The following is a 112207-nucleotide window of genomic DNA, read 5'->3' on the forward strand; positions in this document are numbered from 1 at the left end:
GGCAGCCGAATGCAAAATGGTTGAACCATGGATTTGGCATATGTTATAGGGCAGATTGTTCTTACACACGGCCTCGGACAATTGAGATGATAATATTTAGCAAGAATTTTCTTTCCTAATCCAGACTAAACCATCTATTGTCAAACAAAATAGTCTGTATGCTTTGATTTCCTGATGTAAACGTCACTCTACATCATTAATTTATAACTAAGCCAGTTGAAAATAATGTTTTTTAAAAACTTGTATTAATTGTCATATTAATTTAATCTTTATAATGCCAAGGTACGAGTAGGTATTTACTAGATTTACTGCATCGTGAAATTTTTTGAACTTTTGACAGTAGATACTGAAACTTTCCTCTTGTGTAAAATAGGTTTTCAGTCACCCTATAACCCTTTAAATTTCCTATTCCCATTAATAATTAGCTTACTTAGTTTCTGAGTATATTTTAATGTAATCATAAACTAAATTGATTTCAGTTTGCTGAGTCAGCTGAGTGTGAGTTTTTATCTCTCTTAAACTCACACTAAGCCCACAGATAGTCACGTTTTGCATTTAAAATCCGTTACCGTCATCCCGATCAGCAGTGTGTCCCTCCCTAATCTATATGTCTTAGTTGATCCGAACGGCTGTATTTCATATCGAAACTAGCGTGGAACTAATTGCCGGGGTTCCGTACAATTGTATTTGTCTGTCTGTTTGTCGCAACCGTGCCGATTGTGATTCGAATACATTAATGTTTTGAGATACGTCGATGTTGTCTGTCTGGACACCGTTTTGGATTTTAACCCTTTGAGTGCAGATGTTAACTTAATTTGGTACTTTTGAATAAAAAAAATTATAAAAATAGCTTATTGCCATGAAAATAGAAGAAAAACTAACACAAGATTGAAAAACTATTATTTGAAAACATTGTATTAATTTCATTTGAGTAAAAAAAATTAAAGAAAGAAAGAAAGAAAATAATTTTATTTTGACAACAACAGATTCAGGCAACAAAGACATACATAAAAAAAAATATTACTAAGTTGCCAAAAAAGGTCACCCACTCAGTAATATCTTGACAGTGTGACTGCCAAGACACTGATTTTCAGTGATTAAACATAATATGTATTAGGGATTCAGTATTTTTTAGCAAATTACTACTTAATATTCCTGTTAAAGGATTTCTGGTCCCCTGTAAAAATATTCAAGTTCTTAAAAAAGCCTTCTCAGATGTCACTCCAATCGCCCCATAAGAACTTAAGACCTTTCTCAATAAAGATATTAAATGTCAACAAATTGATTAAAATGAAGCAATAGCAAAATGGCCACCATTACTCGAGTTACATTCAAATTGAGACGACAATATAAAAAGAATTGAAAACGAGAATAACAAACAAAGCGTTGGCGAAATAAAAAATAACATGATATCTTGTGAGCGTCTAGTTTTTGGCTTTTACACGGCACCGACGATCGACGATCGACCGACGATCTGGTGAAGGTCGCGGGAAGAGCCTGGATGCGGGCAACGCAAGACCGTTACTAATTGTGGAAAACCTTAGAGGAGGCCTTTGTCCAGAAGTGGACGTCATTTGGCTGAAACGAACGAACGAACGAACACGGCACGACCCTTTTGTACCCAAAAAAAGACAAAACCAATGGTCGTGTGAGTGGATCTTTAACTGACTGCGCCAGAAGGATGGTTATGTATTTTTCGTATTGAGGAAAAGGAAAAGCTGAAAATTAAAGCTGTTCAAATGAAAATTATACAGAGTTATGAAATAAGTCTTAAATCTAAATTAATGTTTGATTTTTGGAGAACAATATTGAAACCGCCACTTTCTGAAGTTTTTTTTTTATTTTTAGTTTTTTTCACGTTATTGGATAGTTTTGTATTATTAATTTTCTTATAAGAATCATCTAATTATTTATCCTCTTATCTAAGCGTCTTATATCTCTTTTAACTACATAATCATGAAAACACAGTCGTACCCACACCGGCCCGTGTAAACGCCACACAGTCGGCAATTTTTGATATTAAAATTTTCAATAATGCCTAATGGATGTCGCAGGTTCGACTCCCATATTGAGCACCCCACGTTGTTTAATACCCCCCTTTGTTCGTTGTCTATTGTTCAAGTGTTTGATGTCTGACGTTGTGACGAAAGTGCTTCATTCGGTGTCACTCGGAGATATTCGTGATTCGAGATTGGGTAGTGAAAGGGTTAATAAAGATCTTTGGTAGTTTTTGAGAACAAAAGGGTAGTTTAGTCTTTGGACTTCTGACGATGTTTTTTCAGATGAATAATTCTCAAATCCTTATTGACATGATAACCTTACGATTAATATTAATTTGGTATAATGGTTCTTGCAACGGACTACAAATCCCTATGATGATAGATTTGAATCCAGGTAGAGGCCAACCATTAAGCTTTATTAGTATTTTAGTACCGTTAACTACTACGTTTATCTGAAAACTAATTACCTACTAAAGGCATTATAGGCAATTTTAAGATCTTTAACTAAGAGTAGTTTAATTCACCAATTAATTGACTTTGTATATTATGAGCTGTCAAAATGCGACTCTCCCATCAATTTTGTATCGCTAATGTGAACATAAGACATCAATATTTCGTCAGGTCAAAAGTAAATCTATCTATGTTTAATCAATTTAAAACTTGTAAAGCTCTTTTGCTCTCCACTGAAAAGTTTTAAAAAAGTACAGTCTTAAAATAATTGATCAAAGCTATCAACTACCCAATCGATTTTCTAGACTTTTAGCAAAAATTGTATCTTGAAACTGTTCCAATCGATGTTCTATTAGACTAAGGCCGATGCTCATTTGTTCCTCAATAGTACAGCATTTAGAACAAAGACAAAGCACGGTAACAAAGTAAAGCACAGCCGTAACAGTATTTAGTACACGTGCGGGGCACTACGCGGGAAGAGCGCCGACGACCGCCCGATATGTTTTGTCGCCTAGTGGACGCGGTGGCGTGTGAAGCTACGAAAGGTTGTGGATTCGGCAATTTTAATTCATTTCTTATTAGATTCCTACTGCCAATGATGCAGGAAGGTTCAATAATGGAGGCCTTGTAGAGGCAAGCGGCACGCGGGACGTCCACTCAAAAGGGTGACCTCATATAAGTTGCAGGAAGACGCTGGATGCAGCCCGCATCCAACCGGTCAAACTATAAATCTTTGGGGAAGGCCTATGCTCAGCAGTGGACGTCCTAAGTCTAAAATAACGATGATGGCTGCCCATTTAGTAACTTAAACTTCAGTTCGTAGCCGCCTGCATTCACCACTTTCCTGCTACCTTTATGAGGTCACCTGTCCACCTTTTAGGTGGACGTCACTCGCTGAACTTTCCGGTAAGGAGCTTCCTCGAAGGCTGACGTCGGTGACAAACTGTAAGATAGAGGCAGGAAAGAGCGAAAAAAATCAAATAAAACCAAAAATATTGTCCTAACAGCTAGCAATGATGGTAGCTCCTAATTAGCTGTTAAAAAGTCTGATCATTGCTGGATGTTGGAGTCTAGCAATGACAAAATTCTACCAAAGGCAGATCCAAGACCTTTCGTAGGTCGCAGCCCACGGCCAAATGCGGCTTCCCAAAATTTAGATGTGACAAGTGCTTTCTACCTACCACCAGCACTAGTTGTTTGTAACTGACCAGTGCAGTGGAGAGATTGAAGATACGCGCTCGGCCTAACGGGACTGCGTAAATTGCACAAATTTTAGAACGCGGGGGTGATTCAGAGAAAGAAAAAGGGATAGAATGAAAGAGAGACAAAGAAAGAGAGAAAAACCTAATATATTATCCTAAAACTGCTATCAATGATGGTAGCTCCTAATTAACATTTCAAAAGTCTGATCATCGCTGGATGTTGGAATCTTTTAATGACAAATTCCCAGCAAAAAGCAGCTCCAATACCATTCCTAGCTGACAAAATTCTACCAAAGGCGGATCCAAAACCATTCCTAGTTCCCAGCCCACGGCCGAATGTGGCTTCCCAAAATTTAGATGTGACAAGTGCTTTCTACCTACCACCAGCACTAGTTGTTTGTAACTGACCAGTGCAGTGGAGAGATTGAAGATACGCGCTCGGCTTAATGGGACTGCGGGCGTAAATCTTGTACGTTTGAATTTAAAGCAGTTGGACAAAGGCTATTGGGTAAAGAGGGGTTATGGTTGTACTCTATGGTGTGTAATGAACGTTACGTTGCAGTAAACGTTAGCATAAACTAATCTGGATTAAGTACTAAATTGTGGCTAAAATTACTCTGAATCTCATTGCCCGCCAATTCTTCTCGTTCTATCGCAAAGAATCAGAATCAGAGTGAGAGCAAAAACGAAAATGGATAGTTAACACTGTGGCCGTACGTCTGAAATGGCTCAATCTTAGAGAGCAAAATATGTCTTCCGAAACTAGAGTTATTAAAATATTTTCACATCAATCACGAATCACAAAAAACTTGGTTGAATTCAGGTAATAAGCTTACACAAAGAGTGATTTCATTAAAATCTCTTGAGAATCAAAACTCGAGAAAGTCCTTACTTTTCTTACCACTATTCAAATTATCACAAAAACTTTCCAGTGTCACAGTTGACAGTTGAAGAACTGAGACCTAAATTATTTAATTTTCGTCCACATCCTAAAAAACCTTAACAAATCCTTTAATAATGATGCATTATTTCCCGAATAAACATTTTTACAAAGTTCTCACGTCCATCAAAATTCATACTAATCAAGCTAATCCATACTTATCAACCGCTTAGATGGGTTCCGTAGAACCTATGTCGAGCTGTGAACGCGTGTCGAAATGAGCACATTTAGGGTTCCTTAGAAAAAATTAAAAACAATTTGCAAAAACTTACCGGCGAAGAACGGGGTGTACCTGTAAGTAAAATAAAACTTATTAATTATGTGTTATGAAATTACACTTTAATAAAAAAAATTACCAAACCATCTACGCTATTTTCTACCTGGTCTAAAGTTTTACTGGGACATAGTGCGTTAAAGCATTAAGTTTTAAATAAATAGATAAAAATAATAACACATTTAGCCAGCCTCCTCAGTCCTCTACTATCCTTTAAATGTAATTAAAATTTAGATGACCAAACCGAATGCAATGATAGCAAGACCCTGTCCTAACTTCAATCCTAAATACCACAAAATAAAACCTACGGACCCCAACCCCACCTAAAGCTGACAGTCCTGAAAAAAACATTTTTTATTAAAAAAAACTGAACCTTTCGCGACCTGTGTTTATCCGCCACGCTGTCAATCACGCGCGCCCCGCCCACGATACGTTTGACAGCCCTGATTTTGGAGATTTTGATGGATGGTTTTTGATTAGGTTATTAATTAAGGGCAGTATGATGGCCAGGTTTTAAGTAGGCGAATAAAAGTGAAAACTTATAAATAAACAAGCGGCCGCCCGCGACTTCGTACGCGTGGATCCCGTTTTACCCCCTTAGGGTGGAGTTTCGTAAAATCCTTTCTTAGCGGATGCCTACGTCATAACATCTACCTGCATGCCATATTTTAGCCCGATCCGTCCAGTGGTTTGGGCTGTGCGTTGATAGATCACTATGTCAGTCAGTCAGTCACTCAGTTCACCTTTGAGTTATATTTATTTAGAAGATAGATTACTATTAATTATGTAATGTTATCAAATTCAGTTTAAATGCCAATTCAATTCAAATTTCGTAATTATAAGTATGTAAGCTCTTTTCTTATCTAAAATTTTTTCATTTTTTTGGATTTCTCTGAGTTTTACTATTTATTTGTTTTTTGTTTCTATAGCATTACGTACAATATGATACTGATATACTGTGTGAAACTTCCTATTTCCATAAGTTTCTGTCCGTTTTCTAACCACCTACCACCACTTCAGGACAACATACAAATAAATTTGCGGCGTCTAATTGAAATACATGAATAATTATGAATATTAATTACTACATAAATGATTAGATAATTTTATTTGTCGCGGCGAACTCTACATTATTATATTAACCCCATAGACTGATTTTTATTAATAGATCATCTTAAAAATTCCATAACTAAAAACAGGTGTTCAACCCCCAAAACCCCAAAACGCCATAAAAACCCAAATTAAACCACAATGCCACGAGCGTCCATCACGGACGGACAAACCGACACTTACATATCTATATAATTACCGATTATTATATCATCAATCAAAATTATGTTCCTGTGTGGAACGCACGTAATTATTGAGTGGGTTTGTATTGATTAATTTGCTGATGGTTCTACATGGAGATGTTTTGCCACAATTGAGGCGAAATACAGAAGGTTTTATGCAGTTTTGGAATCGTTAATTTCAGTTCGACGTCCACAAAGGCATACCCCAAGGATTTCGACAACGAGCGACCCTGAGCTGCCCGTATCCAGGTGTCCCGTCCAGGTTCCCAAGGTCTTCACTAGATCTTTCACCAGATCAGAATACAGGTTTTGAATTATGATTTTAAACTTTCGCGTTCCATTTCAATTAAAATAGTAAGACACGGGTCTTAACGCGACGTATGTTCTCACGGCTTGACGTTTCGGCTGCTTTCAGGTTTTGAAATACATAAATTTCAATCAATTCCAATTCACAGAAAAAGTAGCATAATACTTTTGGAATCCTTTGAAAGAGGTTGACAATAATGACTAAATTTCATACCCTGCTTCTTCTCAGCACTTTTCTGCATTATTGTATTGAAGCAGCAGGTTAAACTGAAATAACGCATAATTGTACAAAATAAATGATTTTATGGATTTTATTTGGGACAGCATGTTATGTTAGTAAGTCCCCTTATTGAAATACTACATATTTCTACTAGACTTTGTTCTTTTTTTATTCGGAGTAGGCCTACTCTACTTATTTGTATTGGAATTCACTGACCACAAACTGTATGTTATATTTAATTTAAGTTTGATGGGAGTGCATGAAATATTGAAATAATCTCCACCAATATAACGGCTCTATGGTTCAGTAGTAAATATTAAACTATCTTCAATGGAAAGTTTTAGGTTCGATGCTAAGATGAATAAGCCATATTTGTTGACAGCAAGGTCTGATCATTTGAAAAAGTAGATAATCACTCTCTTTAGAAGATCATCATCATCATAAATCATTATTTCAGCAATAAGACGACTTTAATTTTTTAAAATTTCATACAAAATAAATTTTATAAAATCCCATTTGTATAAAAATTAAAATAATTAAAATGAAGATAATCAATTTTCTGACTGCACCATACCATTTATATGCCCATGTTAACATGGGCTAGTGTCGGCTCATATACCCATTTACCTAACATCCTTATAGGCCTACCACAATGATTTCCAGATTGGCTTTTTGATTTGTTCGTTCGTTCTTATCAGTCAAATGTCGTCCACTGCTGGACAAAGGCCTTCCAACCAACCTTTCAACGATCGGTCTTTTGCTGCGCTTTTCTGCAACCTTTATGAGGTCAGCTGTCTACCTTATGCGTAGACTTGTGGATATCTAAAGGACGGCCAACGAGAAGCGATACCAAATGTAAACAAACCCAATGTCATGGGTGAACCCATCTGACTTTGACATTTTGGCGGGAGAACAAGACATTACGACAAATACACAAGATGGGAAGAGACAGAATATATTGTCAACTCGACAGTCGTATCGACCTTTTGTATCGCTGCTAGTTGGCCGTACTTTAAGTGTTGTATTAACCCTTAAAGATAGTTACATTGTTGTAATACCAGTCTTTAGTTACCTACACCTTTAATGCCATAAAAAACAATGCTACTTTCGTTGTAAAACCTTTTATCTCATCAATGACAACGATTGACATGGATCCCCAGCGTGGGGCCGCAACGATCACGATTCTGGTACGGACCCGCCGAAGTGTGAACAAGTGGAGAATTGTATAGACATTACGTTTTTGCGACGTGTGAAATCGAAGGATTAAAAGTATTGTGGATGTTTGGGTTTTTGGATTTAGTGGGATGGTATCTTTTGGGAAAAAATAAGTACCTACTCGTACATCGATATCGATCCATGTGCTGCATCCTTTTATGGTCAAAATAGTAAGATTTTTTGGGTATCCGTAATCCGTATACAAAGGGTATCTGATGGCTATTGGGGGAGAAAATCAAAAATATTTGTACTCACACACTAATTGTTTCTCGAGAGAGATTATATTTTATCTACTAAAAGTAAAAAATAAAAATGCATAATTTTATCTTTAACTGCACTCATAATTTTAAAACTTTGCTTGCTAGCATATCCATAAATAGTTTTCTCAACAATACAATGTTGTTCTTACATCTTACGCTGTCCAGAGGCAAGCTTATTGCTCGGCTGTCTCTTTCAGACCACTACCTTCGCTTAAAGTCAGCATTTATTGACGGTATATAAAGAACAAGATATTTTTTTATATTTTATTAATACATTCGATAGTTTATTCAGTTTATTGCATTCGATTTTTTTAACTGAAACTGAATTACTCGTAATTAGGTATCCTTATTTGTCGTTCTCAAAAATATTCTCAATCAATCGAATTAATTTTAATATGTAATTTTAAAACAACTTGAAAAAATTTAATTAGGTACCTAAGACGGGAATCGAACCCACGATTTTCAAGTCGTTTATTTAAAATTTACTTTGAGAAGCAACTTTAATCGCAAAGAAATTTAAATATGTAATTTTGCGACACACTTAACCAAAATTACAAATAACTAAAAATAAGTCTTACTCGTACTAGGTAGGCATCGGAAAAATTTAGCGATATTTAAAAGATAAGCAAATTATTAACCTGCATTTTATTATTGTCACGAACTTTTTCACGAGGAACCTCTTAGCCTGCATTTCACCTGATGGAAAGTGATGATCAGGCCGAAGGTTGAAACAAGCTTCACCCAGAATCCTCAACCACAGAGGAACTGGCTGTCTTACCATCTACTCTACACTCTCTTCTACCTACTTAGTATGTCTTCTTCTTTTCGTGTCGACAACAACCCTACACAGTGTCAGCCCAAAACTCCGCCAAAAGAGTGGCGTTGTCAGCAGCTCTCATCAAATCCTCCTGAGTGCAGTTGCTCGGGCACTCAGGGCACGAAATCAGGTGCTTCATCGACTGGGGAACAAAACCGCACCTGCACTCCATGTTTAAGCCATCCAAGAATCCCCACCTGACCAGATTGTCCTTACTACGGCCAACCTGCGTCCGAAGTCTATTTAAAGACTTCCAGGTAAGCCAGGGGAGCTCATGTCCAGGTGGATGACTCTCAGACATAGGGACAAAAGGGCAGGGGAGATTAGCTCTTTCGCGCCATAACTATAACTTAGTATGTATTCTATGGTAAGATATTCAGTATTATTTTTTATGAAGTTAATTTTCGGTTAAGTTATGATTTTTCATATGTATCATTATCATGATTTAATATAAACAAACTGTATACAAAGTGGGCGCCCATATTGGCTCTAAGTTATTCAAAGCCCGTGTTACAAGTTGGATCGTTCATGTGTTTTATTTGCCATCGAGTTGCGATACACATTCCGTGTGGTCCAAGACAAAGAAATACAACTCAAGCAAAAACTTGTTGTGATTACATTCTTGTTCTTCTGTTATGGATCAGACTTTATAAAGCCGCCATAGAGAGAAAATTGGAACTAACACCAACTTATTTTTTTTTCCTGGAATGTTTATTTAGACAATGATGTGACAATGAATAAATTGCTAAAATTTAAAAAAAAATTGCTAACATTTTAAGCATAACTATACTATAGAGAGACGATATACGAGACGAAGCTACAATTTCTTACACTGAGAAAGTAGGTACTTTTATACAATTTCGTTCTCCATAAAAGTCTCCATAAAAAGTAATCAGATAAATCCTAACAGAAAAATGTTTTACCTTGACTCCCTTGAACGAATTCACTCATTATTCTCTTTTTAAAATTTCAAGAGTTAGCTGGTTCTTGTTATTACATTAGCAAAGAAGAATATCCCAGCCCTGTGGTCTAGTTGTAGTCTTACACCTTCAGACCCAGAGGTCCCGAGTTCTATTCTCAGTGGGGGCAAAATTTCTCCTTGGTTTGGTTGGTGATGCGAATCATCTTCGATCACAGCAGCGTTAAGTTAAGAGCAGGTTAAGAGCTTCTTCGTTGTGGATTAAAAAATCTTCTTACCCGCCACATCCTATCCCTCATCCCACAATCGAAAGGGGATGTCGGGATACACGTCAAACGTCATCGGCGTGGAAGACAGCTCTTCGGTTCTGATACAGGCACGTCTTATAAATAATACGGCCGACTGTACTCTAGCCTTATTGACCTTCATTCACAACTTATTTTCAACCATATTGATACAAGTTAGGGTTGATTTTTGATGGGGAAAATAAGATAATAAGGTGAAATTGAAATCCAAAGATTGGCAGCAAGCAACAACCAATTATAAGTTGAGTTTTGATATTGCTCATGATTTTAGATTTTTTCGTTTTCGTTTTGTTTATAGGTTTGATGCGGGCTTGTCGGTTACTGTAATTAAAATGGCGATTCCATTTCTTGTCTGTTAAAGTTTTTTGTTGTTTGTATCAACGTCGATCGAGGTTTGAATTAAACGTCGGATTGTGAGTGGTGGTGTGTGAATTCTACTAATAATACATGCGAAAGATTGTGAGGATGTATGTTTGTAACAAACACTGAATGGAACGCAAAAACCATTGATGGATGGATTTTTACTTTACACTATTATCACTATTAACATATCGTTAAATAAATCAAAGTCGCGTTATTTACACCATTTTATAAACTCAAGAACGGCTGGAGAGATTTTGATCAAATTTAGTAATTATGTTGAAAATAACTGGCATCCTGAATTAAAATTTAGGCTACATTTTACAGCACTATCCAAAAAGGAGGATAATTTTTAGTGTACCTACCTATCTTGACTGGGGCAGTACGAAGATCATTGGGTCAGTTAGTTGTTTATACATAAGAATAACCTTAAGGCTATAATATTTTTTTACGATCTTTGACAAGCTTAATTCACACAGTCAAATCCGCGGACAAAAGCTATGTACCTAGTTGGTTTATACTTATTTAATTTGATTTTACGGTTACATTGGACGCAAAGAAGTTTGACAGGTGTAGGATGAAGAGGCCTGTCAATCCCATCTATAGTAGGTAAAAAAGTTTGTTTGCAATTACATTTGTTTGATATGTAATCTCTAGAAAATAAAGAATATTGTTAGGCAGAGTTGCACCACCTAACTTATTTGACCGTAACTATGACGATAACCGGTGCTTTTTGTATGGAGTTAGACAGATTTTTGACATTTGTCACAGTTAAAGTAAGATGGTGCAACCCACCCTTAGTGTAGTTTATACAATCCTACCATCGAATGTCAAGTGTGACGTGTTTACAATTGGGTCTTAATTAATTAATTAAATCATAAATTATTAAGATTTTTATGGATTGAACTTTTGACATTAGAGCACTGATGTCGTCGGTCCACCTTGTGGGCGGACGTTCCACACTGCGTCCCAATAAATCCTTCACTTGCTCCTGCAGTGGAAACCAAATTAATGACCTATGATTATTATGAGTTATAAATAAGTAATTTTATTAATACCTACCTTACGACGCCATTTATAAACATCCCAATATTATCTGTTAAGTATGTTGGTGAGAAATAAACAATACTTTAATTTACTTTATCTTTATCTTTAATACATTTTCCATACCCAAAATCCAAATAAGTTCTCAACGTACGACGAACACCCACATCGCAAACCCATACATATCTCAAATCCAAAACGTCAATACGGTCCCATTCACCATGCATACATTAATGTAACAAAGGCCAATAAAATCACTACACTTTTATTTCTGCTTTCAAATGACAATAAAACTGTAACCATAAAAGAAGACTGTTATAGGATTTGCCACACTGGAAGCGATTTGTATTAATTATCTATACCTACTTATAATAAATCTGTAGAGAGGTCAATTCTGTACATGAAATATATTTTCAAAATAACTAACAGGGGGTGATTAGTGATCGATACTGATGCCAAAAATGCAATCAGTAAATTTTTTGTCTGTCTGTCTGTCTGTCTGTCTGTAAGTTCCTTATAGAAACAAAAACTACTAGACGGATTTTAACGAAACTTGGTACAATTATTCTTCATACTCCTGGGCAGGTTATAGTATACTTAGGAATTCCCACGGGAACGGTAATTAGCGGGAAAATCTTTTTGTATGAAAAATCTAAACCGCTTAGGTTAGAAGCTTGAGGCACGCAAGTATCTTAGTAAACTTAAAGCTTAGTTACAACAGGTTATTGCAAAATTCCCACGGGAGCGGGAATTAGAGGGAAAATCCTTTTGTATGAAAAATCTAAACCGCTTAATTTAGACGCTTGAAATTTGGCATGCAGGTACCTTAGTAAACTTAACCCTCCGTGTACGAGGTGACTAAAAGTTACGTCCCATACCAGGTGGGGTATGACACACCCTAATACAGTGTGAGTCACGTTAAAGTGTACATATGAAAATAGATGAAACTAGACCTATTTTTATCGACAAAAAAGAGGTCAATTTTTTTTTGAGATTTATTTTTTATTTTTTATAGATTTTTTTTTCTTCCAATTACTTATTGTAAAGAAAACGTAATAACTTTTAAACTAAGCGGTATATCCAGATAAAATAAAAACAGTAATAATGCTAATTAACAGGCAATACTAAAAAAATACACAAAATACACAAAAAATGCCAACAAATAATAAAAAATGATACTTTTTGAAAAAAAACTGCTTAAAAATTCGTATTTTTTTGGTTATTTGATAAATTTCTCCAAAAAATGCCCCTATAACAGATGGTTTTTATTACTTTTTATTATTCTCTATCGTATTAGGCTATTTCTCATCGCCACGGTTCTCATCGTCACCTTCGTGGCGAATTTTATTTCTAACTTATTTCAACTTTTTGTAAACAAAAATTGTAGCGCTTGATGTGAAGATTGTATTCTCAGTAAATCAGTCAAATAGTGAGTCTGGTTTGGAAGCTTTAACGTTTTGAATTTTTTGATGCCACGAAAGTGATTCTGTACTTCACAGCAATATTTTTTTCAAACTTTACTACTGTACACTTACAGTAGTAAAGTTTGAAAAAAATATTGCTGTGAAGTACATATGTGAAGTAAATATTGCTGTGAAGTGAATATATGTTTTATAAACACTTAAGAGTCACTACTCTTAAGTGTTTATAAAACTTATATTTTGTCTTATTTTCATAGATAAATAGCAATAACATAATATAAATAGATTTGACTAAAAGTGCTTGAAAATTTCAGATACCGTAAAAATCACGAAAAATAATATTTGTATTGAATTTTATTCAATTGACAAAGCTAAAAATATACAAATTACACCAAAACTGTTTGATTTTTTTTAAACTTTTTAACAACGTCCCGTACCAGGTGGGGTGTGTGACACCCACACGCACTTTAAAGGCATGTAACTCAGTTGGACTGATTTTGCAACGCTGATCGAAGCAGCAGTGTCATAATTCCAGCTACTGAGAATTTCAAATTCAGCACTTGCAAATTTTTAAAATTGTGGCTATTTTTAAAGGACTGGGGTGTGTACCACCTCGTACAGCGAGGGTTAAAGCTTAGTTACAACAGGATATTGCAAAATTTCCACGGGAACGGGAGGTAGCGGGAAAAACATTTGTATGAAAAAATATAAACCGCGTAACAGATGCAGGGGGTAAAACGGGATCCACGCGTACGAAGTCGCGGGCGGCCGCTAGTTATTGAATAAACAAAAACCCAACTGCGTAAAAATTAACTAAAAAGATAAAAACAAGACAACTTAGTGTTCACAAAATGCAGTCGGAGGCATCAATGACAATTTTTTTTTTGTTGGTGATGTATTTGATGCCGCCTGGTTTTGGGTTTATTCAATAATAAATTTTATTTTAATCGTTTTAGTTAAATAACGTGCATTTTTGTAAACTACTTTAATACCCTACTCGATAAGTTTTGGAAAAAACATTTTTTAAGGCATTACGGCGCCTGAAATCCGCCATTTTGTTTTTCCAGTGTCACTCTCACGATTAAGGCGAATCTAACGACACCACTCACGCTAAAATCCGTCAAGCCGTATAGGCTGTAGGCCGTACCAAAGAAAATATACATACATACATACCCACATACCCACATACATACATACACTCGAAAAAAATAACCCTCCTTCTGGCGCAGTCGGGTAAAAACAGGCCCTAATCACAGAATAAGTAATAGTACCAAGGTAATTCAGGAGATTAGTATTACAAGTTACACCGCTAGATGGCGCTGTGCTTACTTAACTCGCGGTATCATTTGATTTTTTCCGATTTTATAAGTAGCAAAGCAAAGCTGTCATAGATTAATTAGTACTATAAACTCATATTTAGTATTTAGTAATTTTTGTACACGATCCCTCGACTTGAGTAGTTGAGTAAGATCGTAATAACACATTACGGGACCTTAGAAAGTGTGCGGCTTCACATGTCCCGGTTGCCGGCTATCCGGCGCCGGGTACCCGGTGGTGAAGTGTATGGGTATGGTACGTAGCTTTCACATGTTCCGGCGTAATTAATCCGGCATGCCCATACACTTCACCACCGGGTACCCGGCGCCGGTTAGCCGGCAACCGGAACATGTAAAAAGGGCCTTATAGGCCTCAGCCTCAAATTTCGCGGACAGCGGGGCGGCAGCGCGGCGCGGGAGCGGCAGGATCTTGCGTGCAATCCACAGATATTGATTATTAGAGTAGATACAGCAAGTTGCTCGTCAAAGCGTGCCATTCCGATATGGACATACATGGTCGAGTGATGTTCATGTAATCCGATTACAGCAATCGGTTACGATGATTTTACGAGGACAAAAATTATTTACGGATTGAGAATTGTAATTAACAGCACAAGTAACAAATAAATCAAGAAGTTACGTCTGTGATCGCAGTATACGTCTATGTATACGACGGCACTGGATTTTGTACCTGACTTAGCTTTATGTAAGAAAAAGTATTGGAAAAACTACGCATTTTTACATTTGAGTATTTCTCAAAAAAAATGTACGTAACGAAACGGTAGTAACGAAATAGTAAGGCCATAAGGCTTGTTATACATTGGCGAAATATTGTGAATGCTCTTCATTTATTCAATTCGAAATATTTGTAAGTATTCACCCAAATACGGGGTAATATTAAGGGGTTAGAAATAAAATAAGGGAGTAATCATTCATACTATTTTAATAAAATTATTTTGGTTCCATCATGTTTATCCATTTTGAGTCGTTCTCTGTAAGCTTTTTGCCTTTCGGAATTGGTTTTTGGCGGCATTCCTAAAAAAACAAAAGAAGTATCACATAAAAACGTAATCTAAATGATTTGATAATTTTTTGCTGGTGGCACTTCTGTAAAGCAGATAGTATCCAATCCTTTTGTTATTAACGCTCTATATTTTTTGAAATAAATTAAGTAGTGAATATTACTATGCTTAGTCAGGTAATAACAGTATGTATACACTCAGCATTATGTTGTACTTTTTCGTAACGTAACGAAATTCGTAAAAAAACGTAACGAAATATTAGACAAAATGAGATTAGAAACAAGTATTTTTTTGATAAAATTTGTTACAGCAAATATAAAAGCTTACTAAATGTTCGTACCACACGTATTACAAAAAATGGTTAAATGAAGACTTACCGTTCTATATAAAATCGCTGATTTTACTGCCTGTTACGAAAAAGTAATCCCACAAAACACACACGTTTTCACTAATTTTCGCGATAGATGTAATGGCGGAGACGTCAGTTTTTTTTTCAAAATGTACATTTTTTTTTGAGAAATACTCATTTATTAAAAATAAAAAGCACATACATACATACACTCGAAAAACATAACCCTCCTTCAGGCGCATTCGGGTAAAAACAGGCCCTAATCACAGAATAAGTAATAGTACCAAGGGAATTCAGGAGATGGCGCTGTGCTTACTTAACCCGCGGTATCATTTGATTTTTTCCGATTTTATAAGTAGCAAGGCAAAGCTAGTTTAGATTAAGAAAATAATAATTAGAGAAATTTTTGAACACGATCTCTCGACTTGAGTAGTTGAGTAAGATCGTAATATCGCATCTCGGGACTTTTGTGAGGCGGGTCGTTACATTCCCTCTAATATGGTCGTGTGAAGCGATGGCTGGTTCACTCGTCATGTCTGTGAACAGGCGCTGCTTTCGGGGACTGGTCAATCCAAGTTATTCAAATTTATGTATGCGAGTCATTTCTACTAGTACCTTAATAATATATGTAGGTAAGTCTAGATATTAGCACGTCACTACCCTGTTTAATATACCACGCAATCTTGTATACCCATTCTCAATGTACCTACTACTACTATTTCTATTTATTTATTTATATTAACCGGCAGACAGTGGTGACTGAGTTTGTTGCGGCGCTTCTTCTCAGCACTTGCCAAATGTTAGTCTCGAAACGCTGGTAGGGTAAAAAGATTATGAGACATGTAGAGGCTCCTTAAGAGCATATGACGATTTGTAAGAACTATTTATTAGTCTAAACAAAGAAAGAAATTTTGACTTTGACTTAGAAAGTGAAAACGGCAATATTTACTGTTTTCTAGTACCCGATACTTATATAGAATTTTGAGGATATTTCGCACTGAAATTTTCAAATGTATTTATTACAGAAAGTACCTACATGCGTGATGGGACGACACTGTTTCCAAAACACGATTAGAAAAATGTTGCTTGATAGAAAAAAATCTTAAAGTTACCTCTGAATCTAAATACAGGGTGTGTCGTAAATAGTGGTCCAAAGCAAAGGGGTCGGTACACTGTACACTGAGGTACCACATATTTACCAGTATTTAAAAAAAATTTTCAAGGTTGTCCAAAAAATATTTTTTTAAATTGGTACTTTGCGTTACAAATTTGATTACATTTATGTATTAACTAAGTATTCCAATCATTTTTTTTACAAACTGAACTAAAAATAAACAAGTTTGTTTCGAAATTCAATACTCACTACCAGCAAATTGGTTGACTTTACCTTTACTTTTTGAACACCCTTTAACATAATATTTTTTTAAAAATACTGTTGTGTGGTACCTCAGTGTACAGTGTATCGATCCTTTTGCTTTGGACCACTATTTACACCACATCCTGTATACAGTGTGTCCGGACATGTAGTGATCAAACTTTAAAGGCGTAATCTATGTACACACATTTATTGATGAAAGTACTTCAAATTTGGGGCTTGACCCATTTGTCGCAAAATTACAAGGATTTCAGTTTTTAATTTTTAGTTTTCACCTCGTCTTTCAAAAACAAGTGATAGCATGGTAACTTAACACTAATAGGCAAATATGTTATATCATGCGATAGCCAATAAAATTATCTAATAGAAGTAGAAAACAGACACAAGTTTCATACATTTTAAGGGAGTAAGAATGGATTTAATTTGTAAAAAAAAAATCATGACATTTTTCACTTCTTTTTCAGTTATTTTTCAACACAAGAAAAACCAGGTCGTTAAGGTATATTTTATTTGCATTGTATTATTAGTATTTGAGCTATTCTACAAAAACGAATGTAAAATTTACATAAAAAAAAATACATTTGGTCTCACAAAAAAGCTTTTATCTTAAAGGAAAATGCAATAAGCCTACATTCAAAACTATCCGAAACTTTTGAATTGGTTATGGTTACGGATTTTTTTTTTCGGATAGTTATCCGAAAGTTTCGGTTACGGTTACGGATATCCATAACACCCCTGGTCACGACTACTGACACTTTGACCTGACCGCTGCCCGCAGATCGCAGCCAGTGTGGCAAATCCTTTAAAATCAATAAGGAGCTATTTAAAAGCCGATGTTGTATGAGCAGAAAGCTCGCGAGCGGTACTATTGAATCGTTCGTCAGTACAGTTACCTTGGTAATAAAGGTTTAATTAATAAATATTAATTTCTTTTTTATTTATTTATTTACTAGCTTCCGTCCGCGGCTTCGCCCGCGTGGAATTTTGTCTGTCACAGAAAAACTTTATCGCGCATCCTTGTTTTAAAAACCGAGATAAAAACTATCCTATGTCCTTTCCCAGGACTCAAAATATCTCTATGCCTTTAATCAAAATCGGTTCAGTGGTTTAGACGTAAAAGACAGACAGACAGAGTTACTTTCGCATTTATATTATAAGTATAAAAGTGTAGATTTTCACCAACTTATACCATCTTTACAGGTCTATTTTCCAGCACTAGGCCTTGGAAGGTTAAAAACAATAGTCGTTTGATTCCGTCAGAGTAGAATACGACGACTCTTGCCGTGGATTTCGTATAAGGTGTCTAAGGGACACTTAGGCCATTGCGTGTAACCAACGAGACAATTCCCACCTCTCGTTCCTACCGCTGAAACTCCTGTGTAGCCAGAATCTACAGCTTGACTGCCAATAAAAATCCAACCAGTGAAGGTCAAGTTTGTCAAATTAATTAAAATATAGAAAAACTGGTCTCAACGCGAAATTTTTGTAAAGAGTGGAACGTGAAAGTTTAAAATTTTGTTTAATCCCATAACGAAACTACTGCCGATTGATTTGCCTCAAAATTACACTAGATAAACAATTTTAGATAGTAATTCTTTCAGCAAAATGTTTAATTGCAAAACTACTAAAGCCAGACACACGAGTCCGACTGTACCTTCGGCGGTAGGCAAATGAGTTGTGCTACTGCCGATACCCGTGCGTTGGGACTTATTTTCATATTTGTCCACCCTATATTGTTTATTGCGTTCGCTTTAGGGTTGCCACCTTACTAAAAAGTTTACTTACTTATAATAAACAAGAAATAAAATGTTATGTTGAAGACACTTACAGGTAAAATTTTACCTTTTGTATAGGTACCACCACAGTTGTGTGAGATGTTACCAAATCGTATCTGACTAGAGACAAAGGCCTCCCCAAGGGATTTTCATAATGACCGGTCCTGCGATACCTGCGTCCTGCGTCCCGCATATAGTAGGTACATGTACTTCCTTCCTAGGTGCAGCCTTCACCAGATTGTCAGTCCACCGAGTGGGGCCTGCCCACAATAATAATATGTCTTCCGGCCCGTGGTCGCCACTCAAGAACTTTTCTGCCCCAAATCAATAGCCTTGAATTCTACGAGCTATGCGCTACTGCCACTCAACGCACCGTCTTTGGCTCTTATTCTATCATGTACTTAGGCTGTAAAAGACAAGGATTCTAGTTCGTTCGTTCGTTTCAGCCGAATGACGTCCACTGCTGGACAAAATTCTCCTCCAAGGTTTTCCACAATTCACGATGGCCGTTGGGGCAGAAAAGTTCTCGAGTGGCGACCACGGGCTGGAAGACGTAGCTTGGGCAGGCCTCCTACTAGGTGGACCGACGATCTGGTGAAGGTCGCGGGAAGAGCCTGGATGCGGGCAGCGCAAGGATTCTAGTAAAATTGACTAACTTAAGTGGCAGTAGACGAAGCACATAGCTCGTACAACTGAGTAGACGTTTAAAATAGTTTTATGTACACTGTACAGCCCTGCGTACCTATTTGACGTGCGCATGTTTATTGTTCATATTTTTACCCGCTGGACTGTCCGGCGTATTCAAATTAAGCCGGCATTGTGGTCCCATGTAAATATTCTTTGGCTTATACAGATGTAAGAGGACGTACACACTGGTGGGGACGCCATTTGTTTAGTTTAAGAAGCGTAGGACAAGTTATTAAATAAAAAAATAATTAAAATAAACATTTTCATTTATGCTAAAAAAAACGATAGTAAATTTTTATGTCGTGTGGAAATTATAGACGTAGTCCACTTAGAGAACCTACTTACCTAAATAGCACCCGCACGAATAGCACCTGGCCTAGTCCAGATAGAGCACTTATCGATAGTCTGTGTCAGGCATTGATTGCGACTTAATTTCGTAGCTACACAATTTTTTTACTGTACAATACTGTCATAAGAGAGAATGGTCATTTGTATGGGTGGAGTTCTCCCATGGAATTGATTTCTTCCAGACAACTTTATGAATGGATGAAATTAATTTAAGTGCCGATAAAGTATTGGCTGTATAGTTTTTGCTGAAAATCGACCGGTAACTGAAAAGGTAAGCAGTAGGCAGAAATCTAAGACCGTTTCCCTTCTGTAAGTAGATGCAAGGAAGATGTTAATAAATGCTTCTTTTATTACTGCGTAATCGAATCAGAAATGAGGAGATCCGTAGGAGAACCAGAGTGACTGATATAGCCCGCAGAATCGCTAAAATCAAGTGGCAGTGGGCGGGGCACATAGCTTGTACAGCTGATGGGCGCTGGGGCAGGAAAGTTCTTGAGTGGCGACCACGAGCCGGAAGACGTAGCGTGGGCAGGCATCCCACTAGGTGGACCGATGCTCTGGTGAAGATCGCGGAAGGTCTTTGTGGAAATCCAGGAGATAGGTCTTTGTCCAGCAGTGGACGTCTTTCGGCTGAAACGAACGAACGAACGATTACTGTGTGAACGCACCTTTACTATTTCTTAACTGCTATACTATCAGGAACCGTGTCTCGAAGATAGCTCTATTTGCCCCTCGGTAATTTTCGCATTTCATTCATTTATGCCATATCTAGCCTATTGTTTTGCTTTCTGCTTGTTTTTCAGAAGATAATAATGTATCGATTGAGAATCTTAAATTAGCTGGACTCTATGCTATAAAGTTACAAAAGTTGACCAGATATTACTTACAGGGGCTTTGGTATATTATCAAGTCCCAGGTAGTTTCAATAAAAGGACGGCCACTGCTGGATGAGGCCTTCCCTAAGGATTTCCGCAATGACCGGTCTTGCGCTGACCGCATCCAGATACTTCAATATTGCCAAATTTAAGGAAATAAATAAGAGTTTCGCTAGCTCTTTTATAATGCGAAAAGCTAGGGACAGGAATCACTGCCTGCTGCAGTCTTTCCCGAACACTAACTATAGTTCGAAACTCTTCAAGGCGAGAGTGAATACTGAATAGGTGCTTTCAGGGCAGATAAATGTACCATCTTATTTGATAAAATAGGAGGATAGGTACATACACCTGATAAGGTGTAATTGCAGTCAAACACCTGCTTTGTGCTGCATAAAAAGTAGGTTAGGTATATGATTTCGTGCTTTACGATACGGGATTATCGGTTGTTTGTGGTAGGTCAGCAGTTTTGCTAGACAAATACCTAATTTAAAATACTAATGTCACGTGGAAAGACATATCAATAAAATTATGTAAACTTAGGTTGGGTTGCACCATCTTACTTTGACTATTACAAACATCAAAAATCTGTCAAACTCCATACAAAAATCACCGGTTATCATTATAGTTACGGTTAAAGTTAGATGGTGCAACTCAGCTTTACACATTTTTACTAATTTAACCCTTCAAGTTCCACGATTTACAGACGCACGAGAGAATTGATAAGGCAGTGTCATTCAGACCGTTTAAAAAGTGTTAGATACGTTTTAATAAATAAAACACCGCCAACAAAATGTCCGCAGTGTGCCCCAAAGTATCACTTACATCATCCCAAAAAACAAACAGACAAAGTATTCAGATAGGGTAAGTCCAGGATAGATGCCCCACTTTTTGAAACAGATCTGTAACTCAGTCAGTAAGTTTTTATCAACAATTTGATCTTAGTATCTGTAAACTTTGGTCTTTCGTCTATGATATTACTATAATTATTTTAATTTAAGTTATACCGATTCTGAGTAAATAGCATTTTAATTGACCTCTAAAAAGTGGGATAGACGCCTAATGTGGGGGATAGAAGACTCACTGTATGATTGCTTCAAAGGATAGATGCTTGATGCAGGGATAGATGACTCGTTAATACAGTTTTTGAATTCTAAGGATCAAATGCTTTTTGAAATCAAACAAGCCAAGTATTATTATTTAAGATTGTTTGTAATTAAATGAATTAAATATGAAACTTAATATTTTTTATTAAAAATAGTACATAGTACATCCACCCGAAGTCGGGAAAAGAGGTAATTCGATCATAAGGGCACCCTATTTATTACTTTCCTAAGGTTAGCCGTACTACATTCTTTTTTTTTCTACTTACTTGCTACTTGTGACAAAAAGAGCAGGTTAGGATAGATGCCCCTAGGAGCATGGGACATGGCCCTAAAGGCATCTATACCCAAAAAAAATTAGGCAACTATCCTTTTAGCATAGGATAGGTGCCTTTTTTAATAAAAAATATAATAACACTAAAAATCGAATTAAACATAACTATCCCGTCTAATTTATAAGATAGTCTATCAAATTATATAAAAATCTGCTTCATTTTACAGCTGACAAAAAATTATCCATTAAAAGATACTTACCAATTTTATTTCGACGCTCGCTAAGGTTTGGCCGCGGAAGATTTTTGCTCTCACTGGCTAAACGAACGCACTCTTTGATGGTTTGCGAGGCGAAAAGTGGTACGGGGAGGTATCTTTCTATTATACATACTATAACTTTATGCTAAGTTGCTTGTAACATAGTGTACTTAAAATCGCGGCACCTATCCCACTGGGGCATGTATCCTGGAATTACCCTACATCATTTTTCGCACATCGAAAAAAGACGGGACCGTACACAAAGCAACCTTTTCTTACCGCAAAAAAGTTTCCCGGGCCAAACGGGCATTTTTCCCTTTTTTCCCTTAGGTACAAACAGACCGCAGCGTTTGAAAAAGGAAAAAAACCGCCCGCCTCGACAAAGCGGATTTTTTATTTTATATTTCGAATATTAAGAGACATCGTTAGCGGTTAACATTTGTTAAATATCTGAAATATTTTCGCTTCAGAGAGCGGGTTCGTTATTTTTTTGTTGACGAGTTATCTCGTTTTAAGTGGACGTTTAAAAAAATAAGTTTCTTATTGTTCGCCGCAAAGGGTGTGGAAGTTTTGAAAGGAAAGTTGGGTTTTTTCGATGGACTGCTTGCCCACTTAGAAATTGGACGGAATGTGGAATGTTTCAGGGGTTTTCAGAGGGTTTTTCTTGTAAAACCCTGAAAAATTGCTTAGATACTTTAGTACTCGGTTCTGGTAAAGGGCTTTGGCTTTGGCTAAATATCATAGAAGGAAATGAACATTCTATAAGGTCGGAAATAAAAACAATAGCCCTTTTTTAGATCTTTTGCTCTTTTGGGTTCCAGCTTTAAAACAATATTATGTGAAAACAATATTCATACCTACCATCTTAATTTCCAAAAATAAAACATTTTTTTTTTCTATTTTTAGCACAATACTTGTTCCTATAATTACAAACGACAGCTCTTCAGATTTCTAATTGTAAAGTCACCCCTATTGCAACTACATAAATGCCACAAAATTTAGTTTGAAATGCCGCCTGTACAATCAATGCACGTATTTAATTCATTAATCCAAATCGGTTGCATCTTCCAAACAAGTACTAAGTACCGATTCTCTTTAACTTTTCTTAAACCAATCACTTCAAAAACCAACTCTAAATCTTCATGTTAAAGTTGCATTAAAATTGCAGCTGTAGCAGGTGACCGTATCAATTATAAAGAATGCTTACAAGCTTTCTTCATGCGGATGCATTGACTCTTATGCTAATAACTCTAACGTTGATATTCATTTGTTTTTATGTAGTTAGTATACTTGTCGTCGCCGTTAATGGTCATTTAATAACAGATGTCTTTCGCTTAGTCCGATACAGTGTCCATACATTTGTACCTTCGGGCGAACTTTTTATTTTTAAATTACAGAGTAAACATTCAAAGGCTTATTGGCCAGCTAAAACTTCTGGCTGGAACGCTAAAGTGCATTAAAAAAAGAAACTTGAATTTAGAATGTCATTTCTGTTTTTAAAATTTGAATAAAATTTTCTTTGTTTTGATTGTCTCATCGTTTCACAAAGTACCTATGAAGTGCATTTTCATACAAAATAAATACTTATTAGTGTGTTTGTCAAAATAAAACATTTTACTTTTTTTTTCAAACCAGTTTTATAGAATCCAGTATCCTATAAAACAGGACTGTCGTGTGAACACACATAATCATTGTTTGAAATTCGGATTACAAATGCGAACGGATCGGTATTTTGCGGGACACTGCAAAAGGGTTGTTCGTGTGAACGTTACTATTAAAACAAGTATACTACTAAACGGGATCCGGCAAAAAAATGGCCAGGATGGGGAGATTAGGCTGATTAACTGATGATGATTCACACTAGCATTTGCCGAACTTCTCCTATGTTCTTCTGATTAATTTCGTTGCGGGTCCAATGCCAGTTTAACTTTCCGCCGGGACAAACTTGACCTTCACTGGTCGAGTTCTTATTGGCGGTCAAGCTGTAGATCCTGGCTACACAGGAGTTGCAGTGGAGGGAACGAGAGGTGGGAATAGTCCCGTTAGCATTTGCCTACGTCTTTGTCCACGTGTACCTACATCAGTCACAGTGAGTCTAATCCCAATTTTTAAACCAAAAACATACATTTTGCATCTACCGTAAAATAGTTGGCTTACCATAAACATTTAGTACCAACAGTGCAACTCCAAAAACCGGTTACAAATCCGATAATGTTCGCGTACAAAGTTGCGACCGTTTACCGCGAAAAACCCATTTCCCCGCTCAATATACCAGCTGTATCAAGATGAGAGCAATTAAAGGTCGGGGATCTGGTTCAAGGTTTGATGCTCGGTGGATGCGGTATGTCGTGTGGATTTTTAATCTTTTCAAAAATTGCAACTAGCTTCTTATTCTGTTTTTGCTTGGATTTAGATTTTTAGCCTATGTGCTTTTTCTGATTTAGGCTACAACATTGTAGAGTTACATCAAAATCTGTCCTGTAATTTTTGCGTGAAAGAGTAATAAACTTATATTCTCCGACATCCTTACCATCCTAAGTGTTTATAAAAAAAAATTAATGTAGAGTAAAATAGGATCTAGATGATAATAATAACATAATTAATTGAGTTCTAATGATGTAATGTTTTTTTTTAATTATTGAAAAGCCATATAAATCAATAGTACACCAGACATTTTTATTCAAAAATCCTTTATCAACGTTAACGTTGACAATAGTTAGCACTACATTTCCATTGCTCCTGGCTATCGTTGACTATTTAATTTAACTTCAATAAAAATAATTTGATTTAAACCTTTTGTCAGATCAGCCCTAAAAAAACAAAAAAATAAAACCGAAGATTCAAACATTCAAAACTTCAAATTTCGAACTTTATTTTTTCAGCAAACTTTTTCACCAACCAGTTAAATAAATAAATAAATAAATAAATCTTTGGACAATTTCACACAGCGCCAGCTAGCCCCAAAGTAAGCAACTTAATGCTTGTGTTATGGGTGCTAGCTTAACGGATATACTACTTATATACTTTTTTTTTTTTGATAAAATCTTTGAATTCGGAACTTTTTTTCCAACTCATTCAGCTAGATGCCATCTTCCCCATTTCTGACATCGGCGAACCGAATTGCGCATAGCGTTTTTACGGTTTTCGGTGGCACCGTATGACTAGACGTGGTGGATCATTAATCCCGGAGTTCAGATGTGTGCGGCGATAAAAATTACGCCCCGGCCACCGAAGCGTGGTGCCAGCCGACCGTGGATTTGAAATTTGGAAAGATTTTGTTGGACCGTTAGCTCTAATGCCGCGTGGAGATGGAATTGCATAGGTCTATCAGTTTGCAGAATCGTTGGGAGGTTACAATGTTTGGATGCGGAAAAATACCTATCAGAGTCGGTCGGTTCTGCTAATTGGCTCGTGTTAAATGCTCTCCTTCTGTGATACTGGGAGCTGCCATACCTCAGGCACTGACTAAGTTAACTGTTCGACCTAAAGATGAAAATTAGAAAACTACTTGACATAAACAGATCAAATAGTTAGTCTTCAAATTGTATCTTTGATAAGGAGACTGAAGGGAGCGAGCAAAATTATAAGAACTTCGAAAAAGGAAGGCGCTTGATGCAGGTCGCTACCAACCGGCCAATATGGATATTATTGGGTAAGGCAGTGGACGTCCTGTGGCTGAAATTATTACCTACTATAATGATAAATAGGGAATTGACATGAGCTCCCCTGGCTTATCTGGAAGTCTATAGACTTCGGACGCAGGTTGGTCGTAGTAAGGAGAATCTGGTCAGGTGGGGATTCTTGGATGGCTTAAACATGGAGTGCAGGTGCGGTTTTGTTCCCCAGTCGATGAAGCACCTGATGTCGTGCCCTGAGTGCCCAAGGAACTGCACTCAGGAAGATTTGATGAGTGCTACTGACAATGCCACTCTTGTGGCGGAGTTTTGGGCTGACACTGTGTAGGTTTGTTGTCGACACGAAAAGAAGAAGACTAAGGACTTTTGTCCTTCAGTCACCTCTTATGACATTTACGGGAAGAGTACGGATGGTCCTGTTTCAACTCTGTTGAAGCCATATATGGCTAAACTCTAGCGTATAACTAGCGGCCGCCCGTCACTTCGTACGCGTGATGGTTTTACCCCCTTAGGGGTGGAGTTTCGTAAAATCTGTTCTTAGCGGATGTCTATACNATCTAAACACTATAAGGAACCTACCTGCAGAATTTTAAGTTTGTAGTTGTTATAGTTTCTGAGATTTCTTGATTAATCAGTGAGTGTGTTCCACAAGGAACATCTTTTGGTCCGCAAGTGATGAATGTCTATAATTAAATGTAAAAAATCCAAAAATATTTCAAACTCCGATACCCTGCAGCATAAAATACTCAAAGCGTTCGTTAATAAATATTTTACGGCAATTAAAAACAAAGCATTTTTTCCTTAAAAAGGACAAAAAAGGAGCATTGGGCCTAAGGGCTCATCAGGGCCCTACCACGGAACCAAACGCGATTGTTAAATCTCGTTTTTTCTTTATAAATTTTGACGTTAAGACGTTCGTTTTGAAGTTCGTGGTACGAGGGTATCAGGGTGCGTATCCAAATAATTATACGCCACAAAATAATGATTGAAAGGTCTTCAGTTTGGTTCCGATGTGGAGTAGTGACAGCTTTGGAGATTTTTACGCTTTGTGCATTACAAAAAATGTAACAAATCAAATTATCTGTTGGAACTACACTGTTGCAGATGGTTATGTTTTGAGAGTTCTTTTTTATTTCTGCGAAACAGTGACTAATCGATGTATCTACGGGTATTCTAACAACTTTTATTAGTCATACATATTGTATTGTGAGCTGTACTCTTTGTAACTAGTTAAATGTAGCTTTAGATGTCCTGGAGATAACAGTGGATTTCCAAAAATTTACCCAAATATTTTAGTACCGGAAAACGCAGCGTGGGACGTCCACCCACAAGGTGGACCGATGACCTGATAAAGGTAGCAGGAAGACGCTGGATGCAGGCCGCTACCAACCGGGTAACATGGAAAACATTGGGGGAGGCCTATGTTCAGCAGTGGACGTCCTGTAGCTGAAATGATGATGATGATGACCCAAATATTTTGACTATCGTAGAAGTTTATATAAACTTTAATGTGTTTAATAATAGGTACATATAATGTATTATTTTATTAGCTTTATCCTTAGATTCATCATCAAACAGTTTGCAGCATCAAAGAAGACTAGTCTACTGCTGAAAGAAAGGCCCAAAAAAGGTCCAAAAAATTTAGTTTCTACCTTTTTCATCTATCCAGCCCTATCTTCTATTTATCAAGCTGGTTGCGGGGCATTTTACATAAATTTTCATTAGAAGGTGTAGCTTAAAGTGTTAAACATTATTGTCTTTTAAAGATCTAGATATCCTCGTGTACGAGAGATAAGATATCATCACAAATATCNCAAATATCCGCATTAAATGCAAGTATTCAACACATTGTAAAGCATAGCGCGTTGACCATCTTGCCATCCAGTCGTTTAGGACCAAAAAGCGATAATTCCACATCGTTATACCCGTTTACACCTCATAACGATGAGGCTTACTCTTATTTGCCCTTATCTCCACCATCTGAAGTAAAACAAGCGCAATTACACGGTCTACTCAAACTAGTCGATTCAACATTCTTTAGAATACATAGAAAACATAAAAGATTGAGGCGATCGATGAAGCGCATACATCTGTCTCGCTCTTATCGACGCGTGAGTACGTGAGCACGCGCGTGAGAGCGAGACAGCGGTATATCCGACGTATAGACCACGCCCCCTATCGATCAGATAAAATACTCGTTCTGCGCGCAAAAAAAAAAAAAAAGCGCCGATGCCGATCTCGGTGGGCACAGATTATGAGGGTTTCCCGATTGTAGGGAAAATTGTGATGGTGGGGAAATTTTAGACTACATTCTGAGGGTAGAGTACCTAAGTATTTGCATTGTTTAAACTGTTACTTTATTCAATTTTAATGGGCGAAACGACACAATTTCTCGTCGTAAATGTCAAACTAAATTCTTGTTGGATTATTATGGATTATGCTAAAAACTAGCATAAAGCAATGTTTGTATTGATAACTAAAACTTTTATAAAAATACTAGCTAATTACGGATGCCTCAATAGTTTTGAAATTGAATCAAAAATTATTTTGCAAATAGCTATGCGAGGCAGTCCCTGGAACTTATTACAATGTACGATTGATAAATAAAAAGAAGCAATTACAAGATTTAATTAACCTTATAACCAGATAAAAAATGGGGAAAAAACACCTGGGGAGATTTCACGACAGACCTGGCGACACCGACTCGTCATGACTTGATGCCAGTTTCGCGCGTGATCAAACAGCGTATTAAAATAATGTTTATTGCAACAACCGTGAGAGCTCTAAATCTTTTTAAAATGTTTATAGCCCAATGAGTCATAATTACATGCGATATTACGGGGATATTTTTCGTTTTAAATTTAGCGCGGGGTAAGGTCGAGGCTGCGTGTCGTTGACTTCACTATTTCTGATAGAGCGGTTCTGCTGCATCAATATTTACCTGCGTTTATCTTTCTAGAAATAATTAATTAGAAAGATTTTAAAACATTAAATTTTTTTTTATCCACAGCGAGGAAGTTCTTGGCCTGTATCTCACCTGATGGTAAGTGACGATCAGGCCGAAGGTGGAAGCGAGCTTCACCCGGAATCCTCAACCACGGAGGAACTGGCTATCTTACCTCTAACTGCCGGAACACAACAATGCTGTTATCATCTATACAGTGTGTCCGGGCTTGTAGTGATCAAACTTTAAGGGCAAAATCTAGGGACAATTTTATCGATAAAAATACTTCAAATTTGGGGCCTGACCCATTTCTCGAAAAATTACATCGATTTAAGTTTTTAATTTTTAGTTTACACCTCTTCTTTAAAAAACAAGTGAAAGCGTGGGTAGTTTAACATTAATAGGCAAATATATTATATCGTGCGATAGCCAATAAAATTATCTATTAGTAGAAGAAGAAAACCGACACAAATTTCATACATTTTATGGGAGTAAGAATGGATTGAATTAGAAAACTACATTACTTTTTTCACTTCTTTTTCAGTTATTTTCCAACACAAGAAAAACCAGGTCGTTAAGGTATGTTTTGTTTGCATTGTATTTTTAGTATTTGAGCTATTCTACAAAACGAATGTAAATTTATTAGTCTACGTCTATTAGTTTCGACGTAATTGTTGAACAAAGACACCCCTTCCCAGCGGTTTCCATAGTAATCGGAATAGGTTGTGTGATTCTTTCAGGCAGTGCATTTTCGCATGTCGCGTGCGCTATGGAAACTGCTGGGAAGGGGTATCTTTTTTCAACAATTACGTCGAAACTAATAGACGTAGACTAATAAATTTACATTCGTTTTGTAGAATAGCTCAAATACTAATAATACAATGCAAATAAAACATACCTTAACGACCTGGTTTTTCGTGTGTAGGAAAATAACTGAAAAAGAAGTGAAAAAAGTAATGTATTTTTCTAATTCAATCCATTCTTACTCCCATAAAATGTATGAAATTTGTGTCGGTTTTCTTCTTCTACTAATAGATAATTTTATTGGCTATCGCATGATATAAAATATTTGCATATTAATGTTAAGCTACCCACGCTTTCACTTGTTTTTTAAAGAAGAGGTGTAAACTAAAAATTAAAAACTTAAATCGATGTAATTTTTCGAGAAATGGGTCAAGCCCCAAATTTGAAGTATTTTCATCGATAAAATTGTTCATAGATTACGCCTTTAAAGTTTGATCACTACATGCCCGGACACACTGTATATATAAAAGAAAGTCGTGTTAGTTACTCCACTTATAACTCAAGAACGGCTGAACCGATTTAGCTGAAAATTGTCAGGGAGGTAGTTTAGAGCCAGGAGAAGGACATAGGATACTTTTTATCCCGTTCGAAATAAAAAAGGTCTGCTTATTTATTGCTATTAAGGCGGAACAAAGTTCGCCGGGTCAGCTAGTTGTTGATATAGATAAGATGGTGGTAACTAGCCAGGCGGACTTAGAACAAGCCCTACCACCAACCAAACCGAACAGAAAAATCTGCCCCACTGGGAATCGAACCCGGGACTTCTGCGTCTGAAGCAGGTGGTCTTACTACTAGACCACAGAGGTGGTTAAAATAAATTAAAATCATACTATTTCTTTATAAAGGAGGTTGCACACTGAAAGTTGTACACTCAAGCTATAAACTACACTTCGTTCGTTTCAGCGAAATGACTGCAATCGGTAATATTAATTTATTTGACATCATTTCATAGGAACCATTATTTTCAGAGGTTAACGTCGTATTCTTCAAGCTCCTTTAGACTCCAGGAAAAAAATTCCTTCAGATTAAAGATCTTTTTAGAATAACTATTATGATATACCTCTGTTCCTCTCATTTCCTATGGCATGCTAGAATAAAACCAATTTGAACAAGATCATTAATAATACTTCAAGAATATTCCCCCTGATAATGAACATTTGGGAAAATTTACAGAATTATCTTCTTATAATCTATAAAAACTACCCACGCTAGTCAATATAAGCTTTACGATTATTTGCAAACACATTCCAGAATGTAGAACCCATAATTATATTTTTGGCTCAGTATTATTATGATAAAACAGTAAAGATATAAAGTTCTAGTTCGTTTGTACAATGACATTAAAATGTCTGATATGCATATTCATTGTTCATAGACCCATTTTTAACACGTTTTACGAAAGAAAATTATAAAAACAAACTACATAATCTCAAATAAATATAGACTTTTATCACTTCAAAAAGATATTAATGAGCAATCAATAAAGTATCCCTAATTGAATCAAAAGATACATCTTTACTTCGTCTACCCACCCAGAGATGTCGCTACATACCCCAAATAGAAACTTCAACTCACGCGCATCAGCTACTAGCGCCTTCTAGCGGCATTTCTCGTAAACCAACCGCCCAATTTACATAGACCCCTGATATTTCCGATTCACAAAGCGTTTTCAACGAGTTTCAAGATGAAATGGTTCTTTTTCAACTGGTAGCCTATAATTCGATTTTAATAGTAGGTGAATTCACTTGATAAATAGCGATCGACGTATACGAGTTTAGAATTACTTTTATAAGTTGAATGATTGCTTGAATGATGCCCAATAATTCCGTCTGGACATTTTAAAGTATGGGGAATTCGTGATTATGGTTCGGTTCCAGGCTTTGATGGGCGGCCATGTTGTGGTAAATTATTGAACATTATTATCATTTAATGTGATCATTCGTTCTTAGAATGCTGGTAGGTTAAGTGGGGTTTATTTGTGATACTTATAAGCTTATTGAAGAGCCTCTAGCACGAATCGCCTTAAGCATTATGGTTCCAAGATTCTATTACAGTTGGGTCACTGCACATCTCTTCTATAAAACACTCTTAAAGTATAGACTATTACAAAAATGGTCAATATTTAGACCTTTTAAATGACGTGAAATTTTGAATGAAAGGTGCGTTACTCTACTAAAGAAAGAAAAACCTAGTTTGTCTCTCATACCTACGAAACAAATTAAAGTAATTAGAAACGCTGTTAAGATACTAGATACTCAAAATAAAAGCTTTTTAAGCTCTATTATTATTTATTTTCAGAACCATAGGCTTTTAGTTCCGGTGTTGTCCCACATCTATGGTTTGATTTGTGGCCTTTTTTCTGGTTGATACTAATGTGAGAAATGCCCCGCCCTTAAGGGCTATCGATTAAAAAAATGGCATTGAAAAAAACAAATTACTAAATGACTAAGTTAGCGCCATAGCAAAATAATTTAATTATTTTCATCGTATTCTCAGCTACTTAATTTTTACATCAAACTTGTATTAGGTAAACCTTGTAATTTTTTTCTAAGAAGAAAAATATCGTTCGTTCGTTCGTTTCAGCCAAATGACGTCCACTGCTGGACAAAGGCCTCCCCCAAGGTTTTCCACAATGAACGGTCCTGCGCTGCCCGCATCCAGGCTCTTCCCGCGACCTTTACCAGATCGTCGGTCCACCTAGTAGGAGGCCTGCCCAAGAAGAAAAATATATTTGTATTGAATGTATTGTAGATGTGAATTATACGAAATCGATACTCGTAGTTACCTTTAAGCTAGTTACAATAAGTATAAGTCCTGATAAATACAATACAGCCATTTGATAGATCTAAAAAAACATTAACCATTGCTTTGAGTCATGCCCATTCATAATTGCATCCGATATCAGCATACATTTTGATTTATCATTCGATTATGACGTGCGATGGCTTCACATTTGCCGATTAAAAAGTTTTACAGTCATTGGACCCACAAAAAATTTTAAGAAAAAAATTTTATAGGAATTCATTAAAAAGAAGTGGATTTAGATTACCTACAGTTGACTAGCAAAGTTTAAATAGATAGTTATTTGTAAAAGACATGATTCCGTCGAAAGGTATTACCACAGAATAATAATAAGTACCTAAGTATGGTTGTACTGAACTTGTCAGGAAACTAGGTACTGAAGTTGTCAGGCGCCCGTATTCACAAACATTACTATGTGGTCTCACAGTGCGCGTGGACGCACAGGGTGACACACGAACCAATTACAGAGCTATTCAACGCTGTGCATTCGATTTGCTGCTTCACTTAAGCAAGCATCGTTTGTGAATACGGGCGAGAAACTCGTAGATGATATTTTATTCTAATTTCCAATGTGCCTTTGAAGCTTCAAATTAGTCAAACTCGTATCAGTTGAGCCATCGTATCCAAACTAATAATCCTCAGATAAGGGCCAACATCCAAAAATACAATCTAAACAATTAGCCGGCAGGAAGGAGTCGGAGGACAATTTCCTCCTCCCTCCGCGCTTTGTGTTGCTAACTGCTGTGTTTACATACAATGAGCACTCAAATTGATCTGACAGATTATCTCCAGTATCGATAGGGCTGCCATAAAGTAATATTTCATCAGATTCAAGTCTTTGAAAGACAATAGTAGTCGAGTAGGTCACGTGAGTAATGACCATTGGACAAACTTGACATTCACTGGGTGTGTTTTATTTGTGGTCAAGCAGATCCTGGCTACATAGGAGTTACAGCGGTGTAAGCGAGAGGTGGGGATATTGGTATTTGATACTGTCATTTTGTAAGCTTCTTGTACTTTACTAGCGGCCGCCCGCGACTTCGTACGCGTGGATCCCGTTTTACCCCCTTAGGGGCCCGTTCCCGTGGGAATTTCGGGAATTTCGGGAATTCCTTTCTTAGTGCACCTCTACGGTACCTAAGCTACGTCCCTTCCAAATTTCAAGTGCCTATGTTTAGCCGTTTAGGCTGTGCGTTGATATGTCAGTCAGTCAGTTTCTCCTTTTATTATTTAGATTTTACGTCAACTCGCCAATAAGCAACTGGTTAAACTAAACGGAATTCTAGGCAAACCTTATGAAATTACACTTTAAATGAGAGCATAAAATAGTATGCTTTGGTTAAAACTTTTTCATTTACGGGACTATTCCCACCTCTCATTCCCACCGCTGCAACTCCTGTGTAGTCAGGATCTACAGCTTGACCGCCAATAACCCAACCAGTGAATGTCAAGTTGGTCCCGGGGAAAGTGAAATTGTAATTGGACCCGCTACGAAATTAATCAGAAGAACATAGGAGTTCGAAGTGAAGGTTCGACTTTTGTTTCACGTATCTTAATAAAATGTTAATTCTGTCCAGTGACAACCCTACAGTGAGATGATGCGCATACATTATCGCTTGTAAATTTAAAAGGTGGGCATGTATTGTTTGAGGATAGCTGTTGCATTGAAATTGTGATTCGAACGGGCACTCCATGTTTATTACACTGGTGTTAGGTGTCAGTTTATTTTTGAACTGTTATTATGGTCATTAGTGACTGAAATATCATTTCTGCGAGTCCTATTATTTTATATTATTTTAGTAGTAGTAGTAGCAGATGTAATATGCGTTAAATGAAGTGAGCTTTTCCAAAACATGCTTGTAATGCCCTAAGGCTTAACCCTTTTTTCTTGAAAGCATTAGATTTCAGGAACTCTGAATGAATTTATCAGGGAATTCTTCTCTTTACTTGTGGAAATTGACTACAAGTAAGGTAAGGTAGTTACAGTTTCTCGAAAAACGCCGCTCTCTCTAGCTATCGAGTATTATCACGATTTTGTATCAATAGACACTGTTAAGCACTGACGTCTTATAATGTGTGGTACACGCCCTTAAATGTGTATTTTAGGGGAATCTTTCAGATGAATTAATATCAGGTGTGGTGATTGCGGTCAAATAATTTGCTGCATTAAAAAGTCTGGTAATTTGAATGATTACCAGGCTAAGTGACAGATAAACAGATTCTCACTATCAAATACTCTTGTTTAATCTTCCCACCACACTTGCTCCAACAAAGGTCCAGCAAATAGGTCATTGCTGACGAGTGATCCATCTAATTAGTCACACGGAAGCGACCAATGGACGATATTCTAAAACATGGTAAACCGTCCGATAACTGACTCACTAATTAGTTCAATCGACGCCTGGCTCGCCTCGGCGCCATTAAGCCAATCTAATCTTGTTAATAATCCAAAGATAAACGTGGGTTTTAGACTCCACATCGGTGTAAGCCATATCCTTCTTCCTAGCTTTGGTAAAATCATCGTCGTCCTGCAGTGGAGAATAAATGACAATGAGGATGATAAGACTTAACGTGAGAAAACTAATGCTTCTAGTGGGATGATATTCTGACAAAACTGATGATTTTTCTTTTGTTTATCTATTCGAATATCAACTAAACATTCGGTGAAGATCTTAGTGACGTACATTGTAGCCCCAAAGAAACCCATAAGTCTTCAATTAACTGTTTCACTTGTTTTGACACCAATAATACAGTATCAAATAGATAGCAAATGAAGAGTCGTCAAGTTTCACTATACGGTCTCTTAAGTTTTGACAGCTCATAAAAAGCATAGCAAATTATTGGTGGTGTCATCCATTGAATTGCCAAAGAAATGTGTCTTTGACAGACACTCCTTAAGACTTCTTCCTTTTTACATTCCAAAGCTGACACGACTCACGAGACATCTATGCCCCTAACTCGTCTGTGTAATAATCCCTTGTCGTTTGCCCACGCCGAGGAAGTCAATCATCACCGTTTTAAAACTGTTATTGGTAGAATTAGGATGCCTGAAGTTTATTTTATTGATAGTTCAATTGAGTAAGGTACACGTCAACTGGTGTCACATTCATTTGCCAATGTCATTATCCTATTAAGAGTAGGTATTCCAATCGAGTTTTGGATGGAAATTCAGTCCTGTGTCTAGTGCTTAACTCAATCAGTGTCTCATCATCATCATCATCTCAGCCATAGGACGTCCACTGCTGAACATAGGCCTCCCCCAATGCTTTCCATGTTGCCCGGTTGGTAGCGGCCTGCGTCCAGCGCCTTCCTGCTACCTTTATGATGTCGTCGGTCCACCTTGTGGGTGGACGTCCCACGCTGCGTTTTCCGATACGCGGCCTCCACTCCAGAACCTTGTTACTTAAACCCCGGTGATAAGCGTCGGTTATATCGAAAACCAATAGGGTGAGTTGCACCACCTAACTTTGACCGTAACTATGACGTTAACCGGTGTTTTTTGTATGGAGTTTGACAGATTTTAGACGTTTGTCAAAGTTAAACTAAGATGGTGCAGCCCACCCTAAGGCTGTTTTGACAAATCCGTATCGCGATGTCGTTTTGACAGCTAATTTGACAGCGAAGCATAGACGTAAACAGAGAGCAGAAAGAAGGAAGAAAATAATTTTTAAAAAAAAGCTAAAAAAAGTAAAAACAATCGCAAAGTCATAGACATTTTTTAACTTTTATTCGATTTTGAATGAACTTTTATGTCGCCGCGTCGTTGGTGGTTCAATGTGCATTTTGGCTGCCATTTTCCGATCGAATCGAATTACTGGTGACGCGGCGACTGACATTAGTGAAAACTTCCTATTGGTTTGCGATGGCATTTTGACTAGACCCACAGATATGCTTCAGATTTGTATGCTCTGTCACGTCATAATATGTCATTGTCACCCCTCCCGTGCCGCTCCCATACCTCAGGCACTGACTGAGTTAAGCGCAAGACCTATACGCCCGTATTCACAAACATTACTATGAGGTCTCACAGTGCGCGTGGACGCACAGGGTGATAAACGAACCAATGACAGAGTTTTATTCAACGCTCTGCGTTCGATTTGCTGCGTCGATAAGCAAGCATCGTTTTTGAATACGGGAATAGTGTCTGAGTTTCTTGCGCTGCTTCTTCTCGGCACTGGCACTTATTATTTACTAGCGGCTGCCCGCGACTTCGTACGCGTGGATCCCGTTTTACCCCCTTCATCAATCTTACGCGGTTTAGATTTTTTCATACAAATGTTTTTTCCCGCTAACTCCCGTTCCCGTGAGAATTTTGCAAAATCATGTTGTAACTAAGCTTTAAGTTTACTAAGGTACCTGCATGCCAAATTTCAAGCGTCTAACTTAAGCGGTTTAGATTTTTCATACAAAAGGATTTTCCCACTAATTCCCGTTACCGTGGGAATTCCTAAGTATACAATAACCTGCCCAGGAGTATGAAGAATAATTGTACCAAGTTTCGTTAAAATCCGTCGAGTAGTTTTTGTTTCTATAAGGAACATACAGACAGACAGACAGGCAAAATTTTACTGATTGCATTTTTGGCATCAGTCAATCACTTCTATACAGATTTATTATAAGTATAGATTATCCTGAAGCAATGGTAGGGTTAATCGTTTCAGCCAAATGACGTCCACTGCTGGACAAAGGGCTCCCAAGATTTCCACAACGACCGGTCCTGTCAGAGTAAATACAAATGAGTAGGTCATCTTCATAGAAACGCACCGAGCGCGGTAATTCAAAATTCGGGGCAACTCACCGCTAAATCAACGCTAAATTTTGTCAGTGTGTGCGTGCGCGCCGCATACGTATTGGCGCGCTCACATACAAACCGCGCTCGGGCGTTTCTATGAAGATGACCTACTCATTTGTATTTACTCTGGTCTTGTGCTGCTCGCATCCAGGCGCTTCCTTCACAGACCGTCATTTGGTAGGTTATATAGATCCAAATTTGAGAAAGAAGTCAATCAACAAATTTTATTCGACAGGACAGCCTAGACGAAGTTTCGCGACATCTTCTTATCCAAATCAATCAAGACTAAAGTCTTGGACCAGTATGTGTTGCCAGCGACAACAAATAGTCATGATAATTAACATCATTATGAGCCATAGGACGTGCACTGCTGAACATAGGCCTCCCCCAATGCTTTCCATAATGATCGGTTGGTAGCGGCCTGCATCTAGCGCCTTACACCTTTATGAGGTCGTCGGTCTACCTCGTGGGTGCACTTTCTACGTTGCGGGTACGAGGCCCCACTCCAGAACCTTGCTGTCCCATCGGCCGTCAGTTCTGCGTACTATGTGCCCTGCCCATAGAGTAGTAACAAATAGTAAGTACCTACTGACAAAATAATCTTTAAAAAAGAAACTAATATTCTTGAGAGCCAACTAAGTACTTATTCATCTATTTAAACGATACAAATTCAGTTACCATAAAGCAGGCTGCACACCAGGTCGATGACACAGCACGTCCATTCACAACTGGCTCAATGCGGGCTTTATTCGCGCCATAAATCAATTGTGTGCCCACCTTTATTGTGGAAACTAAATATGTCACCGCCTAATCCTTTAAGAGTTTTCTTATAACTCTCTTTTGATAGTATATGCGAAGTTTTAAGATGCAGCAATCATATTTCTTCAAATCGCCCCCGCTGAAAATCAGTTTCAAGGGCCCCCGCTGAAAATCAGTTTCAAGACAAGCCCTGGCGGTCTTGATGTACGCTGATCGGGTGCCTTTTTGTCAGAGGGGCACAAGCAGTTAATTGTCCACTTGTTTATTTCTCTCTGTTTTAATCTATGTCTTACCTGCTTGTATACCTACCTTTCTTGCAAATAAAAAGTTTTCTATTCTATTCTATAAATAAACCCACCCACCCTTACCCGGCTCTACCATCAGACCAGCTCTGTGACTCTATGATATCTTATTTCCATCTGACGCAAGAATGTCAAACTTTCAGCTAAATTGATCACAATTGATTTATGTATAAAAAAATTCAATACTCAAAACAGACAACCTCTTCGCTATGGATCTACTTATCTACATAAAAAGTGAAATTACAATCTTAAAAAAATCACTATAGGAGTGAGTTTATTTACAAGAATTGGCTGACTATAACAAAGGTTCCATAAAATATGAATTAAGATGGTTCTAGTAAAAACAACTGTCTGAAACATCTTTTTTTTAGTTTCGTGCATCNGTAACGTATAAATCAAGCTACGAAAATATTATTTAAACTTTCTGTCATTTCAATAAAATCTCTTACAAAAATTGCCAAAAGTCGACGTAACAATGTAAATTATTACGTAGACTATGGTGACAATGCGTGAGTTCTTTAAGTGTTATCTTCTTTCAGAAGAAACCTTCCACAAAAATTAAAAAAGACACCTAATTATTTTTTACATGTTTTTAATCATTAATTTCCAATGATTTATGTCTGTCAGTAAACGTAGTATACATGATGCCTATTATTCAGCATGTAAAAAAGATACCTGTCCAATTTGAAGGTTTAAAAGTGCATGCTGTTAATCAGAACGCAAAAGCAAGTCACTATTTATGACAATTTTGTAACGTCTTCCATTGATTCGTTCCTTGATTCTGCGTCAACTCCCAATAAGCAGGTTTAACTGAACGGAACATAACATTAGGCAAACCTTAACTATACAATAGTTAGTTAGGCTGGGTTGTAACATCTTACTTTAACTTTGACAAACGCCAAAAATTTGTCAAACTCCATACATAAAGCACCAGTTACCGTTAAAGTTAGGTGGTGCAACGCAGCCTTAGACTCACCATATTATATTGTTGACGTCTCTTACAAGTATGGATTAAAATTTGACATTATCATAATACAAAGTGATCTCTGTTCAATGACAACCCTACCGTGAGATGATGCGCATACATTATCGCTTGTAAATTTAAAAGGTGGGTATTGTTTGAGGATAGCTGTTGCATTGAAATTTCGATTCGAACGGGCACTTCATGTTTATTACATTGGTGTTAGGTGTCATTTTATTTTTGAACTATTATTGAGGTCATTAAGACTGGAATGACATTTCTGCTAGTCTTATTTTTTTCAGGTCGGAATCTTACCCGAAAGTTAAGTTAGTTAGATATCTATGACTATTATGAAGTGAATATACCCTAAAGATGCCTATTTTTTGATATAATTAAAGGCCTTAAGGATAATTAAAGTACTCAGGGAATTTTCTCCTTCATTGTGGAACTTCATTAGGGAAGGTAGTTTCAGCTTAAAGTCAAACATCTAAAACTATGGTGATCTATAAGAAGCATAGGAATCGTTAGCTTGGAGATTGATTAATCAATCTTAAATAACACCAGTCTAATAAGTTCAATTTAAGATATCTAGCCGGTAGTTAATACCTACTAAACTCTAATCACGATTTTTTATCAATACTCGTAGATAGGTACTATTTGCCAGTAGGCACGTGCCTCCTGCACCCTTCATCATCATCATCATTACTGCCATAGGACGTCCACTGCTGAACAAAGGCCTCCCCCAATGATTTCCACAAAGGCCGGTCGGTAGCGGCCTGCACCCAGCGCTTTCCTGCTACTTTTATGAAGTCGTCGGTCCACCTTGTGGGTGGATGTCCTACACACCCTTAAACTGTTATTTTTGGCGGAACAGTTCTAACACCAGATGATTTGCTATTTGACTGCAATTATTTCTGCAATCACACAGTTTAGCTGCATTAAAAAAGGCTGGCAATTTAAGTTATTAGTAAACTGCTTATTTATCTTGCAAATAGTTCCTTACTGCCGAACACTATCGTATAATCTTCCCACCACACTTGCTCCAAACAAAAGTCCAGCAAATAGGTCATTGCTGACGAGTGATCCATCTAATTCGTCACACGGAAGCGACCAATGGACGATATTCTAAAACATGGTAAACCGTCCAATAACTGACTCACTAATTAGTTCAATCGACGCCTGGCTCGCCTCGGCGCCATTAAGCCAATCTAATCTTGTTAATAATCCATAGACTAATGTGTTCATAGACTACACGTAAAACTAACGCGTTTACTAAGAAGAAAGTCACTGGTGACGCATTTTCAGGGATTCGTTTCAGCCAAATGACGTCCACTGCTGGACAAAGGCCTCCTCCAAAGTTATCCACAATACTCGGTCCTGCGCTGCCCGCATCCAGGCTCTTCCTCTAATGTCATAACAATCAGATTCAGTTTTGGCAGAATATTTTGAGGGTTTATTCTGCCAAAACTGAATCTGATTCTAATGACATTAGAGGAGGATTTAATTTTAATATAGAAGGAAAGAAAATTTATTATTTACTTTGGACATTACAACGGCATATCAGACGACCAAAATAACATTGGAAATTCTTACAGTGGATATCCTGCAAAAGCTTGAATTAAAGGAAATGACAATGGTTACAATGAAAACATGTTCTTCTACTAACTATAAAATATTAGCTAAAGGATTAAGCTTGGTGAAGCGTAATGGGCTTATGTTAGCAGCAATAATATTTACTAAAAACGTCCCTTACTCAAAAACCGGGATAAAAACTATTCTATGTCCTTTCCCGGGACTCAAACTATCTATATGTCAAATTTCTTCAAAATCGGTTCAGTGGTTTAGACGTGAAAGCAAGACAGACAGAGTTACTTTCGCATTTATAATATTAGTATCTATAGATAAGGCACTATCGCGTATCACCTTGACCTTTGCGTATTCTAAAGCGGTTTACGTGTATTCTATGTCACTTATTCGTCTGTGTAATAATCCCTTGTCGTTTGCCCACGCCGAGGAAGTCAATCATCACCGTTTTAAAACTGTTATTGGTAGAATTAGGATGCCTGAAGTTTATTTTATTGATAGTTCAATTGAGTAAGGTACACGTCAACTGGTGTCACATTCATTTACCAATGTCATTATCCTATTAAGAGTAGGTATTCCAATCGAGTTTTGGATGGAAATTCAGTCCTGTGTCTAGTGCTTAACTCAATCAGTGTCTCATCATCATCATCATCTCAGCCATAGGACGTCCACTGCTGAACATAGGCCTCCCCCAATGCTTTCCATGTTGCCCGGTTGGTAGCGGCCTGCGTCCAGCGCCTTCCTGCTACCTTTATGATGTCGTCGGTCCACCTTGTGGGTGGACGTCCCACGCTGCGTTTTCCGGTACGCGGCCACCACTCCAGAACCTTGCTGCCCCATCGGCCACCATTTCTGCGTACTATGTGCCCTGCCCATAGTATAGTAACAAATAGTACGTACCTACTTACAAATTAATCAAATTTAAAAAATAAACTTGATTCTTGAGAGCCAACTAAGCACACTATTTATTAAACGATACAAATTCAGTTATCATAAAGCAGGCTGCACACCAGGTCGATGACACAGCACGTCCATTCACAACAGGCTCAATGCGGGCTTTATTCGCGCCATAAATCAATTGTGTGCCCACCTTTATTGTGGAAACTAAATATGTCACCGCCTAATCCTTTAAGAGTTTTCTTATAACTCTCTTTTGGTAGTACACACGAAGTTTTAAGATGCAGCAATCATATTTCTTCAAATAAACCCACCCACCCTTACCCGGCTCTACCATCAGACCAGCTCTGTGACTCTATGATATTTTATTGCCATCTGACGCAAGAATGTCAAACTTATAGCTAAATTGATCACAATGAAGAATGTTCACTAATTTTGTTTTTTAGCTTTCTGTATTCTCTGTTAAAAATAAAAAATACTCGTGAAAGAATTATTTCGATACGTCAATTAGTTTCCAAGATTTGAATTTTAAAAGTGCGGGCGGCGGCCGGCCCGCCATTTTATGCGCGTGACGTCATATTACAGTGACTGGCTCATATTTGTATGGGTGGAATCTTGCAAGCTGAATTAAGACCCACTTCCAGGCAACCGATTAAGCTGAAATTTCGCAAACACATGTGATTTGGATGACCATGCAATATTATGATGACATGGAGCTGATCTGTTGATGGAGCTGGAAGGTAATTCGCAATAAAACGACACAATCGCATCAAGTTTAGGTTTGGTTCAATTTTAATTTCTGTGATGGGGCTGGGTGTTAATATGTATAATAAGTTTGTATTTACAAAAAAAATGTATTTAAGTATGTTTATATCCATTTTCTAGTGAGCGGACACTGTGAATGTACGTCACGCGCGGTCACGTGACCGTCGGCGGGACTCAATATTTAAGCGAACTTTCAATGCCTATAAAATCATAACTACTGGGTATTTTTGAATGAAATAAAAACTAATGTATTTGTAAATGTAAAAGCCTAACTGTAACATAGGTTTCAAGTGATTTTGCATACCTAGTAACATTCTCAATTGATTTATGTATAAAAAAATCCAATACTCAAAACAGACAACCTCTTCGCTTTGGATCTACTTACCTACATTAAAAGTGAAATTACAATCTTAAAAAATCACTATAGGAGTGAGTTTATTTACAAGAATTGGCTGACTATAACAAAGGTTCCATTAAATATGAATTAAGATGGTTCTAGTAAAAACAACTGTCTGAAACATCTTCGATTAAAGAAAGGTCTTTAATTTTATTTACCAACATTTCCTTCCACAAAAACTGACTAACTACATTTTTTGCTTTTGCGCATTCAAATAAAACCTGCTCATTTATCTTTAACCTACTCACATACTATGCTCACATCCCACAAAACATCTCAATGTTTCTCCTCGATTCAAACCCATAATCAGTCACTATCACCATCAACATTGTCGAATACTCTTTTATAGTTTAATATCATCTATCATCACCATGAGGCATGTGACAAATAGCTCCTTTCATATTCGCTTTATAGAATGTTTGATAGTATTAATTATGTGGTAAAAAGCTTGTCAATGGTTAAGAAGGAAGATGTAATTAGATTGACGGTGTGGGATGTAAATAAGAAAAGAATTCTTAATATCAATAGTCGAGCCGAGTAAGATAAATTTTGAATCGTAATCGGAAATTCCTATGAAACGCAGATGATCTTAGCGTATTATTAGATGAATATTACGAATCTACACTTAAAAAAATAGATAGAAGCCTGTTGACTCAATGGGCATGTATCATAATGTGTGTCGTTAAGTCCTTGCAGCACTAGTTTTCTGGCAAGCCAAAAGGGTAAGTTGGTAAAATATCAGTGTATGTTTTCAATACACTTCAAAATTAGAGATTCTTTTTTTTTTGCAGTAGAATCTACTTAAATGACCTGATGATGATTATGTAGGTTTTCAAATACACGGCTTAATTTTCCTGTAAAACAAGCAATATTCTCAACTAGTATTCTTATTTGTTTTTTTCTCTAATCACAGAACTGGCTCTAACAACAGCGTCAGTAGGTAAACTGTACCTATTTAAAACTCTCAAAAATTCATTAAAAACTCATATCACTTATTTTTGTTTTGATTTTTAATTTTTTTCTTTTGTTTTCTTTTTCTTTTATTTTTTCTATTTTTTTTTTCTATTATACTTTTATGTATCTACTATTCTTATTTGTTCTCCTCTAACCCCAGAACTGGCTCTAACAAGGCCAACGCAGTGGGCAGCATAGGTGCATTGTAGCGGACCACAATGGCGTGTGAATCAAACTGTATAGTTGCAGTAAAAATACTGCGAAAGATGATGCACTGCGAGGGTAGGGCTGTGTGTTTGAATTGATCAGTAGTAAGTTTTGCTGGTTTTAAAGTTAATAATTGTTCCACATTTAAATAATTTATAGGTGCATATTACTAAGAAAGTAGAGCACATTTGGTTTAGAGATTGCGATAAAAAAATAAATTTTAGTCTGTGTATCAAATCAAAATGAAATTATGTAAGTATTTCTCTGTATTATCTGCATATCTGCCAAATATGTAACTGAAATACATTTTACAATTTCAAGTTCATATCGTGTTCATACAGAATATCTCCAATGTTCTTCTGATCAATTTCGTTGCGGGTCCAATGACAGAACTTTCCCCCGGACAAACTTGACCTTGACTAGTTGGGTTTTTATTAGCGGTCTCTCTCTCTCAAAAACTCATTTATGTATGCAAGTAGGTTTTTTAAAAAGCACTTTTACAAGGTAAAGCTCTAAATCCATGCAAAACAGGAGTTGCAGCGGCAGGAACGAAAAGTGGAAATTTTAATAGTCCTGTGTACCACTCCCCGGACATATCCAAAACCATTTTAATCCGTTAACAAGCATGTCGAATACCGAACTATTTACTGCATATCCTGCAGATCTCTCCATAAATCAATAATAAGGGCAGCGACACTCCTGCAGAGGCAGAAGCTGCGTAGGCGACAACAGAGCCCGGGAAGGCTGTGTACAGGTACTCACACATTCGCTTACTTAAATAAGTTTGAAAATATCTAAAAAGCTTTTTTCATACAGTTCAACGGGACTTGCCAAGCGTAGTATCACGCTATTAAAATTTCTTAGCGAATAGAGTCGCTTCTCAAACTAAATTTAAAATAAATAAGGCGGGACTCGAACCCACGACCATCTGGTTGCCGGGCGATTGCTCTTAAAACTGAGTATTTAAAATGTAGTAAGTATGACGCTTCTCTGTTCGATGGACCAAATAGCTTAGAAAGATAGTCCTTGATTGCAGTGGCTGGATCAAAAACGGGACATTGAGGCTTCTGGCTCTACTTTGAACCATTTTCAAATGAGGTGAAGAAAAGAGAAGATTGAAGGCAAGCGGTTTAGCGAGTAGGTTATTTCCACAGTAATGAAGCGGAGCAGAGATGTACGGAGACTTCTTCTGTTTTATAAGGTCTTCACATTCCCGTTCCACTCCACCCAACTCAATGCAACGTATTTCCAGACCTGACATGAATGATGACATTAACAACTTTAATGACCCCACTTATTACGATTGCTGCTACTCGTGATCAAATCAATTGAAGGACTTTTCAATGGAAAGCACGAAATCGCTTGAAATTCAGCCAAATTATTAGTTAGTATTTGCAGGTCCGATGCGAAGCAGAAATTGTAAAACTAACTATGGATTTTCAATCAGTAATTACACCTCACGTAATATAAGAAGCTTCCGACATTTTCAAGACAAATCCCAACTAATATTATCCCAACTAATATCCCAACTAATATTATAANTCTAAAAGAAGATAATACTCAATAATTTCCATATAATAATACGTAAACATACGTACAAAACGAGGCGACTACTTGCGTAAGTCAGTGCTTTAGTTCTGCTAAAATACGTCACGCATTTTTATTAGGTTTTTACTGCAATTCTTAGTGAATGAACATTTAAATGTTTATACCTGTATGAATAATGCTGTCGTATATTCTTAGAAAATTGTGAAAACTAGCTGCCTAAATACAGTTCCTACACTAGGTATGCTAGTTATTACTGGAATTTAATAGTAGTCAGATGAATTGCATCTATGGGTTTTTCGCGTGCGGACTACGAAGTATGATATTGCAAGTCGATTATGAAGTGCGTGCGCGCCGAGTAAATAGGTAATAAGCATTAAGTAGGGCTAATTTTTATAATGATTTCCCTGCTACATGTTTGACGAGATATGACGCAAAAATATTAGCAATAATGGATACTCGTTTGTTTAATAACTTAATAGCATATTAAAACCTGTCTTACCATGATGGTATGGGCCGAATTATAATCTATAGGCCTATCCTATTATAGTTTGATTCATGGTTAATATGAATGTGATAGTCAGTAAAAATTTAATTCTGTAAATCTAATTATAGCTGTTATTATATTAGTTTTAATTGGGCAATTATTTGTTTAGCTGATAAATAAATAACTTTAAGACACTGACTGATTAGTGTCAGTTTAACAAATCATAGCCTGATTAATTTGTTTACCTTTAACTAAAATATTTGGTGAATTGTTTTATTTTAGAAGTTTCTAAAACATTATTGCTGTCAAATAACAATACATCAAATAATTCATAATAAATGTTATAATAATGTGCACATTATTTACTTATTTATTGTATGTATAACTCATTATGGAGATATCTTGTTTTGAGTTTACGTACTGACTAACATACATGTGATACAATAATAATAGTTCCCACAACATATTAATTTCTCAAATATCTTACAAAAAAAAAGAGAACTTCAGGACCTTGATTTTAGAGACTATATTATATTTTGTTTTATAATATTATTACCCAATTATTATGCATTTACATTTAGCAACTAATGATGTTGCATTGTAATATTTTACTTTATTGTTATTAGAAAGTTATTTGAAGCCAATATATTGGCTTTAAATTAGAAAAGTATTGAAGAAGTAAATAATATTGTAAAATTCTAGATACTTATACTACCTTACCTTTTTATAAATTTCGAAGCTTGTAAACTGTGTGGCTGCATATGGGAATATCCGGACCATTTGTGCACCGTTTCCCTTGTACAAAGCAAGGAGGGACTCGTTCCGGACGATAGCAGACAGGCCTCCAAACACTCCGTGGTGTTTGTAGTGCGACGACTGTGCTTGCAGGAGGATCTTGATGCGGTCTAGCGGGGCTACCGTAGTCTTAGCGCACATGCCAGCTACACCTAAGTAAAAAGATTGGATTGGTGATCAATCATGTTTCTAGATACTTAGCTACTATTGGGAATTTTTTTTAAAAAATATTTTAAACATAGAAGAGTCTCTAGAGGGACTTATTTATTCACCAGCAATAATAAAAGGACTGACTTACCTCCAGCCAGCAGATTCTTCAGTATAAAATCAAGATCGTTTTTCTGTTCCATTTTCAATGCCATTTCCACTTCTTAACAATGATAAAAACTTTTTACTCAACTAAATCACTAGATTCACTTAATATCCCGCAGAGGCACAGTTAAATTCATGGTATTCTAGGTGAATAATTAATTCAGTAAATCAGCACAGTCGTATACATTTTCTTGGCGATTTGGCACGCAGCCTTTAAGGCAACTTTCACCAGTGAGTCCAGCGAGCGACTCGAAAACGGACACACCAACTTTTCTACCTTCCTAGCTCGGTCGCGGCACACATCCAACCGGCCCGCTACCGCGTCTGGCGCGATAACATGAATGAAAATAATGGCCGCATGCCAATGAATGATTCAACAAACGAGTCGTCTGTCAGATACCAGTTGCGGAAAGCCAACAAATTATGAACAAACACAAACCAGCCGCCACACAAACGCAAACGTTCGCCATAAAATGTCAACGTCAACTGTCAAATCAAAATCAACCGTAAATGTCAATGTCATTCTTGACAGTATTATTCCAATTTACTCTTTCTATTTTGTAAATTAAATCAAAAACTGAATGATAATGAATTTCAATGAATTTAACTATTATAATGTTATATATCCATATAACGTTAAGATAATAAACCAGTGCATTTTCTAAAGTATTTTTTAATAAATGAAATTAATATGTGCAACAGTGACATCTAGTGAGTTCATTGAAAGATCTTGCTTGTCTGCTGACAACAAAGAGGATATAATTCACTACGTTTTGCTGACAAAGCTACTATAGTTCCAAAATACTGGACTGTCCTGTCGATGACATTGACAGTGGGGCGCCACCGTCAATACCGGATCGCTGGTTCAGATTTTTGCCATGTTGGAAAACATATAGTTGAACGATGGTAGCGCCCCCCTGTCATTGAGTTTGGCGGGACAGTTCAGCGTGGGTCATCTATACAAGCTTTTCCTCCAGATGTCACTGTACGCCATACATTAATTTTGGCGCCATTTAGAACGGATACGGAAAGCAGATAAATAGTTTAGAATTTTATTGATTAGTTTAAAATAGCAATAATAAAAGTTGCTTTATTTATTTAATCTAATTTTTCATCTACAAATACCTTGCACAATATTTCGTGCAACAGTTGCGCAATTTTCAGAGGGAGTAAACGAGTCCTGTTTCATTGATTACAGCTTTCTTTGAAGGTCACCTTGAAGCGCGAAAGCTCAAAAAGGGAGACCGGCCCGCGCGTCTAAAATCGGCTACTACGTGTTGATACGCACGTTGATAGCCGGCGTTGGAAGAACTTGTATTATTTATTTTAAATCCTTTCGAGGAAGAATTACAACATGTTAACGTTTGTTTCGTGGGCAAGTTAAAATTCACCGGCACTTGCGTGCGTGCAGTCGTGGTCCCGATTTTACGGCGTACGAACGCTTTCCGTGTTTTCAGTGAACGAGAGCAAACACGATTTGGATTTAGTTTTCAAAGTTTTATTCCTGGATAGTTTTGGAAGATGGATGTGCCGGCGAGAGGAAATATTTTGGGACGTAAGTAATAGATTTTATTACCGCAATTTAGTTTTAATTTTATTAATTGAGGTTATTAATAACAAGACGCGAACAATATTTCGACACTAGACAATTAAATAAAATAAGATTTTCGAAATAAATGAAACAATCTTTATAACTTAAGTAAAACCAAGTAAAATAATATTTATTTGATTTGGTTCATTATTTTTCTTCCCTTCTACTTATTAATTTCAGAAAATGATTACTTATTTAGTCAAATTAATACTAATAATTAAGTTTCTTGGGAGTATAGACTCATATTTAATAGTATTTTATAATTAGAAAGTTATGAAAGCAGTGGAAGTCTTCTAATGCGTTATTTGTGCAATGCTCTATCATAATTTCATTTAACAAATAACAATTCTTACAATATTGTTAATGCGTAGAAATAAAAGTGGTTTGTAGGTCACACCGCCTTGCTCCTGAAACGTCCTTGAAAGGTCAAAGACGCGCACCGTTGCCCTTGGTTACGCGGTTACCGGTATAGAATCGGAGCCGGGATGCCCTGGGAATTCTCGGGAGCAAAAAAAGTCGCATGATTTATCAATAGATAACATAAAAACCGTCTTTCCTTCCGGATATGAAAAATAAGATCAAAGCTAAGCCAATATTGCGCCACCTGAAAACAAAAAAACATTAACGATGCTAACATTTTATCCCATTTTAAAAGCTTCGTATTTAGATAGCTAACAGCACATTCGTCTCCATAAATATCAATGAATGTAATTACGTCATGTAAAAATAGGGTAAAAATGCAAGTGGTTGGGTTTGTATGAGTTTTGAATTTCGGAACTTCCTAAAACAGCACAAAACTTGAAACACAAATGATTGTAGTTATTTTTAATGCGAACTTTCAAAATAATATAAAAGGTTTAGTTACTAATTATGTATGATATCAAGCAAATACAACGCACTTGCGTAGGAAATTAGACTCGTTTTCCTTATTTAAATATTAAGTAAGTAGGTACGTAAATAAACTGAATGTCTGCATTAGTCAGGTTATACCTAATATAGTTCTTTTATTTATTTTTAAGCATTAACCCTACAGTGCACGATTTTTCCAAATTGAACAAAAAAAAATATATTACTTTTAAATGTTATCTATGTTTCGGGAAAAATAATAAAAAAAATCTATTTTCAATATTTTCGGAAATATTTTGAGTTTTTCAGTATGTACCAGATGTGTCCCAAAATGCATTAAGGGTGCCTAAAGTTTTATGTATGGTCTGACATACTGTCGGTGACAATGAAATAAAACAGCAAAATTTATTATGATATATTTTAATTAAAAATTAAATTAATATTATAATAAAATGTTTTATGTATAATATAGTAAGTAACGACACCATAATATGTATAATAGAAAATAGGAATTTAATGAGATCAGTAACCATTATGCAGTCTTTATCCTCTTGAACGAAATTTTACGTTTTAATAACTATTTAATTATAAATTTTACATTTTGAAATGACATAAGACAATTTTTACTTTTATTTAGGCACACTGTCACCTTACATTTTTCACAAACTATGAAACATTTCAGCCAAATGACGTCCAGTACTAGACAAAAGCCTCCTCCGAGAATTTCCTTAACGACTGATCCCGCGCTGCCCGCATCCAGGTACTGACGTGACCTGCACCAGATCATCGGTTCACCTAGTGAGGGTCCTGCCCACACTACATCTTCCAGACCATGGACTTAAACGATTAAAGAATTCCCCTTACAACCTGGAAACGTACAACGTGTTCTCGTAGTTAACCATAACGGGGAGTTGTCGATGCCATCAGTCCTGCTGGCGTCTTTGGCTTTTGGCTTTTTTTCATCCTTTACTCCAGCATATCAGAAACGAATGACAATCATCATCATCATCATCATCATCATCATCATTTCAGCCACAGGACGTCCACTATTGAACAAAAGCCTCCCCCAATGATATCCACATCGCCCGGTTGGTAGCGGCCTGCATCCAGCGCTTTATTCCTGCTACCTTTATGAGGTCGTCGGTCCACCTTGTGGGTAGACGTCCCACGTTACGTTTACATGGATTCCACTCCAGAACTCCCATACCTTCCCTGACCCATCGGCTGTCAGTTCTGCGTACTATGTGCTCTGCCCATTGCAACTTCAGCTCGCTAATCCGTCGGGCTATGTCAGCAGCTTTAGTTCATTTATTGATCTCTTCATTTCTGATTCGAAATATGCCCAATTTCAGTTTCTGTAACTCTTTTTGCGTGTCATCATCTGAAATCAATCAAGTAATATATTTACCCTTATTGCACAGTGACCCATATCAGGCACATACAAATAACATCCAAAATATGCGTTGATAGTAACTGATATCAAAAAATACTTATTTAACAATAAACTAGAAACAATAACTTACCCCTTTTATATTTTTTCGAAAGAAAACATTGTAATTTTCACTTTTTTTCCCAAGAGTAAAACTTTACTAATAAACTTTTTCACAAACTGACCGACTTTTTCGACTGCACAACACTTTACTGAGTGCAGCGCTTCCGTGGCGACAAATGTGAGCTATTTTGTTATGTGCTATAGTGTGTAGTTAAGGTACTTTCTAATAGATGGCATTAAATAGCATCGTGTTACGAAATATAGGCAATAATTTGGTATGTACCATATGTGTCCCACTATGCGCTGTAGGGTTAAGTACAAATATTATTAATTGTTTATTTTTTATGATTCGATTAAGTAGAGTCACACGTAGGTAGGCCAGACCAGCTGTGTGCTAAATAAAAGTAAATTTAGCGTTTCTTTCTTTCATGTTTTATTAATGCTCGGAAAGTGAAGAACGAGAATAACCCATTTAAATCTTCAAATATTTTGGCGTCAGTAAGTATGTCATATCAATAGAGAGGTTTCTTTGTTGATATGGCATGGCTGTGCTAATTTGTCCTGATTTGCAATAAGTAAGGCACGTTTAACATCGTACAAGTCTGTTTTTTAAATGACTTGCTTTTGGTTTTTTCTACTAATAAGTACCACAGTAGTCTTTGAATAAATACGATTTACTTAACAAATAAACGAATCGGTAACTAGTCTTGTGTAAGTAGCTGAAGCGCAAACGGAAAACTATAAAAGGAGTGGATAAAATACATTAAAACCCTGAAAGTCCCAAAAAAGCGCGAAATGTCTTATCAAACACATAAGTTAATTCAGTTATCATGTCCGTTTGAGTCCTAAGATCAATTCCCACCATGTGGTATACACATGGGATTATATGGCTCGAATATTATAGCTCTACGCCATGGGGTTTTAAAATTAAGTAAGATTTCAAATGGTAGGAAGATAGATAAGTAGAGATAACAAAAAATAACTATCACAGTAAACACAATAACCTACTTAAGTTTGCACAGTCCAGTCGGAGTTCTTATCGCTAAAATGTTTTCCAGGCAACCTCAATGATATAGAAAATTACTTATACGGGTCATTCCACAAAAATATGTCAACTCTTAGTCCGCGCCACATTTCACATGAAATATTTGTTAATATTTTATTCCAAAATTGTTAAATAACAGCTCGCAATGTGCTTTATTCATCACCCATTTATATTTTATGAAACTATTTTTAAAACATCTTAAATTCCTTTTGAATGACCCAAAACGTCATTCCCTAGGCATGTCCGTACTCCAAAAGTTTGTGTTTTGGGACCCACATTTATAAAAACATCAACTTTATCCTTTGTTTTAATTAACGAATAATCTATTTAAATGTATATTACACCAAATTCTATTAATATTTTGCGGTTTCAATAAACAATAATTTGATTTTCTTTAGTTGAAAAAGAGTCTACAGTTTTTAGCGTCATTCCCTCGCCACGCACTGATTTTATAATTTTGCGCTTTAATATGTAATTAGAGTGAATGACATTTAGTTGAGTTTAAAGTACGATACGAAGTTATCCTCAGACCATACTGGCTTTGCGGTAGCCGTTTTTTGAATTAGTGGTTGTAACGCGACCTCTGTGGTTAATGCTCGCATTCGAGTTTGGCGGGCTTTATTTTACAACTCACGGGCTCGCGCGCTCTGCCGGCGCGCTCTCACCAACGGTCGCCGGCGTCTTTTCTAAAATCGACCTTATTGCCAGTCCGCCCATGGCCGCGACGCGTGATTATTACTCTCACAATATTTCGGTGTTTGGATATTGTTTTGACTGATATAAACCAAGTTTTATGTACATTTCGTTGTGTTAAATTGACAATATACTTGTTGATGATTGAATTGTGCCTACGAACTTATTTCACGACCCCGAGACCAACTTAACAAGTATTACACGTCGAAAATATACAGATTTTTATGGAATGACCCATACATATATTTTTTATTTGTTTTAGCAATAAGCAATGAGTAATTTAAAGTACTCGTATATTCACAAGTGGTGTGCGACATTCTTAGGCCGTAGCTGGTTGCACCATCTAAAACAAACTTCAAAAGTCATACAAACTTCATACAAAAACACCGGTTATGGTTAAAGTTACGCTTAACGTTAAGATGGTGCAACTTAGGCTTAATACTCAATTATTATTATTTATTGAGGATTGGGATACACCTCAGGATACACCATACTACGCATCTATTACGGAATGATGGTTCATCTCACATAAAAATCCGAGGAATGGGTTCATAATCATCATCATCATTTCAGCCATAGGACGTCCACTGCTGAACATAGGCCTCCCCCAATGACTTCCACATCGCACGGTTGGTAGCGACCTGCATCCAGCGCCTTCCTGCTACCTTTATCAGGTCGTCGGTCCACCTTGCGGGTGGACGTCCCACGCTGCATTTTCCGGTACGCGGCCTCCATTCCAGAACCTTGCTGCCCCATCGGCCGTCAGTTCTGCGTACCTACTATGTACCCTGCCCATTGCCACTTCAGCTTGCTAATCCGTCGGGCTATGTCAGCGACTTTAGTTCGTTTACGGATCTCCTCATTTCTTATTCGATCTCGCCATGCGCGGGTTAAGGCGATTAGTGTCCTCAATCCGCGCCAAATAGGCATTTTGTAAAGACTACTCCTCTTTTACTGCTGGACAGAAATAGTTGAAAAAAATATATGTTATACAACATTTCAAGGACTACATTTGTGACGTTTGAATTTTCGCTACGTCTCTTTGTTTTGGATTAAAAAAATAAATACGGGACATCGATTTTTTACTTAAATTCCCTACTCCTCCAAAACGGCTATGTTAATTTAAAAGATTTTTGCACGAATAGATTGGGTATTCTTTAATCTTTAAATGACACGTTGCGTTTTTCAATCGAACATTACTTTCATTCATAAATTTTACTTTTGATAAATTCCGAACGTTTTGCTGTTGAGGGGGCCTTCGCGGGGTGCGGGCGGCAGTCGGCCGCTGGCCTTCAGACGGGGAGGTTGTGTCACTCGCTGCAAACTGACATTAGCGATCAAAATGAATTTTTTCTTTGGCTAAGTTGCACCACCTGACGTGACCTAACTTTGACGTGCTACCACACGCGCGAACAAGAACCCTATTAGGTAGAGATTTTATTACCAAAGCTGGTATCCTGCTGGACTTACCGCAGAGCAGCTGGTGTTTCAACGATGGGCCGCGACGTTGGCATCCGTTCATCACCAGCTTCGAATTATCTACCACCGGCAAGGCAGAGCTGATGAAGGTAGAAACAGCAGACCTAGTACTCCAGGGGAAGGTAAGGCCTAAGGGCGTATCAAGACCGACGATGCAGCTGAGTACCTGTATAGTGCACGGAGCCCGCGGCACTCAACGTGTTAACGGTCGGAGCGACCGGAAACCCCCTACGATAACGCCTCCCGATGGTTATTGTCCCGGGGAAGGTTCAATGCAGGGGGAGGCTCTCGGAAACCCACTTCATCCATGTTGTGCCACTGTTGATTTAGCTTCTTTTAGTAAGAACCAAATCGAGTACCCAGAGTCACGTGACATGCTGCCATCCGACGTTCCGTCTAGGGGGAGGAGAGGGCCCTACAAGGGGTTCCATAATGTAATTGAGCGGGGTGCGGGCGGCAGTCGGCCGCTGGCCTTCAGACGGGGAGGTTGTGTCACTCGCTACAAACTGACATTAGCGATCAAAATGAATTTTTTCTTTGGCTAAGTTGCACCACCTGACGTGACCTAACTTTGACCGAAGCTTTGGCGATAACCGGTGTTTTTTGTATGGAGTTAGACACACTTTTGACGCCTGTCAAAGTTGAAGTAAGATGGTGCAACCCAGCTTTTGTTCGACAATAGATTTTATGGCAGAATTGTTCATAGAGTAGGTGCAGTCAGACAATACAATTGAATTATGACGCGCTCAGACGCTATTTTCTACCTGAATAGAATCTATTAGTGTAAAAAAACTATAATTGACTCCAAAACAACTGCACTAGATAAATACAAGTAGAAAAATTATTACGTTATTTATTTACTAGGCCTTTGCAATCAGTATCCAAATTAGGAGCGAGTCAGAATCTGTAACTTAATCGATTAGTTTGAATAAGTCCGTCGGTGAACTTACCAAAAAAAAAACTCTAAATGTATTTTTCACTTTTTTAACTTATGAAAATTTAAAGAGATGAAGCGCACCAAAGTTCAGAAGATGAGGTACATGACGTCAAGGCATGCTTAAAAATGTGGCGATTTGTGTCGTCACGCGGAATTTCATCGCATCATTATCTTCGTAATTACTTGTTTAATTGAAAAATAAAAATATCCGGTGTCCAATATTTTTTGATAATGTAAAATTGACGGACCAAAAGTCTTTTTTAAAGAAACTAGCCTATTCCTATGGCCACATTCCAGCTCCATCATCAGACCCTGCAGTTTCCCTTAGAGAATTGAAGACTCATGATTTTCAAAGTAGCGTACCTACTTACATAACATTAGGTACTTGCTTATACAGGGTGTCCCAAAAACAATGGATAACCCTTCAACCATCGATAGGCCTCGCTATGGCCAGTAAAAATATCACCGTTTTCAAGATTTTTAAGTTTTTGTGCATTTTTAGAAGATTGTAATGAAATTATTTAGGTATAATAATAAATAAATACAAATCAAACGAGCCTAAACTCGATGGAATCGTTTATTCTCGGAGTTGCTATGGGGCCACTGGCATTCCAGCTCTACCATCAGATCAGCTCCATGTCATCACAATATTGCATTGTCACCCGAATTACATGTATATCCGAAATTTGAACTCAATCAATTGATGAAGGATTTCCAATAAAAAGACAAATACATTTTAAGTTTATTCTTCATAAGTGATAGACAAAAGCAGAAACATTTGCTTTTTTAGGCCATAGACAATACTAGGTAGGTACTAATGCGTTCCAATAGGGATGATGACTGGGTAATGAAATCGAAATTCTATTTAGTCCGTCAGACAGATAATTAGAAAATATTAGACTCATATTTTTTAATTTTTTCCATAATCGAATAATTACAGTATTATATTGAGTTGAAATGTCGCGTGACGTCACATTTGAGTAAAAATTCTACTCAAGCGTGGCGTATCGCGCCATTTCAACTCGATGTAGCACTGTTATTATTTAATTATGAAAGAAAATAAAAAATATGAGTCTAATATTTTCTAATTATCTGTCTGGCGGACAAATAATTGAAATTTTGTCATCTAGCCTAGTTGTCGTCAGGAAGTTGGTCTAACTAATTCAGCTTGCAAGATTCCACCCGAACAAACATTTATGTAATTACCTACATACATCATAAATTGCAAGCTAAATAAAAGCTTGTAATAAAGTCGGGTTTGTTCAAATTTCGAGAACGTCTGAACTTTGTCGGTTCAGTCGTTCTCGAAATTTGAACAAACATTAGAAAATTTACGAAAAATAAAATAATATTTTATCCCGTACAAAATGTTCATGGATTTTGTTATTTTTATTAAATACCTTTACGCCTGAGTTAAATGACACCGACATCAAGGTTCATCAATTTAAGTTTAAAATAATAGGCAGTAATGTATGAAGAAAGNATCAAGGTTCATCAATTTAAGTTTAAAATAATAGGCAGTAATGTATGAAGAAAGAGCTTCTATTCTGTATCTACCTATGCCCGTGTATTTTTGATCGGTGTCAAATCGGAGTTTTTGGTGCGGGGTACGCGGGTGTTGCTCGCGGCGTGAAGGTCAAACGCCCAAGGTCATTGAGGACTCTAATCGCCTTACTGTATAATCATGAGCATACAGTTAACCCGCGCGGAATTTTGTAATGCCACCTGGAGCGAAAGTACTCTTAATACTATAGATAGAACATTTTACTGAAAGAAAACATTCCTTTATTTTTTTAAAGAAATAGAACTACATTCAAAGGTTTTCAAAAATTTGCTTGCCATACCCAGGAATCAAACCAACTAAAATCTGTTAAAATTACACCCTGTATTTTTATTGCATCGATCGTTAGGGTGAAGTATAAGTATGAAATCTCTCTAACAAACTTGATAAATTAAATGATAGGAAAACCATGAAATCTTACATTATTTTCATTATTCACAGAAAATTGTATGGTATGGCAGTAAATTTTTGAAAAAATTTCGGAAATCTTTGAATGCAGTTCTATTTCTTTGAAAAAATAAAGGAATGTTTTCTTTGAGTAAAATTTTCTATCTACAGTATTAAGAGTACTTTCCCTCGAGGTGGCATTACAAAATTCCGCCCTGTACTTATAGCTTTGGTCATCATATAAATAACTAATGCTTTGTTACTTGTTTGGCCGTATATTTTATTATGCTATGTTCGACTGGATACATCCGATTAACTTGGAATGTGGGATCGCTTATTTAAGCTGCGGACGTGACTTGAATCACGATGCTTAAGACAGGTTTTCGAAAACATAAGTTAGGTAGACCTACCTATTAACTTAATTTTAAGTTAGCTAGAGTCTAAAGCTGTAATTTAAAGGCAATTAGGTATACATAATCTAATTTGATCTTATATGGACCTTCCATATAAGATCAAATTAGATTTAGCAGGTCTATCTATTCAGGTCAGAAACATTGATTATTATGATTATTTTACTTTATTCGCAATTATGTATCAAATAAGCACTGGCTATCATATCTATATCAAAACTAAAATTAGTTTTTTGTAGGTAGAGACGTTCGGCGCGGCATGTATAACACTGTAGCACGTATGTTGTTGTAATTAGATCCAATTTTGCACCAATATCCTCAGTTTAATAAAAAAAACAAAGTTGTAATTCTAGTTTCTGTACATATTTGTAGGCGGATTATTTGTTTTGCGTCATTCAAAGCCGTAGATGTACTCGTATCAGTCGACTAAGCCGACTGGTATTCTAAAGGTCATTGTACGCTTGTATTCATATCATTCTTTCATGGTAGAGTTGGACTCTATCGAGGTGGCCGGGTTCATTTTCCAGGCCAGACACCAAACTGAAAAACACTTTGTGTTACTGTTTTCAGTTTTCTTATGCCATTGCAGGCCTAATTCAGTAAAATGCATGAAATTGCATAAGAATACCCACCAGCAGCGGGTAACTCAATTAAAAAGATAAAATAATAGTCATAAAAAATAACCTGTGATATAAAGGCCCGTGCACACCGGGTTTTATCAGGCGCCCGTCGACGCTCTATTCTTACTGGAACGCTCTGTGTACGCGATGTTATCGCAATCAGGGTAACTTTGCAACAAAGCATTTACAAGAAAATGGTGTACATGGGCCCTTACTTGTCTCATACTTTAGCTTAGGCGCGAACCATCGAACTTTTAGCTGGCCGATAGTTGGGCCCGATTCTAATTTGTATGAAGAATAGGCCGATACCAAATCGGTGTAATGTGCGCACTTTCATACATCTCCATACTGATCAATAGCCCGACCCAACTATCGGCCAACTAAAAATCGGTGGTCTGCGCCTAAGCCTAGGCGCAAACCACCGATTTTTAGTTGGCCTAGGCTTAGGCGCAAACCACCGATTTTTAGTTGGCCGATAATTGGCCGATATTTTTAGTTGGCTTAAAGATAAAGGAAAGAATCAATTTTTTTTCAGGTGTCGTCCCAGCCCGCTACGTCCTAGCAATCCTCGGCTCCATAGGCATGGCGATTGTCTATGGGTTGAAGGTGAACTTGTCTGTGGCTATGGTGGGCATGCTGAACCACACCGGCGTCAAGATGCTGGCGCTGCGGGAACCCCACCCTAACACCACTGAGAAGGTGGTCGTGGAGGTGGAGTGCCAAGCTACGGACTCTAACGGAACTGTTACCGTAAGTAACTAGCTTCCTAAAAAAAATCTTTTAGTCCGTTAATAGGGATGTTGCCTGGGTAAAAAAGCAAGAGTTATAATTAGTCCTTCAGATAGCTTATCAAAAACTACTCGACACGCATTTTTCACTTTTTAAAACTAATGAAAATGTAAAGAGATAAAGCGTGCCAAAGTTCTAAAGAAAAGGCCCGTGACGTCAGTGAGTGCGTAAAAGTGCAGCACTTTGTGACGTCGTGCGGAACTTCAACGCACTGTGACTTTGTAATTATTTGTTTGATTGACAATTAAAAATATACGTGTCCAATATTTTTTAATATTAAAATTGACGGACTAAAAAATTTTTTTTAGGAAACTCGCCTATTATAATGGTGCTTTGAAATTCCGCGGGACATCACAAAGTGCTACACTTTTAGGCACTCCTTGACATCGGTCTATTCCACTTTGATCACCTGGCTTAGATCACCCAAGTGATCAAAGTGGACTTCCAGCTACAATTTAGTGTCCTTTGATCACCCTAGGATACGATGCCCTGGACTCCAGTTAAATTATTATTTTAGTCTCCTCACGCGCTATTTCTTCAATTTTCATTACTTTGAAGTTAGGGCTTTTAAAATTACTAGAAACTTGACTCTACTTGAGATCTGATAAGTTTTTCGCAACGTGAGGCAACAATATTTTACACAAAAATGCAATTTTTTTTGTAGGATCAAATAGTTTGGTTAATAGAAGAATTTGACAAGCTTTAATATGTGATTACTTAACCCCAACCGAGGACGCCAAAAGTCTACGGACGGCCGCCTGGGTTCAGTGTTTCGCAAATCAGGCGCGGATCCACTGTTGTGGGCACTGTGGGCATGCCCACAACCCTAATTTGCTTGTTTTAATTGTTTGATTTATCTATTGATAAGATCGATAGGCATGTATGTAAGTGCGGGCATGTAGTGATCCAACTCTCACTTCGCTAATTTTTGGTGGCTGTGCCCACAACCTTTTTTGAGGGCTGGATCCGCGCCTGTCGCAAATCTGTGGTTGTGGGTTCGAATCCCGCGGAGACAAATGCCTGAGCACGCACCAAAGTCATGGATGTAATATTAGAATGTATTGTTTATTTATATCTAATCCGTTATCTAATCGCTATAGTATTAGCTCTTACTTAGTTTGGGGCGAGATAATTACTGTGATAGTTGCAATAATGTATGTATTTGCTTTATTTATAGATAGATAGAGGTGGATACTTACCTACCTCATTGATGTTGTGTTACGTGTTAACTAAATAAACATAAGTAGATTTTAAGTAACTTAATGCTTGTTATAGATTTACTTATAAATGAAAAACAACGAGATAAGTAATTTATAATGTCTTTTGAAAGACCCCAAGTTGTGAACTAGTTTACTATTAGCCTTATAGGTTGAAGTTCTGTGATATGTCAGAAAACATTAGGTCAACTTGAGGACAGCAAAGAAGAAACTGACCCACTCTCCTTAAAGTATTTTCATCAAGCTTCTTGACCCAATTCTCTAAATGCATTATAATAATATTGCGCTGTGCATCGGACATAATTTATTTCGTTTCGCAACTCCAATATCCTTCATCAAATTCAGCGTAACGATGCCCGCATTTCAATTTGTGAAAGAAAACAGTTTAATTATTGGTGCAAAAAGTGTCGATGTCGACATATTTCAATACATTCGTCCTCATAAGTCATGTACAGTCAAATCTATCGGTCGTTACTATTTAAGCTGTTTTGCTATTATTAAGAAGTAGGTATGCTCTACTACGAATTCTATTGTTCGAGTCGCTATGAACTCTGGTCAATTTCCATAGACCTTCAACCTTCAAATAGATTTCCATAAGTCTTCCCATTGGTCTGGCCATAGCTCTACCACCTGAAATCTGCGTTTCTCTGCGAAAAAACATTGTTTTGTAGTATTTTAATGTAAGAAAAGTATCTCGTTTGTTTCACTTAACACCTTGTACTGCCCAGAATGTTTTAGGAACAATCTTATAATATTTGTCTTTCTTTAAAGTAACTAATAAGCTCTTAGGTACAACAACAGCCTATACTAAGATGTAAAGGCGTGTAGAACGTTACTTAAATGTGTAATACATATCTACGGGAACAATTTTGGTAAGAATATTCATGATTTTTCAATTAGCCTCTACGGAAACCGTATTTCCGAACGTTGAACTGTTATCTGATGGGAAAAAGGGAGCAAACTAAAAATAGATGCCCTTGAAGCCTCGGGTCGGCCGTTCAATGGTTGGGCTGGAATTTGGAGCTTATTTTTGGGATGATTCCAACAGTTTAATTGCCCACATAAAATACGACATATTTTGGAAACAATGTGGGTTTATGGATTTTAAACATAAACTGAATCTTGGTACTTTTGTGCTCATTGACGCGGGAGTTCATAATGGGAATCTCACTTTGCTAATATCAGGCATTTTCTAGAATCAATTTGAGATGATGAACATGGGTCTCTAAGACACCCTTAACAGCGGAAAGATCTTGTGTCTTGTAGCATTCTTTGAATTTTTTGTTGAAAAAAGGTATATCTGTTGGTGAATTTATCGGCGTCGGCATCTATTAATTAGGTCGGAGGTGAAGGCCTTGAATTATTTTCGAATATAAATCAATCATGGCCAATAAAAATGCGCGGTCAATGGACACATGGACAGAACGGTCGAATTCGTCATAAGACTTAAACTTACAATTCAGATCACGATATTGAAGTGTGCCACCAATTTGGTTTCGCATGAGGTATAATTATCATTTTGCGCTCGGCAACACATCAATTGCCATCTGGATGGAATTGCTGGGGTTTCTATTACAAGGCGACCATTTTCGACTCGATTCAATTAATTAAATTGATCGAGATTGGGAATTGAGCACGAACCCTTTGCAGGCATTCATTATTAGTGTTATCAGGTTTTTTAGTGTTCACTGCAGGATTGACATTAATGACAAAAGGTATTGGCCTATACTCTCCACCCTGGTCAGACTAGTTTGGGAAGCCTGATGTTCACAGATTTGTCCCTTACCATAACCACCTTTTACGTCACCCATGGGAAGAGTAGGAATAGAGTTCTAATTTGCTCTCTCATGAGGTCATACGCGATAGTTAGATCTACATAATATGCTGTTTACCTAATTACCTAACATCTCTAACTTTCTACTCAGGAATTGGACGGCCCCTTTATATGGTCTTCTGAAATCCAAGGCATAGTGCTGAGTTGCTACTTCTGGGGATACTTCGTGTCCCAGGTTCCAGGTTAGTGATTGTTCTTTCGACCACTTAGATATTTCAAAGAAGAACATGATATTCAATTCAGATCATTTCTTTCCCAGGGGCGAGGGTTGCAGAGCTGTTCTCAGCGAAATGGGTGATGTTCTTCAGCGTGGGGATCAACGTGATATGCACCCTGCTGACGCCTGTCATGGCGCAGGCGCACTACGCTGCTGCGGTGATCATGAGAATCGGCGAGGGCATTGGAGGCGTAAGTTCAATACAGTAAAAAGAAGAGAACCACTTCTAACTTTTAAAATCCTTGGGGTTCTGACTGTTTGAAAAGGATGAAGGATCACAAACTCATATTTCATTCATGAATTTGTGGAAAATGAAGCCAGAGAAAATTAGAAAATAAGCCAGTTCAGAGTTTGACAATAGATTGTATCAATTGTTGTTAGAGACGAGTTGAGTTAAGAAAGAAGTGTAGTTGTCAACTATTCATATCTTTCTCAAATGTAGGTAATTTTATCCTTCAAAGCACATGAAACTCAAGGATATTATAACTTTTACCGTGCAGTTATGGTAGAGTCGATACTTCGATAGATCATGGTAATTTGAAATATTCGGGCGCCCGGATGGATACTCAAAACGCGCGCTGTACCTTAATGGATTAAACTCACCATTTGTATGCAGCTTGAATCTACCCACATGCCATAATACGTGTATGTGACATTGCAAGCAATGTCAGGGACATTTTGTGGGCGCTGATATACGATCGCGTAAGCCAAGGGGATTAAGTTTCATTTCCCAAATAATGAAAATTAAATCTATTTTTCCACAATAATCAATACAAGTTTGGTAAACATTTTAATCAATTGCGTAGATTTGTTATTTTACTGCTTCGTTAAAAACGAAAGTAAGGTACCTAATATTATGTACTAATATGCGAACACTCGAACAAAATTAAACCAATTAGACGTTTATTATAAGCGTCTAAATTAACTTTAAGTCTTTTAGAATTTTAATGTGATGCAAACTTGAGAATTTGAGATATGCTCAATTAGTCTAGTTAATCAAAAGGCTAACAGTTTGATAATGGCTTTCTGAAATAAGACCTACTTAGTACTTAGACCTTCAGATTAGCACTGGGTTTGTGTGGTTAGACTGTAACTAACCACATTTAGTAATAGTTGGGGTTAGGTTTGTATCCATAGGTCCTTAGCGACCTATGTCCGAATAGAGTCGCGTTGGACTAAGTGGTAGGAGGATTGACGATAGTTTCGGACGAATTTTTTAGGCATTTATCGAAATTGCCACCACAAGTACCAGCGAATGGGGACACAATAGAAATCAAAAATTGTTATCGTGGTCTTACGGCGACCGCTTAGGGTTCCACGGGCAAGACAAGTGACATCAACGTCATTGGTTCCCAAACTTCTTTGAGACGCGCCCCCTTTCGACCATACAAAAAATTCCGCGCCCATTCTCCAGTCAAGATCATTTATTTTATTGGTCGTATCGAGCAGTCTGGAATGCATTCTCTCAGTGGTCGCAGGTTTTTTTATACTTAAGTACACAGATGGTCCGCGCCCCTTGTACAGGTCTTTGTGCCTCCAATAGGGGGCGCGCCCCCCACTTTGGGAACCAATGATCTACGTGAAGTCAGTATCTGCGTATCTTTGACAGGGCGTAACATTCCCCGCTATGCACGTGCTTCTCTCTAAGTGGGCGCCGCCTGCGGAGCGCTCTGTCATGGCTGCCCTGGTATACGCCGGCACTTCGCTGGGAACTGTCATCTCCATGCTGATGGCCGGGATACTTACTGCTAAAGTTGGTGAGGAATTATAGTCAGAATAAGATGTTCCAATGACTTAGTCTTAACATAGGGGTTTGCAGCCCTAACAAGGTGTTTAGACGCGCAAGTTTCACATTAGAACATTGCAGATTAGAAGCCATAGTTTGGCTCAAGTGTTTATCCAACACGAATTTGTCATTGGCGAAAAAGAAAAAAATCTTAAGTTACATTTCTAGTTAAAAAATGTAGATCTAAGAATTTCCACAAGTAAACGTTATCATCACCATCATCCTTCGTAGATAGCTTTGGTATCTCTAAGGTCCGTTTTGCAGAACGAAGCTCATAATGATTCAAGTACAGATTCAGGCTGTTGACTGGTTGAACTTCAGTACTTCAGGCTCTATGTGTTTTGAATGTAGTTTTCTAAACTCGAACTATAGGTCGACACAATTCCTATGACACTTCTTTCAAGTGATATCTTTGATATTTTGATATAAGTATGTCTTAAACCAAAAATAGCCACTGTTTTTTCAGGATACGGCTCAATTTCACATTTCTTTCTTGTTTTCCAAAGGTTGGGAGAGCGTATTCTACGTGATGGGCGGACTCTCTTGCATCTGGTGCGTGCTGTGGGTGTTCCTGATCCAGGACACACCGCAGCAGCAGCCGCTGATCAGCATCGAGGAGCGGGACATGATTGTCACTTCGTTGGGCGGAAAGGCTGGTGACCATGCTGAGCATAAGGTCAGTTCTTTTGCTAATACTGGATAATTCACTGGATTGGTGTAGCGGTTCGAAAGTTCGAAACGGACTACTATTCCGGAGGTTAGGTTAGGTTAGGCTTAGTTTGGGACTAGAAGCGCAGTGTAAAATGTCCAAGGATTATTTATTATATTTTTCTTTCTTCTTCTTATGCCTCGCCTTACCCCGTTACGCGAGGTCGGCTTTTCCGATACTGGCATGTAAAACAGAAAAGTAGCTTGCATGCTTGTTAACTGCAAATTCAGTGATAATTTACATCTACTAAGGTCAAGCTGTAAATTCTGGCTATACAGGAGGTGCAGTGGTGCAAAAGCGAGATGGGATTAGTCGCGTTAATTGAATGTACTCGCGCAATGTTAATGTGACTACTCTTGCTATGTGCCTCTATTTCCAACTAACTAAAATAATTGAAAATCGAATGTTGTGCGGTCTACTCGCTTGTCAGATATAGGCATCCGAGTTAGCGATACCTACTCAATGACAGTAGGTAGCTGGTAGCACGTGCTGGAATTGAAGATTTTATGACGAGTTTGAATTTACTCTCAATTTCTCAACACAATAGCTACGGCAGGTTATCCTCAAGGGTATGCAAACAATGTCACCACGGAAAGTGTCATGGGGTCTAATGTATTGGCATAATTTAATTACTCTGCCATGTTTGCCAACCTTGGTGGTCTCCTCTGGCCGATGGGAGTTCCAATAATGTGATTCTGATGATATCCTTGTACGTTGTCTTCGACATCGACATGGAAAAATGCTAATGTAATCCATTAACTGCTATCAATAGCAGTACAGAAACAACTAATTTGCATACACATGTTTTTATTAACCTATTGCAGAACCATTTTTGATAATAAAAAATTGGTAGAAAGTAGGGATAACATTTAAAATTGCAGAAATACCAGTAGTATAATAGTATGCACCAGATCTCTACGATGTTTTAGAACTTTAAAGTAACTAATATTTTAAACTTCAGTCGTGTGAAGTAAAGTAAGTAAGTAAGTAAGTCACGCTCTAGATTTTAGAAACAACAACCTAATAGCAATCGTCGATAACAGCCTTTACAAGTCCTATGCTGAAAGAATACTCAATTCAAATCCAAAAATAGACCGTAGCTTAGGGTATTGATTCAATTGTAATATTCAGACCAATTGGTCTTGAGTTGACACAGCAGGCTTCAATTATATTTTAAGTGTCGAGCGTCCTTTTACAATGCGAACCGTGAGTGCGGTTTCGCACTACGTCTGATTTGAATCCGTGAAAACACGGTCGGGTTCCTATTCTGTACCCAAGTAGCAATTGGTATTAATGGCAAAATCTTACTTGTCTTAACTCTATCTAAATTTACACTTAAGCTAAAACCAAATTAACTTAGAATAGAGATTTTTTTCCTTAAGACTTTATATTCTTCATCGAGCGCTACTTAAGCAAATTAAGAATACCCAAAATCAAGTTAAGTATTCTTTAGATAATTTGGTCTTATGTTATTCTTAGCTTAAGTTAAAAAAATCTTATTTTACTAAATTAAGATTTTTTGTATGCTCACTTAATACTAAATAGTATGGATAAAGTATTATTTAAGTGTTGCAAAGTAAATAAAGTATTCGTAGATTTACTTAGGACTTTCTATAGACCATTGTCTTAGAAATAGTTTTCTGAAGATTAAGTTAATTACTTTTTTACTAGAATTAGTACATTTTGAGAAAAAAAACACTTAACGGGACGATTTCGATAAAACAGGATCACGCCTATTAATTCAAGGTAATGCACGAGCACCTGCGTGCGCAGTTTATTGTATTAATTTTTGATACAAAATGCGTGCGGTCGCCCGCAAATACTAAATTATGCTATTATAAGTAAACTCAAAACATGATTTACTAAAATATTGTCTAAAATATTTTCGAAATTGTATGGTAAAGTTAGGTACAACATGATATTATACAATTTAACTAACTAGACGACAGTAGGCCTACCTTTAAAAAATCTTAACATAATAACTACCGAAAAATGTTTGTAATAATTGTAATCCACACTTATTTACGCTTCTCAAACTTCTCATTTAATAAATTAGAAACACTGTGGGATTAAATTTTAAAAAAATCACAATTTGTAAAAAGTTCCATAAAAACAATTAAATAAAAACTTTTCACAATAAAATACGTCATGTGTTCATTAATACGGAAAAAATCATATGGCCGATATTCAATAAAGAATGCTTATCGCTGAATGTTGCAATTACAGAGTTCAAAGAATACTTTACGAAATATGCGGGTGGTGCAATTTACCCGCCCTATATTTTATTACTAGCTGTGCCCGCGACTTCGTCCGCGTGGAATAATGACTTTGGGTAGGCACTTTTAATAATTTAGTCTAATTATTTTACAAATAGCTTTTGCNTCTTCAGCTTTATAATATTAGTATAGATAACTAAACTAAAAACGTAAAATCCTATTAGAACCATTTTCGACTTCCACACGGACAATCCGAGGGAGAAATCATGTAATTAATAAATTAGTTAGTAAATGAATTGTTCTCTAATGTATAGCAGCACCACGACGGTTAAGAATCAATACCATCTATCTCAAGTTTTGGCGGTTTTCACTTTTTAATGCCGATAGATTTAAAGTCCAATTTGGCACAGGTTGTTCACACTCCTATCTCAATATTCACAGTATTTCCTAAGTTATTTGCTTATAGAAATACCACCTATGTTAAGAGCACAAATTTTTTTCTGCCAATATTGTCTATCTCTCCTCAAAGAATTATAGAATGTTACTTTATTCGGTATTTTTTACTTTCATTGTGCAGTAGACGTGTTTCGTTATATTTTTAGCCTATGAGAACTTGATAATTGTAAGTTGAAAATCAGAAAAACATGAGATAAAGTTGACAAAATGTTCACAACTTTAACGAATAGTACTATTATTCAATAGGCGATAGAGCGGAACTAAGGCTCCGAAGTGTTCGCAAGAGACAACTCTATTGAGCTAAGCCAGCTGACGAAGTTAAATACGTTGGACGGTGTGTGACCGAGGTTCTGGGTGAGACCGAGAGGTTTTAAGGGCATACCTTGGTCACCAAACCTGTTAATATGTAAGCCACAGACCCAACAGCTGAGCTAACTCGACACTCTACCAAAGATATACCGAATATCAGCCTATACGAGATTAGAATGACTCTCAAACAGCTTAAGAACTATTTTATGAATATGCAGCTCGGCCTTTGATCCGGTGAAAGTTACTCGGTGGTATTATTTTTTTTACAACGAAATCGAAAACTACACCTACCGCAGTATTATTGGTAAACTTTTTTTTATATTTTCCTACGGGTGCTAGAATTACCAAGCTTCCAGCATGCCACTGGCCGTGGGAGAAGGAGCTTTTCCATAAGACTACTCCCACTACCTCAAGGGCCTCCGCCAAAACTCGCGCGAAAATGAGTTTATGTATACAGCGCAAGCAGGTGCCCGCGGCATGACTTTCATGCATTACTATGCATTGTTGGGCGAGCGCACGCAGCGGGCACCCACTCCGAGGTTAAGTGGAGGCCCCTAGAGTATGGTAGTCGTTAACATGACGTCATGATTGTAAAAAAATGTACTAATGAGTAATTAATATCAACTTTGAAGCAAATCACCACTAAAATAACTTTATACCCCTTTTTAACATAGTTAGGGGGTGCATTTCACTAAAATACGAAACACGTCTTCTAGGGAATGCAAAACCGGTTAATCGGAAACCGAAAAATCGGAAAAACCGCCCTTTTTCGACAAATTCTAAAACCGGTTTTAAAAATCGAAACCCGGATTTAAATCGGTTTTTCTATCTGTATACATGTAACAAATTCCATAAATAAGCAATATCATTTTATTATAATATAACCTGGGTATTTTGATATTTGACGAATATTTGGTTATTTTACAATTTATAACTTGGCAACATTGTCACTTGGTTACTCCGTCGTTTACCTTTAAACGGGGAATCCCCGGTGGTTGGTGATTATTGCAGTGAATAATTAACCTATGTGTGAGTGAATTGAACAGTTTTTATTTCTGAATTGTTTTGAACATTGAATCTCATTTATTTGCGATATCTGCAGAAGCTTATTACTGTAATACTTAGTGTATTGAAATTTGACAAAAATACCACCTAACGTTCACAAATAAAGCTTTTTACATTTTATTCTACTTTTTAATTTAAGATATAGCTTAAAATATCAATCGTAATCACCTAGCGTTCACAAAATTAAAGCTTTTTACATTTTATTATACTTTTTAAATTAAGATATTGCTTATATCAATAGTAATTGTAAGCAAGTACGTTTTTGATGTAGGTAGGTACATTACGTACATGGTGGTAATTAACAAAATACTAAACCGACAGAGTAATGAATTTTAAAAACGTATTCGTTGACAATTATTACGTACAATGGAGATAAACTACCATCCCTTGAGTTAAATTTAGCTTATACATTATGCATTATGTGCCTATAATGCCTAATGAATAAGCTAAATTTATCAAAACTGTTATAACCCTCTCTTAAATAATGTAATCTAACACAAAACGGACAGGACGTAACAAATCGCTGTATGTAACTACTAGTTGATTGAAAAAAAAAATAGAACGATAATAACCGATTAAAAACCGAAAACCGGTTTTTTTTCTTGAAAACCGAAAAAAAAATCGGTTTTTGATAAACTTTCGGTTTTGCATACCCTAGTCTTGGGGCATAACTTCAAGATTTCTTGAGTGCGACTATTTTCTTGGCCAAGACAACGGCTGGAATTAGGCTAATAGTCTTCAAGATATCTTCAATGCCTTATGAAGATAATCTGTTGCTACTTGGGTAGTCCGGTGGAGTAGGTATACCTACGTAGTCGTAAAACTATTTATATGGCAGTTTACGCACTAAGGCCCGATTCGACCAAACTTTTATCCGAGAATAACTTCTAGTAGGTATAACTGGCACATTGACAGTTTCAGAATGGGAAATATGTCAAAACTGACGATTTATTCTGAGATTAATATTTACTCTTGTTCGGTCGAATTCACCCTAAATCAGATTGCCGTTATTCCATTTCTCTAGTTAGTTTTCTAGATCCGTATTCAAATCGGAAGTAATGCGAAAAATAAATAAATAATTAAATCTTTGGACAATTTCACACAGCGCCAGCTAGCCCCAAGAATAAGAAGCGTTTATTTGCTAGAATAAATAAAACAAAGTAATAATGAAATCTAAGAGTAGGCGCACACCGTTAATTTTTAGTTGGCCGATAGTTGTGCCCGATTTTAATTTGTATGAAGAATCGGTCAAATCGAATCGGCGTAGTGTGCGCACTCCCATACATGCCCATACTGATCAACTGCCCGACTAAACTATCGGCCGACGAAAAATCAACGGTGTGCACAAACAGGAGTTTATGTGGTTCTCTGGTCTGTAGAATCTGGCCGTTCCGTGGGCAGCCGTGCTGCGCTCACCACCGTTCCTGGCTATCCTGGTTTCCCACGCTTGCTCCAACTGGGGCTGGTACATGCTGCTCATCGAACTGCCCTTCTACATGAAGCAAGTCTTGAAGTTCAACATGACTGAGGTAAGACTTTTATTTTAACGGTCTCTTGCGATGCTTCTTCTCAGCACTGCACTGGCCCATTTATTATCCCGAAGCAGTGGTAGGGTCAAAATAATACTGGGGCGTGTAAAAGCGCTTTTTAAAGGCTGTTTGCAGAAAATAAATGGCTTTTATGATTTTGGGTGAAGCTCGATTTCTTTGGCCTGATCATTGCATTCTATCAGCTTAGATAAGGAGCTTCCTCATTGCGGTTACAAAATCAGGTTCCAATGGGTTTACTTGCTTATTATGCTCATTGAAATGATGAGATTCAGAAGGCTTTTTGTTGATGATTTGAAAATATTGGATGGAAGCCAAATCCCAAGACATCACTAAGACACTTTGATTTAATGTTCCCATTTGAGCTGTCTCATTATCGTTCCTTTCTTTGTCTTTTCTTGACATTGCCTAGATATAACTATTTACTTATAGTTTATTGTCCCCTTGTTTCTTCCCGGTTTCTCTTCCTGTAGTAGTGGTGACCTCATAGCAAGAATTCTTCAAGATATCTCATAACTTCAGGATATGTTTCTTGGTGTTGCCAGAATGCAGTGTCAACCGCCCTGCCGTTCCTGTCTCTGTGGTTCTTCAGTATCGGCCTGAGCAGGACCTTGGACTGGCTGCGCGGTAAAGGAATCATCACCACGACCATTGCTAGGAAGATTGGAACTCTGTTTGGTGAGTTTGTTTATAAATCGTTTCATCCACGAAGACGCGAGCCACCATTCTTCTGCTAATGTTTGAGTGTTATCGGTACACGCTAAACTATCCATGAGTGCACACGCACACTACAATAATGACGCTCGGATTGCTCGGATCAAACTCCCCGTATCCCGCGCTTCCCTCGACCAAAAATTGGTAGGGCGCGTCTTCGTGGATGAAACGATCATTATCTTATTCCATTGAGGCAGCGTTACGAGTAGTTCCAGTTCACATTACATTTTTGAATACTTAATGATGATTAGGATCTATTACAACATTTTAATTTTCGGTGCTCACTGGCCCTATGCAATCGTTATCTATTGTATCCGGCATGGCTGTGGGCACCAACAATGCCAAAAATGTAAAATTTCCGCGCGGCAGCTCAAGGTCGTCTAGGTATATTACGTATATCTAGTCATACGTTCACACACCACAATTTGGTTTTATACCAAGCATAGTTCTGGAGCCCATCTATGTGTTTTACTTGTCGTAAATAAACATTTTAATACAAGTAGTTCTTAAGAGCGTTGTAGCAAAAAGTTGGCGTTCGAATTTTAGGTTTTTATTGCTTGACGTCGCGTAGTGAGTGCGCAAACTGCATTTATCTGTACAATTTCAACGCTGCGTCGACTAAACGATCTTAATCCGTAGTTGTATCGTACCTAAGACAGTACATCATACATAATAATAAAGAAATAAATGTATAATTTACCCATTTGATTTTTTCTCAGATCAGACTTTTAGCAAAATCAAGTTACGTAATTAATGTATTTTTTACACTAGTAAATCCCGTGACAACTTTTTAATCTTTAAATTGAGTAAAGTAATAAGTTGATGGGTTTGAAAGAATTTATGTTTTATTTTATTCTTTTTACAGCATCAAAAGCTTGTTTATGAAAAATATTTACTATTTAAATTTTACTTTTGACTTTTTAGTTTTTATGATGCGGGATGGAAAAATTAAAATTTATTCTGATTTTGTGACGTTTGCGCACATAAATATGGATAGGTTAAATAAATAGAATGAAATGTATGAAAACGAGCGTGCCATTTTTTAAACGTTATCTATAATATCTGTGTCCATCAAAGAGCTCGTAACTAAACATCGTAAGCGCCATTCAAATTATTATCTAAAAGTTAATAATAAATATTTAGTTTTTGTAAATCTAAACAAGTCAGGAAATCAAAGAGGTAAATACTGATATCATTGTGATTTTATAGAATTTATTATTATAAACCACGGTCGTATAATGCTAAAAAATCAGAGGTAACTTTAAGATTTTTATCCATAGAGCAAAATTTATCTAATCGTGTTTTTAAACAGTTATCCCATTAGGTACACATGCGTTCTGTAATACAAACCCATCAAAAACAATACTTGTCAAAAAACCAAGTCTCACTACTCAGTTGTTCTACGGTAAAAAGTTGTGAGATCCATGTAATACCAAGTCCAGTCCAGGAAATCATTAACGTTTTACATAAATATATTGACTTGGCCATCGCATGAAAACACGTGTAAATTAAATTATTTAGTGCGAAATGAAACGAAATTTTGCATGCCTGTGTAGACATGCAAAATTTCAGCTCAATGGGAAAACGGGAAGTAAGTAAATTTTAAGTTGCAAGATTTTACAACTCCAGATGTCAAAGAAAATAAAAGCTTGTAGATAGCTTTACAAAGAAAAGAAAGATTTATGAAGAAAATAAAAAGTACTGTCTACGATACATTTGTTAGGCCGTGTTGCACCGTCTTACTTTAACATTGACATCAAAATTTTGGATGTCAAAAATCTGTCTAACATAAAACACCGGTTATTGTCAGTTAGGGTCAAAGTTAGGTGGTGCATCTCAGCCTTAGTGTATTTTAATTAAATTTAATACAAATAAGGATGACGAAAATAATCGATAAGTGATCTCACTCGAATATTTCTTATAGTAGGTATACAAGATGTCGAACAAATGGTTACTTACTGAAAAAGTGCTTCATGAGACCTAGCAAACGGCATCAATAATATGTTTAAGAACGAACTGAATCTATTCAAAAAACCTATATTTCCAGCTTTCATACATTTAATACAGTTACAAACAAACACGAAATCAATGGTTTCTGAGAATTCTGAGTGCCTTAATGCCGTCCCCTTTATCTGTTTATTTAGTATTTATTAATTAGTATCTCTTGATGATATTGTAGCAAGTTAAACCTAAAATCATGTTTTCCGTAAATAATTTAAATAAGAATGCAATTTACGAGTTTGTTGTTTGATTATTATATATTACTCAATTAAAAATTTAAATTTAAAAAATTAACACTTCTAATATGGTAGGTATGGCTGGCGGCATACATTTAGTATGAAATTCGGAAACATTGAATTTTCGCATAGATCCAGTTTATTCTTTGACCTATTTATTGTTATTGTTTTAAAGAGCTCATGAAGCACTTACAGGAACAGTAAACAGTTTCTCGATATCTTGTATAATTAAAAATCAAGTGAAATCACTTATCGTTTCCACCCTGTACCTATACTTTTAAAAATAAACTCATTTTATACGTTCATTTGTATAAGTATCTACAATACAAATACCTAACCAACTTAGTTGACGTTTTATAAAACTATTTGTCTAAGTGTCATCGAGCGACCGCTGGTGGATTTGCCATTTACCTGACCTACCCCTTTATTACTAAACGTTTAATATCAGATGAATAGTTACGCACCAATTTCTTTCATTCAGTCGTCAGTAATTGAACTTTCGGAAAAACATGACGAAGCGTTGTGTGACCATACAGACGCTATTCAACTTTTATTAGTAAGGAAGAGTATATTTTATGTTGGTAGAAACACAATAGCATAGACTAATGTTTTGACACCCTGTTAAAATTTTTATTAGTCATTTATTTTTTCCTGACCAAACAGATACCATAATAATATCTTTTATCTATTCTACCCATATTCTGTAAGTAAAATAATAAAAAGTTTGAAAAGAAAGAAATTACAAGTCCGATTTACCTAAACAAATAAATTAAAAATACTTGCGGATCAAAAGTACTCAATCATACTACAATTTACGAAAAAATCACGCGTGACGCATATACGTCAGTGGGCAGTCAACTGACATAGACCCGGCGTCTACGAGTGCCAAAGCACGACTGATTTATGCCATTTGATGCACCCGATTTTATAGTATTTTCAAATTAATTTTTCATTTGAAGATTGAAGATAGATATTTTTTCTTTTTCACACAATAATAGTACTATGTTTCTTCTTAAGTATAAAGTAGTTTATGTTGCCAAATGACTTTTAGATTATGAGATGTGACCTGTTTTCTTGCAGTAATTTTCTCGAATTTTGACTATCTTAGACATGATAAAAATGCATTTTAATGAATTAAACATCAAAATTTTCTCAATACACTTTCTTCTTCAGGGTATGCTTATTCTAATGAATACATTCTATCTTCTTACTTAGAAATAAATTTGTTGTAATATTAGTTCAAAGTTGTGCCTTCGCGAGTTACCTGGAAATCGGGCTTTCGAAATTCGCTGTTTTCGTAGGCAAAAATCCAATTTGAACGAGATTTTTTCAATAGACATTCCGTAAAAACGTATGATAATTACGATGATATAAGTCAAAAGAAGCTATAACAATAAATTATATGACTAAAATCATTTCGAAATCTGCCAAATTCTCGATTTCTGCATGAAAAATGTGACAACGCTCTTCTTAATAACCAATCATTACAAGATACAACTTCTTCACTGGACAAACTTGACTTTACTGGTTGGGTTTTCATTGGCAGTTAATCAAGGTGTAGATTCTAGTTACACAGGTGACAGGAGTTGTAGCAATAAGAATAGTCCCATTTTATAATTTGGTACATATTTGTTAGTTAGCAGTAATATGCTTGCTAGAGCTGTGCTCCATCGTTAGAGGTGGGAAATGGAAATAGTCCCGTTTCATAATGTGGAACATGTAACTTTGTGGTGTCGCAGCGTATATGCCTGCTAGCACTGTGCTTCATTTGTAGAGGCGCAGAATATAATCTAATACAATACAAAAATACAAAATATCACAGCCACAGCGTCTGTGATCAAATGTGGGATAAATTCCGTTTGAGAATCTGAATCATGTTACTTTGTGTTCCAGCATCCGTGATCCCGGCTATATGTCTGCTAGCATTATGTTTCATCGGCTGCAACCGCGGCGCGGCGGTGGCAATCACTGCGATTGGTGTCACCAGCATTGGAGGCATGTTCTGCGGATTCCTGTCCAACCATATCGACATCGCGCCCAACTTCGCTGGTAAGTCTTTCTATTTAATTTGTTGCAGATTCCAAGACAGTAAGAAATCAACCTTCACTGGTTGAGTTTCAAGTTGAACACTTTCAACGTAAGCTAAACTCTAGATCCTGGCTGTAGGTGCAGGAACTGGTGTGTGATAGTGAGGTGGAATTAATCAGAGACGGCAAGTTCTTCTAAGTATTTTTTGTTGCTTAACTCTCTAGGTCCAAAAAAAGTAAGTCAGTAAATAAATGTTAAATGTCAACCAACGTGTCTTTCCTTGCAGGAACTCTCATGGCATTGACCAACACAGTGGCGACTATCCCTGGAATCGTCGTACCTTTGTTCGTTGGCGTCTTGACACACGGAAACGTAAGTTATTACGCTATTAGGTATGAAAACTTCAACCTCCAATTTATCCGAGTTTCATGAGAAAGTGTTAGCTTTACTTCTTCGAGTTTATTGCACAAGATGTGGATTGATATAGATAATCACAGGATGATAAAATTGGACTTTCATGAACATGTTGTAAGGAAGTCACAACTTCAAACACAGTATGCTTAATTAATTTCGTTACGGCTCCAATGACAGTTTAACTTTCCCCGGGACAATCTTGACCTCCACTGGTTGGGTTTTGAGGTCATGCTATAGTCCTGGCGACACAGGAGTTGCAGCGGTGGAAACGAGAGGTAGAAATAGTTGTATACTTCTCATGTTCCCAGACCCCATAGTAGATTCTTTTGTGTTACAAAGTATTAAAGGTTACTGCGACACAAGCTTTGCTTAGTGCGGTATCCGCTAGATATAAGGACTTTATGTATTTGGTTTTACTGGTAATAAACGTTTTATTTATTTATTTATTATTATTTATTTACACGAAAATTTGTTCACCAGCAAACAATCTCAGCGTGGCGCATAATCTTCTTCGTGACCATCGGTTTGTATGCCATCGAGATCGTCGTGTATACCCTGTTCGGATCCGGGGAGGAGCAGCCTTGGAATAAAGTGGAAGAAAAGAAAGAAGTGGAGCAGGAAGCCAAGCCCTTGAATAACGATGAGAAGAATGACGTTTAAAAAGCATTGAAAAGGTATGATAACCATGACAGTTTTGTTCAAGGGTAAAATACTTGTATTATTGATTTTAAAAGAGTTTATAAAAATACTAAAGTAGGGACTGTTTATGTGTCATTCATAATAATAGTTGCAAAATATTATAGGTATGTATTATATCTTTATTTTAGACCGGTTATACACTACGACTTTTTGCGACGAAAACATGCGTCATAAAAATGACATTCATTATATCTAATCACAACAGTATGTGACAGTATTTCGTCTGCATTAAGATAGAAATTACTTACTTAATATTAAGTGTAAAAACTCATAAAACTCAATTTATTTTTGCAAGTAGGCGTTTAAAAAGCACGTATAAGACGATTACGAATACATCGCCGCTGCATTGTGATTGAATCGCGACAGCTAGAATCGCTGCTAAATATCGTAGTGTGTAAATGGCTTTACTCTATTAATTTTGGTAGGATGATGATATAGAATAAAGGCAACTACGTATTACTTATTTACTCACTACTTAGTATAAAAATAAGAGGCACGTATTTGATTCCGGTTGACTTGTAATGGATGTGGTACTGAGTGCTTTCTGTCTATTTTTTTGTAGTTAGTATATGAAAAATAAGAAGATTTTACGCCAGTAACTATATTCCTGCAGTTGTATGGTCTTTTTTACCAACTCTTTTTATAGCTTGTATAGTATTTTTTTACCTTAGCAGTGTAGAGTAATTATTTTTGATATAAAAATAGATCCTGGATAGTTATGAATGAATGTGTAAGGAAACTTTTCAAAAAGTATTTTAAATCTAAAAGTATTAACTTAATTTGTATTTTGAATTGACATTATGTATTTTCAGATTGCATAAAAGAACAGACATTTGTGGTGGTGTACTTATACATTTATAAGTGATTGCTATTTATAAAGCATTTTCTTTAATATTTAGAGGTGTAAGTAAAATATGTTATGTACCTACCTACTTATTATTTCTTTTCGACTCATTTTTAATAACGTTAAAATTGCCATAATTATTTCTTCTAGCCTAAATATTTGGTATCTTATTGTATTTTCGAAATTTGCATTTATGTAGTGTTTTAAATGATGATAGATAAGATTTGTGTGGATATTTGGTGATTTGAACGAAGTATTGATATTTTTCTGAATGTCGCTATTCGCTGGGTGCGAAGTACTAGGTGGGGGGGACATAATCTATCGCAGCGCTCATGGTGGTCAAAAGTAGAAATAATGTTAGCTCTGTCATCAGATGTATCTGTCAATGGCAAACCGATTCTACATAATACATTTTAATATCATTAATTAATCGCATGAAAAGGGTCCTACTGGGAACTTAAATAAAAGAGTGGACTGTATTTCGATAGGGCTGTTTTAATAGCCGTTTACAATTTGGAAATAACTAAACTATACAACGTGGTAGTACAAAAATGAGTCACAGTAGTTGTTGTGCACAGATGTTTGCCTTATGATGAGAGCGTGAATTATTGAACTCTGCCCTTGTTTTGTTCTTAATTCTTCTACATCTCGGACTTGTCCAGCCAATACCAACAACTTTCCTTTAAATACGGTTTGTGGTTGGAATTTGATATTGTAACTCTCACAAACCCGGTCTTCAAAACGATACTCATTTCGATCTGAAAACGATATTTAATTTATTACTAGCGATACAGAAACATTTAAATATATTTACTGTTATATAATGAAACCGTTAAAGTAGCTTTTTCTTTTTGTTTTACTGTAAAACTACAACTATAAATGAAGTAAACAAACCCTGACACAATCAAAATTAAACACACTTTTTGGACTTACCTCATTTGATTTGAATGACCAAAATGATTTCAAAACCTTTTTTCCACCCAAATCGTGGTATCACAACAATTTATTAGTTGAAAATATTTGTTATTTTTTCATTTCGATATTTTTTCACAAATATACGACCTAAATGTCAATGTGACAGAGCCCACAAAGTTGTGGACGCTAGTTGGCGCTGTAATCGTGCACGGAGCCAATAGTATGGATATACGATATAATATATTGTAATCTCTGTCTTATATTTGTGTCATGGATGTTAGATGAGTACTTATGTCGTATGGTAACAAATAAGTAAATATGTTCTAGGATTTAACAATGTTTTTAAAACTTTTTTGAATACAGAATTTGTATAACTGATTTTGAAAAAATGCTTTTGATGTGGAATTTATTATTTTTATAGATCTATGTCATTAGGAACTTGCTACCAAAGACACTATCTGTACTTAGAAATAATGTACTTATTGAAATAAAATATGTATGATCCTTATAATGTATATTTATTTATTAAAATATATTTACACAATATTATTTTATACATGTATGATAAATACCAAGTAAGTATGTTTTCGTTTCTGGCCCTTTTGGAAAGAAGTGAAATATTTAACAGATATTTTTGGTATGTAACTACTTCCATGTAGCCTAGTAGAGCCCGCACTCAAGTCTGAGATACTCGCGAAGTCGGGTTGCACGAGTATAGATCGTGTCATCCACGAAGACGCGCTCCACTTCCGCTAGAGTGTTATCGGTACACGCTAAATTATCCACGAGTGCACACGCACTCTACAATACCTAATGACGCTCAAACTCCCCGCATCCCGCGCTTCCCTCGACTAAGATTTGGTGGTGCGCGTCTTCGTGGATGACACGATCTATACAGGGTGGAAACGATAAGTGATCTCACTCGATTATTTCTAAACTATACAAGATATCGAAAAACTGGTTACTAATCCTGAAAGTGCTCCACGAGCTCTATCAAATGGTACTAATGATACGTTACAAAATAAACTGGATCTATCCGAAAATTCAATGTTTCCAGCTTCCATACATTTATAAAACCCACAAAATATTAAAAACTCTACAAGACATAGTAAAACTGTTTACTGATTCTAAAAGTGCTTTACGAGCTCTATTAATCGGTCTCATTATTAGGTTACAGAATAAATTGGATCTATCAAAAAAAACAATGTTTCGAACTACCATACATTTAGTAAAGCCACAGTAATGGCAGTCGTTTCTTGATAATATTATAGTAAGTAATGCCTAAAACCAACGTTTTCCATTAAATTAGAATGCAATTTACGAGTTTATTTTAAGAGTTTATTATTTAATTAAAATTATACACTTCTAATATTATGTGGCTGGCATATATTTAGTATGGAAGCTGGAAACATTGAATTTTCGGAATAGATCCAGCCAGTTTATTCTGTAACCTATTATTGATACCGTTTAAAAGAGCTCGTGAAGCACTTTCAGGATCTCTAACCAGTTTTTTGAGCACTTATCGTTTCCACCCTGTATATGAATATGCGCTTCAAACTTCGATTAGTTTCCTCGAAGACTTTGTCGAAGTGTTGAAGCGTGTACATTAGCTGAGGCATTAATCTCAATCTCATCAATACAATTACTTAATTCGGACTAGCCTGGCGAGGTACGAAGGGCCGAAGTTGGCAGACACCGACGGTAGCACCAGTTGCCCATAGCGTGGCGCGATGTCGCCCGAAGCTAGCAACAATGTACTGCTGAGCGCTGACATTGGGATTGTGAGGTCCCTGAAAAGCATAAAGCGTAAAATAACTTAAAATCTATAAAAATCTATAAAAGCGAAAGGTCACTGATTCACTGACTTACTCATCACGAAATCTCAGAAACTACAATTGCTAGAAACCTCAAATTTTGAATGGGGGTTCCTTTTAGAACATAGGTGCTCACTAAGACGGGATTTTGCAAAATTCAACCCCTAAGGGAGCAAAACGGGATCCACGCAGGTCGCAGGCGGCCGCTAGTTATTAAATAAAACGTAAGTAGATACTTTTTTTAAAAGACTAGGCAATAACGGATTGAATGAAAATGTTTCAAAAATATATTTCTTTAAAACTCTTTCGGTGTTGAGGATTGACCATCAGACAACGTTCTTGTTTTGGCTTCTTTTCTTAGTTAACCCTTTGGAACGCTATCTTAGATCTGGCCATAGACGAAAAAGGAACAGAAGTCTTATTCTTTAAAAGTTTTGTAGATGTTACTCACTTGACAGCAGCCAGCACGCCGTATTCTTCAAACGCGCGTTTCAACGCGGCGTGCACAACGCCGTCGTTTTGAACGGGACTTAGCGAGCATGTGGAGTATACTACTGCGCCGCCTGGACGCACCAGCCGGAGAGCGTTCCTGCGGGATTTAGAACCTTAGTGTGTGGGAATAAAGTTCAAATTACAGCAGTAATGGAGTGGAGTACACTAACGCGCAGACCGGACGCGTCAACTTCGAGACCTTCCTAGAGGAATCATATTTGAACCTTTTTACGTGGAAATACAGTTCAAATTATAGAGGCAAAGAAGACGCGTGCACCATCGTTCTGCTCAGAGTTAAACGAGCAGGTCGAGTATACTACTGCGCCACCAAGACGCACCAGGCGAAAGGCATTCTTGTGGGAAGTTCATAAACAGATTTTTAATCTTATTTCGTGGGAATAAAGTCCAAATTACAGCAGTAAAGGAGTACACTAACATGCCTATTTGACGCCTCAGGGTGTTTTTGTAGGATATTTGAACTTTATTTCATGGTAATAAAGTTAAATTTGTAATAAACTCACGTCAACAGCTGCGACTGCATCTCGGGCAGCTTGAGCCGTTCTCTGACCCGGTCGGGTCGGAACACGTTGTTTTCGTCTTCGTTCACCGACAGCCGGTCTGTGGTACACGGCACGTCTACTAGCACCTGGAAATAATGTCATTTATAGTTCATTCAACTTATGATGGTGATTTAGACAGATAAAACGTTTCGTTTTATGATTCTAACTTTCTATGAATAAAAATATTGAGTTGTAAATATCAATTACTTTTGTGTGTTTTCATCCTTCCAAAATATCAATCACTAATCTTTCTCAATTAACCTAAACAAGAATTTCTAATTATTTATTAGTTTATTATTTAGAAAAAATTGTGAAAAAATATTAAATGAATTGCTTCTGCGTTAGTCGGAACTTTTGCTCATAGGGATGAAACATAAACAATCGCAATAAATCAGTAATCGGCATGGTGGTCATCTTACCCTCGAATCACGATTATTATCTCAGGCAGGTCAAAGCTAAGTCAGTACGTGTGCGTTTGCCTTTGATGACGGTTTTGTTTTATGCGATTTCTCCACGTATTGTTTGTTATTGTTATTTTGATGTTTTATTGAATAAAATGCATATATTTAATTCTTTCTGATATACTACTACCACTAAGAATATTCACGTTTATTCCATTTCCAGATAGTTCAAATTCATAGATATAATTTTGATCAAGATTAAAAATCAAACAAATAAAAGGCGATTAGATTTCTATAGAAAATATTCTCGATTCTAAAAAATATCGATTAGGTTTATAAGGAGCGCCTCACTAAATAGAACTGTCATAATCACCATCTTACGCTGAATGGACTATAGTTTCAAATGCAGGAACAATCATCATCAACAGCCCTTTACAGTCCAATGCTGGACTATGAGCCTCCTCCACTATAGCAGGAACAATAGCCTCTCTTATTGGGAAGCAAATGGAGTATTTGGCCTATGGGAGCCTGTTTCAACAGGGAGTACGTTTCTAAACAGGCAATAGGTTTAATCGCTAATGGACACAAATCAACATAATTTGTTCCATAAAACTTGTAATTTGACAAGACTTATGACAAGGAAATACTGAAAAACCCTGTGACATCCACAGGAAGAGTCGGAATGGTTCTATTCTCTATATTAGTTTCGTTCTTAACTACAGGAATACTACTGCTTAGCTAAAGCATAAAATTTTTTTTAGTTGTACTGTTCACTAACCTTATCGAATCCCTGATCATCTTTGTATATCCTCCCGTCTACCCTAGTTGTGAGCACCCGTTCTCGCCACTTGTTGCTTGTCTTGAAGTCAAAGAGGTAATCGTTGAAAATTCTCTCCATTCTGAAAAGAAAATGATTTTTATTTTCAAATAACACAAAAAATAATAATTTTAATTGAGTACATATTAAGCTTTATTGTTTTCCACCATTTTTGATAACAGAGATATTTTAGCATTAATTTTATTTGTAGATCCCCAATGAGTCAAATACTCTTTCATTTCCTATTCTTCTGGAGTCTGGACTAGTTTGAATACTTTTTTTCTCTATTTGGAAAACACAGTTTTGAGTAATACATATAAAACAGGTAGCATAATTAAATTATTATTATTAGAATTACTTCAATAATACCTGTTATGCCTCGATATCGAGGTGTCATTGCACACCACTATATCAGGCAGCAGCGTCTGCAGCGCGACCAGCGACTTGCCGCCGGGCGCCGCGCACAAGTCAAGTACACGGTCACCGGGCGACAGGCAGAGGGCAAGCACCGCGAGAACTGACCCGCAGTCCATCGGGTAGTAGTTGAACACCCCTGAATCGTACAGATAGAAGCGTTTTAGATGAGTTTCAATAGAGCCGAGTCGCAATCTATCGGGTAGTCTCCTGGATCATAGAAATAGAAGCGTTTTAGGTATTTCAATACATTTGGAAGACAGAGGGCTAGCATCGCGAGAACAGAGCCACAGTCCATTGGGTAGTAGTTGAACACCCCTGGATAGTACAAAGAGAAACAGTTTTGTTGAATTTCACTACAATTGAAAAGCTTGCCGCCGGGCGCCGCGCACAAGTCGAGCACTCGGTCGCCGGGCGACAGGCAGAGAGCTAGCACCGCGAGCACGGACCCACAGTCCATTGGGTAGTAGTTGAACACCCCTGGATTATACAAATAGAAACATTTGTTTAGTTGAATTTCAACACATTTGGAAGACGAGGGCTAGCATCGCGAGAGCAGAGCTGCAGTCCATTGAGCAGTAGTTAAACACTCCTAGATTGGACAACCACTGATTAATCGCGAAATCTTAGAAACTATAACACCTACAAAGTTGAAATTTTGCAGGTAGGATGAAGACATCCGCTAAGAACGGATTTTACTAAACTCCACCTCTGTAAAACGGAGTCCACACATAGGAAATCGCGGGAGGCCGCTAGTACACAATAAATATGTACATGTACAAAGGACAGTGTGTAAAGCTAATCACTGTGTGGTACCTTAATGTAGTTTTTGTTATGGATGGTATTTTGCTGTACATTTAGAAGAAAGTTATTCAGTTTAACATCAAGTATCAAGATATCTTGTTTAAGCAGTCATCATCATTAAGGTCTTTCTCTAATGCAGAAGGATGACCCACTCTAATTTACCAGAGGCAAATATAAACAGCAATGGATTCCCCAATCCAATAGTCCAGTGGTTGACAGGGTCCGAATTTTAAAGTAAGCCTCATTTAAAAAGTATATTTAAATAAATTAAGTACCCACCTGTTTTACATCTTTTAGGTTCTGGAAACTTGTGGTATTCACTGTCCATTTCATATGTGTACACTTTCAAATGTTCAGGTATTTGGAACTCTGTTTCTGGCTCAATTACTAATGGAAAGTCTTTGTCAGCTGAAACATTAACAACAATATTAATAAAGATAACTTATTTCTTATTCCTTTACCCAAATTAACTAAAAATCTAATAGTTAATTTGGGTCTATTCGCAAAACTATAGCATATCTCTAGGTTCTCAAATGAGGCTACATAGTGCTATTCAAATTTTTTTATTTTTATTTTTCAGATTACAATTCGATGGGTTAATAGCAATGAAATATAAAGTTAAAAGGTTAGTATCTTACTTAGGTATTTGAATAATTTAATAATAATTATGCTAGGGGTTAACCTTGGTTACTTACTTGAATAATAAGAATAGTGTAAAGATTCTGGTATCCACTCATCCATGCCCTTCAGTTTGGTAGCTGGTATGTACTGGTACAAGACTTCTGATGACATCCCCATTGATGGGTCAATGATTCTGGACTCGTCTAGTTGGGACTCTGATGTTGGGTAATTCATGCCTTGTTTTCCTTCTCTGAATATTGAAAAAAATAGTTCTAGTTTAAAGTTTAATTTTAGTCTTGAAAATTGTACGAGATTGACTCACTTTCTTTACAGGAAAGTTGAGAATACATGTTGGTGGCTTACTGTTGGTGATATTTGGAAATTAGAAACATCTCAAACTCAAAAATTGTGTTTAGGTCAGCATTTGACTGAATTTAAATATAAACATTTTTTTTGTTCTTTAAATTAAAGAAAGATCACTTAAAAAATGGATTTGATAGTGACTCACCCATCTGATTTATTTATGTGCAATATCCTCTCATTCCCATCAGGCTTTTTATCCTTGAAGCTTAATCTGTCTGGAGTATCTGCACCTTCTGGGTAAAGACTGGATATATCCTCACTTTGGACTCTATTGACATATTCTTGAAGTTTGTTTGTGTTGTTTATTGGAGGTGGGTCAGCAGACTTTGGGCTGTATTCCTTGTGGAACTCTTGCTGGACTTTCATGAGGTTTTTAAGACAGTGTGCACCTAGAATTAGCATTGTAAGATTCAAACACAGTAAAAAATATTGTGATTGTAAAATTAACGAGATAGATAATAGAATGTTGGTGCTGGGGCATTTGCTAAGTATTAAAGTACCTCTGTGTGTCAAGTATTCAATAGTTTCTTCAGCATCGCCATAGTTATTGACAACAGCAACGTATTTGGAACCCCGCAACAACGCTTGCCGCATAGGCTCCCATTTGGAACCAAACACTGAGGCGTAGAAGTCGTCGAAGTGGTTCAAAGCTTTGTACTTTGGAGACGTCTTTTTTTTAAGTTTTGCCTGGAAAAAAGCAGTTTCATAAAGTTTTTCGCTAGGTTAGTCATAAATTAGCTAATCATAAGTTTTGCCGGCATTAAAAATACATACCCAATGCGTCTTCGCTTTATTACGAACTTGTACTGCTATGTTTGAAGTAAAAGAATAATTCCTACATATGTTTGATACATGAAACATTTTAAATTAGTAAATTAAATTAGCCAAAACAAATGGACTTTTAGGTTATTTTTTTGACAGCTTAAAATTTGACAGTGTTTTTTTATAACCAACTTTCACAGTTCTGTATCAAGGGGTTTGGCCAAAAATTTTATTTTTCAGATGCGTTCAATACAGATCAATATTCTAAGCGCAGCTCATGTGCAGCAGCGCAGTCTGCAAATTGGTCTAATTATATTAAAAACACCTTGCCAATGCGTTATCACAGTATTCACTGTTGTTAGAGTATCTTTTAGATATTTAACTAAACCATTTTTATTGTTAGGGATTCGACATCAGGGTTGCCAGATATCAGCTAACTCAATTCGCCTAATTTTTCCTACCGAGTAGCCTAAATCGCCTAATATTTTTTTTTTCCTGAAGTAGCCTAATTCGCCTAACATTTTGACGTAAGTATACAAAAATACATATCAAATCGACACATTAATGACAAACAGCTGTTTATCTCTTACTTACATACAAGATTTATGAAATCAACATGGCCGCAATATAGGCAATCAGCTGACAACTACACACACACACACACACAACCTGTTATTTCCTATAATATTGCGGCCATGTTGTTTTCTTAAATCGTGTATTTATATTGCGTGTAAGTGTGCGCGTAATGTATGTGTAAGCGGCAATTTGTAATAATTTAGGAATTCTATACAATCCCTAGTCAATGTTCAATAAATACTTTACCTAGGCAGTGTATGTAATTCCTAGGCATTGATAGAATACCAGCTGGCCCACCGGTAATGGGTAAAGTAAACAGATTTTGATCATTATTATTTATGTACGGTTAGGGTGTAGCAACGGGGCGGGTGCAGAGATGGGTTTCCACCCGGGTAAAAACCCACATGAAGGTAAAAACCCAATAAAAACCCGTTTCATTCCACCCGTGGGTGTTTACACCGGGTGAAAACAAATAATTTTATAATTATTTCAATTGGTATCTTTTCTTTATTTTTATTGAATTTTTCTCATTTAAGTTTATTGATTAATAAGTAATAAGTCAAATTTAACACTAATATGCATTTATATCGTGGCCAAATCGTAAAATTGATCACGTTATGATGATGTGACCAATTATTTTATAAAATGGTGTTATTTCAAGAATCGTTGAACCNCTGACTGCACACGACATGGCGGATTTACACTGCGCGGAAATTAGCCGAGTCAAGTCAAAAGGCGCTTTTACACTGCGCGGAAATTAGATAAGTCAAGTCAAAAAAACAGTGGTGTGAGGATGAAAAATGAATGAATTTCATCCCCACTACACTGTTTTTTTGACTGCAGTGTAAAAGCGCCTTCTTATTGCATGGAATTGCACCGCGGCGTGCACCCACCACCTGCCGCGCTTCTGGAAACGGACACGAAGAAACACGTCTTGCGCATACCTACTATTTTTTCAATACAGATAGGTACGCGTGCGGGTTTACGCGCGTGTTTTAGCGGAGGCCCTCCTTTACCTTTTATATTTTGATCGTTCGATGAAACGTGTTCTATATTTTGATTTTCGATCATTTATTATTCGATATGGTGGAGGTCACCCCTCCGTTCGGTGCGTCTCGAGTGGTCGTGCCACGCACGATATTCGGCCGTAGACTTCGACTTCAAAGTCAAAGTAAAAATTTCTTTATTTGTATAGACTAATAAAATAGTTCTTATAAATAAATAATAAATAAATAGTTCTTCTTACAAATCTCCATTTGGAGCAAAATATTTATTTTGCTCTTAAGGAGCCTCATAATCTTTTTACCCTACCAGAGAGACCTTTTTACCCTACCAGAGAGACCAACTTCCAACTTGGCAAGTGCTTAAAAGCGCCACAACATACTCAGTCATCACTGCCTGCCGGCCTTGGTACCTACCTACTATTACTTATTCTGTGCTGCCGGTTAATAATAATGGCGAATTGCCGACTAATAAATAAATAAATAGTAATTGCAGTAGTATAGCCTGACCAGGAACATAAAAACCCTGGCATAGAGGCGCTTCAATTGCATTTGATAGTGCAACACTGAGTACAGTCGTACCTGTGTTAAATTAATAGGCTAACTTTATGTTTCAGGATTCAGGATTACGGGCTAATTTGATATTTTCATAAATTAACGAAAAAATATTATTATAGGTAACCTGGTTTAAATAAATTAAATGAAACCATCAATCGAACTAGTAGGATTTATTTTATTATTCATCAATAATCAAATTCAGAACTTGAATATTCAACTGCAATGTCTGCTCATGAACGCTTCAAACTCGGTACTTCTTTCCCAATTCCATAAAATTCAACTTTTAGAAAGTGACAATNCTGTGCCCCATAGGAATATATTTTTGTCTCCCCGCGCTTCTCAGGTGTAATTTGATAGCCAAATTAGCGTTAATCCTTTCGTTGCTAACACTTTCATCAATTGTCAAAATTTGAGTGGTCACCAGGGCAATTTCATTATACTGGAAGTTTTGGGTGGGAAAAACACAAGTTTTATCCAAAGATCTCGGCCCCTTAAACCTTGGCGTTTGAGGGTTTTATAGTTTATTTTCCTGGGAATGTATTGTTCTCCGATGGTGCGCGATTTTCCAGATTTTGCTTGTAATTGTTAGATGCTCGCTCAGCCATCACCGTTGCTCTCAGACGTTGAGAAGAATATACTGTGCACGGTGGGCCTCTTTTCATATGTAGGAAAATAATGTGATACCTACAAATCTCGGTGCGCTAACATTTTTACAGGACAATTATTATTGTTCGATCGTTGGGTTTGCCACGGCCGGAGCCGCGTCCGCGGGATCCTCTGGGCCGTCGGACTGCAAAATTTCCTCGGGCGCGAGAAGTTGGGATGGTGCTTGCCGTGTCCATTGGACTGGCAGTACCGCCGATCGTAATCATCGCGAGAAACAATTTTAGTGTGACCGACCTAAAGTAAATGTTTGTTTGTCACGGCCGGAGCCGCGTCCGCGGGATCCTCTGGGCCTTCGGACTGCGAGTCACCCACCTACTTTTGGCCAATGTTCAGAATCATCCCTCCTTATGTCTTTTGGAGGTGGAGGAGCTGGAGAACTCTTTTTTTTTTGTCAGCAATTCTTATAGGGTACTGCTGCTAGGACGCCCTCTTAGCATCTTTGATGGTTCCTTTGTTGCAAAGAACAAAGGCCAATTCATTTCTGAATTGGCTCATTGTAAGCAGACTATTTTTAGGTTCACCCCTTTTCTGAGCATTTTTTTTATAGACAATTCAAGCAATTATTACTGCAAGATCAAATAAATGAAAAAAATACGCATGTACCACTTTTTAGACCTCAGCAAGGAGGTATCTGATTGTCCTTCCGTCACTGTCCACTATTAAGTTAGCTAGTTATTTCGGCCTATAAAAGCCCTCCGTCACTTGGTTTGACGCCTTTGATGTTCTTCAGGGCGATCAATCAGTGTTTGATTTTCATTCCAATTTTCTGCTAAGTGGGAATGTACGATGTGCTCGATCAACCAGACTGGGTAGAATTCCCATGTTCGAGGTATAATGCAAATGTATGTCGTAATTCAAGTATTTTTTCTGCCACTGCTTGGTGGTCTTAACGGCACCAGGACTATTAAGTTAGCTACTTATTTCGGCGTATAAAAGCCTTGAATTTTAATGAGTTTTTAATGAGTTTTCTGTCACTCGGTTTTACGCCTTTGACGTTCTTCAGGGCGATCAATCAGTGTTTGATTTCCATTCCAATTTTCTGCTAAGTAATGTACGATGTTCTCGATCAACCAGACTGGGTAGAATTCCTATGTTCGAGATATAATGCAAATGTAAGTCGTAATTCAAGTATTTTTTCTGCCACTGCTTGGTGGTCTTAACGGTACCAGGACTATTAAGTTAGCTACTTATTTCGGCGTATAAAAGCCTTGAATTTTAATGAGTTTTTAATGAGTTTTCTGTCACTCGGTTTTACGCCTTTGACGTTCTTCAGGGCGATCAATCAGTGTTTGATTTTCATTCCAATTTTCTGCTAAGTGGGAATGTACGATGTGCTCGATCAACCAGACTGGGTAGAATTCCCATGTTCGAGGTATAATGCAAATGTATGTCGTAATTCAAGTATTTTTATGAACAGATCCATTTCGTCAAGTATTTTTCTGCCACTGCTTGGTGCTCATAACGGCACCAGGACTATTAAGTTAGCTACTTATTTCGGCGTATAAAAGCCTTTCTGTTCCTCGGTTTTACGCCTTTAACGTTCTTCAGGGCGATCAATCAGTGTTTGATTTTCATTCCAATTTTCTGATAAGTGGGAATTTACGATGTGCTCGATCAACCAGTCTGGGTAGTTTTCCCATGTTCGAGGTATAATGCAATTAATTTATTGTATGTGGTAATTCAAGTATTTTTATGAACAGATAAAGAAGAACGGTCACGCCCCATACAAAAAAAACCCAGACCCGACAGAAACGAGACATACCTTAGTTTTTTTGTCATGTCTTAATTAGTTAAAATATATATTTTTTATATTCGATATCTATGTATAACACCAAAATATTACCGTTTGTTTTTGTTCAGGCGTTATACAAAAACTATTACAAAATGCCTATTTATTACCAAAATTGGTAAATGTATGTACCTAAATGTCTATTACAGCTGCTATGGAATGTATCTAGGTGACCTAGAGATACAGCCGGATTATACAGGGTGGAAATGAGAAGTTACAAAATTCAATGTTACCAGCTCCCATAATCTGTAACCTATTATTGGTACCATTTGAAAGAGCTCGTGAAGCACTTTCAGAATCAGTAACTAGTTTTTCGATATCTTGTATAGTTTAGAAATAATCGAGTGAGATCACTTATCGTTCCATATGTATAATCACCCTGTATAATCCGGCTGTATTTCCAGGTCACCTAGATACATTCTATAGCAGCTGTAATAGACATTTAGGTACATACATTTACCAATTTTGGTGATAAATAGGCATTTTGTATTAGTTTTTGTATAACGCCTGAACAAAAACAAAGGGTAATATTATGGTGTTATACATAGATTTCGAATATAAAAAATATATAATTTAACTAATTAAGACATGACAAAAAAACTGAGGTATGTCTCGTTTCTGTCGGGCCTGGGTCACAGATGACCGTTCTTCTTTCTTCAAGTCTTTGTTGCCTATAAGGGCTTCCGTCACTCGGTTTGACGCTTTTGACGTTCTTCAGGGCGATCAATCAGTGTTTGATTTTCATTCCAATGTTCTGCTAAGTGGGAATGTACGATGTGCTCGATCAACCAGACTGGGTAGATTCCCATGTTTGGGTATAATGCCTTTTTATTTGACTCTGGTCTTAAGTTGTGATCGGTTATAGGTATAATTAAAAGAATGATGAAATATTATCCGAGGTTTTATTCGATTTAGACATTTTACACATGAACTACAGACAGCCATAAATCAAGAGAGAGCGGAACACGAAGTGACAGTGACAGATGTCAAAAAAATTAGTAGATGCGTTTAGAAATCACAACAAGTTGTTCTTCGAGGAACGTACCGTGCGTGGTATAGGCAACGGCAGTGCCCTCGTCCTCGTCGGCAGTTTATTCTTCGCTACCATAGAACAGGTGTTCCATTATTTCACGGTCTTTGCGGTTCCTTCGTCCTCACGGTCCTCATCCTTGAGGAACGTACTGTGCGCGGGATAGGCAACGGCAGTGTCATCCTCGGCAGTTTCTTCTTCGCTACCATAGAACAGGTGTTCCATTATTTCACGGTCTTTGCGGTTCCCTCGTCCTCACGGTCGTCATCCTCAAGGAACTTACTGTGCGCGGGATAGGCAACGGCAGTGCCCTCGACCTCGTCGGCGGTTTCTTCTTCGCTACTATATAACCGGTGTTTCATTATTCATGGTATCATAGAACAGGTGTTTCATTATTTCATGATATTTGTGATTCCCTCGTCCTCACGGTCCTCATACTCGAGGTAAGTACCGTGCGTGGGATAGGCAACGGCAGTGCCCTCGTCCTCGTCGGCAGTTTATTCTTCGCTACCATAGAACAGATGTTCCATTATTTCACGGTCTTTGCGGTTCCCTCGTCCTCACGGTCCTCATCCTTGAGGAACGTACCGTGCGCGGGATAGGCAACGGCAGTGCCCTCGTCCTCGTTGGCCGTTTCTTCTTCGCTACTATATAACCGGTGTTTCATTATTCATGGTCTTTGCGGTTCCCTCGTCCTCACGGTCGTCATCCTCGAGGAACTTACTGTGCGCGGGATAGGCAACGGCAGTGCCCTCGACCTCGTCGGCGGTTTCTTCTTCGCTACTATATAACCGGTGTTTCATTATTCATGGTATCATAGAACAGGTGTTTCATTATTTCATGATATTTGTGATTCCCTCGTCCTCACGGTCGTCATCCTCGAGGAACTTACTGTGCGCGGGATAGGCAACGGCAGTGCCCTCGACCTCGTCGGCCGTTTCTTCTTCGCTACTATACAGTGTGAGTCACGTTAAAGTGTACATATGAAAATAGATGAAACTAGACCTATTTTTATCGACAAAAAAGAGGTCAAATTTTTTTTGAGATTTTTTTTTAATTTTTTATCGAATTTTTTTTCTTCCAATTACCTATTGTAAAGAAAACGTAATAACTTTTAAACTAAGCGATATATCCTGATAAAATAAAATAAGTAATAATGCTAAATAACAGGCATAACTAAAAAAATACATAAAATACACAAAAAAGGCCAACAAATAATAAAAAATGATACTTTTTGAAAAAAATCTGCTTTAAAATTCGTGATTTTTTGGTTATTTGATAAATTTATCCAAAAAATGCCCCTATAACCGGTGGTTTTTATTACTTTGTATTATTCTCTATCGTATTACCTGCGTAAAACCAAAAATTGCATGTCCCTATCCCTATCACAACGTTTGCAATGATTGTTTGAACTAAGCCTCTCCGGGCGCGCCATTCAACGCTTCGTTAACAACGAAAATGAAAATGGCTCTAGATTTGTAATTTTGATAAAGAAAAGTTAGATTTCAAATAAAAACAAAAGATTTCGAAGTAAAATAAGCATTTTAGTTAAAATTAAAATTGTCTCTACCTGTAGCGGAGAATAATGTTGTGGCAGGCCTTTGTTCAAACGATCATAGCAAATGTTATGATAGGGATAGAGACATGCGATTTTTGGTTTTACAAAGGTAATACGATAGAGAATAATACAAAGTAATAAAAACCACCGGTTATAGGGGCATTTTTTGGAGAAATTTATCAAATAACCAAAAAAACACGAATTTTTAAGCAGATTTTTTTCAAAAAGTATCATTTTTTATTATTTGTTGGCCTTTTTTGTGTATTTTATGTATTTTTTTAGTATTGCCTGTTATTTAGCATTATTACTGTTTTTATTTTATCAGGATATACCGCTTAGTTTAAAAGTTATTACGTTTTCTTTACAATAAGTAATTGGAAGAAAAAAACTTCTATAAAAAATTAAAAAAAAATCTCAAAAAAATTTTGACCTCTTTTTTGTCGATAAAAATAGGTCTAGTTTTATCTATTTTCATATGTACACTTTAACGTGACTCACACTGTATAACCGGTGTTTCATTATTCATGGTCTTTGCGGTTCCCTCGTCCTCACGGTCCTCAGCCTCGAGGTTAAGTACCGTGCGTGGGATAGGCAACGGCAGTGCCCTCGTCCTCGTCGGCAGTTTATTCTTCGGTGCCATAAAACAGGCATTCCATTACCTATTATTTATGGTAAGGCATAAGGGTAGAAACTGCGCGCGGTTTCATACAAAGAACATATCCTGTTACATACTCCCGTTTAGCCCTAACTTAAGGATTTTTCCTTTTTTCTTGTAATGGTATAAACAGGTCACCATTGACATGATTGAAATCAACTTCAACTGTACAGCTTGACATTTCTGGATTTTTAAAAAACAAACTATTCAATGTTTTAAATATTTTACAATTATCGTTTTCACAATTAGCCCCAGGAGATTGAAGACTACTTAGATTATTAATCAGGGTTAAGTCTCAGAATGTCCAATTTGCAAAATGTCATTTGCCGGTATTCAAGAAGAAAAATCATTTGCGCAGTTATTTATGCGATCATGTAAGTCTGCTTCATCATTTATGTATACTGTAGTCGCGCTGTTTCATTGTCCCCCATAAAAAGTAATCAATAAGCGTCATATCGGGTGATCGTGCAGGTTACCTAAAGATTCAAGCTGATCCATTTGATAAATCGAATAATCGAACACTTCGTAATGGGCCAGGCTTTCATCCATCTGTGGATACATGCCTCAGCGTGAAGCCAGCGTAGAAATTCTTCATGAGAAATCCAGGGAAGCTGGTGCGGTTCCCTCGTCCTCACGGTCCTCATCCTTGAGGAACGTACCGTGCGCGGGATAGGCAACGGCAGTGCCCTCGTCCTCGTCGGCCGTTTCTTCTTCGCTACCATAGAACAGGTGTTCCATTATTTCATGATCTTTGCGGTGTTGTTACGGGGTGGGTCTAGAAGTACTTAAAAAAATATATATTTTCATTTTTTACGAAGCTGTCATTGATAATTTTGCAACTTTTTCGTAGTAAAACATCATCTGGCAAGATGGGATTGCTCAATTTCAGTGTTGGAATAGATGAGTTCATTAGCCTTCCTTTGGCATTGAAGGATTCAGGAGTAAAGTGTGCAGCACAAACAAACTTAAGTTGGTGTAACTTATCAATAGGTACATATTATTCTAAGTCTTCTATGCCAGCATTTTTAACCCACAGTCGACAACTGAAACAAAAAATATTAGAAAATAAAAATTGTTATAGTAATTCATATTCAGAGTACAAAACAACATACTGAAATTTTTTAAAACTTTTGAGAACTCGTGCTAATCTAGAAACGTCCAATTATACAATGATATATAATGTGCATTATAAACTCTTGCATTATCTGTCACAAAAACTTTTTGCGATGTTAAAATTCGCTTTCGAAGACTTACTGGAGCACTGTACCTCTCAGGGTTTGTGTAGTAGTGTCAAAACAATGTCTACTAGAGTTTGTAGTGTGCGTGAAATCATCAAGCTTCCATCGTAGGCATTGATCTAGTATATTTTCCATCGTAGAAGCTTCCATTTCTTTGTGAATTTGGGATACAATAATAGCAATGTTTCATCTACGCATTAAAATATAATCTGGCGTGAACTATACTCCGATGAAGGGTTGTGTGTAGCACGGGAAGGGGTCCACCCTCGTAAGGCGATTGCTAAAACCCCGTGCCGATACTCACAAGCCGGAGGAGCGGGGGTGAGGCGTCATGCTGCCGTTCAAGACCCATGGCGCCACCGACGAAGCTGTGGATCGCGCCACAGCCGGCACTCCTCCCTCTCCGGGAGTGTCCGCAAGTATGTTAGGAGACAGTGAAGCTGTGGATCGCGCCACAGCCGGCACTCCTCCCTCTCCGGGAGTGTCCGCAAGTATTTTAGGAGAAAGTGAAGCTGTGTATCGCGCCACAGCCGGCACTCCTTCCTTTCTGGGGGTGTCCGTAAATAGGCAACGAGAAAATGTAACACGTTTGATTGTGTATAAAGCTTTAGTTGACAGAAGCAGACAAAAATCAAAGTACGGAAGACCGTCTAATTTAAGCGTTGATGAAAAATTGGAAGTTGTGACGTCTTTGCTTGTCGGAATGATAAAGCCGATGTCGCAGCTAGATGCACAGACACTACTTCAAACAAAAAACGCAATAGCAAATTTTGTTACTGTGTGCGAAAATAAATATAAAAGTAGCCATCGGCACTCAAAAATCTTTGAAAGAAAAGAAAAGGTTTTTTTAAGTAGGTCATTTTTAGATGATTTGCCTGAAAAAGCCAAAGTAGGCGTTTTGACCCCTAGAACAGCCAAATACGAATCATTGAGTGAACGCCAACGACTACGAACAAGAAAAGAATTACAAACAAGTTTGAAACAAGAGCCTCCAAAAAAATTAGTAAAAGTTTTCTCTGAAACTATTATGGCCTCTAGCGAAGAGGTAAACAGTCAAACTCGTAGTAAAGTTGCCCAAAATCTAGAGTTTATAATAAATACTTGTACTGAAAGTCCGGAAAAGTCTATAGAATTAACACGAAGTCTTACTGAGCCAAAATCAAGACCTTACACACCAGAAGAGGCCTTATCTTTAATTATTGATAAAAAATTAAGCATCCAAACGTATAATTTACTAAGAACAGATCTTTTAAATAGAGGATTCCCCGCATTTCCACCCTACCACAAAGTCCTAGAATACAAAAAGCAATGCTACCCATCCCTTGGAGAAGATATCTGTGCAACGAAGATTGAGGCTTCAGTGCCTCTGTAAAGTGTCGTTGACCACACATTTAACAGAATCGTTCAGACCATTGATGAGGGTATTAATAATTATTGTGAAGAGAAGAATCTGGCACGGAAGACAAGTATCTTTGACGAGAAGTCCCCTAATTATTATTTAAAACCTAAGGGCCCGTTTATATGGGATGCTGAGAGGCTCTGCAGCGGCCGGGCGATAGCTTTATTTCACCTCGTGGCCACCGGGTACGCGTTTTCAAGAGTCGACTGTTATAGTAAAATAAGCTCTTCAGTAACTACATTTAAAGTTAAAATTAATTTATCAAAGAATCCCTTGACGCTACAAATGCGACCTTAACTCATTCAGTTGCTTTTGGTACTTCTCTAAATACACACGTATTCGTCATGAGTTACTTGACAAACAAGTAAAAATGGTGATTGCATATTACTTGTACCGACAATGCAAAGAAAAAAAAAGAGAAACAAGATTTTGGATTCACCCTATCTTAACACGACGAGAAGAGTTTGGAGAATTTCATACGCTGACATAACGATTTGCGGGAAAATGAAGAAGAATTTGTAAATTATTTCAGAATTAATATTACAACATTTCATAAACTACTAAGCTTGATACATGATAAATTGAGGCATCACGACACTGTTATGTACCCTACTGAAAGATTGGTTGTGACTAGAGATGTGCCGCTGAGAAAGTTCTCGTTCCCGGCAATATTCCCAGTGAGAATATTCTCGAGAACCGAGAACGCTCCCGGGAATATTCTCAGTGTTCTCGACAGAATACATTTAGTTTTAATTTTAATTTTGTTGTTTATATGTGGTATTATTTGTAATGCTTCGATGTTTTATTAACTGGGCGTTAAAACTAGTCGTCATAAACAAGGCATGAAACGTGTGAGTGAAATATTGCTGTCTTGCTCACGCTTTTCGTGGCGAACGCGTGCTGCGGCTTTAGGACTCGGCTACGGTATTTGAACATGAGTGTGCCTCTGAGTTTTAAGGCCCTTGCCACTCTGGCGGATTTCAAGTGGATTCAAAGCGGATTTAAAGCGGAGCGGCGACGCGACGGAGACGCCGCGTGAAAATATCGTGAAGCTTCCCGAATGCTGTCCAACCGAGCTGGATTCGATGATTGACCTTTTTTTTTCGAAGTTGGACCTACCTAACTGGACTGTTTGTCCCAGGTATACATTGTTGTCAACAACTTCGAGTGTAGAGTCTCCAACTTTTAGAGGAGTAGCAACACGGTTTTTAGACATGATTTTTAAATCTTGTCCATGGTCATTTTGAGACCCACTTGTTGAGAGACTCTATTGAGGCCATCGAGCATTGTGCCTAGATCTTCCTGCTAAATCCGCTCCAGCCCAGAAGCTTGAAAACATCTTCTAGGGCGGTGGTGATGACGTCTCCCTGTCTCATCCCTCGCTGCAACTGGATAGGTTTCGGGTCCTGATCTTGAAACGGACTGTTACTATGGCGTGTTTGTACAAGCCTTTCAACACTTCAATGTATCGATAGTCAATTTGGCACAGTTGGAGAGACTGCAGCACTGCCCATAGTGCCCATGTCTCAATCGAATCGAAGGCTTTCTCATAGTTCACAAACGCAAAGTGGCTGATTATACTCCTTGATCTTCCGTATAATCTGCCGTAGCGTATATTATTATGGTCTATGGTACTAAAGCCTTTTCAGAAACCGGCTTGTTCGGGGGGCTGAAAGTTGTCAAGCCTGCTAGCGTGACAATTCGTAATGACTATCAAAAACAGCTTGTAGATATGGCTCAGAAGCGAAATGGGTCTATAATTCTTCAACAAGGTTTTGTCGCCTTTTTTGACGAGGAGTATCACCATACTTCTTTGCCATGCCGTAGGCGTAATTCCCTTGAGGATGACGGAATCGAACAGCTTCTGAAAAGCCTTTAGTACCGGCGTTCCACCTGCTTTCAGAAGCTCAGCCGTGATTACGGTGCCTTGTTGTTTTTCAGCTGTTTGAGAACCATTCTAATCTCGTACAGACTAAGATCAATCTAGCTAGCACGTATTTTATATAAAAATGTGTCAAATGATCCGTCAGACAGGCTATCCACAACTTATCCAGAAGTGGCGAAACAGGCCCTTAATAAGCGATTGTGAAATATGCCCTTAATGTCAAATGTAAAGAATAGTTTAAAAAACTAAAAACACGCTTTTAGTTACTAACAGGAATCATCAGGACCCTGGACATCATCTAGCATTAAAGTGCTCGAAAAGACAAATCCAACGAACCCAAACTCGATGAGTTTCCGCCGTTTCGTTTAGGAGTTCCTATGGCCACCTCCTGACTCCATCATTAGGACCCTGGACATTATCTAGCACTTAAAGATATCGAAAAGACAAATCCAATGAACCCAAACTCGATGTGATTCCACCGTTTCGTTTAGGAGTTCCTTTGGCCACCTTCCAGTCCCATCATCAGACCAGCTGGTACCACAATATTGTATTGTCATCTAATCTGCATAAAGTTTCATGATGATACAAGACTTAGAAATGCATGTAATTCAGATTCTAAGATTCCATTACATAGTTAGTTACATACACGACGACCTAATAAAAGCGTGTTAAAAACGAAAAAATTTACAGTTATATTATTTAATTGCATGTAAAAAGAAATTTCTGTCATCTTACATATCATTAAAACGACATTTCACGACGAAAAAAAAAATATAATAAAGGAACAGTTGCCGAGAATATTGCCGAGAAAGTTCCCGAGAATATTCTCGGGAACACTGAGAATATAGCCTTTCTCTGCAAATAGAGTGTATTGTTTAATATACACTTATCTGTCGACTTAATTTAATACTATTTTACTTAAGAAAGTTTGTTTATTTCCGTTTGATAAACATGATTCTCAACCTTTCTCACTTAGGAGAACGCTCCCGGGAGCGCTCCCGAGAATATTCTCAGTGAGGAGAGCGTTCTCGGGAACGGCACATCAATAGTTGTGACACTGAGGTTAGTAAATAAGTACAAATATTTGTTCAAGTGATTAATAATTTTATTTATTTACTTCCGAAGTTTAAATCCTACTTACCTATGCTATGTAGTCTACTGCAAAAATCCAAATCGTCGATAGTCCAGTTGGATGGACTGGTCAAATTGTATTGCGGCGACATTAGTGGAAGTATCAATTAATGTAAGGGACATTTTGGCCAAAATGAGTTATATATACCAACGCATTCTACTTGGTGATACAATTTATGGGCTACTGAAATGGAATAACATATTTTATAAATAAATAAAATTGTTACGCTCCCATTTTATGCATTGAGCATACTCATTTTCTTTCATCAGAATTGTGGTAAATTGAAAACCGATGATCAAAACAAATTTATACCCTTCCAGTTTTTAATTTACTTTTAAATTATAAGTAAATACTTGTACTTTGTTAAATAAAAACGGTTGTCATAATTAAAGGCACTAATTAAAAATTATACATAGGAAACTGATTCCTAAATTACAAGTACAACGGAAATTGTGTCTTTTTGTTTTTTTATGATAAAAATGTTGTAATACATATTTTCAGCTCAGAGCATTTCTTAAACCTAATTAGCATACGTAAATAATCAATATTAAATATTACATTCCACCTAAAAAAATTTTGAATGAAAATTTTATCACTTTGTATATTGGGGTGTGTCATACCCCACCTGGTACGGGACGTAACTTTTAGTCACCTCGTACACGGAGGGTTAATGTCTCGTTTTCTCAAAATCGTTTACGACAGCATGTCAAATAGATATGAAATTGATAACATTTACGCTTTCTCAGATTCAGAAGTCGCACTATGTTGGTCGGTCGCTTCGCCACATAGATTTGATACTTATGTTGCCAACCGCATTTCACAAATTCAAACAAATATTTCGCCTGATAAGTTATACTTCATTCCCGGCGTACAAAACCCCGCAGATTGTGTATCTCGCGGACTTACGCCCGCGCAGTTAATTCAGCACGAACTTTGGTTTAAAGGACCGGTTTGACTTTCACTGCCTATTGATAATTGGCCTATACAACAATTTGTAAGGTGAGGGGGGCAAAGTGCGCCATACTTTTTGCATAGTTGACTTTAGTGCAATATAACTTGTGTTACTTAAGTTCACGAATGACACTTGTCGTACCAAAAGGATCTGTGATGTTTTACAACTACAACCAATTTCGTGCCATTGGAATCTGAACAGTAAAACAATGAATTTTAGCACAAAATTATAAAACATGTACCCTAGGCGCACTTTACCGACAAATCGGGGAAGTGCGCCTGGTATTAACAAAACGCAATAATAAAGCATTAGAATAAAAACAGACATACGTTATTATAAGAAAACAAGCAACGAAACGCATAATACTTTCTTTTTTTTTATAGCCACGTTCTAGAAGAATCTATGGATTTTAAACCAAATTTCGGCTAAGTGCGCCATACTATCTTAAATCAGGGGATATAAACCTTTTTTCTTAATATTGATAATCGAGTGTCAAGTAGTTCATAGTTAACTACGGAAGTTCATAGTTCATAGTTAAAGTTCATAGTTTACTACGGAACCTTAAAAAGGATTTAAAATCAGTTAAACATTAAGTATAATAAGTAGGTATTTATTATAAATTCTTAACAATAAGTACTAGGTGACGAAAACAAAAAAAAACATCTTCTAAAAATTAGTTGTAAAAAATAATCAAAAATATTTACCAAGCAAGGCCTGTTACCCAGACAACAACTTAACAAGAGTGAAAGAGATCAAGTAAAATTATTACATATTAACAAACAGTAGGCGAATACCTAATGAACTTACGTTATGTTTTGGAAATGGCACTTGAGTTTTGGTACGTAACAAATTTCAGTCTTATTACCTAATTAAATAAGTACTATTAAAATATTTGTAAGTATTAAAAATAAGTAACAGCATTTGCTGTAGCGCGATATATTGCAAAAACTTACTGCTAGGATCACTTGAATGCTTAAACATTAACTTTTGATAAATTCTTTGGAGAAGTATTACTTAAGTAAGAACGTAATCAGTCTTCGTTGACTTTAGTCTCAAAGTTTCAATGGTCTTATTATTTAAAAAGTAATTAATATCTAAGAAATGGCACTTCAGCTTTGGTACATTATAAAAAATGAGTGTAACTTTATAAATGAGAATCCTAATTATCTAAACTAAATAAAGCATATAAAAATACTGTTTGTAGAAACAGCTAACTAAAAACGATTCGTTACTGTATGTTAAAGCCACCAAAATCAACGCTGAAAGAAATTTGGCCCCGACGTGAAATTGTAGGCTTTGGCAAAATTGAAATAATGTCTTCAACATTCAGCACTTCACATATATCGTTAACATTAGGGTATACAAAATGAAGTAATCTCTGTTTAGTTTGTATCTTTCTTAAGAATTTTACGGTAGGAATGTCGTTATAAATGTTGACAATCTGCCCCACGTAGTGCTTCAGGCTTTTTTTTTCCGCAAATTTAACCAGTACCCAGTCCTGTTTTGTAAATTTGTGTGATTTTTCTTCATAATACTGGATGTCGCTAAATCCGAATGACATATTTTCTATTTCTTCTTCTGAATCATTTTCTTTTAAGCAATTGTCAATATACGTTTTTAAGTCACCAATTTCTGAATCATCTGAATCATGAAGACTAAATTCACTATCGGTTGACAAGTCATCTTCTATTTGTTTGTTCTGTTTCTTCTTTCTTGGTTTTGTTTGTTTGAATTCGGATTTAATTTTTCTAATTGTTTCATTTTTTTTTTAAAGTGTTTGAAGTAATTTCTCTCGGTTGAACAGGCTTTTTTTTTACATCTTTTTTTAAAGTTTTTAAAGTAATTTCTCTCGGTTGAACAGGTTTTTGCCCTAAAAATATATCTTCACGAGATAGTTTTTCATTTGGTTCTAAATATGTATCTTGCAAAACAGTTACGGTTTTTCTCGTTGTCGGTTTTTGTGAGTTTTGTTGGATGGTCAAACCGGACGTGCTTGCAATTGCAATGTCATTTGTGTTAGGGTCAACTAAATTCGTTATTGTACTTTCCGTAGGCTCTTTGCGTTTGCTATTTATGTTATCTTTCTTGCCTTTTTCTTTATTTTGCTTTTTAGTTTGTTCGTTTATTTTATGTTTTTTCTTGATTTCTCTTATTTTTCGTTTTTCTTCCATTTCTTTTTCTTTGTTAAGTTTGTCATCTTCCTTTTTCTTCAGTCTTGCTAGAACATCCTCATGAGTTAATACTTCAGCGCTTCCAGAAAGCTTTACTTGTTTTTTTTTGAGACCAGGAGTCGGAACTTGTTTTATAGTTTCCAGTAATAAATCTTCAAACGATATTTTTTCTGTGGTTTTTGAGTTTATGTTGCTTGTTGAAGTTTTAATTGTGTTTAAGTTCAATGAAAAGTTGATTTTCTTCAGGCACAATTTAGTCAACGTCATCGGTGAGTACTGAGGAGGTGCTTGTTTATTAGCCAGCATCTTTTTCCATCTTTTTACAGCGTCTGGGTCTAATTTATGTTCGGGAACTGCATCCCTGTTAAATGGGTAAATACCGCTTTTTGCGAATCCATTTTTTATAATGTCGGGGTTAAGGGCTTCCCACACTTTTCCAACTATCCTCGAAAACTCGTCTTTGGGCAATTTTTGCCCGTTGTGGGTTCTTTGCCACTTGACCATTTCCTGGTCCCAGGCATCTTTGAAAGGCTTGAAAACCGCCAAGTCCAGCGGTTGCAGAATATGGCTTGTATGGGGAGGTAATTTTAAGATCGTTATGTTGTGCTGTAAGGCTTTTTCGATTACATCTAGTTGTACATGAGTGCTGTGGCCATCATAGATGAGAAGTGTTGGCTGAGTCGTATCGCCAATCATTGGAATGAAACTTTTATCAATATACTTCAAAAAGACTTGCGATTCTATCCAGCCATTTGATGTGGCTGTGTACAACGTTCCAGGGTACGCTGAATCAGAGGTCCAATTACTCCATACGTGCTTCCCTTTAAAAATTATGAATGGAGCTCCTTTCTCCCCAGCAGCGTTGCTCGCCATCAAAACTGTCGTATTTGACTTTCCGGAGGATGATGTAGTCCGTGTCGATGGAAATCCCCTAAGACCTATGACTTTAGTTTTTTGTGGATCACTGCAGTAACTTGTCTCATCTAAATTATATATTCTTTCAGGCTTGCCATGAAGCCCTAACTCGTCAATCACTCTTTCTAGCATATCATAAAATTCTTGGATAATAAATGGGTCTGCGGCTTTCTTACGAGCAACCTCTACAGCCTGCGGTTTTTTAATTGACAGCTCATAACGCTTTTTAAAGCTTAAAAACCAATCTTTGCCGGGAGTATCATCATTGAAAGGTGTTTTTAGATCGTTCTGCTTGACATAATCCTTAACAACCTCTAGAAATTCTGTACGAGTCAGGCCGAAGCCATTCCTTTCCATTATATGCAAACATTTTGCCATCTTTTTTTCTGTCTCATGTTTAAATACTGGTGGTCTGCCTAGACTTGATGACTTTTGGCCCCTTCGACCTGTGACGTGGTCCATAATAGTCTTTCTTGGGATAGCAAAGGTTTTCGCAGCTACATACCCAGACATCCTACCTGATTGAACAGCTTTGACTGCTTCATTCAAAGCTGCTTTGGACCATGAAGGACCTTCAGTTTTTCTTACATAGCGCCCCATCTTAAACAAAAATCATAAACAGGTAAATAATATTTAATAATTGTGACTTTGACTGGTCTATTGTATTTGTGTGTTATGTGCATGTATTTAGGGTAGCTTTATAACACGACTACTATAACACCGTGAAAAGACAATGCCGGAAATTGGCGTCTTTTTTTTTTCGCGCGGCCATCGACCAAACCTTGTTTTTTGATTACAAAATAGTGTAATAAATCAAACTTAGTATGACATGTATACCTCTAAACTCAGTCTGAACTGAGTTACGAGCATCAGAAGTTTGATGATTTTCATACTAGATTTGCTGTTTGGGCGCAAGTTTTGTAAGAAATTGCAACAAAATAATGACATTTTATGTGTAAACAAACAATACCATCCATTAAAGGCTCCAGACATCAGTATGCAGCAGAATCAGCGCAATAAAAAAATAGCGCAATATTTTGTTGCAATTTCTTACAAAACTTGCGCGCAAAAAGCAAATCTAGTATGAAAATAATTAAACTTGTAATGCTCGTAACTCAGTTCAGACTGAGTTTAGAGGTATTTGTGAACACTAAGTTGTCTTGTTTCTATCTCTTCTCTTCGTTTTGTTAATGAATACTCGAATGCAACCTCTACTTACATCAGGTTTCAATGTTAAAATTGTCAAGTTACAATAATATTACTGTCGTGTTTATTCTTAAATGTACCTTACAACATACATGACATTCCATACTGTGAAATTTCAACATTGTAAGGTACAGTCAAGCTCGTTTTTTTAATGTAAGGGACATGCTATCTTTTAAACTACCTATTTTTAGAAAATTTGGCGTTTATATTATGAAAGAACAGAAAATTCTAAGAAACTTTGCCATAGAAACTATTTAAATCGTAACATCACATAAAAAGATATTGAGGTATAAAGAAAAAAAAAATCGTTTTTTGGCTCTCCTGAAAAGTCGTGTTTTGTCCCTTACAGTAATTGATATTTCCACTATCGATATTCTTCTCACTAGCAAAGTTAAGTGGCCCCGAGACGATTAATTGCGATTGTCAATTCTACGTGATTGTCAATTGACATTGATCGTTTACGAAGCCAGGATCTTTGTTCTGTAGGAACTCTTCACTGGTACTGGTACATTATGGCCATTATGGGACATATGGCGAGGCGCCTTAACATTAAATAGCGCCAGGCCAAAAGCGCACTCGTCCGTCATCTCAATGAAGCCGTTCCAAACTCCTTCACCAATGCTTCTTCGGCCAAAGCGAATCTTCGTGATCGTTGTGAAACTGGGATGTTATCTTTCAACACTATCTTTAATTTGATTGGTGCTTCTTTCACTTTCAGTGGTTTGTAACTGTCTATAATCTCTTGGATAACTGGGATTTCACTCTGTTCCTCGCAGCTAGAAAACATACACATCTGATATGAACTGTCATAAAACTGTGACCTAACCTCAACTTCACCTCTGTCAACAATGACTATTGTGTTTACTAAAAATGGTTGACCCAAAATAACCTGATATGGAATTACCTCTGTGGGAATCACGGGAAAAGAAACATGACACTTGTGACCATCGATAACTAAACTAGCTGTAAACTTACCAAATGAGTGCACCTTACACGATCCCAATCCTATGAGAGACATTTTCTCTCCTTCGAAATCTGAAACATGACATTTTATGTTATTAAACAGTTTATCACTGATTAAATTTAAATCACTGCCCGTATCCACTAAACACTTTACCTCGTGACCGCATAATTTCGCATTTTTAATTGATTTATTGTGGAAAACATCGCAATTGTTTATGTTCATGACACTACGCCGATCTTGACACTGAATGAGTGAAGTACCGCTTGAGTAATCTGACATTGACGTTATTGACGTTTCTCGGTTCATCATTCGGTCAGCTTCATTAGTTGACATTGACGTTTCTCGATTCATCATTCGGAATATAAAAACTTTGTTACGATTGTTCAAACGTTGCATAATCAAATTGCTTCATGTTTCGAGAGTTAAATATATCAAAAAGACGATTTATGTTTCTTAGAAATTAGAAAACGTTCAGTTGGTTCGAAATTTTTAAAGGTTTAACATCCTCTATTCAAAATTGTAACGCTGTTACCACGCCTTTTCATGACTTGACAAGAAAATTTTACTTTCATAATATGCCTTCGTGTCAGCTTGTTAGCGAAGTGTAAGCCTTCATCTTCTTAAAGATTATTTAATTCACATCAGCCCAGTCAATTTTATTGTTATTGTTGTGTAACATAACTTTTAGAATGCCAGTTATTTTGTACAAGACAGGCTCAGAATTAACTGCAGGATGTTTAAAGTGGTCTTCAATTCTTCTACGTAGATGACGAAGAAGAACTTTCCATCCAGTAATTTCTATTTATTAGTTGAATATCCATCGAATGTTAAGGATGCTACTTTTACACCAGCATCATGACATTTTAACAGGCATAAGTTGATTAAATTAACTTTCTGTTGAAATCATGCAACAGAAAATATCCTAGAGGTTACTAGAAATGTTCATTGATACCTTTTATTAAAAATACGTATGCTTCAGAGGCAAGGGTTTGGCAATTTTTTGAAGTTCCTGTCCCCATGTCAACATATTCTCAATTTTTCTTCCCATCCCATAAACTCTGCCGACTAAAAGCGTGCGCGTGTTTATTGGCCTCTAGAAAAACTAAAACTAGCTGCTTCAATAAAACAAGGAGTTATGAATTTTCATTTTTTTTTTGCCAGCCTTTACTTGGCAGATTCAGTGGAGATCTTCTGTTCTGTATTAAACAAAATCTTTTAATTAATATTATACATACATACTGATTGCTTGCTTGTCTGGCGCATGCTTGCGCATTGAGTAAATCAAATAAATTGTTAAAATGCTCTAGAAAAATGGTTGTTGCAACAGGTCCTGCAGCTCATCTAAAACAATATTATAAGTGAGACTCCCCCTTCTTACGACCCAATTCAAAGAATAACTTATTTCATAATTAACAAGGTAAAAAAGAGACAATACTGCTTCATATAATTTATTCTACATTATGCACATATTTAATTACATTCAAAAGTTCTTCGAATGGATCTTTATGGTTTATTCTTAATTTACGAGAGGACTTACTTACTTTTCGCGACTCATATGCCCTTACTGTGCTTAATTGGTGTTCACCCGGTTCCAAAGAGAGAGGATAGTGGATTGCGTTATTTAAGCATTCTGCATTCTAATATGGTTAAGTTAACCTATGCTGTCAAGAAAACCGAATAACACCGCAACTGAGTTGTGTGTTAGTTATTATTGTATAGTTTCTACATAATGTAGCTTGTAACCTGAAGACAATATCAGCCCCTTCTTAAACAGACATAAACGTTCAAATCATATATTTGTCGTGTAATCGTAGCGCGAGCTTACGGGTAACACTTCAAAAATTATATTGCTTGAGCCTACTGCGTGTTTTTACTGTAAAGGGTTTTGCCCAGTCCTTTAAAGGTGCTCCTCCTTGGTGTTTGGAACTTCCCGTTAATTCCCCTGCTTCATTGTGACCCAAAGAAAGAAGTCAAGAGTGTTAAGTCTGGTGAACGAGGTGGCCAAGCGATCGTACCGCCTCGTCCGATCCATGGCGTAAAAATAGCATTACTGTGTGCCCTCACATTTCGGGAGAAATGTGCCGGCGCTCCGTCCATACATTGCTCGCACAAAATATTTTTTTCGGCTTATGTGCCTGCTATGTATTTTTCCCCTTAATAATCTGCAACTATCCGAAGGTGTATGTTAATCGTTAAGTAGGTTGCTGGCTGTGTCTCTACATACTTCAATAGTATAGGAAACGTCGCCTCAGCATTTCAATTCTATGTTCCTCCACTAGATCCCTTATCGCTATAATGCAGAAACCAGCTTCTGTTCTGTTTCTGTTTTTTCTGTTTTCAACAAACAATGGTGCGATGTAGACCTGCGAACAAATCCTTTATAAATTACCATTTGAGTTAAATAAATTATTAATCGATTAGTTTCGTAAATTTGATTAAATTTCGGCATTCTTCGGGGAGGTCTCTCTCTTGCTGTGAGATATTCTGTAACTACAGTTACGCTGTGACTAAAAACTTGTGTAGCTGCTTTCACATTCATTTTCCTATCTTTTTCAACATATATGACTGTGTTCATCAGTAAGTTTATGTAGAAGTTTCAATTCTCCATAGGATTTATCGGCTTCTTATACTTTTTGGTAATATTCCCATTTGTTTTTTTCGCTCTTCTCTTCAAAATCGTAGTATTTCAAATCTTTTGTAAGTAGGTTATTTCTTACTCCCTTAATTAACTGTAGGACATCAAAGAGTGGGGTATTTTTGATTTCCCTATTTCAATGATTTCCTTTTTCCATTCCTTTTTTTAATAGATTTTTTATCTTCTATTAGTTCATCTATTACACTAACATTTACTGTGCTATGATCACAGACACAAAATGTTCAGTCCTGTGCTTTGAACATAATTTATAACATTAATTAAAATGACTTTTAATTGGCTCTTATTGATTGCGTTCCCTAAATAATAAGCAATGGTTTGCTAACTCTTTTTAGCCCTTTCACCATGAAGACTAGTACATGGTGTGCTATTTTTTGCCATCAATTGTAAACCCCCTAAGCTGGTCTTTTGTAGCATTATAATGTATTTGGAGGGATGTTGACATTTCATCAAAAATTAGGCTGCATAACCGATCGTCCGGGCGTAACTCCTTGACTGTATCTCTCATTTTTAAGAAGATAGATTTGTTCAACCCCGACTCCACTTCTATTTTTATTAAGTCTTTTTAAAGATTTTGTGGTTGAAACCAAGGGCATGGCCCGGCCTAATTAATCTGGCAACACAAATTTGCACAAAGTTGTGGAAAAAAATGAGTTCGACCTGGTGCTGGCTTCCGGCTTCGGGGCGGCCTTCAGGGGTTCCTCCAGGGTCCAGTGGTCAGCTCTCCAGGGTTCAGCTCCCCGGCTGCAGTGGTCACCAGGTCCAGTTGGTATAGTGAACTTTGGGTGCCGATTGCTCCGTCGTCTGCAGCCGGAAAAATCCGAAACTCGGTGTGAGGACAGGTACAGGTGTCAGACACAGCTTGGCGGTTCAAGAGTTATAGGTCACCGCGACAAAACACGCGGCGTACCCTCGCAAAGTTCACGGGTCCGACGCGGAAACTGTTTATGCTGATAACTTCGCAGAGACTTGATCGATTTTCCCGCGGTTTTCACAGATGGAATTGTGATGAATTTGCACAACTTTTGATGTATCACTCACTTGGCTTGGAGGTGGAAAAATCCGCACTTGGTTGGTATGCAAACTCTTAAAATGGCCATATCTCAGCCATTCACACGCGGAAAAATCCGAAATTTGGTGGGAAGTAGCACACTGTCACTGGGCACAACTTAGCACTTTCAGAACTGCAGGTCCCCGCGGCAAATCGCGCGGCGTTTGCTCGCGAAGTTCGAAATCGGGAAGAAAATTCGGTTTTTCGAAATTCGAATTCGGAAAATGAACCGATTTCCACGCGGTTTTCTTCATCGGTTGGTTTTGGTGGTGGCAAATAATAAAATTTGGTCTCGTCCTTAGTGATTCCAGAATTGCCAATAGCTGGTTCATTGCATTCTTTGTACTAAAGTAATGTCAACAACCTTAATTTCCAACTCGAATAACTTGCCCCATCAAATATAGGCAGCGTGATGTCTTCTATTCTGGCTTGTTTAGCCATCTTGATGATTATGATAATAACTTCCTTGTATGAAATTGTATTTTCACGGTATTTCTTGCTTCACGTGTCAAATAGGTCACCTCAACCTTATTTTGTTTGTTCTCGACTTGATTTATGTTTAACATAACATACTAAGTTTTGCGGACTGCTACCATGTTGATATTTGATGAATTATCTGTCTGGAATCCAGACAGGACAAACTGAAATTCTACTTGGGCTAACCATAGATCAGGTTCCGCAGATCAGAAGGTTGCGTGTTCAAATCACGTCAGGGTCACTAGATATGGTTGGTTATTGGCAAATAACCCTTCATTAAGCAATGGGTTGCTTAAAATTTTTTTTAGCCCTTTCACCATGAATACTAATACGTGGTCTGCTATTTTTTTAGCATTAATTGTAAACCCCCTAAGCTGGTCTTTTGTAGCATTATAATGTATTTGGTGGATTGTTCACATTTCATCAAAAAATTGGCTGCATAACTGATCTTCCGGGCATAACTCCTGGACTGTATCTCTCATTTTTAAGAAGATACATTTGCTTAACCCAGTCGGGGTTCCACTTCTACTTAATTTTTGTTAAGTCTTTTTAAAGATTTTGTGGATGGCAACGTAAAAAAATTCGCTAAAAGTGGATAAAAATAAGGAATAGAAGAAGATAGCAATTATTGAAATTTATAAATGATCTGTAGTACCTGCTACTGTTGGTCTTAATGTCTCTGCAAGAAAGGATTTTTTCCTGGCGGCTTGGTGACTAAATTGAACCGCCACCGGTGCAGACGGAGAAGATGGTAAATGTTTTGCACGTGAAAGAGCTTGTCCGGCTTGCAGAAATTTATAGAATTACAGTTCCTTGATTGAAATAAAATAAATATAAAATAGTTCCCTCTCAATTGACACAATTTATTTAGGTTCGTAAGATGGTAAATATTATTAGCTGTGTATATAACTTACAATTACGGTATAACTAATAATGGAATCAATAGTGCCAACCTCAAGGGATTCAGGGTCGTTAATTAGGTTCGGTTTGGGGAATATTATTAGCTGCTACTTGTGAATGCTGGAGCATTCCCATGTTCTTCAGGTGCAGGTAATATTTTCTCTGAACTATAAACAAAAAAAAAATCATGATAAAGTACATTTTTTTTGTACTATTATTATTCATTTATTTCAAGAATGTTGGATAGAAGATAGTGTACTACTACTAGTGATAGTTTACTGGTGATTGCTCTAGCCTCTTCAGACCTGAGTCTTACAAAAGCAAGTTCAAAGTTATTTCACGCTAAAATATGATTAGGGTTCAAATAAAGGAAAAAAATAATGAAATAAAATTTTTATTTTTTTAAATAACATTAGTACACATATGTGTACATTAACCAGCAGTTATAGTCCAGTCATTATAGTAAGTTCACCTCGGAATTCGAGATACCCAGCTGTACGTCTGTAAATACGTGTATATTGACCCCCTAAAAGTTGTCTCAAAACCTACATATGGTAGGGTGTAAGCAACTATTAAATTTCAAGGTCAACGGTCACAAAAATCGGTTTTTTGCGCTTTTTTTAGAAATATCTCATTTCCTGTGGGTTTTTTGCTATTTGTATTTATTATCAATATTGTAGAATACTAAATTCTCTACAAATTTTGTTTAAAAACTTTTTTTATACGGTGAACCGTTTTCGAGATAGAGGGCGGAGAGCGCGCGGTCACTGCATCACTTCAGGTCTACTTAAGCGGTTTAGATTTTTCATACAAAAGGATTTTCCCGCTAATTCCTGTGGGAATTTCGGGAATTCCTTGTTGTAACTAAGCTTTGAGTTTACTAAGGTACCTACATGCCAAATTTCAAGCGTCTAACTTCCGTTAAGCGTTTAGATTTTTCATACAAAAGGATTTTCCCGCTAATTCCTGTTCCCGTGGGAATTCCTAAGTATACTATAACCTGCCCAGGTGTATGAAGAATAATTGTACCAAGTTTCGTTAAAATCCGTCGAGTAGTTTTTGTTTCTATAAGGAACATACAGACGGACAGAATTCTATACATGAAATATATTTTCAAAATAACTATCAGGGGGTGATTAGTGATCGATACTGATGCCAAAAATGCAATCAGTAAAATTTTTGTCTGTCTGTCTGTCCGTCTGTATGTTCCTTATAGAAACAAAAACTACTCGACGGATTTTAACGAAACTTGGTACAATTATTCTTCATACACCTGGGCAGGTTATAGTTTACTTAGGAATTCCCACGGGAACAGGAATTAGCGGGAAAATCCTTTTGTATGAAAAATCTAAACGCTTAACGGAAGTTTTAGACGCTTGAAATTTGGCATGTAGGTACCTTAGTAAACTTAAAGCTTATTTACAACAAGTAATTACCGAAATTCCCATGGGAATTAGCGGGAAAATCCTTTTGTATGAAAAACCTAAACCGCTTAAGTTGACCTGAAGTGAAGCAGTGACCGCGCGCTCTCCGCCCTCTATCTCGAAAACGGTTCACCGTATAAAAATTTTTTTTAAACAAAATTTGTAGAGAATTTAGTATTCTACAATATTGATAATAAATACAAATAGCAAAAAACCCATAGGAAATGAGATATTTCCAAAAAAAGCGCAAAAAACCGATTTTTGTGACCTTTGACCTTAAAATTTAATAGTTGCTTACACCCTACCATATGTAGGTTTTGAGACAACTTTTAGGGTGTCAATATACAAGTATTTACAGACTTACAGCTGGGTATCTCTAATTCCGAGATTCTTACCTAATTTAAGCTTAAATGACTGGACTATTAACGTACACATATGTGTACATTAACGAGCAGTTAACAATGACTAGATCTACAAAGTGACTGAAAGCTCTAATTGTCCACTTTTTTGTGCGCATAGCGCTTCGGTAGTACGCTATGAGCCTATCACAGCGATCA

At 37.0% G+C, this 112207-nt stretch overlaps 4 protein-coding genes across 5 annotated transcripts; 1 reads left to right on the forward strand and 3 right to left on the reverse strand.

Moving 5' to 3' along the window:
* Positions 1-46958: 46958 nt before the first annotated feature.
* Positions 46959-47827, reverse strand: LOC114353416 (graves disease carrier protein-like; the record flags this gene model as incomplete). Its single annotated transcript, XM_028305418.1, has 2 exons — positions 47332-47827; positions 46959-47185 (listed from the first exon to the last, which is right to left on the reverse strand). Coding segments are annotated over exons 1-2 (291 nt in total), but the record flags the coding sequence as incomplete, so codon positions are not given.
* A 707-nt stretch (positions 47828-48534) lies between these two features.
* Positions 48535-77528, forward strand: MFS3 (major facilitator superfamily transporter 3). Its single transcript, XM_028305468.1, has 11 exons — positions 48535-48900; positions 58942-59156; positions 62338-62428; positions 62506-62654; positions 64073-64220; positions 64756-64925; positions 70384-70533; positions 71097-71229; positions 75396-75551; positions 75817-75902; positions 76425-77528. Exons 1-11 carry the CDS (start codon positions 48867-48869, stop codon positions 76602-76604), a joined length of 1512 nt encoding a protein of 503 aa, XP_028161269.1. The 5' UTR covers positions 48535-48866; the 3' UTR covers positions 76605-77528.
* A 2352-nt stretch (positions 77529-79880) lies between these two features.
* On the reverse strand, positions 79881-85611 carry l(2)10685 (5-methylcytosine rRNA methyltransferase l(2)10685). 2 transcript variants are annotated; one of them, XM_028305444.1, is made up of 11 exons: positions 85463-85611; positions 85189-85375; positions 84834-85077; positions 84400-84575; positions 83984-84112; positions 83295-83380; positions 82856-82953; positions 82448-82568; positions 81230-81354; positions 80668-80805; positions 79881-80192 (listed from the first exon to the last, which is right to left on the reverse strand). In XM_028305444.1, exons 1-11 carry the CDS (start codon positions 85547-85549, stop codon positions 80045-80047), a joined length of 1539 nt encoding a protein of 512 aa, XP_028161245.1. In that variant the 5' UTR covers positions 85550-85611; the 3' UTR covers positions 79881-80044. The 2 variants fall into 2 exon arrangements, with proteins under 2 accessions (XP_028161245.1, XP_028161244.1); XM_028305443.1 differs by lacking the exon at positions 83295-83380 and having other exon boundaries at positions 82856-83039.
* Positions 85612-93874: 8263 nt separating this feature from the next.
* LOC114353448 (tigger transposable element-derived protein 2) lies at positions 93875-103332 on the reverse strand. Its single transcript, XM_028305472.1, has 3 exons — positions 102338-103332; positions 94826-95068; positions 93875-93998 (listed from the first exon to the last, which is right to left on the reverse strand). Exons 1-3 carry the CDS (start codon positions 103330-103332, stop codon positions 93875-93877), a joined length of 1362 nt encoding a protein of 453 aa, XP_028161273.1.
* Between the last annotated feature and the right edge of the window lie 8875 nt (positions 103333-112207).

Source organism: Ostrinia furnacalis, unplaced genomic scaffold, assembly GCF_004193835.3.
Source record: "Ostrinia furnacalis isolate ACB-3 unplaced genomic scaffold, ASM419383v2 OfSCF1657, whole genome shotgun sequence".
In the NCBI taxonomy this organism is placed as follows: Eukaryota; Metazoa; Arthropoda; class Insecta; order Lepidoptera; family Crambidae; genus Ostrinia; species Ostrinia furnacalis.

What these genes read in the sequence shown, in the direction of transcription:
- MFS3 (XM_028305468.1), top strand. Translation starts at nt 48,867, where the DNA reads ATGGATGTGCCGGCGAGAGGAAATATTTTGGGAC. An exon ending in GAAGATTGGAACTCTGTTTG is followed by an intron (nt 71,230 to 75,395) that starts GTGAGTTTGTTT and finishes TTTGTGTTCCAG; the next exon opens with CATCCGTGATCCCGGCTATA. An exon ending in CATCGCGCCCAACTTCGCTG is followed by an intron (nt 75,552 to 75,816) that starts GTAAGTCTTTCT and finishes CTTTCCTTGCAG; the next exon opens with GAACTCTCATGGCATTGACC.
- LOC114353448 (XM_028305472.1), bottom strand. Translation starts at nt 103,332, where the DNA reads ATGGAAAGGAATGGCTTCGGCCTGACTCGTACAGAATTTCTAGAGGTT. An exon ending in AATAAACAAGCACCTCCTCA is followed by an intron (nt 95,069 to 102,337) that starts GTACTCACCGAT and finishes GGACACCCCCAG; the next exon opens with AAAGGAAGGAGTGCCGGCTG. An exon ending in CACCCCCGCTCCTCCGGCTT is followed by an intron (nt 93,999 to 94,825) that starts GTGAGTATCGGC and finishes GTTCTATGGTAG; the next exon opens with CGAAGAAGAAACGGCCGACG.